Here is a 142,069-nt window from a genome sequence, read left to right on the forward strand (position 1 = left end):
ATTTCTCCATTGAGACAAGACTTAATAGCTTGTCATTGGCAGAATCTCCGGGCTTTTCTGGTTTTGTGTGGGTTTTTTTGTTTGTTTGTTTGTTTTTTTCCTTCTTCAGACTTCTGTCTCACTCTATTACTGTTCCTAGTTTGCCATGATCAAGTCTTTTCTGTTGTTACTAGACAAAGATTTTTAAAAATTGGATCTCAAAGGAAGGTTCCCTAGCCCATGTTTAAGCATATGAAGAAGTGGGCTGATTTCAGGAAGCCTCAGTAAGTGCTGTGCCTTTGCTTTGTGGTCTGCTCTGAGGTCAGGAGCTTAGGTAACTGTCTCAGAGCTGGCAGTAGTGACAGGTACCCTGTGCTCCTTTCGCACCTTGGTGATCCTGCAGTGTTTTGTGCATTTGTTAATCAGTGGTATTCAGCTGGTACACTGCTCTTCTGTGGTCTGGTTAATATTATATGAATTCTGCTCTCAGAGAGGAGTATTTTATCTATAGGTACTAGGATGAATGGATACTGTGATATTTATTGTCTGTTCTGTTGTAAACTTGACCTGTATCATGTGATGGAGGCAATAAAATGGGGATCAGTCTCTTTAGGTAAGCACCTCATCACACCTTTATCATGATTTGTAGTCCTTCTTCCCGGAGACATCTACAGCTCAGGGCCAATTGCTCAATGTGGCTAAGCTACCAAGAGGCTGCAGGGTGATATTAGGTAGCACAGGCTGTGGGATTTATAGAGTTGTGGCCACACTGGTGACAAAACACTTGCCCTGGTCGGCGTGGCAGAGCGCTGCGGCAAGGCAGCATGACACCTCCCCGCGCGTGACAGGGTGAGGGCTGGGTAGCTGCGCTTGCCACCCCTCTCCCCAGGGAAAAATGCCATTTCACTGGAAATGGAGCATGTTATGGAAGTTCATCTGTCGATTAAGCTTTTGCTGTAGACTAGGATGAAGTTTCTGGTGAGAACAGGAGTGATTTTCCTTGTCTGATGAATATCCAACATTTAAACAAGGTGGAGCAGTGCTGGATGGAGAGAGTGAGATCTGCTTGGGATGTGGCAATCCCAGGTCACAGCCCTGCTTTGGGAAAGGCAGAGCAGGGACCAGAGCATGGGCTCCTGCGCCACAGGTGAGCCCTGTTGTCACTCAGCTACAGCGAGAGATCTGCCCCAGAGCAGTCAAGGACAGGTGCAGTGTAAGGAAATCAACCAAATTCCCAGCTCCCCCATTTCTTCCATCCCTCTGACTCCCTCATCTCTATCTAGTTTTCCTGGCTTTTCCTTTCTGCCACTTTTATTTCTCATTTTCCTTTGGTACCTCACAGAGCTTTTGCCCTGTATTATTTTCCCCGCTTCTGTCAAGCCTGCCTCCTCTCTGACCTCTCCCTAACCCATCAGGCAATTAAAGCCTCAGCCTCAGACTTCAAGTTGTGCTTTTTTGTTTGGAAAGGAGGAGAATGGAAAAACAAAAGCAGTGCCCCGACTAATGTAAACTAGCCACAGGCACATCTGTGTGGCTGTGATGACTGCTCCTGGTGGGAGCTGCCCATCCCAGCCGGGCTCTTCTCTGCTGCAGCTGGCGACAGGGAGGGGAACAACCTGACACCTGGTGCGGGTTGGTAGGGGATTGAGTGGTGAGGGCGCTCAGCCCCATGCCAGCAGTGTTGCAGGGTGCTCCACCTGTCCTGCAAGTCTTAGTGCATCAAACCCTGGCTAGCCCAGTAACCCAAACTGGGTGAATGGGCGTTGCTCAGGTGCATACTCTACTTTATTCCAGTCTTCTTGACCTGAGGCTACACTGATTTTCTTGCCTTTCTTTTTTTAAAGGGCTTGTTTATTTCTCACTAATTCTTCTTTTCTAAGGCCAAGAGGGGCAGGAACAAAAGGGAGGTTTAATGTTACCCTTACACCTTCCTGGCTTGAGGTTAGCGGTGGGGGGTGGCAGAGAGAATTGCCTCTGGTGTTACCTACGCAGTCCTGAAGTTGTCTTGACATCTCGACTGTCCTGTCTAGTGCTACCCAGAGTCTCTGTAAACCTACAGAATGCAGGCCTGTCTCTTACACTGCCTCTGAGTGAATTTGGGGAATGCAAAAACAGGGCCATGAGCAGGCAAGAACGGCTTACTTTGCTCCATCTGTCCAAACAGAAAAAGATGTAGATAGGTAAATTTTGTTACCCCTTGTATCAGATGTCTTCAACTGAGGGTGATCTTCCTAGCCTGTTGTGTAAACTGTCTAGGGCGCGGGCTGGTTTTTGCTCTGTGTTTTGTACAGCATCTGTCACCATACAGCTCTGACCGCATTGACAATGAATGATCCCTGGGTTTATTTGCAATGGGAATGATAAAGTGGGTAGTGTTTTCATATGACAAGGGACGGGATGCTTGAGCTGATAGGCAAGTAATGCAATGCAGTAAATCACCTGCATCTAAGATTGAAGGTGTGTTTTACACATCACATTTGTGTTGATGGGTGACCCCTTTCATGCTTCCTCCTCTGCAGCATTTCTCATCACAAAGATGCAATGTTGTCTCGTTGCAAAGCCCCAGGTAAGTCAGACCTTCTTGCTGTACCATGAGCATGAGGCAAACTGAAAACTTTTCAGAGTAGATAACTAATTACAAGCATGTGGCTACATCATGGTTTTACGAGGTGATGCTGACCTGTTCTCCCAAAACCAGCTTTGGCGTGCAGGGTAGGTTGAACTACAAAGCTGCGTACACTTGCTTGGGATCTCAAAGGGTCTCAAAACTAGGAATTCAGCAAGGTTTGCTGATTCCCTAACACTTGCTTCTGTAAATGCTGGAGATGTTCACTCTTTGGGGGAGTTTCCAGTTTTTTAAATTAGGATGTTCGCTAAAAGGCTGAAGAGTCTTCAAATGGGTCAAGGAGGAAAAGGACAGGGAATGCAGAGGAAAAGTTAATCTATGGCAGCTCTCCCAGGTTGGGATTGAAGTTGGCTTGAATCTTGGATAAGGGTCTTGACCACTGAAGCGTCCTGCCCTGGCCCCAGGGGGCAGATCCAGTGACTGCTATGGGACTGCCTTCCCTCCTCGTGCGGTTTGGTGAAGGAGCCGGGGAGAAGCCAGGAGCTCCGGGCTTGTTGCAGCAACAACATCTGTTTCCGAGGTGCACTTTGTTTCTGAAGAGGCTGCGCAGCACGCTCCATCTGCGCCCTTTTTGTCCCTTGTGCCGCGTTTAGCAGACGAGGGCAGAGGCGCTCGGGGGAGGCGAGCGCGTCCCTGGAAGGAGCCCGCAGCGGCCACAGTGCCAGCGCTGGCTGGCGCTCTGCACCCCACGCAGCATTGTGAGCATCTTGACAGCTGGCCTGCTGCATGCTTATTAGTGGCTGCTTTCCTCTTGCCCTCCACCTCTCCTTCGCCTCCCTAACCACCTCGCCTTTTCCCTGCCCCCTTCCCGCTCCTACTCCCGTGTCCCTTCCCGGAGCCCCCAGCCTCTCCAGATTAGAGCTCTCCAGGGACTTCGTCCTTTTGAAAGGAAGAAAGGAAAAAAAGGGGGGGGGGAAGAAGGGAGAAAAAAAAAAGAGAGAAAAGAAAGAGGGGGAACAGAAAATGAAAACAGACCCAAGGGGCAATAGTCCCTCGAGCCATTTCACTGCATTACAATGAATATGGACTCTATTAAGCTCCGTTCTGCCTGTTAGTGTTTCCCAGGGCAACACAGCTCCCATATGGCAAGCATGCAGCAGATTAGGGTAGGCCTCCGGGCCGCATTGAGGGCCTGGGACTTGACTGGCAGTTGCACCCCATCCCCCCTTCTCCTCACACTTGACACTGCCTGTGTTTATCTAAAGCAGAAAGGGCCGGGGGTGGGAGACTGGGGCATTTGGGGGGTTATTGTCCAGGGCAATGGGAGAGGGCAGGGAGGAGGACGGAGGCGGGGGGGGGGGGGGGGGAGGAGAAAGGGACGCGGAGGGAGCGGAGGACGGAGGGAGGGAGATGGGACACGGGGAGGTGGAGGGGGGGTGCAGCCCTCATCCATATTCAGGAGGGGTCTTGAATGGGCAGAGGAGAAATAAAGCAGATGGAATTCATGTTAAAGAACAGCCACAATCGCCCTCCAAAAACAAGAAAAGAAAAGCCAGCGGCCCTAAAGGAGCGCAGGGAGCAGCGTTTATCCAATTAGCAGGGTTGTCAAATTGAATTTACTCAGAATGGCGGGGGGAATGGGGGGAAGGAGGGAAATTAAGTGTCTAGGGCATGGGGGAAGCACTATATTGAAGAAAGGACGTGGGTTTTCTTTCTTTCCCCCTACACTTTAGCCAAGGAGTTTTGTCTTTTCAAGGGCCGGCGCTGTTTTCAGGGTGCACTGAGGGGCAGCGAAACCCAACAAGTTCGGCTCTAGCGCGCAGCCCCTCTCCTGGTCGCCCTGGAAGAAGGGAGGGGTGTCCCCAGAGGCGCGGAGCCGGGGCGGCGGCGGGGCAATGCCACCCCCACAAGTGCAGCGGGGATATTTCGGGGCGGCGGGCCGGGCAGCCCCAGGGCAAGCCGCACTCCCTCCCTCCCCGCAGGTGGAAAATGCGGGCGGTGGGTCTGCAGGGATACGAGCGAAAGGCAGGCAGGCGAGGGGAATGCTTTGCAGCCTGTTGCTGAATCGGAGCTTGCACAGCCAGTCCCTCCCCACGATACCACGGGCTGCTGTAATGCCCAGGGCGGTAGCTTCACCTTAAGGGAAGACAGAAGAAAGTGTGTGGGGGGTGGTTGTTTGTTTTTTTGTGTGTGTGTGTGTGTGTGTGTGTGTGTGTGTTTTGTTGTAGTCATTGCTGCTCTGGTTTGCATGGGTAGTTCTGTCAAGCAATGAGAAGTGTTTTGCTTGCAAGCTTACTTTGTTTTTGGAGAGGTGTTTATTACCACACAAATGCCCAGGATCCACTTTGAGATAATCTCTGGTTCTTTTTTAGGGTTACCCAGTGCCCAAGTGTGATTTGTAGTTTACAGGGCAAACCTGCTCTTTGGTACAGTGGTGATGCCCTGCCAAGTTTTGCTCCAGGCATTTTATTCCTCCCAACCTTAAGCATGGATTTATCCTGAGATTTCTCTGTTGTGGCTTCTCTGTGGGGTCGCTGAGCTCACAAGTGGCCAAGAATCATCATGCCCTTCTGCCTGGACCTTTTTGGCTTATTCTTAAAAAAGCTTTATTTGGCCTAATCACTTAAAAAAAACAAAAAAAAAAAGTTGGAAGGAAACTCCTCACACCACGTTAATCAAGGGCCATGTTCACTGAGCTAAAGCGCTCCCTAGTCACGAGCTGTCAGTGTTAAGGAGGAAAACAGGCAAGCTTTTATCCCTGTTTGCATGTACAATGTGATACGTCCTTGACTTTAAATAGGGCAGTGCAATGTTGGATGCTGCCTCTCTCTGCCCCCTCCTGACACCGACCTGTTTCTGCTCAGGCTCCTGGCTCTCCCTAGGCAGCAAGGACGTCCTCATCCCCCTGCTTTCATGGGGGAGAGGGAGCGTCTGTCCTGCTCCAAACCCCTCATTTGCCAGACCCTGCCAGAAAGAGTGAATGTAACTAATGGTGTGAAATTCTGAAATTAAAATTTGGGGTGGTGGTGGGTTGAGGTTAACTTTAGCCTCTCATATGTTACTGTTTGATGGGTTTTTGGAGTAGCAGTTTGCTTCTGCAGTTTCTAGATGCTGTCCGTGCCAAGGAGTCGTGCAGAGATGTTGCAGCTGACCTACTAGGCTGCATCACCTTGACAGTGTTTTTCAGCTTGAGGATGTGATTGTGTTGTGTTTTTTTTTTTTTTTTAAGGTCAGCTCAGCCCTGCAGCCTGTGATCCACCTCGAATGCAACTAAAGTACTCTTTCGTGAGTCAGTCTGAGTACCCAAAAGCCAAGAAATGCTGGGGTATAAAATGGAAAAGGTGCCTCTCACCTGCAGGCTCTGCTGGACCACGGTTGTCCTGGCACCTGGCCCCACTGCGGCGTGGGGCGAGTGTGCAGGTGTCCCTCCGCTCATCCTAGTGCATGGCAATGCTTGGTGCTGCCCTTGCACTTTCCCTTCAAACTTCAGGGGATCTTGGTGCTTTCCCCTCCTGGCCTACCTTTGCTTTTCCCTGCTCCTGCTCTTGCCCTGCACCCTGCCTCCCTCCCTGCAGCACTGGGCTGTGCCACTGCCCCAGAGCAGGGACAGAGGCTGGTTTCTATTTGGGAGCCCTGTAAATCACAAGTGGCGTGGCAGTAACAAGGGCTGTATGGCTGGCCCTTGTTAAGCAGGAGGGGGCTTGGGGCTGTGGGCAGCATTTCCTTGGTTAAACCTTCAGTTTCTAATCAGCAAACACCTCTCGTGATGCCTGTGTTTAATTCAGATTGCTTCTTGCTTTCCAGCTTTATCTCCCCCCTCTTAGACACACACACTCCTTTCTACCCTTTTCATACTTTCACCCCCTTTTTAAAAAAAAATTTTCTTGCTCCTCTCCCTTTGCAGCCCTCTCCATATCTTTAACACTGCATCCGGGCGCATACGTGGGCTTCGGTGTGTGGCGGGAAACTGAGCTGACAGATTTTACACCCACCATATCTGATGAAGCTCTCATTAATTTTGTTCTCCTAATGGCCTCTACTTTGATTTACTGGCCTGTCTGAAAGGGACTTAGAGCCTTCACTCCACTGACAGGAAATTGTTATTTTAACCTGACAGGAAAGAATTGAAAAAAAAACAAATAATTTTTTTCTTCCCCTGCTGAAGCTCTTCGGATGATCTTAACTCTTTCTTTTCCAGAATAGCACTTAAGTGTGAGCTGTTGAGACTCATAGTCTCAGTGGCAGGAGGAAAAAGGACTGTCAGCAACCAGGGATATTTTTTTGAGGACCTGCCTTGAGGAGAAAAGGCAGCAGAGCAGGCTCCTGGTGCAGGGCAGCTGGCAGGCTCCCGGCACAGCACTTGCTCTGGGAGCATGGTTGGAGCGCCTGGGGCGCCCTCCGCTCTGCACCTCTGCCGCCTTTCCCACTGCCGTCAGCTCTGAGGCTGCTTACAGGGACGCTGGGCAGATCAAAATCTGCTTGATTAATAAAGTTCCTTGCTTTGCACTACTTGCAGACTGCTTAAGGGCAACATTTTCAAAAGAGGTCAGTTCCCATTTAGGCATCGAAATAAGTTGGTTGCCTATCAGAAGAGCTCAGCATGTCAAGAACTGAATGCTTTTGAAAATCTGGCTTCAATTGTGGAAGCTGAGAATTTCAAAATCTGGCCCTGGATCCTAACAGTTCTTTTGGAATTGATGTTTTCATGCTAGCCATTTACTTTTTGTACTTCACTCAGCTGTGAAAGAAATGGCCACATGTCCCTATTTAGAGCTCATATTCTGCCTGGAGGTTTGGGGAGGTACCATGCACTTGTTGCAACACACCTTTTCTCCTCAGTCTGTGTTCATTACTGTTTAATCTGCCTAGTGCATTGGACAAATTTTTTGATCTCTTTTTTTTTTCCCACCTGGTGCCCTTCATCTTTTTACGGAGCTGGGGACAGCCAGTTTAGTCACTGCATCGATGTGCCTGGGTGGTCCTAGCTCATGAAGGGTCCGTTACACATTTTTGCTCCTTTGCCCTCCTGGCCAGAGGTTCTGTGCTATGGAGGACTGCAGGGAGGTCTGGTTGGGAACTTTTTTGCCTATCCCCTCTCCCAGTATGGGTTCCAAGAAACGACTCTTTTCTCTGTCCAGCATTTTTCCATCCCTCTGCCAAACCCATCCAGATAGGGCAAATGAGTCAGCTTTACTCTGTAGCCTTCCAGCACTGGGAAGCAAGACTTAAATCCTATCCCCAAAAGATTCTTGTTCTAGTTTGGTGGAAGACTTTTTATCCCCCGGATACCTTTTGGTGTAAGGTGCAAACAAGGCTCAGATTTTAGGCCTAAACTAACCCAAAGTCTTTTCTAGATTAATGTAATTAGTGGTGCATTAGCGGTATTGATAGTGCATGTTCTGGCATGGATAGAGATCAAGCACTTTGCTGCTGTGGCTCTTTGCCAGAGATGGCTACGGTGTAAGGTGGGCTGCTTTGGTAGTTGTCTTACATAGGGAAATGAACGTTAGTAACACAGATGCTCTCCAAGCTAATAGCTAAAGGATCTAGTCCTACTGTCTGTGTTCGTTGGTGGGGAAAACTCTTCAAAGGCAAATTGTTGAGACTTTCTTCCCTCATCTGGGGAGGAGAGTGATACAGGGAACAACGAGGAGCATGAGAGGAAAATCACTTCTTATCACTTTGGTGCTGTGGTTACCAACAGAGGACTTCCACGTGTAACAGGGCTGTGGGCTGCAGTAGGCAGAATATAAGTTTGCATAATCTTTCTGGGTGTCTTCCTCGTATGCATCAGCTTGATGCCTGAAGGAAGGGAGCTCTGTCCGTGCTCCTGGCTACATCAAGCATGATTTAATTTACCCTGCCTCTCAGCAAGACTTATTAGCTTGGGCTCACAGCCACACTAACCATGGCTACATAACTTCTGGGAAAGAGCTGGCTTGCATCTAACCCACTGGAAGGGCAAGCAGAGTGAGCTCACATAAGCCTTCAAAATACCATGTAAAGATGCTCTTTGTGGCATTTGCAAAGCTCCAGCTGCAGGTCAGTTTGTTTGGCATCTCTTCCTTTTGAAATTCCAACTCAAAGGTGGCTTTTCTTTTTCCCAGCTCCTCTCAACTTGAAATGAATGTCTTCTACATGACTTGTCTCCCAAGCAATGCTCTGGTCACAGAGGGGCAAGGGGCCAGCTTGTGACGCTGTCAAAAGGACTGCACAGTTTGCAGAGATGTACCCAAACTAGCTTTCTCAATTCCTGCTGTAGCCATGTAGAGCTCAGCACAGCCAGCCACAGACATTGCCCCGAGCGCTATGCTCTTGGACCTTTGCTGTCGCCAGTGCTCAGGTGGAGTCGTTTGAGAATAGCCAGTTAGATCTCCACAAGTGCTGTCATTCCTTGCTAATAGTAGGTCAGCCTTACCTTGAATGACTTGCCAAGCATCTCATGGGGAGTCTGTCGCAGTCCTTACTTCAGGAGTCCCTCTTTTAGAGGTTATGTCTGAAGAGATTTGTCTCCCCTTTCTGACTGAGATGGATATGGAAAGGACGTGCTCAAACCAGTGATGACTAGAGCAGTGACCATAGTGAAAGTAGGTAATACTGTTCTGCAGGATCCAGATGCTTTTGAGGATGGTGATTGCGATTAATGAGCTGACTCTGTATCTGCAAGGGGAGCAGGAAAAACAACTGCTGTTTGAGTTGGCTACTGTGGTGTTTGGTCTTTGGGCTCTTCCAGTGCCAATGCGGACATGCCATAGGAGCAATTCTGAAACACCTTTAGACTTGCAGGTCATCTTATTAGGACTGCTCCTAGAGGGAGCTGAGAATGCTGTTAGCTGTATTACGATTTCCATAGAGGGATACCTCTTCTTGCTCTCAGCCCTTCACCCTTGGTTGAAGGTGAATCCCATCTGACATCAAAGGCATATTGGATGGTAACTTCTGGCTGTAGCCACTTAGATTTTTAATCCCCCCTACCTGGCTTGTCTGGGTTAGGGTTCATTCATGACAGTCTCTCCAAAACAGCTGCTGTGCTGTGAAGAGCTTCACAGCAATCTGGGTTGTGACAGGTGGCCTTGGGCTTCAAGATTTTTGAAGATTATTGATGCTTTCGAATGTGAATCTAGTGGTTTGTCCAGACAGGGAAGTTCAATTCAAAACAGGCTGTGCATTTCAGGCAGAACAGTTAATTTGAATTCTTTCATACATTGGATCTCTTTATCTAGAATAAAGGTAAAGTATATTAAGCCAAATTAGCTTAATCCACCTTTAGCCTAGGGCGTTGAATTTAAACAAATTTGGAATTGGTCATTCCTCTTCTCCTGAAAAGGTGTCCTCTACTTCGGAATAATTCCTTGTAGAGAAACTTTTAGATAACATAAGGAGTCTTGTCTGAACTGGAACATGGGTATGCTCAATAGTGACATGGTCAAAGTCTCAGGAACAGACTGTGAAAGTGTGGGATCAGCTCTGTTTCCTAGGCTAGGACTGTATTTGCATCTACTCTTTTTTTTTTTTTTTTTTTTTTTGCATTTAAGCTAGAGTATATTCTGCAGACACAACCAAGAAGTAGCAACAACACTGAGCAAATATCTCCAGGAGCATTTTGTTGGAAATGTTCGTGTTTTGCTCCTGAAAATTGCATGATATAGATTGCTGGCACAGTACAGGCACTCACTTTGCTGAATCTGAAATGGTGAAAGGGAGTATATGTGTGTGCGTGTGTGTGTGTATGCACGAACATGTAAATTTGTACTGAGAGCTGAGGATATGATGTTTTGGGAGACTAACAACCATGCTCAGGGAGAGGCCGGGGAGGGGAATTGCATGTATCAGCATCTGAAGCCTGCTCAGGCCAGACTTGGTGAATCCCTGGGAGTTTGAGGGATATTGTTGAAGAAGCCAGGGGAAAGCAGAGGGAGTCTGAGGGTGTCATACCATCATCTCTCTTGTCATCCACAGGAAGCTGCTGCCACACCTCCACTGCATCCTCTGAGGCAGCTTATGGGACCCTTCCCTGGGTGCCTCTGCTCCAGGACATGCTGCATGGGATGGCAATGACCCGCGGAAGGAAGAGACCAATGTCCCCCATCCCTTGCCTGATCCTCGCAGCTGCTAGCTGCTTTGCCAAACTGAGTGAGTTTCCTTTCTTGCTCATCTATTCCATCTTGTTTTATGTTTTGCCTTGAGGCAAATAAAGGCTATTAAACTCGAGACAGCAGATCCCCCTTCTCTCTCAAAAGTTTTGGCTTCTCTCACTTCCCTAAGGAACATCTTGCAGTGTCCAGTCCCATTCTGGAGGTGGTGCAGTAAATCCTGCTGCCTCACTTCCTCTAGGGGCAGGGGGAAATCCCCACTAGCAAAATCCCTGCTTGGGCAGAGCCTCCCTGGCTCCGCTCACCCAGCGTCCTTACCCCGCTGCTCCCTTTGGGCTGGTTAGCATAGCCGTGCCTCAAGCACAGGTTGATTTCTCTCTCCATTCCTTCCTTCCTCAGTAGCCTTGACCGAAGGTCTGAGTTCAAACACTCCCTGAGAGGAGAAGGGGTTACAGTTTGAGTTGGACATCTCAGCATGGTAGTGCCAAGGAGAAATGGAGCTGATGTGCATTTCCAAGCACTAGGGTGGGTGTGGGGGGCAAAGAGGACTGTGCAGCACAAGTATAGGCAATGGGGAATGCAAAACATACCAGCACTAGAGTTTTTACCGTCTTGTTTTGCTGAGACTCAGGGAGCTTTCTTATTTCCTTTTCTTTCCCTCTGTGCAGGTGAGTCTCTGCAGGTCACTGTCCAGCCTGCCTCTATTGTCCAAAAGCTGGGGGGCTCAGTCAGCCTAGGGTGTGTGGTGGACCCCCCCAGGGTGAACCTTACCTGGAGACTGAACGGGAAAGAGCTGATTGGATCGGACAACATGCTGGGTATCCACATTGAGCGAGGGAAACTCATCATCACATCTCTCAACAACCACACCGTGGGGCGATACCAGTGCATTGCTCGTGTGCCTGAAGGAGTCATTGCCAGTGTTCCTGCAGTGGTAACGTTAGCTAGTGAGTAGTTTCAGTCTTTTGCCATCTCCCGTGTTGCTCGGGCTTCCACTCAGGCATCTTGAGAGGATCATCCAAGCTCACTCGTTCCTGCTGGTGCCAAGGGAGTGCTCCCTTGGCCTGGGCCATTTTATAGCATTTTCAACTGTAGACTGACTGTTGTGTTATGGTCTGGTCATGACCTAAGAAGTTCTTCTGCATGGCAGGCTACAGACCTGTCCTGCAGTGAATTTATACAAGCCCACAAAGAGCAGGAACAATGTCAGCTATGAATTTTGTGTGCATGCATTTGGTTCCCTGACTTCGTTGCCTCATCTAGTTGCTGAGTTCTTAACTGAGATTACCAAAAAAGGCAAGAGCAGAAGTTGGCAGGACACAGACACAGAGCAGCACAGTATCTAGAAGCACTTGTAATGTGATTTTTTTCTTTAAGGGGCAGGATGCTGTATTTGCTACAACCACTGGGAATCCCAGTGATGCAAGCTCTCCTTTCCTGGAGGTTTGTCCTCTTCACATTAGGCTGCAATGGCGTGGTAGCAAGGAGCCACCTTGCTTCTGAGCCACAGCTCTGAGCATGGGACTTTGCTGCTATCTGTGAGTTTGTCCTCTTCACTGCTTCTCTCTCGTGTTGGCGACAGACCAAGGAGATGTGTGGGCATAGTGGGGAGTGTCTTAGCATGAAGAACTTCTCTTACAGGGGCCTGGTTTTGGCCAGATGTTATGCTCAAATTGGAGAAAGTGCTGTATTTGGATGCATCTGAGAAAGGGCAACCCACGCCTGCTGGGAGAAGGGGAGGCACTGTATGAATGACCCTTCTTTGGCGGCAGAGAGTCTGATCATCTCCGAGACCTGTGCAGTTTCTGATGGAGCAAGTTCATGCGAAGGAGACTGCTACCCCCCCGGCATTGACAGCACTGTCTCCTGGCCCCCTCCTCTGGCTTGGGGAGGCCTCCATCTTCCTGGAAAGGGGGAGTTTGGGGCTAAGATTTAAGAAAGTGAAGGAGTGAAGATATTTGTGCAAAGCAGGGGCTGGCTTTGCTTTAAAGCCAAGAGCTATTGGCTTGTCACTGATACATTAATCAGAAGTGAAATGTTTAGGCCGGGCTGAGTAGGAGGAGGAGAGGGAAAGCGAGGGAGAGTCCCTGAGCTCCAATGCAGGGCAGGAGGGGGTTGTCACCCGGCTGAATCCATTGGGGAATTTGGCCTGAGCTCTGCACTGAGATTAAGTTTCGGAGAACACATTCCAGAGCAGAAAGGGGGCTGTGTGTGCTGGTGGCCTGATAGAGGGAAGGAGAGGAGGGAAGAGGTGGATGGGATTACCAAGGGCATGGTTTGCATTTAGGAGAGCAGGGTGTGCTCCTCAGCCTGATCATTTCATTCTTAGACTGAAATTCCCCCCCCCCCCCCCATACACATACTCTTCCCTGTCCCCCAGTTTTGTCTCCTAGGACCAAGCATTACTTTTTGGCCTATCTGTCTTCTCTGGTCTAGAGTCAGTGGCAGAGGGGAGCAGGAGGTCCTACCATGTCCCTCAGGACAGATCAAAGCTATAACCAAGTCCAGCACTGCCCTGGAGCAAGGCACTTTGTTGATTTAAGCCTGTCCTTTCTTCCAGTCCACACGGTCCCGGGTAACATGAGATGAACAGTGGTGCTGAACAGGTCCGATTAGAACTGGCCTGCCCTGAGATTATTTGCACTTTTACGGACCTCAGCCCTCTCCAGGAGCCAAGTGTCTTCAGCCACTGAATTGCAACTGGGGCTGGGGGTGTAAATGAGGGGGACTTGGCCCTTGCTGCAGCGTCTGCCATGGCAAAGGCACTACTGATAAGGGGAAGCCACAAGCACCCTTCAGTGGAGCTCACAAAACTGAGGCTGGAGGTTGGCTGAATGAGCAACTAATCCATCATGGAGCCTCCCCTGCTGCCCTGTGTGGATCCTCTGACTCTGTAGGGGAGCTGGGGATGGCGGCAGCTGTGTCCCACACAGATTTTGGCAGTCTTGGGCAATAGAGAGCCCCGGGTGGGGAAGGCTTGGCAGCTGATGAGTGGAGTAAGAAAGGGAAGCTCTGGAAAGACAGGGGACTGAAGGTGTAGGAGGAAAATGTCTCTTTGTGTGGCCAGAGGAAGGGGATCAAAGAACAGGTTTATGTTAGTGAGCTGGAAGCTGCTTTCTAAAATGGCTTTGCATAAGTCTAAAATAACAGAGTAGGCACTGATTTGTAGTGGGACTGAGTTTGAAAGCAGTGATAGCAGATGCGCCATGGGCTGTCACTCCAGCTCCAGACCCTGTCTGCAAGGGCCTTGCTTGGAGCTGGTTTGGTGAGACTGTCCTCTCAGGAGAAAGAGGGAAGCCCCTGGCAGGTAGGCATAGCAGTTGATCTTCCAGATCACCTTGGGGGCTGAAAAGGATGAAGAAAAACCCTCTGAAAGTTTTAGCCCTATCCAAAAATGTCTTAGGTGGAGGGAGGGAAGTGACACTGGAGCATGAATGAGACAAGCAGGAGAAACAAAGTGTTTCCAAGGTGTTTTTTAGAAGAGGGCCAGGGTCACTAGAAAAGTTGTCTTGCTAGGTTTGGAGGGAGTAGTTAACATCCTGTGGCCAAATTTTAGGCTATTATTTCCACTCTTTTTTTTCTCCTCCTCCTTTGGGGGAAACACCCTAGAGCACCCCAGACTGTGCACCATTCCTCGGTGGCCTCATGCTTTGCTGACAATCAGCAAGCAGATAATCATCTTTATCACGCTGACAGCTGTGGCCTTGGGACAGATACCTACTTCTCACATCTGTGGTACAGTGATGCCTATTGGCATTCCTGAGTCCATCTCTGCTCTCCTTGGCTTGGAGGGCTAGTCGAAACTAGCAGTTCATTCCTCGAGCAGAGATGAAATAGTTATTGTATAGCCGAGTGGTCAAGGGAGCAGGGATTTGCAGAAAGGGGAAGATTTCTTAAAGGAACAGCACTTCAATCATAACTTGAGCAATTCTGAGTCCGGTTAGGGCTAGCCGGGTGCCCTGTGATGCCAAAACCCAACACTGGCAGCCTGTGGCACATCAGCGTGGCTGTCACTGCTGGTCGCTGCTGGCTGTGCTGTGTCGGGTAGGTGCTGCATTGCTCAGAGGCAGTCCTTTGGCCCTGCAGTGATGGGCTGGAGGCTGGGCCAGCTTGACTATACCGAGCAGGGGTAGCTGGTAGTCCTGATTTTTCTAAGCCTTCGTATGGCTGGGAGGCACAAGGAAGAGAGGATTTTTCTCTGCCCGCTTCCGGGTGGCAAATTTGCTATCACATGAGAAGCTCTGCTCCAGCCCCTTTCCTGAGTGGAAGTGCTGTATGAAGAAAGTAGAGCTCCCATGAACCTTGGGGGAGCACATAAATTCATGAGGGATATGAATACGTTGATGTGGGCTGGTCCTGCACCGGTAAAAGACTTTGAATATCCAGAGTCCTGGTGGGACTAATGGGGCAGCTCAGCAGCTCTCAGCAAAAAAACCTCTGAAGTGCTTTGCTGCAGTGAAGTGGGCAGCCAGGAGTGGTTAAAGCCATGCAACTAGCAGCGCTGGGCTTGTGTGTTAAACATCAGTGCATTTCACACAACAGCAAGCCTGACCTGGATAGACATGACGTTAATTCAGACAGGGAGGGAAGTAAAGGGCATCCAGCTGCTTTAGCACATGCCTGGGCTATCCCCTGCCGTCCTGGGGCCAAACAGCACGGACACGAGCTAGAGCTGTTCCCAGTGACTTTGGGTCAGACCTACACAGGCCAAGGCAACACTTGATGCCAACCGAAGGATCAGCTGCAATGCCCAGCGAGGAGTTTCCATGCTGGGTTTCCTGGTAGCCCCTGGGGCAAAGCCGGGCTTTCCCACTTGGGGCCAGCAAGCAGTGATCCCGTGCTGGGCTGTGCTCGGGATCACGCAGGAATTTGCAGCTGCTTTCGGCAGACAGCCCCCTTCGTTTTCTTCCTGCCGGGGCCTCTCTCCTGATGACTCCCCTGATGCATGTACCGGCAGCAGGGCAGGAGGGAGGATTTCAGCTGCACATTGGAAAAGCATTTGCTCTCCTGGCAAGCTTCCCGAGGGGCAGAGGTGAAGCAAGGAGAGGAGCGAGGAAAAACACAGGTGGTGTTTCCTGAGCCGGCCCGAGGAGGAGAGAGCCTGCGGAGATGTGGCGGCAGGGCTGCGAGGCGGCCTGGGGCCGGGGAAGTGAAATGGGAGTGAGGGGGAGATCCTGCCGTGGGGACCTGGTGAGACAGCGGGTCCGCCGGCTGTTTCCCAGACGGAGTGAGCAAAGCAGCAGTCGCGGTGCAGCTTAGCACAGGCAAGAGCTGTAACCCCAGGCTGCTCTGACAGCCAAACGGGGGATTAGCAGGGAAAGCCATCCCCCCTTGCTGTTTGGGCCGGAGGACCCTCTGTCCTGGCCATTTCCTGCTCTCCAGCACTCTACCTTCCCTCCCTGACCTTTCCCTGCCCTTGAAGTGAAGGCAACAGGGAAGATTTTCACCTTGAGGGCCTGCTTTTATTTGCTCTTACGTTTTTTGTAAAAGTTATTTATGGTCTCCCATTCATTTAATCTGATCTGTCTAGTCTGTCTCATTCCTTGGCCCTGGGCCCTGGCGTTCAGCTGGTTTTGCTCCCTGATGACAGTGGCTCGGCTAGCCGCAGGCCTGACCCTCCTCACGCTCCTGCTCACGGGATCACGCCTGCGAGCATGGCGCAGATGGACACAGGCAACGGCCTTTGGTTGCACTCTCTTAAAAAAAAAAAGAAAAGAAAAAAATCCCTATTATCCCAGTGCGACTGGGATTTGCAACACTCTGTCTGTCCATGGCACTTCGTGGCTGGTGGATGAGGACTTGCAGCCTCCCTGTGATCAAGTATGTCTTTTAAGGACAAGGACATGTGCATGTGTGCCTGTTAACCTCCAATATGGGCTGGCGTGCTAAAGCAAGGCTATCGTATGGGAAAGGAAACCCAGCCAGTGGATCAAGGAAGTGGTTTCTCCCAGCAGAGGCAGAAGTTAGGCCAGTGGTGTAAATTGTGTGGTAGAAACCGGGTAATGCTGCTCCAGGCTGGGCAGCCGGAGGGGGTGAATGGTGGACCCACGCACTGGAGGTGCGCTTCCTTTGCCCGCGTCCGCGCCATACTGCACTTGCACGTGCCAGCAAGGAGAGGGGCAGTGGGCAGCGCTCCTGGGCCAACCCCCCTGGCAAGCACAGCGGCGTTGTTCGCTGTGGGAGCAGCAAGAATTTGGTGGAAAAATTTGGAAGGAAGTTTTTTATGCTTGCTCACTGAGAATAGCTTATCCCTGTGCCCACCTGATTTTTCCCCTCTCCCTTGCACCTGGGTTCGCCTCTCCACTGCCATCCTCGCTCTGCCGCTCTTGCTCTTGTGCTCCCACAGCTGCTCCTGGCTCTCTCTGTTTCCTCCATCCCTTCCTCCTCCAAGCGCAGCCTTGCTGTTCGTTCTCCCGGAGGTCAGGCTGGCTGGCAGGGCGGTGAAGGCAGGAGGAGCAAGGGGGTGCCCGTCCTCCCTGGTGGGGCCGGAGGACCTGCAGCTGTGAAATTGGTGGGCTGACGGTTTTGCATGTGAGGGACCCCCCATGTCTGCCCCCCCAGGAGTTGTCCCCATCCCCGGGGTCCCCACAGCATGGGGACGCGGCGCTGCTCTCTGAGAGGCGAGTTCGGGGGGAGCCAACTTGCGGCAGCCCTCTCATGGAGGGCACAGGCCCGGCCCCCCGTCTGCAAGTTTAATATTAGAGGCAGCCTTCCCTGCTCTGCACTGAGTGCAGGCTGAAGCTCCTGTCTCTTACACAAGTGAGTCTTTTTGACTGTTGAAATCTTGCAGTTATTTTCCATCCCGGGAAGGCTGGTGTTGCCTGGTGGGCGCCGCTGCAGCGTAGCCCTCGGTCTGTTCTTTCTCCTGCCTCTCTGGCTCCTGGGCCCCTTTTCCCTCTTCTGGGGCTGTGTGTGTGTATGTGCAGATCCCTGCCAGCATTGCTGGAGCCTGTGCCTTGGCTCCGAAATCTTAATTTGGATGTGATGAATTCAGACCACCAAGGCGCACATTAATTTTCCTGATGCTCGTTTATATTTTGTTGATCGGAGAAATATGTGTGATGTGGGCAGGCAGACACTGGGTTCTCGCCTTTTCTCCACCTCTTTCCATTTCTGTGGCTCTTACTATTTTATTCCTTGATCAAACAGAAAAAGCAAAGAAGAGAAAATAACCAGCACCCTCCCCCTCCCTAGCAGTAACTTTTGTTTTTGGAGGAGCAAAACGTGCTGCCAGCTTCTCACAAGTTAAGAGTTAACCTTCATCTGGCTTTAATACCCAATGGAAACGTGGCTCCCCTCCTCAGCTTGTCTTAAAGGATTAATCACATTTCTGAAGTTCACCCTTATTCCTTCTTTTTATTATTATTTTTTAATTGAATGATGCCAAGAAATTCCAGAAGTATTAAGCATGTTCTCTGCAAATCATTTTTATGACATTGCAAAACCTCCCCTTCTCTTTTCAACCTCCTGCCTGTTCTTCAAATCTGGGCACTGGAACACTTGCTCTCCCGACGGCCCGGCAGCCTCTCCAGTCGGCATTTGGGGGAGGTTTTTGCGCTGCCTTGCCAAGAGAGCTGGTTTTTATTTAAACTTTATAAAGGATCTTGCTTTAATCAGAAAGTCTGTTTGAGAAATTTCATGTCACTTTTCCATGACTGTGGGTGGGAGAAGCTTGGAGCCGGAGTTGTCTTTTGCTCTTGGAGAGCTGCTATATTTCCCAGAGAACAAAAACACATTTTTCTGCTCGCTGGGGCTGCCAAGGGAGGGCTGTGTGTAGTCCGCTCTCCACGAGCCCTTCTGTTTTCCCCCCACTCTCCAAACTGCCTGAGGTCACAGGCACCACATATTTGGATTGGTTTTGAGGGGCGACAGAGCTGTTGACAGCGCCTGGCCTTGCCGTATCATGGCGATGGATGTAACGGCTTGCCTTAGCCTGGGGTTTTGAAAAGGAAATGTGGTCTCATCCTGATTTAGTGGCCTGCTACTCAGAAGATGTGTGCTAATGCTGCGTCCTGTGGCAGATCGGCTTTGTTGAGCCTTGACGCAATAACATAACTTATTGCTGCAAGGAGCAGAGTTGTCACTGGTGGTCGAGTGGGCTGGTGCACGGTGCTATAAAAATGCATAAGTGGGACTTTTTTCCAAGTAGGATGAAAAAATTCCAGGCAAGGATGCACAGTTTTTCCATTTCAGCTGCCAGTTGTCACTCCCCAAAACTCAGTGCCCTTTCCCTCGTTGATGGCAGGGCCCTGGCACCAATCCCCCTCCCTCCCCACACAAACTGACCCAGACAAACTTTGGGCTTGTGGGCCCTAGGAAAGATATGCCAGTGTATCCAAGAGGATTTGGCTGGACTTCTGCCAAAAAGCGATTTGGGGGCTAAACACACATTTTAGGCCACTGAGGACACCTCTGCTCGGCTTGCAAACTGAGCACCCCCAGGCTGAAATGCTCCCTGGCCTGGCAAATCCATGGGGTTTCTGCTCCTTCTTTAAAAAAAAAAAAAGGGAAAAGAAAACAAAAATCGTGCAGACCTTCCCCCAGCCCACACTGCCATTCCTGCTTCCTAAATTGACCCCACGGAGAAAACAGCCCCCTTAAAGCTGGTGCAACCAGGTACAACCATGTGCAGAGGCAAGGGCAGGGACAGCAGGTTTGTGAGGCCACTTACAGCTAGTTTTGGGAGGAGGCGGCTGTGCGGTGCAGGGCAGATGCGGACACGAAGTCAGTCTGCCCCTAGGGCTGCAGATGGGAGCCCTCAAAGCGTTTCAGTGACGGCCTCCTGCTCTTCTGGCCCAGCTGGCTGAAGCGCGCAGCTGGGAGAAAAGGGAGAGTGAAGGGGAAGGGGCTGAGCTTGGAGGAGCTTGAGCCTGGGAAAACATCCCCCCTTTTTGATGGACTTCCCAAATGGACCAGCCAGCAGACAGGCGCAGGTGCCTGGTTAGATGCCTCCCCTGCTGAAACCCCATCTGTTCCTCCTGGTCTGCTATTCTCATTTATCTCTTTTTTTCTTTTTTTAAAAAGCCCCCTTGACTGGCAGTCTCACCCCCAGAATGCGGTGCGAAAGCAGGGGACCCGCTAGCCATCAAACAAACTGCGCCAAAGTAGCTCCCGTCTGCTCAGGGAAGGTCTCTGGCCCCTTGCCTCCCATTACCTTGAAAAACCATTTTAGTTTTTGTGAGCAAACCTGCTGAAGGAGACTGCTCACCACCCCCTGGTTTTACTTGCAGTCCTCTCGCTCTTTGAACTGGGGTGCAGGCACTGTTCAGACATACTAAAACTCTAGTGGTTAACCAGTCTTTGCCTGTAAAATATTTGGCTGCAGCAAGAATTCCTTGCGTGGAGATATCAATTGTTCAGGCAGTGGGAGAGTTGGAAGCCGAACTTTAGGTCTGCAAAACACATGCTGAGAACGACGCTTTTCCTGCTCACGTTCCTTCTCCTGCACTTGCCTTTCAGAACAGGTATTTCCCATTTGCTAGTCAAAATAAGTCATTTGGGGGTCTTTTGCTTCTAAACTTTATTGCCTGATCCTCCCAAATTTTGTTTGTCTTCACTGTTGTCTGCCTTTTGATGCTAGTTTTATAATTTGGTTTCTCTGGAAGGTTTCTGAGGAGGTTTTCTGGCTCTCTGGAGCCAAAGCCGGGGTGCTGAGTCAGCCTGTGAGATGCTGTCCTTTGCTCTCTTTACAGATCTCAAAGATTTCAAGTTTGATGGCCAGCATGTGATCGAAGTGGATGAGGGGAACACGGCTGTGATTGCCTGTGATCTGCCTGAAAGCCACCCCAAGGCTCAGGTCCGCTACAGCGTGAAGCACGAGTGGCTGGAGGCATCCCGAGGTGAGCCGCCAGCGGGGATGAGCACCAGGAGGGCTTCTCCCTCTCATCCTTCTCCCTCAGCCCTCAGCTTTACCCTTTCCTAGCAGCAATAACTTTCTCTGTCTGCTGCCTCCTTTCTTCTGTTCCCTTTGCACTGACCTGAGCACAAGTTATTTTAGAGCCTCTGCCAGGTCTCGCTGGTGTCCCCCACTACCTATGCCTGGGGAGCCACATTTAACACCAGCTCATGAAAGGGGAGAGGAGGCAGAATTGGCTAATACACCATGTTGCTCTTCATTGGGCTTCTTCGTTTGTTCATGAAGTATTCCTCTAGTCCAGTCCCTCAATAAAGATTACTCTGACTCTGAATTTGGGGGAATTTTTTAAATTTGGATCTGAATTTTGCAGCATCACTCCATTTGTTGCATGTACATATGACAAGTTTTTCTTCATGTGAGGCTCCGTTCCTTCCCCTGTTGCTTCATTGCTCCCCCCTCCCAGTGCTGGAACCAGAAGGGGTCATTTCACTGCTGTCAGTATTATCCTGTTCTTTTCTCCCTTCCCATTTGCCTACGTTTTCCTTCAGGGCACTGCGTTGTTTCTGGTCTGTGATCTTATGCCCACACACCATCTCCTCTTCTCTCCCTATAGACAACTACCTTATCATGCCATCCGGGAACCTTCAAATCGTCAATGCCAGCCAAGAGGATGAGGGAACTTATAAATGTGCTGCCTACAACCCTGTGACTCAGGAGGTGAAAACCTCGGTCTCCAGTGAGAGGCTCCGTGTAAGACGTAAGCCGTCTCCTTTTGCTGCACGTCCTCCTTAGTGCTTCGAGCCCTGGGAACACATACCAGTGCTATTCCAGCTGGTTTTCTGTGTGAATTGACATTATCAGCTGCTGGGAAAACTCTGTTCCAGCAGCAGAAGGCTATGAGGTCTGCTCCCCAGGGTTTGTGTGTGCAACCCCTGGGATTACTGTACCTCCTCAGGGGTTGCACACACATACCAGTGCAGGGGAATAGCATTAACCCTACCATTTCCCCTACCTGGACTCTGTAAAGGGCACTTTCCCATTGACCACCTTCCTTCCCACCCACCTCCCTTCCTCCTCTCCTCACCAGGCTCCACAGCGGAGGCAGCTCGAATAATCTACCCGCCTGAAGCTCAGACCATCATTGTCACCAAAGGCCAAAGCCTCATCTTGGAGTGCGTGGCCAGTGGGAACCCACCTCCACAGGTCACCTGGGCCAAAGACGGTTCCAGCGTCTCCGCATACAATAAGACGCGGTTCCTGCTCAGCAACCTCCTGATTGACACCACGAGTGAGGAGGACTCCGGGACCTACAGCTGCATGGCTGACAATGGGGTTGGTGAGGCTGGAGCCGCATTCATCTTCTACAACGTGCAGGTGTTTGGTGAGTGCTGCGGTAGCCCTCGCTCGCCTTGTTCCAGGAAGGGCTTGGACTTTCTCCGCTATGTTCAGGGGAAAATACTAGTGCTGCTCTACTATTTCTCTCCCTGAACAAACCATAATGCAAGGAAAACCCCTACCTGAGGTTCCAGTTTCTAGGATATAAGACAAATCCTTCCTTGAGGATGCTGGTTCCTCCATCCTGGCAACCCACCATGAATGGGAGATGATGGATCCCCTCTTTCCTCTGGGCAATCCCTTCTCTTATCATTTGTGTCATTGGGTTTTCACTAACACTCACTGGTGCAGGACTTAGCTGCTGCTTAGACATATTTGACATTGCCATAGGGGACATGTCAGGGAGTGTCTTGCTCTCTGCTCTGCTCTGCTCTGTAGGGAAGCTCTCTGTGGGGTGGGAAATGTAAGGGACAGTATACCTTAGATATTTCCACCACACATTTTTCCCCCTCTGACAAGCATTAGGGAAGATATGCCTATGTTTTGTTGGAGTGCATGTCGTCCAGGTGCTTCTCTGTTGTTGGCACAAGCACAACTTTTGCAGGATGGTGTTTCAGCTAAGAAAAATGGGATTTTTATGTGCCTTCTGTCACCATGAGACTGAGAGAAGCAGCTGGCCTTGGACCTCTCCTTGTGGCTCACATGGATGCTGAAGGGGAGGAGTAACAAAGCAGACCCCTGTGGGCCTTTGTAAAGGGAGCAGGACTGGGAGGGCTGAAGATCCGTGCCTTCGCCCTCGTCCCTGCCAGAGAGGATAGTCCAAAGTCATAAGCGTGCTGTGCTGCTTGCAAAGTGGTGCTCAGCAGCTATATTTTTCCCCACACAGAGCCCCCAGAGGTCACTATGGAGCTGTCCCAGGAAATCATTCCCTGGGGCCAGAGTGCGAAGTTCACCTGCGAGGTGCAAGGGAACCCCCAGCCCTCCGTCATGTGGCTGCGCAACGCCATACCCCTCTCCTCCAGCCACCGGCTCCGGCTGTCCCGCAGGGCACTGCGGCTGTTCAGCGTAGGGCCTGAGGATGATGGCATATATCAGTGCATGGCAGAAAACGAGGTCGGCAGTGCACAAGCCATGGTGCAACTGAGGACAGCCCGGCCGGGTAAGTCTGTACCCAGTCCCTTTCTCCAAGCTCGTGACTGTTCAATCACAGAGCCTAATGCACAGGGAAGGACCAGAGAGGAGCAGGAGAAGAAAGTCTGTGTGTAACCCTTGTGCTTGTGTTGGAGCTGCCATGTTCTTCCTTCCCTTTCACCGTACAGTCCTAGGGTTTCTCTGACTGGAATCTCTGTATCTCCTTGTAGGAACAGATGATAGCAATGCCATGTGTGCATACCTGAGCTAGCTCTACATGATAGGCAAAGGACATCTGGGTGTAGTGCCTTACCTCTTGACTTATTCAGCTCTCTGTACCTGAGTTTGCACTGAGCAAGAGCTTAAACACTGATGTGAGTGGACACACCTGGGGTAAAAGAGGTGCCATCTGTTTACTTGGTCTGTGCTGAGCCTATTCTAAGAATGGCTTCAGAGGGGTAGGAAGCTCCATGTAGCCAAGGGCTGTTTTGAAAGATGCCTCAAAGAGGCATGTTACATTTGTACTGGGAGAAGGAGAGCCTGTTTCCAACACCTTTTCAAGTGGCACAGCAGCCAGCACTGCCTGGGACCCAATACCTCTAAGGTACCTGTGGTGGTGGGCACCTTCAGGCCTCTGAGAGGATTAATTTAAGGGGCTTCTCATTGCTCTGCCTTCACTGCAGACTGGAACTGGCATTTGCCCTGCCTACCCCACTCATTCACTTTGGGCGTCTTTTTCAGGAACTACCCTGAACCCTGGGCGAGATGCCTGGTTGAGCTCAGCTCAGCCTCCGACACCACCTTCCAGGGACAATGCTCTAAAGCTGCCCCTGGATAAAGCTGGACTGCCAAAGCCTGAGACGACCCCTCTGGCAGCATCTCCACAGTGCGCAGCCAACAGAGAGTCCGTGTCTCCAGCTGAGGCCCCCATCATTCTCAGTTCTCCCCGGACATCCAAGACAGACAGCTATGATCTGGTGTGGAGACCTCGTCCTGACAGCAGAGCCCCCATCCTCTATTACGTGGTGAAGCATCGCAAGGTATCGCTGTTTTGCCTGCTCCCATCTTTCCTCAGCACCCATTCCACAGGAAGTCTGGTGGCCTTGTTGCCTGTTTGCACACCCCATGGGCAAACATGGGGCATGGGCACCCATTGGTCACTGGTGGCGCTGGTTGGTGCGACATCCTCAGCTGCAGCCTCAGTCCACTGAGGTATGAGGAGGGCAGGCTGCGAGAAGTTTGTTGAGCTCTCCAAGAGCAGTGCCAAGAGCAGCATATGTGTCTGCATGAGCGTGCAGAGGGTATATGCACATCCATGTGTATTTCCAGCTTAAAAGGCTTCCACTTCCAATTCCCAGCTGTGGACTTGCACAGCCAGGAAGTCCTGAGGGCAGGCTGTGCAGTGACTTACTCTGTAACACTCTTGTCTTGGCTGACTTTCACAGTGGCATGAGCCACCAGGAGTGGGGGGACATGTCTCCCTTGAAAGGCTCAGGCTGCAGGATGCAGAGCAGCAGCCTCTCCCAGCTGCACATACCTGCCTTGCTAAATGAAGGACGCTGCTCAGCAGCGCTGAAGCCCCCATGCTCAGTGATGATGAGGAGCAGGCAGAGAGCTGTTATAGCAATGCTAAATCTTCAGGGGGGGTCCTAAGCCACCTGTTTCTCAGGGTTTTATTCTAGAAGATGAAAGACTGTGCTGTCAAGCATGTCTCTCAGCTGATGGCGCAGAGCAAGCCCCTGGTGCACCAACAAGCAGCCCTGCCAGGCCTTGGGGTTCCTGCCCTTCGCCTGCGCTTCTCAGCATGGTGGGCAGACTTCACACAGGGCTGCAGCCCAGTGGTTGTTCTAAAATATCAAAGCACCATTGAGGTAAAAATTCTGCTTTCAAGGTGTAGAGCATCTCTTCTCATTTTGCTGGGGATTTGGGGGGGAAAAAAGAGCTTGGATTTATTTGTATTTCTTTTGGGTATGCAGGAGTTGCAATTGAGTGTTAAGTTTTGTTTTGGGGTTCAAGTACATTCCAGATCTGGTATGTTTTGGATTCCCAGCCACTGCAAGGCACCATTTTCAATTATATATGTATCTATTTTCCTGGAATTTTTTGAGTTCATGAACATATTTGTTATAATAGGAGGCTTTTATAACCCCCACACACATCCTTGATTTCTTTCTAAACAAAACTTAAACTGAGGGTTTCAGCTAACCATCTCTTTAAAGAGCCCTTTGAAACAAAGACATGAGATGCCGACACAGGCAACTTTAAATAAAAAAACAAAAAATGCCAAAAGCCGCATCAGACTATTGGGTCTATTTGTCTGCCAGAAAGAGATGTGTCCCCCAATAGCATATCATGTAACAACTAATTCTGCATATGATCTTAACTTGCATACTAGAGTTTGACCATATTTTGTTTGTTTTTCAGTGCTTCACCTGGAAGGGGCTGTAGGGCAGTGGAAGGTCACCATGGGTCACTGCAGTTTGCAGTAATATGTTTTCAGTGTAGTCCAAATTCTCAGCTGGAGACTCTTTCTTGGGAGACTTAAAGATTGTATGGGAAGGGTTTAGTCCCAATAACCCTTAAACTTGTTTAGAAAGAGTGTCTTTCCATCAGAGATGCTTAGAATCAAGTTATATAGTGATCTGGGTTTAACATCTCTGACTGGAACTGCGTGTGTGTAGAGAGGGAAGGAATCAATTCAGCCACAAAAGAAAAGGCTCTTTGTGTGAAAGATGGCTAAGGAAAGCAAAACCTACTGACAGAAGACTTAAATTTGTACTGTGCATGGGTCTCTCTCTCCTCTGGAAAATATCTCAGGATGTTTCTTTTCCCTACTCCTACACTGCCCCTAAAATCTCAACAGCCTGCGAGCAGTCAGATGCTACACAGCCATTATCTTTGTTTCTTAAGAATTTCTCTTTTTCCTGGATATTAGCAGTCTTTAGAGCTCCCCTCCTTGGCCTCACAACTCTACAGGCTCAGGAATAAAAATAAAACTGGGCAGGCATTAATCAGTCAGTGTCAAATGCTTGGAGAAGATAGATAAATGATACAGCAGAGTCTTGGCATTTCCGTTTTGTTGCGTTGCCTGCCATTGCTAATGCTCCTTTCGGCACTGGGTCACTTCGGTGTCCTGCATGTTTGCCTGCAAAAATATTATCCTTGCAGCTGGGGAGAAAGAGGAGGGTCCCACCTTCCTTCCCCCTCTGTTTGGGGCATCAGGACATCATTGAAAAATGAACTGTTTCCAAGCCTTTCTGGCAGCCACAGACATACATGGTCTATTCCCTGCTTAAACATTAGGGTTCCTCAGTTAAGCCAGGAAATGCCGGAGGGAAGGCCTCATAGACTTAACTCTGCGTACCTCGAAGTGTCCTGGGCTAGGATGCAGCTTCCCAAAATCCCACAGTAAAATCTGAAATGGCACAGCCTAAGAAGGGGTTGAACCCTCCCTCCCGCCCCCCAAGGCAAAGAAATGAGAGCACCAGGGAGACGGTCAGCCTCCCCCTCCAATAAAGCTAGCCAATTAACAGAGTAGGCACTATATAACTGGATAAAAAGCCATTATTCAAGTGATTTAGGTCCAGATCACCAAAGTGGTTTCCAGGCACCTCATTCCATAGAAGTGGGCAGCTCAGGGTTTAGGCAGTAGGAGAGATTTGGCTCCTAAACCAACTAGATCCTTTGGCTAACTCTGCCTTTTGTGAACATAACTGCTCCAGAGCTATATGCACTGCTGCATGTATTGAGGAACAGTGATAGCAGAGGGGAGCAGCAGATAAAGCAGGGGTGAATGAACCTCTGAGACAGCTAGGGGTCAAGAAAATACCCCTATGCTTGGTGACTTGTCCTGTTTATACCTGAATCCCTCAGCTTTGTAAAAACAGGCTGGAAAAATCTCCCTCCTTTGCAGAAGGGGAACGGACATCAAGGCAGGGAATTTAGCCCAGTTGCTACAACCTGTAATGCAAGTTTCAGAGCTTGGTACAGGCAAGAAGCCAAGCTCACCCCCAGCTTTGCAATATGTGCATTGGTCCTTCAGCAGGTCACCAACACCTCAGACAGCTGGGCAGTGAGGGACGTTCCAGCTTCACAGCACCGCCTGACCCTGACCAGGCTGGACCCCGGGAGCCTCTATGAGGTGGAGATGGCCGCTCACAACTGTGCTGGCGAGGGACAGACAGCCATGGTGACCTTCAGGACTGGTAAAGGTCAAACCTTTCCCTGGGCATTTTGCTTTGAGTCGCTGGGAAGGACCTTGGAGATATCATGCTCCAGCCTTGAAGCGCAGGCAGCTGCCCAGCGCTGGCCCCACTCTTACAGCCTGCCACGGTCTTTGAGACAAAGGGGTTGTTTCTCCTCTGGAAATGTATCTGCTCTTGAGCTTAGAGCAACTTTGTCAAAAGGGAGAGTGGAGGGGAAGGACAGCATGACTGAAACAGGGGAAGGGAAAATAAAGTCTTCACTTCTCCTTGGGATGGAGTAAGTCACTTCCTGTCTGGGTGACTCAGTTGGACACCTGCAGAACCACAGGAAGTAGGTCTGGAGTGGATGTCAAGAGGTCACTTAATCTGTCTTCTGCCTAAAGACAGGATCAGCTGTGCAGGGGTTATTCCTGACAGGTGTTTATCTAATCTGTTCTGAAGCACCTGTCCTCCACTAAAGGAAACTCCAAGCTTTCCTACAGTCTCCTTAGTATCAAGCTACCTTTACCATTAAAAAGATGTTCCAAAAGTCTAAGCTAAGGCCCCCTGTCCCCTTGCTGCCTTTCCTATCTTCAGCGAGCATGAGGAATGGCATTCCCTTTGTAGCAACCTTCCACACAGGGGTGGACTTGCCCCCACCTCCCCTCAGGCGTCTCTCTTGTGCTAGTTACCACCTTCTCAGGCAGAAATCTAGCAACAACTTTTTCAGAAAACCAATTAAGTTTTAGAAAATAAAATGTTAACAGGAGGAAAAAGCTATTAATAGTTTAACAAACCTGCACTTTAGTGCATCTTTTAGTTCCTGTCTGCAAGTAGAGTGCTTCGAACCTCTAGGGCTGTTTTGGTCCAAAGAGTACTTATCCCAGCAACCTTTCATGGGAATATTTTTTTTGCCCATCAGAGCAAAGATTAACTTTTTCATGCGTCTCCTTCTCACTGATGCCATCTCTTCCTTTTGCATAGGACGGCGCCCAAAGCCAGAGATTGTCGCCAGCAAAGAGCAGCAAACCCAGAAGGATGACCCAGGCACAAGCACTCAGAGCAGTAACCAGTCCGACAACAGCCGTCTATCCCGTAAGGCTCTGCCTCAGCTGGGCAAGGGGGGGGGGGGAGAGGAGTACTAGGTCTTGTTCTGGGTAATAGTGGTCAGGCTGTGCTGGGGTTAAAGTCTCCATTGGTTAGAACAAGACTGTGCAAAGCTGAATGGGTGATGTCTAGCTCCTGACAAGGACCGGTGCTTCTTGGACATCCCTGCCATTGCTCTGGCAGGCAGTCGCAGGAGAGCAGGTTGATGCCCCGTGGGCAAGGAACCTCTCAGAAGTTCTCTCTCTTGCTGAGTTTCACGTGAAGTGTTCAGAAAGCCCCACCACAAAGTCTGCGAATGTGCAGCACCCAGGAGGAACAAGCTCCTGTGCACCATCACGTGCTGGAGGGCAGAAGAGAATCCAGTTCCAGCAAGTCCTGGAGTCCTTGTCTCTTAGTCAAGCCCTACAAAGGGCCCACTCTAGGGATGGAGATTCCTCCACTCAGCCATTTTGTTGCACTGGAGAAATGTCAGTTTCTGCCTGGTTAATCCAATTAATTGTATTCCACCTTGTGTCTGCCATTAGTATTATTCACTGCTGCCATGATGCTTTATGTGAATTTCTCTGTAGTCCTCCTTCCGTCTCCCTTTCATTCATGTGTTCTTTTTTTTTCTTCTCCTCCAGAGCTCAGTCAATCTCTTTTCTTCCCACTTTTCAATTGTCTTCCTATCTAGTTATATTTCTACAATTCAGAACTTTTCCTTATTTCCTCCTCATCTGTTTCCTCTTAGTCTTTCCTCTGTTCTCCTCTCCTTCACGCATTTGTTCCCTTTCTTTCCCTACTGTCAGTCTCCCCCTACTCACTGCTTCCACATCAGTCACCAACCCTTCATCCACACCTCTCACTGCTACCTCTCCCATAACATGTATATACACACCACAAACCTTGCCTCTCCCTGCTCTATTTGGGAGAGGAAAAGGAGCGAGTTGCAAGTAGGAATAAAAGGAGGTTGGAGAGCACAAACTAAACGGAGTGAGGGTTTGGGGTGCCAGATCTAATGAAGAGACAAAAGAAGAGAGTATTCATGATTTAAAGAACACGTGTGGGTGCAATGCAAGTAGTCCTGAGCTACAGGATTCTCCAGACATGGAGAGATGAATGTGTCTCATGTCTTGATGTCCTTCTCTGCCCCTTGCAGCTCCAGAGGCACCGGACCGTCCGACCATCTCCATGGCATCAGAGACATCTGTGTATGTGACCTGGATACCCCGTGGGAATGGCGGGTTCCCCATCCAGTCTTTCCGTGTGGAATATAAGAAACTGAAGAAGCTGGGAGACTGGGTCCTGGCCACCAGTGACATTCCTCCCTCTCGCCTCTCTGTGGAAATCCCAGGCCTAGAGAAAGGTAGGCAGGTGTTCTCCTTCTCACTTTCCAGAAAAGCTGTGCAGTCCCCATAGGACGGTTAGCCATCTGTCACATCATGCTTAACCCTGAGATGTGTGAGCAGAACAAAGCCTTCCCAGCAACAGCCTTAAATGCAAAGGGAAACTCTCCAATTTCTCCAGCTGCATGGACCAGCATAGATTTGACCTCCCACAGGGAAGCTTGCACATGCTTTTCTGTTTTACAGGATATAGTTACTAATGGCATAGGAGTGTCTTGGTTTTGCCACTTACTAGACAGTACAGATCCTTTCTCTTCCTAGTCACAGGCAAAGCATATTGGCACAGAATTCCCATTCTACTTCACATGAGGAAAGAAGGCATCATTGAGCTGGCCAGCTTAAAAGGGGAAAATATCTAGTTAAATTTAAAGAACAGAAGATTGATGTTTGGGTAAGAGTAATTTAGACTCAGAGCTTTTAACTCAGATTTATGTACCTAATTTCCATGTAGTAAGGGAAGGAAGCCTTTCCAGACCTGCTTTGGCATCAGGACATTTTTTCGTGCATCTCTGAATCCACTCACACACCTTTCAGTACAGAATTTTGCTAGCTGACCTGTAGACCTTCCAGATAGGAACGGGGGGAGGGAAATAAAAACAGGTTCAGTCTAGCATATGGCTGAAATCAGTATTTGTACTTCCATCAAAGCCTCTCTGAAAGCTCTCTCTGCCTTCTGGAGGAGATGTAGCTCCTCTCCACAAGCCTGTGCTGACAGTGGAAGTCATTTAAGTCCTCAGTACTGTCTTGGTGCAACTCTTATTTCCAATTTCTCCCCTAGGCACTTCCTATAAGTTCCGTGTCCGGGCACTGAACATCCTGGGAGAGAGCGAGCCCAGTGCTGCATCTCGGCCATATGTAGTGTCTGGGTACAGCAACCGTGTCTATGAGCGCCCTGTGGCTGGGCCATACATTACCTTCACAGATGCCATCAATGAGACCACCATCATGCTAAAGTGGATGGTATGGCTTGGGGTTGAGGGTGGGTGGGAAGGGAAGACCTCTGAATGTGCAGATGTGTGGGTGCTACTTTCCCAATTCACAAATCTCCCAGGTTACCATACTGGAGCCTGTCACCAGCGCAAAGGGATCTGTGATCCAATAGCTCTCTCCAGCAAAGGAGGCCTGGGCTTGATCCAAGAAGGAGCAAGGAAAGTCTGAGAACCTAGGAAACCCTTTTTGTCTGAACCCAGCATTGTGTGCAGGAGGCATTTCACTGCATAACCTCAGGGTCTTGACCATTTTGTTCAACAGGCATTGATGCATGGGGTGGCTGCTTGCTCTCCTGGCCAAATTCTTGGAATTCATTAGCACCTCTGACTGTCCCAGGGGTTTCCAGCAGACATGTTCTTCGCTTTCACTTGCTGGATAGTGATTCTAGGTGCTGGTAATCATTTACAGCAGTCCACCCTAGAGGATTTTTAGTAGGGAGTAGGATCTCTTGGATCACAAGCCCAGATGCAAGCATTCCAGCAGCTAGGAGCTAATTCAGAGGGATGCATCACCCTCTTCTCTGCCACCTTCTTCTTGCCAGAAATTGCTACATGGCAGAATGGGCGCTGCTGTTCCTTTAAACACAAACAGTAGCTGATAAGGTTTGGTAAGGAGGAGTGGTCTCTTGCCAACCTCCCTGGTAAAATACTGGATGGAAGACAGCAGGAACAGCTAGGCCTGGGACAGCATGACCCCAGGTGGGACAGGAACAGAACTGTCTACAGAGACGTGAGTCTTCTGTGCTCACTGGTTCATTGTAAGATGTAGTTTGTCAGGAAGCCCTGAACCTAATGGAGTGAAGGTGAAAGGGCACTTATCCTTACCCAGCTGAGTCACTGTTGCTGAGGAATTTTTTTTTCTCTGAAGCATTGGCTGTGGGTCTTGAGAAGGAGCAGAATACTGGATGCTTGGGCTGACAGGACCAAATTCATGGGTCTTCTGTTACTGGAGAGAAGCAGGGTGTGAGGGCATGAAATAGCTCTCAGCCCTTGGAAGGAAGCCCTTACTGTGCAAGCCAGTGGCAACACTGGGACAATCTCCTTGCTCGATCTTCCTCCTGTCCCATCCCATTTCTACCCCTGCTCCCCAACCAGCACAATATCGATCTGACAGTGTGCCATCTCTGCTAATTTCTGCTCTCCCTCCCATTCTCTGCAGTATATTCCAGCCAGCAACAACAACACTCCCATCCACGGCTTTTACATCTATTACCGCCCCACTGACAGTGACAATGACAGCGACTACAAGAAGGATGTGGTGGAAGGTAGGAGATGTTGGGAGACTGGTCCCAGCTGCTGGTTCCTCCTGGGAGAATCACATGGCCAGAAGGAGCCCTGTGCACAAAAGGCAGGAGACTGTTGCAGCTGGATAGTCCTGCTTTACCTAGCACTGTTGCGGAGCTGGACCAGCTGCATGTTCCCAGAGGAAGCTAGTGACATGGTTTGTGTGTTCCCTCCTCAGGAGATCGGTACTGGCATTCCATCAGCCACCTGCAGCCAGAGACCTCGTATGACATTAAGATGCAATGCTTCAACGAGGGTGGTGAAAGCGAGTTCAGCAACGTGATGATCTGTGAAACCAAAGGTAATGAGCTCTGCAGGGCGCCTCTGGGAGCGCAGCCCTGCGCCTTCCCTGCCTGCAGATGTCCAGAGCGCAGGAGAGCAGGTACCATCCCTGCCTGATGTGCTTCATCTATGTTCAGGAAAGGAGATGGAGGCAGCTTTGGGGCTGGGAGAAGAAAGGTTGATGCTGTTGCTCATTATGTGTATGTACCCATACCAGTACTCACAGCATCTTTGTGCAGAGTCCAGCAAGTCCATTACCATTTCCCTCACAGTGGTAGTTACCTTTTGTCTCCCTGAGTGTTGGGTAGATGGTGATTGGAACCAGGAGGGCTAATTTTCCCTTCCTGTTCTGAACTGCTGTATTTGGCTTTAAGTAGTCTTCGAAGCAGCTGTACTGTCATAGTAGGAACAGCATTAAGTCCAAGTGGATGTTTTGGAGGAGCCTTTTCCTTTTTTCTTTTGCTTTAGCAGCCTAAGGGACTGGCAGATCTGTAAGCCATGCACAGAGGACCTGTCTATACTGCAATAAGCATTATCCTAGGAAATCCTCTGGCATCCAGGAGTGCTCCTTTGAAGCCACTGTAGAAGTCTGTCCATTCCACAGCAGTGTGGACATCCCTGGAGTGTCTTGCTCTTCCTCCTGCTGTCTGTCACCATAGGGTGACATGTGTGTGTCTAACTCGCTGCCCTTTCCATTCACAGCTCGGAAGTCTCTTGGTCTGCCAGGTCGTCTTCCACCCTCAACAGTGCCCCCCCAGCAGCATCCCCCACTTGGTGGTGGGCACAGTGGCCTGGGGACAGGGGCCATGGTGGCCCGTTCCAGCGACTTGCCATACTTGATTGTAGGGGTTGTGCTGGGCTCCATCGTACTCCTCATCGTGGCCTTCATCCCCTTTTGCCTTTGGAGAGCTTGGTCCAAGCAAAGTAAGTATCCTTTCCTAAGGGCCAGTATGCAAGTTTGCCCCTTATTCTGCTTACCTTGTTGACCTTGTTGAGAAGGAACCCTGAGACTACCTGAAGAGAAAAAGGGCACCCCCTCCTCTGTGTAGGGGCCCTTCCCATCATCTGTCTCCAAGGATGTTATGGGTGGCCGAAATGGCTGCCTGGTAGGCTTCACCTCTGCTCCTGGCCTCAGACTTCCTTTTTCTTCCCATTGCAGAGCAAACCATTGACATGGGCTTCCCAGGAGCTGGGCTGCTGGTATCATCCTGCCAATATACCATGGTGCCCCTGAGAGGCATCTCTGCTCCACGTGCCAATGGACATCTCTATGTTAACGGGCAGCGCTATGCCAGTGCGGCACAACTGAATGACATCTGCCCCTCTGCAGGAGTGGGCTATGCAAGCACCAAACCCCAAGATTACGGCCCAGATGACATGCAGCAGGTATGTCCACACCTGGGGTTAACAGCTGGTCTGACATGATCTGGAGGCTGTGGTTGCAGTGGGAGAGCTCTGCTGGCATGCCTGGCACCCTTTGCCATGTGTAGAAGTAGGAAGACTGGCTTCTTCTTAAGAGAGATTTCCCCTTTGCAGTGGAGTCTGAGACATAGGATGAGCAGAAAGGTCTCCACAATGCTGGTGAAGAGTTGATTTCTTGGGGCAGTGGCTCTAGGTACAGAGAAGGCAGTGAGCAAAGGGATCTCTTCATGCTAATAGTTCCTGTTTTTGCTGAGCAAATCTCACAGGGACTGACAGTGTTGAGGACTCTGTAAATAGTGACACAAGCCAAGGTAGTGGCACAGCTAAGACCATGAACTGGTTATCATCTTCCAGTGATTAAGCAGTAGGTGAGAAGTGAGATTTTTCAGTGCTCAGTCCCACTCTGTCCTCTGCAGCAGAAGAAATTGTTTCAACTTTTTCTGTCTTCTTTCATAAGAGCTTCCCCATTCTGCCCCACGGCTCTGGTTCTGTATCCCAGATCAGCACCCACCTCTTAATGCTGCTCTGTGGCATTGCTCTGCTAAGATCCTCCTCTCTCTTTCCAGCCGCATGAGGAGATCAACACCTTGCTGCAGGCGAGAGTGCTGCAAAATGGGAATGCCCAGCAAGACTACCAGCCCTCCAGGTTAGTCCTGGCTTACAGTGGGGGAGGATGGGATGATCCAGTGGGGCCCACAGGAATACATGTTCGTAAAAGCCAGCCCTCAATGTTCTCTATTTTCTGTCTCAATTCACTTGGGAAACAAATCCATGCTTGAGCACTAGGCCTTCTTAGTCTACGCTTTTTAAATAGAGCTCATTCCTCTTAAGGTTTGAGGGAAGGGTAATTTCATTTCAGAGATGATCAAGACCTACTTTTTTTTTTTTCTTCCTTTTTCTCCCTCTGCTTCTAAGTGGGAGACTGAAAAGGAGGATGAGAGAACTGATGTCTGTAGCTGGATGCTGATAAACAGCTGCCCCAAAATCTGGCGATAGTTCAGTTGCAGGTGCATGTGTCTCACTGTTCAGACTTGAGTCATTACTGCTGTGCTCCATGGGAAAAACTACTCCTCTCAGCTCCTGTGACATGCACCAGGTTTTGAATCATGGAGATCAGTTCCTATCACCTCACTCCCATCCTACAAGGTCATCCCAATTTCTCATTTTCCCCTCATTTAGGAATGTTCTATGTCATTGCATTAATGCAGTTGGCTGAGATATTACACAGGCTGTATCTTTCAAGGAAAAAGATTTGTGAATAGTGCTAAACAACCTTGTCTGTTTGTCTGCCTCCCCAGATTGTCCAATTCAAGACCAGAAGACAGCTCTTTCCTCTACAGTCTCCCAGATGACTCCACTCACCAGCTTCTCCAGTCACAAGATGATTGTCCTCACCTTCAAGAGCACTTTGTTGGCCTGCATCATCCAGTGATGGGCAGCAAAATGGGAGACCTCAGTCTGGATGCTCGACGGGATCCTATGTTCCACCAAGGTCAGTGGTCTGGAAAGCTCAGAGCTTGCTTCATCTCATTGTTCCGGACTGATCTTGAAGGGAAATCTTATTGCAGAGCCTTTTTGAAGGCTATGTTAATGCTCAGTAGTGTGGTGCAAGAGGAGTTCCTTAATACTGCACAGAATAGCAGCATGAAAAGACCTCACTAGCAGTTGGAGACTGTTAATTGCCAGGCCAGTTTTAGAGGATGGATTCTCATTTCTCCAAAAGCTTGAACTGTATGTTGCTAGAAGGCACATACCCACCTCCATTTGCAGGGACACTGTTCCTTAGCCCTTCTTAATCTTCCAAGACTGCCAGTCAAACACAAAGACCAATGAACAATTACTTGAATCCATTCCTCGAGGACTTGATCCAGCCTTCTTGTGGCATGGATTATGTAGTATTTTTTATGGATGTACATTTAAGATTGTAGCATCATGTGAAAGTATGAGAGCGAACTCCCATATAGGCAGGACTTTTAGAACGTGGTTCTTTGTATTTGATCAGAGTACCTATCTTCATAAAGTAGGCTGTTGACTAGAAAGCTGCCACAGCATCTCCCATTTCTATATGCATTGTAATTGTCTCTTGCACCTCTTTTTCAGGAAGCCCTTGCTGCCTTGGCCTGGTGCCAGTTGAAGAGGTAGAAAGGCTAGATTGCTGCCAGTCCAGAGGAGACATCCATCCCCAGAATTCACTGATCACATCTTTGGGTCAGGACCTACCAAGACATCTGAACAGCAGCCCGCCACCACTGAGGCCCTTAGAGACTCATTCTCCTACCAGTTAGGGACCAAACTGCCTTTTGCAAAAGACTTATTCTAAAGAGAGAAAGAGAATGGGTATTTATTTTTGTATAACACCTCTATTTATATATTTATGCACTTGTATATAGATGTATATGTGCCTTTTATAATGCTATGGAGACAGAAGGCATCCTTAGGAAAGCAACAGGAGGGGCCAAGAAACAGGGCAGCAGCCATCTATGGCACTAGGCTGTTCGTAAGAACAGAAGACTGAAATAGAGCAGCACAAGAAACATTGTGGGGCATGTGCCCAAGCAGAGCTGCCACCAACATCTAGCACCCTCTTTGCAGCAAGGGCTTCATGAAAGATGATGCTATGGAAAAGGGTTTTTTTCTTCTCCCCCATAGGAAGGCATCTCCCAGGAACACACTCGCATGAATGGACTGGAGTTATGCACTCTGCCTAATCAGCCTTTCACATACACGCCATCTGCAGCTGCATATCTGTAAAGACAAACCCATGCTTTAACATCTAAAATAAAGGCTTTAGTCTTTTCTGTGGCTAGCTGTACACTAAATCCTCCCATAGAATGAGCCCACTCTTTTTCCCTTGCAGAAACATAGCAAACAGGACACCTGGGGAAAGGTGACATTTTCCTGCAGTTATAGTCTACTAGGCCATCCAGTGCTGAGCTCAACAGAAGAGGGAAGTCCCCTGGACCAGTTAAGTGACATAAAACCTCTAGTGAGGGGTATTGGTGGAGAAATTTTCATTTGTCTCTCAGCATAGCTGCATGGGTTTGAGTGGGAAAACCCAAACCTCTACAAATTCCTGTCTTCTTACCCCCCCCACCCTATGTTTTTCTCACTTCGAAGGCTTTTAGCATCAAAGTCTGTTCCCCCCCCCCCCTTAAGGAAACAGAGGGTGCTCAGTGCCTTAAAAGGGACCCACTGAAGCAGTAGGCAGCAAAAGCACCGTTCATTTTATTGTGCTGGGGCCAGTGGGAACAGTTCTTGTGCCTGCCTGGGCTATGGTTGGATCCCAGCTGAGCATATACCAGGGAGAAGAGGAAAAAACAGCAGCAAAAGGCAGGGAGTGGAGAGGGGAAGCAAGAGCTGGTGCAGGTTTTGTGTGCAGGTTGCACATTTTGTTTAATTAAAAATAACAACAAAACCAAAACCTCTCTGTGCTGAGAAGCTTTGCACTGAAGGAACAGTGCAATAAAACTCCTCCACTTTGGGGTTGAAGGAGCTTTTCACAGAAAGACAGGGTAAGTGCTGCTGTAGATGATCATTCATTGTCAACATCCTAGATGCCAGAGGAAAGAAAGAATAAAACCTGAAAACTTATAGAGCCTGGCTCTGCTCTCACTCTGGTCAGTATAGGCAGATGCCAGTCAGTGGAATTATGGTCCAACTTCACATTTACTATAGCTTCCTAATGCTAGGTAAACACTGCGTTCTGCATTCCAACAGCAGACTTTCATTTTAGTGCCGTTTCCCACTTCTATAAAGCAGAAGCAAGTGGGAAACTCTTTGACTGGGCCCATACCCTTCTTAACACTGTAGGCCCTGAAGAGGAAGGGCCCTTTGCTTTTCCAAACAAATAACACTTCCCTTTTCTTTTCACAATGACTTTCACTAGCTCAGGGAGCAGAGAAATGCTATTAGGGATAAGAGAAGCGACTCTCAGCTGCCATTGCTGCTGGGATGGTCAATCAATAACAAAATACAGCTTTAAGGCAGACCCCTTTTACTGTTTTTGAGAACACAGATTTCGATGACACCAATGCCAAAACTAGCTTTGCTATGTGAAATTGTTTCTCATATCCAGCTTTCAAAAGCCATCCTCTTGACCCAGAGCTAAGAAAAACCACACACACACAGAGCATCTGTCCAGTGCAAATTTCTGCAATGGATTGATAACAATATTTACTGGTTATATTTGTTCTTTTTATTCCCCGTTTGTCACTACAATCATATTTTGCAAAGGAAAACAAATATAAACCTTTACAACTAAACCCCTGTATAGCCAAAGCAGTTCCTTTCACCCTTACAGATATTAATACCTCCACTGTTAACTATGTCCATGTTTAAAGGGCACTCTGACCATTAGATACCCTTTCTGGTGCAGGAATAGGGAATGTTTCAGTTGGTGTCTCAGAGTCCTGTGAAGGTGAAGGCTGGAGAAAGAGGTACCCATTTTTTCTGCTAAGGAGAGCAAGTTCTTCTCTTAGACATACATCTTTTCTGCTTAGGAGAGTGATTTCTTCTTTTAGGAGTGCTGTCTCACCAGCCATGTAGTTGAACACTGACTGCAGCCTGGCTTCCTCCATGGTGTCACTACTTTGGGATCCCTGAAATTCTGCTCCCTGTAAGGAGAGAAAAAATAGCTCCTATAAACCATGGGAGAAGGGTTGGTGGGAAATTATTTCAAGTGGGAAAGGGAGGCTTTCTCAGAGGCAGATCAGCTTCATGACTGCTCTGCTCCTCAGTCAGAACCACTCAGAAATCACTGAGTGAAGGACCGTTAATTTAGTCTTGGACAGGTGGCTGGCTCATTCCCTAGTACAGAGCAAAGAAAACATTCCAATTCATTTGGCTATCTCCATACAACAAGGGAATAGCTTTGACTTGCTGCAAGACTCTTTCTAATTATAAGTAGGTAGGAAGGAAGATGGTTTGTTTCAATATTAGAAAACAGCTAAGTAAGAAATTAATAGAGAAGCTAAGGTATGGCCTACTTCAGGATCAGACCATCCATCTGCCTTTCAGTAAGAACTGGAGCAGCCATTCAGGCTGTACCACTAGGCAGTCTTAGACTGAACTGCTGACTGCAAAGCAAGATCTTAGACCAGAGAACCAGTAGGGCCAGATAAATGCTTATCCATTTCTGAACAGTCCCAAAGCATCATGCGGTACAATGGCTAAAAAGCTTACCAGATCATTCTTTAGTGAATCCAACTTAGTTTCAAGTTGCTGCTTTTCAAGGCAGAACTTGTTCAGCTGCTGCAGCTTGCTGGTGTTTTCTTTTGTCAGCATCATTAGCTGCTGCTGCAGGTCTAAGATTCTTTCCTAGAAAGATATAAACAGGTAAGCCAGGATGAGAGATAATAAAAAGTGTGAAATAGGGAAGAAGTGCCAGGCAGGAATACAAGTGTCACAGAAGAGAGGTAGACACTTGGACAGACTCTGATCCTGAATGCACCACATGATCCGGTAATACCCTTAGTACAAAGGTTTTCCTTTTTTTATTATTATTTTTTACTATTGCAAATGATTCAACCATTAGGCAAAGGGTGGGAAAGAGAAAACAGTTAAATACATTGTACCTCAGTATGTGTGTTAGATATTAAGATGGTTCCTGTGTCTGTTGCAAGCCAACATAGCAGAGGAACAGAAAAGGCTGGAGCTATGAGTTTCTGTTCTGAAGTTTGATTCTCATGTCCAAATCCAGGGGAGGGACAGGAATTCTCTGCAGAGCTATAAACACAGATGACCAGAAGAGCAAGGAGTGGCAAATGTGCTTGAACACCCTACTTTCCCGAAAACAGACTGTTAGTGTCACGCTGCACAAACCTGCAAGGAGCAAGTGGTTCACTACAAACTTGCTTGTGTCCTCACCAAAGTCAATTATAAAAGTTTTGAGCCAGACCTAGATGTATCCTATGTTGAAGGACACTGGACTAAGGAACAGTGAATGTCCACAGTGAGGCTGAGCCCAGAATGCGTTGCCAACTAACGTGAACAGGAAAAAGTAGAAGTCAGGAAATGTATCAGATATATGTATAAAAGTGATGGTGTTTTACTGCACAGGGAAAAAAAAATAAGAATTTTATTCTTAATCAGCTTAAAACAAGAAGATATGATACTTGCTCACAGAGATATTTTCTGGATCTTTTGTGATCTGCCCCAGGCTGTTTTCTAATTTTCTCTCTCCATATGTATATAGTGACAGACAACAGTGGTGCTTTGTGAGGACAGTACAAGACTGCTGCTTGCTCACACTACTGTAGCAAAGCCTTAGGCCCTCCAGATAGTCATGCACTTTTCATACTGCCAGTTACTGGAGTGTTGCACAGTCTAACATCCCAGGCATGAGGAAGCACTGCTCTGCATCAGAGAGGTTATCACCAGATATAGTGGAAGGAGGCAGTAGGTGCCGAATGCCAGCTGAAAGCCAGAGAAAGCATTCTAGTAGAACTTGACATAGAGACTGAAGCAGAAGGATGTATTTGAGGAAAGTAAAAACAAACAAAAACAAACAAACAAAACCCCAAAACAGATCAACTACCTCCATGAAAAAATAGGCTGTGCTGCAGCAATTGGAGGAAAGATAGGAAGGATGACGGGAAATAAGAGTTGAACATTATGGTCTGTTGATGACAGGTGGAAAAACAAACAAACAAACATGAATATGTTAACCAAAGATTTTAGTGTGGCTATTCAGCCCCAGGTAAATGAAGCCTTAATAGAACAGCATCATCATGCATATCCCCTCCTCCTGTCCTTGTTCCTTACCTCCCATTCTTTGAGTTCCTGGCAGTGCACATATTCTTTCTCCATCATTTGCACCTTCAACTCTTCCAAGCGTGTGTTAACTGAATGTGCTTGGAGTGCTTCTAAATCAACCAGCCGGCCAAACTTTGTCATCATCAGCTGATTACACTTCTCTTCCAGTCCTAACAGAAAGGGCATGGCACACATTGCAGAACTCACTTTTGCTTGTTAGTAAGGATTTGTGACTTATTCACAGCTCCTTTTGTCTGAGCTCTTTGGTACTTGCTCTCTAATAAATAGTTCATACAAAGCCATACAAAGCTCACAACTGAATATTGCTATTTGTCCCTGTCCCTGACCAAGCCTATGTTGTCACCAGGCCACACACCTGGCCAGTCCTGGTCAGTCACTCCCAGGCTGAAGGCTATATAAAGCCTTGGCAGTTCCACAGAGGTGGGTTTGGCAGTACCAGATACCTGAACATCTTTGGTCATTCAGGAATTGTTTTGAATAGGGCTTGTCTTGTTCTTCAAAGGAAGAAAGAGGAAGAAATTGCTAAAAAAGCTTATGTGGCTTTAGAGAAAGTACTTTTTCCTAGCAGTTCTGACTTGGAGCCAGAAATAGCAATTGTGTGTCCTGATTTCCAGTGTCTCATCTCAGTCAGCTCTCCTTTTACTAAGTTCCCAAATTATTTAACACAGTCAAATGACTCTGCAATGCTGGAGCACTACCAGTACTTCATCAAAACAGGCCACTTGATCTGTTCTTTCTGTTTTATTTTCTGCAATAACCAGCTGGGACATCTGTGGGAGCATAAAGATGGCAGACAGCTGGTGAGTTACCCACACCCAGGCAGGGACACAGAAAGAGCACTAGCAAACTGTGTTGTTTAGAGTCGCTGTTACTCACGTTGAATCTTTGTCTCCATCTCCTTTTTGTCCTGGACAAGCTGCTTATGTTGCTGCCGGGCCTTCTTAAAGATCTCTCTCTGCATTATCTTTTCATTTTGTAGGTCCACAATTCTCTTCTGCAGATACTCCAAGGACTGGTTGGTAAATACCAAAGCTTGGGAGAAGTCACTGGGTATCTCCCCACTAACCAAGTACTCCACCTGCCAGAAATGGCCATAAGCAAGGCTGACTTTTACTTTTTAAGGGTGCTGGTGATCTCTCTGGATAACAAATGTGTGACTGTTAGAGAACTATCAAGTGAGGCAACACTAAATATACACACAACTCACATTTTGGCCCAAATAATCACTACCACTCAGCAAAGCTCAAAGGCTGCTTACAGCTATGTGTTGATTCTCTCCACAAAGTTTTCTGCTCTTCCTCATACAGCATCTGGAACTGAGGGGGAGATAGGAACTCCCTACCAAATGTTTGTGCTTTTGGATGATCTGGGAGTTGCAGAATTGCACAGTCAGGCATGAGACTCTTCTGTCTTTCTTACCAATGTTTTAATGAAAGGAGATAAAGTGAATGGAGAGAGCTGAGCTTGCCTCAGAAGTATTTGAGCCAGAACAGGCAGAGGCAGATGAGGCCTGTCTTCTTTCTCTGAGGACAATACTCAACCCTTAGGAAATAAGAGCATTGTCTTCAGTTTTCCTCTTCATTTTCTACACATAATCCAAGGAATAACAGTTGCATGGATGAATGCACTGCATCCAATTCAGCATTCTTGAACTGGGCAAAACTCCCATTAGTTTCAATAGGGATTTTTTTTCCAGGAGGCTATCAATAGGCATAGACCTGAAGAAAAATCCCACGCCAAACCCGTAAAATGCTTGAAGGCTACACACATTTCAGCAATGGGCCAACCTGCCCGTATTTACCCCTTTTCTGTCAGTATAGGGGTAGAGAAGGAAAAAATCTAGAGTAATAGCACTATGAAGTTCAATTCATAGCACTGTCACTCCAAGGAGAATGTAGCGAATCCAGAACTAAGGGCCCCCAAAACCAGTAACACTGCTGTCTGAAGGTACACAGGCTATTCTGCATCTGCCAAAAGTAGAAGCGATAAATGCAGAATATGTGAATTACCTGATGAAGTTTCAAAGGCACAACTACATGCAACTCATTCAGTCTCTGCTGCTTTTCCCGTTGAAAGGCCTCCAGTTCCCCCTCTGCTGTGTCCAGGCTGGCTTCCACTGCTTTTGCCTGCAGAAAGACAAATTGTGGGCAAGCACAATTCTCAAGTAAGTGAGGCAGCAGGATTCTGTGTTAGAGTCCTTGATCTGAAGGGAAAGAACCATGGAAAAACAATGCTTTTTCTTTTTTTTCCTTTTTTTTTTTTTAAAACATGCTACGATAGATGAGTTTTGCTAATATGAGATTCAGCTACCTATTCAAGCAAGACTCTGTGCTAAATACTTCTGTGCAGATGAACACACATAAATGTCTCTTTACTGGAAAAGCCTTGTATGTGTCAAGAAACAGCTGCTTTGTTTAGTATCTAAAACACTTCTAGATCTACAGAGACTGCAAGATATTTTTTATTGTGTTATGCCTGGAAATGCTTATTGATTCTGCATGAGAAAGAAACAATTCAGACTCAAATGTCAGACCCCAGGGTGAATATGTGGCAGCTGGCACTTAGGAAAGCCTTTAAAAACTAAACAAACAAACAAAAAAACGTTTTAAGTAAAGCATATTTGATGGGACTTTTTAGAGACACAATAAAAGGGAGCCTTGCATAAGGTTATTCTGGCAGAACTCTCTCTCAATCCCGGATAACCTTTTAAATTAAGATATTTTTTAATTAATACAAATCAAATGCCTTGATGAATGTAGGAGCTGAGAAAAAGCTAAAAGAAAAACTTACAAGTGAGTTTATGATTTTTATGATTACTGTGACAAAGAGCAGAAGAAAATAACTAGAAGCAAAAGAAATAGATGGAAGAGCTGCATTTTTTATTCTCCACTTATTTGAGCATGCATTTGTGTTAGGAAAAGGATGCTCTATACGTTCCATCCCCATAAACACGCACACACGATGGGCCAAGCTACACCAAGTGTTGCGTCTGAACCAGGCAGTCCAAATCCTGCTGCTGCATGAGGATTAGACAGTTGGAAAGGAGCTGGACCTAAAACCTGGATCCAGCCCCAAAGCAGCTGGGGTTGGACCACCTTGATTTACCCATTTCAGGGTGACCCATTGTTGAGCCTTCTGCTGGGGCTGTGAGGCTGCATCCTGCCTCCGTGCTAGCATGGCTATCTCTCCCCAAATTGAGGCCCCTTGAAAGGTTAGTATTTTGGTCTTAAATCTCAACCAAATTCAGTATCATGGTGTTCTCACTCTGCTGGAGGCAGCTGATGCTTGCTGAGAAGAGGACACACAGTACCTTTTTGACCAAGGCATCATATTCCTTTCTGAGGTTATCAGCAACTTTCTTCTGCTCTGTTAAAGCATCCTCAATGTCTAATCGCTTCTCACGGAGCTGGATGGTGTTTTGGAAGAGTGCCTCATCACAGTCTAAGAAGGAAGGGGTCATAGGATAGCTTAGTTTCATTATGACTGTACTGTAATTACAGGCTTGAGCTAGTTGCTTCTCCTACTATGCAGGTTGCCCATAATAACACCATGATCTTGGTTCCTTAGAGCTTTGTCAAACTTCAACCATTTGGGCTGAGTGTCTCCATGATGGTGACTGAACATATTGGATGGATCTTTTTTATTTACATTCAGTCAAAACGGTTTGTTTCCAGAACTAAACATGCACCAGAGGCAATATTAAATCCAAATGCTCAAAAGTTAGGTTGTGTAACTAATTCAGTCCCAGAAATTAGTATGTGTTATGGTACAATCTTTAGGTATGTGAACATGCAGCTATTTATCCATAGCACCTTTCAGTATAAATGATGGACTTGCTATGGGGATCATTTATAGCTCTATTTGTAAAGGCAGCTGGGGTTCATAGGACCTGTTTCATTTGTTTCATACTAAGGAAGATCTGTGAATTTGTCTGACGCAGTGACTTCAGTAATACTTTTTAATACAGCATAATCAACCCAAATCAGCTGGCATAATAAAAAGAAGTCCATTAAAGGACAAGACAAACTACACTTAAAGACACAAATATTAATGTGCAAATGTAGCTTGCTATTTCATCACTAAATTAGTAATTTGGGCTGTTTCAATAAAAAGTAAAAACTTCTCTATTTCTTCCTAACATTTCATTAAAAAAAGAGGTAGACAAGGAGTTAACCAAAAATCCAATTTGTGAAAATGAGGGTTTTTTTTAACCCAATTTCAAAACAATATGATAAGGCAATTTGATGGGAAATTCTAACTGAAAATAAAGCAATCCTGTTAAGTGGTCATTGATATATCACTCAAAGATTAAAAAAGAACCCTAAAGTAGGGTTTAGGGGGTTAGTTTAAAATAGCTTAAACACTATTTAAGTCATACCAAAAAAAAGTTGCTTGCCTTTGTTGAATAAATGAATGAATAGGATTTTGCAAAATAAAGCTCCTAACCATTTGGATACCCACCAAAGACAAGCCTAGCAACAGGCAATTGCCACATAAATCCACGAGGTGGTAACAAAGAGCTTAATTTAACACCACTGGAGAGTTTCCCCAGAACTCCCCTGCACAGCCATCCAGCACAGGGAGGCGGCAGGTTTCTGGAGAGCTTCTGCAGCCTTGCTCCAGCTCTGCTCCCACAAGGAGCGTCTTCTCTACAGAAAACAGCCATGAAATGTGAATGGTCCTTTACACATAGTAATTAATTCTTAGCATTCAGCCAAGTTTTACTTCTTCCAAACATTTTAATTAAGGTATTCTATATCACCAGTGGTTTCATCATCTTCACTGAGATTTTCTAAGGAGAAAGGTCCCACTCAGGAGGAGTGAACACATTCTGACCCTTACTAATGGTGTTAATGTGAAACAAATAATGAGAAAAACTGTGTTTTCATTTAAATACACAATATTGCACATAAAGCTAAACAGATAATCAATCCAGGGAAATGATGGTTTAGGTACCCTTTGGGCAAACGGAGTCATCAAAGACTTCATCTTCAGATCCTGAATCTTCTTCAGCACTCTCCAAGCTGGACTCTTCATCAATCTCCTTTTCATTCTCATCTTCTTCATCTGGAAGAAAAGGACAGTACTGCTGGCTTGCAGAAGACTCACAGATCCACTAGCTGTGCACTGTGCTGATGTGCTGGTGAACATATCCCCAGTAATCCAAGAAAGATCTCCCTAGTAATATGTGGACCCAGGCACCTTTTGCCTATCCCGTTGATTTGATGATTTTACAGAAAAAAGTGAAGGAGAGAGAACATCCCATAGCACCATAGGCACAAGTAAACACAGGCACATTTGGGGGGACTTTCTTCAAGGATTTTTCTTCTCTTTATATGTGCTAGCTATTTGAAATTTAAACCTTGCAGGTTTACCACTCTACTGCAGAGATTAACCAGACAAATAAAATGCAGAGAGGCACAAAAACTGTCAGAAAAGCATCACTGTTGTCAGTCCTTTTTGCACATCACGTCATCCTTGAAATCAAAAAATCAAGTCAGAGACAGCAAACATATATTTTAGCTTGATAACACTGCCTAGTCTTAATAGTTTAAAACCTAGTCACTAAGATAAATGAAATCGTTTCATATGTTTAGTCCAGTGACTAATGGATGATTGTAGATTGGGTTTATGATCTCTCATTAGTCAATGGACAGATTAAAGGAAAATGTCATGAACATGGCAGATAAATCACTTATCCATAGCTCCCATTGGTAGCGCATAGGAAGTAGCTATTAAAAGCTTTGCCTTTTCTTCCTACCAATTATCAACGTAACCTCAATACTGACATACAGGAAGTAAATTTTAAGAGCTGTCATCAGACCAAATGTAATCATGCCAGAGACTGAATTACACCATTTTTATAATTCAAAATGGTTGCCACAGACTGTGGGTTTGCATATAAGTAAAAGCTGGGTAGGTCTAATCTATTTGGTTTTTTGAACCAAGCTGAACTTTGCATGTATCTAGGACTCCAGGTAGGTTGAGAGACATTTACTTGATAGCAAGGAAGTATGTATAACAAATCCATAACCCAGAATAAATAAATAAATAAATAAATAAATAAATAAATAAATAAATAGTGTCTCCAACCTGCTTCTCTTTCTACTTCTTTCTTTTTAATGCGCTTGATTTTTTTCTTCAGAACTTTGGTCAGAAAATGGGCAAATTTGTTATTTTCTCCAAGGGATGCTTGGAAGGTGGCATAAAGAGCTTTCTCACAGTCCTGAAGCTTTGCAGTCTCATACTTTCTATCCTCCATCTGTGCAAGGTAGCTATTTAATTTCTGCTATATACATAAAAAAAAAAGTTCTTAATTTAAAGTATATGATTTGTCACTAATTCCACATCACTAAGTATCCATTAAAATACAATTATTAAGATTTAGAAAAGTTTAACTATTTGAAGTTAAAAGTGACCATTATTGAGAGCTTCTTATTTCTCAAAATTAGCACTTGACACTGGATCAGTGCTAACGGGAAGCAAAGAGATGCCATCATTTGTTTTATGGCTTGCTTTTGTTTCAAGACACTCATTAGCAGTATTTTTGAATCCAGACACATGTGGATTACTTACTTGCATGGCCTTCTGCTCACTGAGGAGAGTGTTAACACGCCCCTGTAGAAGGTCCTCATGTTTTTCAAAGTTATTCAGGAGAAGCAGCTCTTCAAACCACGTGATGTGGCACAGGTCAGCACATTTCATCTGCACGTCCAGCTTCAGTTTCATGTGCCGCAGGAAGCGGAGTTCAGCATCAAAGTTGATCACCAGTGCATTGATCTGGAGCATATGAGAAAGGCAAACCAGGGATAGGGAAAGTATTAGAAGGGGAGATAAACATGTAAAGCTAGAGAAAGGAGTAGCAGGCAAAAATCCTCTCTTTGCCAAGTCAAAAACTTGCCCATGTTATCTAATATGAACTACTGAAGTGTTTAGAAACACAAAGTTAAACCCAAATGTGTCTTTGTTCTCAGCACAATAACACAAAAATCACTGAAACTTCACAGAAATGTTTCAGTGCCTCCCACAGTGCTCAAGGAAATATTTTACTCGTCACACACACAGTGTTCTACAACAGCCTGAAGCAGTTCATTGTAACAATCCTAGATAAAACAATAAACACATTACTGTCTTCTGCCTTGACACACTTCTCAGAATATCTACCAGATCCTTTCATAGGCATTTACAGCTAAATTTGAACTAGCAGCTGCTAACAGGAGCAGCTGTTACGTATGTGATGGTCAGAGCAGCATTTGGATGTTCTCTCAAAGCCTTCATAAATAGAAACACAAAGGTGTCTGTGATGGGTTAGACCATAGACTCAATGGCCAACAGAAGATGCTTGAGGAAAGAAGACAAGAAACAGAGCAAACAACTGAACAGTGATACACCTTCAGCATGCTCCCTCTATGCCCTCTACACCCTCCTAAACTGACTTTAGAGACATCCTGAGTCTAAAGTGGTATGCTTGCCTTCAACAGCTTTGAAAGGATTTTTTTCCCCTGAGTTTATCAAACTGTAGCCTTCCCCCATCCTAAAGTTAAAAGTGTCAAAGTTCAATTATTGTTGGATAGGAAAACTACTCCCATTTGCATGTTTTAAGCCTTCTACCTGACCATTTAATTTGAGATCCCTCCTCTTTTAAGAGGCAATTTCCACTCTCCTTTTCTAGTAGTTCATAATTTTGTCATCTGTCACATCCCCTCCAGTTGCCTCATTTCCTGGCCAAAGATGCCCAGGGCATGCCTTTTAAAGAAGCTTTTCCACGACTTCAAGCATTCTTGTTACTCTCTTCTGTACCTTTTCTAATTCTACAAAATTAGTTTTGAGATCAAAGGGCCAGGACTACTCATGTTATCAGAGAGCTGAGAACATCATGTGTCTATGAAGATATAGTGACACTTCATTTTTTTCCCTCCATCACTTTCCAAATAATTTCTAATATTCTATTTGTCTTTTTTGACTACTGAGCTCATGTTTTCACAGAGCAATCAATAACAACTCTAAGATCTGTTTTTCAACTGAGAGTAGTCAGTACAGTAATCACAGTTAGGTACTTATACTGATTTACACTGTAAATTTACTCTAGATAACTTTCTCCTGAAATTCCCAAAGGCAAGAGTAGCTGCAGCACTGAGACAGAAGGAAGAGTTTTTGATTTTTACTTCTGACAGAGTGGGGTTGTTCAATCTGAAAAAATTAACTTTTGGTTTCCTACCCTTTTAATCAAGGTCTCCTGTAGATACATGTTTCTTATCTTCTCCCTCTTTAAAATTTCCAGTTCTATTTCTGTTGGCTCTGCCTTCTCAATCTCAAAAACCTTTGGCTGCTCTGTGACCACAGATGATGGTATTTTCATTGAGCGCACACTTGCGGTCCGTGTCATAGGCTCAGTCTCTCTGATGGAAGGACCATGAAGAAACCTTTCCCTGAAAACACCAAATGATGGAGACCCTTCCAACTGTTCCTGGAGTTTTGCCTCGGCCTCCTGCTCATGTTTAAACTTCAGGAGGATGTCACTGTCAAACTGGAATTTTTTTTCTGGAACTTCATCCGGGTGTAACTGAGGGATCAGAGGAACTGGGAGCTGTTCAGACAAATCCAAGGCTGCTTGCACAGATTTCAGCTCTTGCACTAAACACTTGATTTCATCAAGAATAGAAACCTTGAGATCCCGCAAAGACATGATCTGCTTGTTCATATTTGCTTTTTTCTCATGGATCTGCAAAGAAAAAACAATTTTAGGAGGATTCCCCAGGGACACTTGCATAGTATGTGATCTCCCTCAACACAAGTAATGGATAAGTGGCTTGTCATACTGACTTTCCTTCTTTCCATATTAGCTTTTTTTCTGTACCTTCTCTGCATATTAGCATTTCTCAGACAGCTGTCCCTCAATCTGTAGTTTTAGATTCTTTGGGGCCACCTCCCTTCTTCTCCTGCACAGAGGATGGCAAAAGTGCAAGAGGGAAAATGAGGCTCCCCTCATCCCTTGGTTCTTGACTTGATTGCAAGTTTATTGACATGAGATGCTGAAGCAGTGCAGAAAGCAGGCAGAGACTGAAAATTAGCTGTGGTGTTTTAGAAGATCAGTCATTTGGGCTGTCTCTCATTAAACACAAAAAGTATCTCTGGCTTTGATATGTGGCCCTCTATTCAGGCAGAGTGTAATAGTCTAATAAAGAGAAAATTAGATATCTACAGTGTTTTGTAAAGCAACCTTTATCATAAACACTACCAAATGCACAGCTGTACATCAATTCAAACTTCTTCGACACAGTCTTTGAAACAAAGCAGTTATCTCATATAACCTCGAAGATACGAGCAGTCCTCCATAAATGTAGGTCTGGAAGATGAGCTGAGATTGTCTTTTATCTGTGAAGCTGAAAACACAACTACCATAGGCCATTAGAAGTGGAACAAGTGTCTGAATTTTCAAAGTATAGTAGATAGCAATATTAAATGCAAGAAAGCTGCATTCTGCAAGCTTTTGCAATTGGATAAAAAACATTGGATGTCCAAAACAAATTCTCTCTAGGTCTTCCAACAATCCAGGGTCCCAAAGTCAACTCACAAAACTTTGGGGTCAGCTGAATATTTTTATCCAACTTGAAGATAAATATCCACTAATCTGAAACGTAAGAGGCATGAATTAAACAGCTGAGTGCAACAAAACCTATTAGCAACATCTTGTTTGCATCTTGACTGACCTGTAGACAGATCTCAGTAATAAAGGGGCACTGTATTCATTTACTCTCTTCACATGAATTAACAATAGAATGTGATCTAATATATTAATGTATTTAGCAGAAACTTCTCTTATCTTGATAAAAGAAAACAACCCTATACACCAGCCACCTGAAGTAATTGGAATTCTGCATCTGTATAAACCTGGGATTTACAACCAGAACTATTCCCTTTGTTTGCATTGGCTTATCCTACTGAATTAGGTTAACCACTGGGTACCCTGTAACATCAGCACACAGCAAAGTACTGAAACCTGGGCACTAAACTGATACAACAAATCCCCTGAGATTATAGCATTGCCTCTGTAATGCTGGGACCTCACTATCAAAGTAACTCAGCCTACAGGGAGCCTGAGATTAAGCAACTGGTTCGCAAGGATAGGACTGGGGAAGATTCAAGGCTTTTTTTTTTTTTTTTTTTTGAGGAATAGAGACACTTAGAGTACAATTTTCACATTGTGATACTTAGACAAACTATGCTGAGAAGAGGCTCCTCTGTCAGTAAGCAAGAAATAAGTCTCCATACCAAAAAGCAACTAGACAACACCAAGTCCAATGGACATTTTTCTTCATTGTTCTTTTAGCTAAAGAAATTTGTCCTCATTCTTCTGCACTCTAGCTAAATAAAATGAAAAACCTATGAGTTCCTATGAGAGGAAGGAAAATAAAAAAGAAGTCACAAGGAAACCAACAAAAGTACTGCACAACATTTGAGCTTGTTATGTCTTAGTGGTTAAAAAGTATGTAGTAGCTGTGGGGGTCCTGTCACAGGGAGGTAGCTCCAAAACATCTGGTTTCCCAGGAAGATTCCACTGCTCAGCAACGAGAAGCAGTGATCCCCCAAGTGCAAATATGAAGAGGCGACTCTAAAAGGACCCGTCTTTGGTCACATCCCTCTTTTTATATAGGTATTTCATGACAGGTATTATTTAGCTCAGTGTTTTACAGAAAGCATATCAATGACTAGATGATAGGATTTGTCTGAAAATTTTGAAAGACAGATGTTCCTACTGAAGTGCTGGAAAAGGTAAATTCTCCTTCTTCTTTAAGAAGGGCCAGCTGAGAGTTACCCTGGATTGATTCGAGCTTGAGTTTCATGAAGCACTAACAGTTCACAAGAGAAAAGCTGATTTGTAACTAAAGCTGACTTGACTCAGCCTATCCTTCAAGGCTTCCCACATCCAATTTGATCTTTCAAAAAATGTCATCAGGGACTAATATGCTATCCTCTCCTCTTCCAAAAAGGGGGACATTTTCATAGCAGTGAATCAGTTTACATACCAACACTTCCAAGGATGCAAGCTGCATCATCTTTTTCTCAGCGTTCATACGCTTGTGTTCAGGGACTCTGTAGTCAGCAGCAGTCTTCAGCTTATGATCTCCCATATTTTCCTGTGCTTCTTTGATGTCCTGAGCATCTTTGGGATTCTCGTAGTCATCACTAGGTTTGTTCTTGTATCTGGTAGGTACAAAACAAAGCAGAGCTTTAAGACAGTAAGCATAGATGAAGAAACAGGGTCATTCAATACCTTCTGATTTGTGCAGCAAGGCTTGGGGGGTGACCTAGGGATCAAGAGGGAATCACATACCTCTTTCATAAACCAATGGCTACTTTGAGAAGAATAGCCTTGCACATTTGAAGGAATACCTTAGATAGATTATTTTTCTACCCAAGAACTCTTGTAACATAGACCTGCCATGGGACAGGTTAAACCCTGGCACTTGGACTGAGTTCTAGGTTTAGATAGTACATGTTGCTCCTATTCTCACGGACCCATGTTTCAACACTCTGCCAAGCTGCAGCACAAAATACCCAATACTACTCTCTTTATTGTTAAACTGTTAATAGCTTCAGAACAACTTGTGCACTGACAGTGCACTGGTTCCATTTCTTGTGATTCATCTCCTAATGAAGAGCTTCTGTACTTCCATGAACATTCAAAAATTTCTCGTCCCCCTTTCTTGTCTCACAAAATGGGAGCCAGCATGGAGAGCAAAGGCACGTCACAAACCCACTCTCAAGTAATGGTTATGATGTTAGTGCAACTGACTTATCCCAGCTTTTGCAGCGTCTGCTCTGTGTGGCGCTGGTAAGGTTAACTGAGGGTTGACTGTAATGGTCTATTTGGTCCATAAGCCATCATCAATTTAGCCCCTCTCTTATTTCCTATCTGAAGATACAGCTACCTAGTTGAACCAGTGATCACCTCAAATTGTTTAAAGTTTTAAGAAGAGGAACCATGGTTGCTAACTGAAAGATTTTAATCCTCACTTGAGACTCAAAGGCACATAAAAGCTCAATTTTAATTATATCCATTAGAAGAATAAAAAACTAGGCAGCAACATGATAGCCCCCGTATGACAGCTAAACAGAATTATTTGACCTCGCACAAGAAGCAGAACTAAAAGGGCACAGATTCTGATTCGAGACTCACAGTTCTTCCCACTCCTCCTTCCTCTTCATGATCTTAGCTTTGGCCTTGTCAGATTTCTCAACAATTCTTTTGATTTGCTCACGCTGGTTTGCTATAAGACATGTGGTCACCGTTTGTACCTCTGACTTTTTCAGCTTTTCCGCCTCTGATTCCCCCTCGACAACTCTAGCAGCTGGACCAAAAAATAACCACATGAACACATAAGTACTGAAAACCCCTGGGACAGCTCTTACAGAACTGATGTAGATCAGGATACTCTACCACAGTGAATGTTCTGAATGCATTCAGGTTGTTTTAGTTCACTCTTAGTCACATTCTACCCACAGAGTTGACAGACTATTGCTGACATCGACTCAAACATGGAAAACTGCATATGTATGTCACTATGTAACACACTATATTTTCTTTAGCTTGAATTCAGGAAAATAAACTAAGATGAAGGACAGAAATCATATTACTGATAAGCTTTAAATGATCACCAGTAGTCCTTTGCATATGCCTTGTCTCGCTCACAATCTCCCTTTGCTCTGTCTCTTTCCATTCTTGTTTAAGTACCGTCTTCTTCCATGTCTCACGTTGCTTATCTTGGTAGCATTTCTCAGAGATTGCTAGGAGTCTATAGGTAGAAATCTTATGATTGCTTTGAATAGCATGAACAATGACAGTGTCAAATTCCAGTGAGTCCCGAAACCTGAAGAACCAAACGAGACAAAACTGGTGTCAGCAGGAGCAACTACCATTTTTCCCTCTATGACCAAAAGGACATGAGTAATACAGTATACTAATTACACACACGATCGTTACAGGTAAATACACAAGTCAGTAACTAATAGCACAATGACATCTGATACTGTCTATTAACTTTCATCCAATCTAGGAATGGAGATGCTCAAGAATAAACACATGAACCGTGCTCTCTGCATCAAAACTTGCACTTGGTTCTTCAAGGGAGTATCTTTTATCCTCGATTAAGGAGCAATTAAAACAGGTTCATTCAAATCTTCTTGTCAGTGGAAGACCCAGTGTTACACGCTCTGTTTCACTAAGGTATTTTTGTTAGCGTCTATAGTTTTGATTTTTATTGTGAATTTATTTTTATAAATTCATCTTTTGGTATAATGCTTATATTTAAGAAAACAAACCAAAAAATGCATCTTGCACTTAAACTTGTGTTCTTGAGAAAGTTCATTTCACATCTTTAAATTGTATAGAGTACATCATATTTTTAATGACACTAAAATATCTGACAGACATGCACCATGCCTGAAGAACAAGGGTTCATTTCATAGATTATTCTTCAAAGTTCGAATAAGAGTTTTTGGATCTTACTGAACTTACTGGCAAAATACAGGCAAATTTATTCTCTGAAAAAAGTTTTATTTGTATAGAACTGAATCAGAATTAAGTTATTTTCTTGATCTGCATATCTGAATTCTGACCAAGAATTCAAAAGAAGCAAGCATGCCCAGATATCAACGTGCACTCTTGTTTATGTCCCAAATCAAATAAGAATAGAATCATAAGAGAAGAGGAGAAACATTGATTATATAAGAAAAAAATATTGCATTCTTTTTCCTTCTGGCAGATACAATTTAGTAGATGATAAGCTTCATGCAAGGTCAGAAAGAGAAGTAGAAAAGAAGCGGTACTTACCGATTTTGTAATTTCTGCAGTCCAATCAAGTGTTTCTCCTGCTCCCAAGCCATCTCCTTTTGCATTAACTGGATTCTCTGTGTTGTCTGCCCATCCAACTCCTCAAAGATCCTATGGTCCATCTCATACTGCTGCAGAAAGACATCTCAGTACCCTGGCTACAAGGTTTTGGTATGAAATGTTTTTGCCCAGATACCAGAGTTCCACACACATAACAGTCCTCTACTTCAGAGGCTATTCTATCTTCACAGAGAACCAAGTTTTTCCCATATGCTTCTTAAATGGCATAAATCAAGAGCTGTGATTTAGAACTCCTGGCGAATTATGTATCCATAGGACTAGCTTGATCCACAAAGTTGGACATCTTTGGCTCTAACACACTGGGTAGCAACATTTTGGAAAAAGGAGCCTCTAAAGGTAAATGAACCTTACAAAAACCATACGTACCTCTCTGTGCAGCTGCATATGCTTTGGCAGTTCCTGATTCTTTTGAAGCAAAGAAAGAAACTCATGTCTCAGTGCACTTAACTCTTCTCTTTTCTTGTTTTTTTTGTCTTCGGCTTCCTTCATTATCTGTTCGTACTCCTTTTTCTGCTTGGCTTTCTCAATGCTGAAAATTCATAAAAAAGCACATGACATTATCTCAGTGGAAGAGAAGAAAGATCACAGTTTGTGTAACCTTTTAGCTTTCCTTGATAACCTTAAACTCCCAATGAACTTAATTGCTCTGAAGGTAATTTAGAATGCAGCACTAGCCTCTAAGCTTTCCAGGGAGAGGCCAATAATCTTACTATATATTTGTACAGCCCTAGCATCCTGGGGCTCGAACCTTGGCCATGTGTTGTCTCTGTAGTCTGAAGTTAAATAAGTCTCAGAATATCATCCTTGAATTACTTCCGCAGAACAAGGAGATGAAATGGAGGGAAAAGCCAAAAAGACCTTGTGTGTAATGAGGGAATAACCCAAATTCAGGGTGATCCTTTCCCCACTCCTCTTGGGAGGCAAGAAGAGATATGTGGTTGGAAGACAGAGCTACCAGTGCTTGAAAATCTCTTTCTTCGTTATCCAAGCACTTCTTACCTGTAGGCATTGGGATCCTCAATGTCTTCAGCAGCCTTCTCCTTCTCAAGACCACTCTGGAATAAAAACATTGTCTTGCCTTTAAACAAGCAATAATAGTTTTAACAGATAATAAGACTGTTACAAACATTAAGAGAGAATTCCCATTGTCCCTCACAAGTCAGACAATGCTTGGAAAACCAAAAGAAACCTTCATGATCCATGTTGCTATATAGGTCTTAAAATCAGGTTTTAATGTTTCACGAAAAAAAATCAAGTTGTTCTACATATAAAAGAACTAATGAAGCCTAGCTCTTATGGGCAGAAAACACAAATCCTATACCCTCCCCATATACATTTACCCCAACATGACTGCACACCCCAACTTCATTCTGTCCCCTAAGATCTTTGGTTCTTCAGTCCCCCAGATCCAACACTCTAGTCTTCCATCACTGCCAGGTTGACAAGAGACAACACATTCTCAACTAATTCCAAGTTACATGTGTAATTCATCTGATTTGCTTCTACTGAATCCAGAATGGGTTCCCAGTTATTAGCTGTGAAGAATGACAGATGGATGGACACTGCAACTGCACAAGGCTCATTTCCTTAGGAAATCATGCTCTAAAAAAGAGGTGTGGGGCTATCACCCTACAGTGAATACAGTGGTACTAAATTAATCTGTAATATAACTTAATTAGTTTCAGAAGATTTGTATTTGATTCTCTAAGAATCTCATTAAGTTTAACAATGATGTAATTTTAAAAATCTTTCACATGACTTCCAACTAGAATAGATACTTAATGAAGATTTACTTTGATAAGGAAAAACTCTATTCGGATGGTCATTAAACAATGTTGCTAGCCTGAACAATAGAAATTGCACCATAAAGATCTTAATATAGAGCTACTTACATATTCAAAATAATAAAATTACATATATATATATAAAAAAATAAAAATATATATATATGCTTTATAATTGTATATTAATCACTACTTGTGATACTGGAGCTAGCAAGGAGCTGATACTGTTGTTTCCAATCGTTCATTTAGTTAAGAAAATCATTTTTGAGTCTATTCTCAGTGTTATATATTCTTGTGATATTGGTAAAAATTCCAGCTAGTCATGAGCAGTTCTAAGTGACTAAAATCACAGTCGTCCTTACACACACAATTTCCTCTCTGCCTCCCTTGCTACGTATCTTTCCAAAAGTAGTTTCCAACTAATACTGAAAATATTTAAAACTTGAATTTGATTATCTTGACACTTTAAAGGAGTTTTAAACTACACTGAATGTAGATCATCTCCAAAATTCATTGTGCATTATAGCACTTCCTTACTCAACAGCTCTCACCGTTTCTTTTCAGTTAGATTTACTTAATTCAGTGATTCAAAGAATTTTTAAAATGTGTGTAATTTTGGGATGATTCAGTAAAGTTAGAACATTTTAGAGTGGATAAAACATAAGAAGAGCAAGACTTTATCTTATCAGAAGGACTGTTATCAAGCTCCAGTGTCATCTGTTCAAACCTGCTAAAGGTAATGAGCTGCACAGTGATTACAGAACACATGTAGAATCATTACTCCTGATGCTGTACAAGACTGGAAGAGCAATAGGATCAGCATCATGCTGTGCTATTTTGTAAATTTTAAAAATCTAGCTTGTCAATTGTATATTTATTGTACCAAAAACATTGAGAAACTATACATTTGGCATTCTCCAACACTGTTTCTAGATCCCCCACCCAGAGCTGAATTGTACTTTACTGGAATTAAATCCAAGACAGATATTAAATATGTGAAATCTTTGTGGTACTTTCATCCTAGGAACATGCATGATTATACCTTTGAGTGGGAAAAGGACAGCAGAATATTATACACAAACAAGACAGACTTTGCATATTTGGAGTGAAGCATAAAACATACAGAAGGAGCAATTCAGACATAGGGCTTATATATTAGGAAATGTTTTGCATGAGCTCTTTTTTCAGATTGGTTTGGAAACCTCAGCTTTTGCTATTGAAGATCTGCAATCCAAAATAGTTGAACTGGGTTTTGCCCATCTGCAGCAGTTTCATAGTAAATAGGCCTTATTAAGTGAAAAAAGGTAGCTAGGAATGTATACATTCAGAGCTGTTTTGAAATCAGAGCTGCAGGTCTTCATATGATCAAAACATTCTACCAAAGAGTTTGCCGAATCTTCATTTAGTGACTTACCCTTGGAGAAGGGATTTTGGCTTTTAGCTCTTTGTGAACATCCTCTGGAGACAAGATGTTGAAGGCAAAAATGTTTCCATCTCCACCGCAGGTAATCAGAAACCTATCATCATAACTAGAACAGATCCTCTGAATCTGGCCATAATCATTGTCATGTACATTGAAGGACCAGTATTCCTTCAGGGTATTTGCTGCGAGGTCTTTTTCTCGGAGAGGATAAACACGCAGTGCACCATTCTGCATCCCACAGAACATCAACAGTCTGCTGGTACTGTAAAACAATTAACCAGAAAGAGTAATAGAAGGTGACCTGTGACAAGCAAGGTCACAGCTCAAAACATGATGCTTCTAAAGAAGAGCTAATCTAACTGAATAAATGAAACTTTCCAAAGTTTGTAAAGTGGAAGCAAAGTATTTGGACCATTTAAAGTAGACATGATGCTACTGCAAACTTCTGGCAAGCTAACTGGCTGCTCAGGAATACTCTAACACCTGCTGGGCATCATGGAACTGGTCTCAGCCCTGAACTGTGCAGGGTACAGAGACCAAGTTCAGAGATGGAAAAAAAAAAAAAACAAAAACAATTTCCTCTCCCAGCTCTCCATCTAGTAGGACTGGTGGAGAATGCAGTTGTGGATTAAAGTTCTTCTGATCTCAACCTGCCTCCTTAAATGCAGACCACACCTGGCCTTATAGGGAATATAATACTGAGAGTGTGCAAAAAGTTATCCTTTTCATTTGTACAGTTCACAGTATATCCTGACAGGCCTGTACTGTCTCCACAAGAGAGATGAACTGCTCCCTCAATGTTCTCCTGGAGGGCTAACTGTGTCTTCTCTTTGCTGAATAGTGAAGAGAACTGGTGCTCTGGGGATCATAATTTGCAATCCAATAAGAAGGGTAGCAAGACTTCTAATGGTTCTTCTTGAGATTGACAATCTAAGATGTTTGTAGCCAATTAGTACTTAATTATCAAAAAAATCAGACATTTTCATCTTGGAGGGTTTTTGAATGTATTCTGTTAGCTATAGTGTGTAACTGTGTCCATTAGGAATTCTAAGTAAAACTCAATCCCAGGAAATTACGGAGAGCTCCTGCATACTGGGAGTATTGGTCCACAGTTTAAAAAAAAAAAAAAAAAAAAAAAAAAAAGACAAAGCAGTGTACCATCCTCTGTCCCAAGTTCAGTTTCACCAGGATTTATCACAAAGTGATCTGTTAAACTACTTTTTCATATTTATTTTTTTATTTTTTATTTTTTTTTACCAGAAAGAGATCTGGTGGATGGGATTGTCATCACTGTCCTCCATACAAATCACTTCAAAGGGTTCATCTTGCTTGTTTTCAAGGTTGTCTTGGTGCTCATTTGAGGAAAACGCACAATGATAGAGGAACCCAGAGTCATACCCGCCCTGAAGAAGAGAAGGACCACAAAGAAGTGGTGAGAACACTGAAGCAGCTGACGAGGTAAATGCAATTTTATGAATAATTTTTCCTTTCCTAAATGTCATTTTAAAAAAATGAATCTACTACAGGTGAAACTTCCAGACACCTAGAGATTCTGTTTAGCCACAGAGGAAATCAATCATTGGCATTATAAGCCATCCTAACACTAAGTTAAGATTCTACCTTCTGCTAGCGAGGGAACAGGTTAGTCTTTGTGCCCATTTAGGCCTCACTGAGAAGACTGCCAATTGGAAACTTATGGACAATCTGAATGGAGTGACACTACTGATTTACTTCAGACAGACCACTGAAACCATCAAATGAGAAGGGAAACCTATGCCCTAGAGATGGCAGGTTTCAAATATCTGTTTTCTAAGATATACAGATGTGAAGGGAAGGTTGCCACAACAATGCAATCCCATAAACATGAAAGAATAACTGATTTACCAAGGAGAGCCAAAATTTCCCTGGTGTTGAATAAAATCCACAGAGGATGGGACTGGGCTCCTCTGGTATGTAGAGAGGTGGCAATGGCTCCTCTTCTTCAGGTTCCTCTTCAAGCTCTTCTTCTATCTGCTTTCCCATCTCCTGTTGCTGCTTTATCCATTCAAGCTTTGCTTTCTCCTTCTCCTGCTTTTTTTTCTCTCTCCGTGCAATCTCCTCTTCCAGCTATTACAGCAAGCAGTGAAAGATGAAATCAATGCTTTCCACACATTACTGACTGAAGGGGTCTCATAAATGAAATCCTAGTATTAATCAGTATTAATTCCCAGTATTAACCGCTATTAACATACTACCTCTGCAGAGCTCCCGAACTCTGTCCTCTGCTGGCTGAAGAGAAAGACTTTAAACTGGAAAGCTGAACTCAGATTCTCAAGTTCTAATGTATCATTGATGCAGAGTAAAAAAGAGAAGCTGTAAAGGATTTTCCTTTTGAACACTAAATAGAAGATTACTGACATTGGCAAATTTATGCAACCTTTAAAACCTTCCTTCCATTCAAGCCTACCTTAGCATAAACAAATATCAAACATTCTCTAAAACAGACTCTTCCTAAGATGATATTAGATAGAAAATCATAGAAAAAGGTCTAAAAAGGCTCTCAAGGGGTCATTCTTTGGCCTCAAGCAGAATCACCTACACCTTAAATATTCCTGGCAGATGTTTGTCTGACCTACACTTTAAAAAAAATCTTCTGCGATGGAGATTCTACAGCTTAAGTAACCTATTTCAGTGCTTTACCACCCTTACTGTTAGAAAGTTTCCTTATACCTTATCTAAAACATCCATGTTGCAGCTTATTAATTATTGATCTATTCCTAGAGGAAAAAGAAAACAATTAATATTCTTTCTCTTTGCAGAAACCTTTTCTGTTTTTAAAGACTTGTGGTGTCTTGCAACAGTATTCTTCTCTTTTGATTAAAAAATATAAATATATAATCAAGAAAACACCCATATTCTTTCAATCTTTCCTTACACATCATGTGTACTAGCCTTGTGATCATTCTTGTGGTTCTTCCTGTGAGGAAACCACCAAGAACTTTCTCCTGAATACTGACTTCCTCCTAGTTATAATGAGAAATGAGGCTTTGCCTGACATTCAGTAAGGTGCCACTCAGAACACAGGAGCAGTTGATACAGAAAGCAGTGAAATCACAGGTTAAGAACAGAACCAGAGAGGCTGCTGTGATCTGATGGATTGAACATGGTGAATGAGAGCCTGCTCACTGGAGCTCTGCTCCTGAGCCTAACACCAGGTTGCTCTATAACTTCACAAAATTAACCATTGCTGAGAGCTGGCATAACTCCTTCTTTGGCCCTGTATTTCTTCTAAAAAGCTAGTTCTCATTCAGAAATGCATAAATTTCAATACTGAAGGTTATTCTTTCACATAAAAATTACCTTTAATTTATTAAAGCATGCAAAAAAAATCAGGAATATTTAACTGCTGAAAAAGAAAGATTTTTCATGTTTGCCTCAAAGTAACCAAATGGGTGTTTTATGACTCTGTTCAAAGGAATTTCCTACAGGGCCAAGGTCAACCACAAGGAACATACTATTCTCTGAAAATTACCAAAATGAAAATATTTTAAGAACTAATGTCCTATGCTATTCTTCACTATCACTAATGTTATCCTCTAATATTGATTAAAATGCCCATCATGCTTTCAGTGTGATGTGCTTGCTATTTCAATGAAAAAACAACAACTTGCAATCTGAAATGCTGAAACACAGCCACAAATGGACTGTACTTGGCCTTTCCCTCTGAGAAGCTTACCAAAAATATGCTGCAATACAGAGACTAGAAGCCCTATAGCACATGGAGAACATGAAGTTCTTCCACAGGAGAATTCTTTACCTTGATTCGGGATTTAATGCTGTAAAAATGGAAGTACTGCATGGGCAGGTTTTTGATTTGATAGGTGGACACGATGCCCTCTTCGTCAGGGTGAGGGGCAGGAACCTGGAGAGCAAAGCCATTCTCACAGAGGACAAGCAGAGTACTCTTCACCTGTAGAAAAGCACATAAAAAAAACAAGCATGGGGAAGAACATATAAATAGAATTGAGAGAAAGGATAAAGAGTTAGTCAGAAGACGCACATGCACAAAATCATACTCCAGCTAGGAGGCATTAACTCTAATTGTATTCTTATTTAAATGGACACATCTAAATGGACACCAGAAACCAGGGAACTTCTGTTATACTGTGTGTCCTAGGCAAAGTTAATGAAGACAAGACATCCTCGCCATATACAAAACAGCTATCATTTTGACACTGTTTAGCTTGAAAACAGCATGATGATATTTTAGGAGTTTGGTTACTTTAAAGGATGGACCTGACCCAGAAGTTAGGGGCTGAGGTTTTGTTTTGACAAGTGCATGAAAGTTCAAATGTTTCTAAACTATCTAAATCCTTTATGTCTTCAAAACTGGGCTGGGAATCTTGCCAAAAGCTATTTTACCTTTGGTTTTCTGTTTTTTCGTTTTTTTAATTGCAGTACCTGCCAGGTCCTTAAAATGCAAAGTTAGGTAAAACAATTGAGGTAAAAGAAATAATTGGTGTTTTGAGATTTTAAAAGGCAAGCCTGTATTTAGTTTCAATTTTCAGAAGCTATCTAGAGAAGAGAGAGAAGCTTATTTTATCTGACCCCTGATTAACAAAGTGCAAAGGTGGCATACTATGGGAAACTTAACTAGGAATAATATTATTCTTGTGTCTCTAAAACCTCAGACTTAAAACTTAATTAATTTAATGCGTAGTCTTTAATCATCAAGGTGCTTATTTTAAAGAGAAAAAAAAAAGTGGTATAAAACACTCAGATGCTTCAAATATGTTTAGTAAGTGCTTACATCTAGCACTGGAGACCTGACACTGGTAGACAGAATTGCTCTGTCATATCTGACATATTAAAGACATAGTGGGTGCTTTTCTACTAAATAGGAATATCTTGCCTTCAAGGAAAGAACCCAAAATGCAGCTGTGAGACCAAGATTTGTCATTTCTGGAGAAAGATAGCATTCATACTAGCAAGAGTTCTTATGTCAGCGCAGTTTATACCAGTTCCCATGAACAAGCTACAATAGCAAAACTTCCCCACCATGCACCAATATAATTGCATCTTGCTGGGCACTTTGTCAGTATCAAAATGCCATGACAAATAGCCCCTCTAAACAACATTACTGGACTAACAAAGTTTCAGATGTCACTCTAACCTTCTCAAACTTTTAAAATAAGTCTTCATTAGCGAGAATCTATTTGAGTAAGTGACTGACTACCTTCAGACTCAGAGTGTGAGCTCAGAGAAGGACCCAAAAGTTTTCTTTATATGCTCTGAGTGCTTTGCCTACAATTGCAAGCGCATGTTTCAACATGGGCAAGAGGCACATGCAATAATGCTCAAATAACTCTTTTACCAACAAAATTTAGACATTAAAAAAGCTACAGCACAAGCTTGTTCCTTCTTTGAAGAATCTCAGGAGGGTGACCAGAATTTTGTGGCTTACATATAATTCTGGTCTTGATTATCCAAAGTCCAAAACATGTCCAGAGTGACTAAACTGGAGATACAGCTAAACAAAATCTGCCATTCTGAAGCAGCCTGAAGAACACAGTAGCAAAGAGTCTTCTACACTGTCTATAGAGAACATGGCTAGGGTGATGGATCTTCATCTATTTTGATCAGAAGTTCTTTTCAAAATGGCGTTCTAATACCCTGGGGGAGGAAAAAAAACAAACAAACATTCACTACTCACATGAGAAGGTGGAGACCACTGTAATGCCTGCACAGGCCCAGGGACACAGATGAATCCAATTGGCTCATATTTGTCTTCAACAGCAAAAAAGAAAACTGTTTTGTCTTTACTCTGAGAAGAAAAACAAAGATGACTGAATCAAAGCTCATCAAAAAAATTTGACAGACTGTAGGTACTCCATGAAATGCACATACCTCAAACTGTTGGTGGCTAAACAGAGGAGTCCTCCACATGCCTTGGACACTTAGAACTGAGCTTCCATGATGATGAGCAAAAATCCTACTCACCTTGCTCCAGGGCCCTGAGTGCACCCATAGGCCTTAATTGCCCTGATAGGCCTCACTTGGGAACTCCATCCATGCATGTTCTGCCCATTGCCCCAGAAGCTCCCTTTAAGCTTCGGCCCAGGCTCAGGCCTGACCTGAGTTGTGTCATAGGTGCACCTGATCCCAGCCCTGTGTCAGCTGTTCCTGAATTGTAGTTTGGATTTCCTGGATCAACCTCAGATGTGACTTGTTACCTTGCCTTTGCCTAATGATCACTGGACTGCTGGTGGAACTGGTGGCTGTCCACTCTGCTTGGCCAGCTCAGGCCCTGTGGGACTGTGCCTTGTCCATGGGGACACTGCCCTTACCTGTGTTGGGGTCAATGTCACGGAGCAGCCCTACTATTGCTGCTCCCTGGCGGTCCTCATACTAAGGTTGGATCTCTGAAGTACAAATGGACTTGCTTCTACTAATTCCAAGCTACTACTAAACTAATTCCAAAATGAAACAAATCCATCTTCAAGGGGGTTACAGAATTCACGCTAAACACTCCAGTAGTTCACAAAATGAACTGTATCAATTGCATGGTTGCTTTCCTTCAGAAAACAAAGGTGAATGTAAACAGATCCTTTTCTTCTCCCAGCACTACAGAGAACTATAACAAGCAATCAGAAGAAATACTGGAAGTATGATGTGCTGTCAGTCAATAAACTTTACCTTATCTATATAAAAATAATCTCTACAATTGTGGCTTGATAAAAATAACTGAAGGAAGTGACACATACCCCTGTAGCAAGCACATCTCCATTTCGTTCATACGCCAAGGCTGTAACTGCAGTAGTGTGAGGTTTGAAAGCTTGTTTCAGATTCATCTCTGCCTTCCCTATATTGGTCCGTCCCGCCACAATAGCCAGTCCTTTGGGATCATAAACTTCAATTATACGCACAACACCATCTTCAAACCCCACAGCAATTAGACCTCCTTTAGGATTTACCTTTGAGTGGAAGAAGGAAGAAAAAGAAATTGCATTGTATGTCAGAGGGCTTAGACTAAAAATCCACGTGCTCTGGTGTTAACCTGTAATCCATTTTATATCCCATGCTACATGGAAGTGGTGATAATGCATAAAGAATGTTTCATACATGGGGAATGTTGTTTTAAATCCATTCTATAAAAGGGAGGGGGAGGATTGGGGATTATTTTTTGTGTTTTTTTTTTCTGAGGGAAGGAGGGGCATTAGACATGCCATGCCATAGGGACTGGAAATGTTAGTGAGGATGTGGCTACAACTTATGGGGAAGAAGTGGTTCATACCAATATATATCAGCAGCTTCTTACAGAGAAGAGCTGGAACTCCAAAAGGAATTATTATACTACCCTCAACGCAATGCTGGGCATCCGATGTGGGTATGATTTTTGAAGAGGTCAGGGCACAGACTTGGGTCTATATGTAAAGTACAGGTGTCAACAGGGACAGCAACTTGAGCTAGAAATAGGAGGCTATGGAGTCACTGGCATTTATCGTGGCAATCAGCTTTCCTCATGAACGTATACCTCATCACCTATAGCATCACTGCAAGTCTGCATGGCCAGAATTATAATTCTAAGAGCACTGTCCCAGTGTTACCCTCCACCTTGGAAATTCAAGCAAAGCACTTTCCTCCATAAATTTTTGTATAATGAACCCACCAGGCTTGCTATGTTTCCTCAAGAACATAACTAGGCACTATTTTAATTAAAATTGGCAAATATGTCTAAAAGAGATAGACTCAACACTCCACAAATGATCAGTTCTGACCACAAGTTCTTATGATTTATCTCCAAATGTTTGTGGATTGTCTGGGCTGTCATTTTAAAATATGTTAAGTAACTCATGTTAATTGACAGTAACTCTGCTTGGCTTAAATAGGAGCTGTTCGTTTATAAAATAAGATTTCCTGCGACTGTCCACCAAGGCCTGATTTTAAAATCTCAGCAAAACACGAAGTAGGAAACCTAACAATCCATGGTAAAGTCAAACTGTACACATACGTTATATATACGTATTACTATACAAACTGTACATATGCATATTACAGTAAATTCCAGTATGGCCTAAACAGTGACTTCTTTAAGATTTTGTATTGTGAGCATCTTTCTCAATTTTCTCATAGACCCTTTATGAATTCTTATTAACACACTAGCAAAAACTTACTACACGAGGTGCCCATGTCAGTGCTGTTCCTCCTTCTTTAAACTTAATTTCACTCAGTTGAGTTTTGCTGATGAAATCATAGATACGCACTGATCCTGTGTGGAAAGAAGATAGTAGGAACTTATTTTTTGCTGTGTTACTTACTATTTAAGATTTATGGAGAAATTGCTATGTATTTTAATGAAAAGCTGGACAGAAAGTTATTAATTTTTCCCTTTAAATATCAAGCGCCCATCTGGAAAGACATGACTGATGGTTACACAGCACCACAGTTAGCGTGGAGCCCATGAACAAAACATAAGCTTTCTTCACTCTTTAACTTAAACACTCCCAGAGTTATAAGGGCTGAAGGTTGTCCTAAGAAGTCCCATACTGACCATCATGTGAAATTCTCAAGTAATCACAGAACAGTGGCATATTCTAAGGGAAATCTGTGCTGACAACATAGGAAAAAGACTATATGCTGCTGATTGGAATTGCCTAGGGAGGAAAATATTTAAATGAATGAAAATGGGAGAGTGTCCAAAGAAAAGCCATCCTCGCCAGAGATGAAATTAACAGACTAGTAGACACACATATTGGTCTGCATAAAACTCCATTCCAGCTGGCATATATCCTAAATGTCATTTGCTCAACTGGTAGGAGTTTATCTTCAGGCTAAAAGTGCATGCACATTGTATAACACAGACAAATGAAAAGACATTGCTGATGAGCAATTTTGTTAAAGACCTTGTAGCATTTTCGCAGCAGCATAAATGATGTTGTTAATGTTCTGGCCTGTGGCTCTTTCAAATCACAATAAAGCTAAATGTCAGAAGCTTAAATAGCAGTATTTATATATGTTAAACAAATATCTGTAATTGCATGTTAGCTTTTGAGAGCCTTATAGCTATTGCATTTGCTCAGAAAGCCACAAATATTAATATTCACAATGACTTACACAATGCTAGATATATATGTCATTTCTAACAAAACAAAAACCACAACACTTATCAATCCAGAGCCTTGAATACAAATGTTGTTATTCAAACCAAATGTCTAATCTTTCCAGTCATTTCTTCAGACTGAACAGAATTTACAAAGCTTCCCATAAAAATTTCTCTCATCAAAACCTGAGGCTTTCAAGATGAAGCAATCCTAACACATTATTTCACAACATTAACGGTTTGTCTTAACTATTAAAGAATGGGTCTGAGGAATAACAATTGTCTGGAAAGCAACTTTACAAGAGCAAATATGCAACTTCAGTTCAAAACAGAGTAGTCCCAAAACAAGAGTACACATTACTTTTCAAAAACCATAATTAAAGGGCCAAGAGAAGAAGGAAATAGTGTACTTACGGTCAAGAGCAGTGGTGGCCATAAGATACGTGACAGGAGAGACACTCATGGCCTCAATCTTTCCAGAGTGAAAGGTATACAGGCACTCTGGATCACGTGTCTTCAGTGCAAAACAGAAGAACAAAAATTCTGCTATATTCTGGAACAGCCCTTAAAAGGTATTATCAGCCATACCTACAGTAAACCTGAAAAATCTAGACAGGGGCTGGTTGCATGAGCAAAATTTGGGGTGCATTACGTGTCTATATGCATTTTTTTTTTTCCATGTAAATATCCATAACAAGATCATGAGTGAGTTAGTGTAGGAACATTAAGCTGATTTTAAAGGCCAGCATTTTCTTTGAGAAAATAAAGGACAGTGCTTTTCACTAAGTGTTTTCAAGCTTGGAGTTAACATTTTTAAGAAAAAGCTGTTGCTTTTGCAATGAAAGCTGTTGTATTGGCAAAGAAAATACTCTCACATTTAGGGCTTATACTGCAAGGGAAATCTTTTCATCATCCAAGGAATTATAGATTTTTCCTATATATTTCTGCTGTTAGTTTTTATAGCATGCTTCACACGTCTCTCTTTGCCATAAAATTCCTAGAACATCATTTATCTGTTATCACAGAACATTATTCCAATCAAAGGGTGCACTCCCACTTACTTCAATACGTTCTAGAGCAAAAATGAAATGCACCCATTTTACCTTTGTCATCTGATTCTTTATCAAAAACATCTACAGCAGTATTACTAGTAGTCAGTTTGATAAAACATGAAAGGTGCATTTCATCTTCTTGTTTTCCGAGTTCTTTATGTTATTTAGAAATAACAGTGATGATTGTTTCAAATACAACCTCTCTAGATAGGTTATGTTAATGCTCTTTGAACTCATATCCTCCATTTAGGCACCCTGTATTTCCAATTTATGAGACTAAAACTCCTTTAAAGTATCTTGAATTTTGCAGCCAAAACTTCAGGAAACAAAAATCGATAATTACTTTTGATAGTGCTGTGCAATCATTATAATCAATAAGGCTATGAAAACAAATTTTTAAGAAAAAAAAATCTTTTTTAATGCTAAAAATTTTAACTGTCCAACTCTATAAAAAATAAACTACTTTGCAGAGGCATCCAGTATATTTAAATGAAGTTATTGCAAGGGAATTGAAGAAATCAGGAGAAAGAAGAAGAAAATAAACTTACAATATTTGAAAAAGTCAAATCCAGCTTCCATAGTGCTCCACTGGCATCCTAAAGAAGAAAAAACAAAACATGTCACTTGAACGTTTTCAAACTCAATTTGAAAATAAAACTGCCCTCTGTGATTCCTTAAAAATTCCTTAAAGATTATCCTTGTGAAATTCAAATGACTGAATGTGGTCATGTTGGTCCTATCAGTCCTACTCATTATTACAGGAGAAAAGAAGTTAGATAATACATTTTGACATTCTACAACTCCTATGTAGTTCTGACTCTGAAAGCCAGAGTCTCACGTTTTTATACTCTAAAAATAGATCCAAAGACGACTGGATTCTACAGAAAAAAAAAAAACCATATTGACTGGTAACAGACTCCCGCTGTTACTAACATCATCTTCCTCATTCTGTGTTTCTCCATAGGGCTGTATGTACTTGAGTGCATCTTACCTGAGCGTACCAAATGGGTTGTCCGCGATCATGAACTTTTGCCATAAAACTCAGACTGACATTCTTGCCAACCAGAAGTTCATTCATAGGCTCCATCTCCAGTAAACCTGTTTCATCCACAGTATTAGCAGCATCTACTGTCTCAATATCCCACACCTTCATGGAGTTGCAAGCAAAAGAGAAAATGAGTATTCATTAGGCCAACATGTCCAAATCATGTTTTCACATACAATTAATACGGAAATTCAAAATGATAAGAAACCAGGGAAGGGTAGATCTTGTAGGCAGAGCGTGAAACCTGTGACATCTGCTTCACTGGTTTGAATATAACCCAGAACATTGACAACCTGCTACTACCATCTGATACAATGGGGTGTAAAGCAAAATCCAATTCTGAGACAACCATGCCATAAATCCAGCCCTGGCACTGGTAAAGTTATACATGGCTGTCTCAGAAGTATAGAGAGTTAACGATACCTGTCTGCACTGCACATTGTGCATACTGAAGCATCATGGAAGAAAGAATAGAATATACTACACATCCATGTTCTGCTGTGTGGGATGAGGACAAGACATCAGCTGGCACCCTTACACCCTGGGTGAACTTTCCTAATGGGATTATATCAATTTATAAAACACAACCAAAAAAAGGCCAGGGTGTTTGAAACCCTCTTTTGTCTACAACAATAAGATTCAGCTTCCTGTTGGTTACCTGGGTCTTTCACACATCAGCAGAAGGCACAATTTGTCTTCCTTTAAAGAGCAGGTGAACAAGATTGCAAAATCCTTGATAATTAGCAGATGAGATCAGAGACGGGTGTGATTAAAGAAACCACTTTGACCTTATTTTATAGAATTATATGTTAACTTCAGGATGCCCAGTGCTTTTTCTTTTAATTGTTACTCTATTTCAGTGCATGTATCTCTGAGATATTCATTAATATCTATGCCATTTTAACATAAATAATCTAAGCATTCACATAATCTGAAAATTAATTTCAAATATTGTCATGTTTACCCTTTGAAATAAAAATAAACATTAATAGATCTGAAAATTATAAAGATTAACCAAAACTACATGTGCAAAGAGATTTATTAGAATGCAAGCAAGAATAAAACTTAGAGAATCATTGAAATTTATTCTGATTTATTAGAGTAAATGGTCATTAATTTACTACTATCAAACAAAAAATGTCATGTAAACACTATCTGATTCAAACCTACACTGTGGAGAAGTGCTCTTACTAAGTTCGTTCTAAAAATTCATTCTCAGAAAGCAATCACAGTGCAAATTTGCCTCCACAAATAAGCTCTGAGAAAGAAAATATGCAACATTTACCTGCTGATCACAAACTTGCACACCTAAATGCAGAGCAATGAAGAAAAACTCACCCGAATGAAGCCATCTTTTCCAACAGTCACAAGCTCTCCTTCATCCAGAATTAACTGGCTGACCGGGCCATTGTGACAAGGCTTGCGTCCAGCTCGACAGAGCTCTACTTTGATGAGGCCTCCTTCCCAAAGCAGCAAGTTGCCCCACTCGGCCCCTGAGATAACCTTCAATGCAAACAAAAAGAATCATGTAAGCACCTCCACTTAACCACGCAGAAATACTGGCAAGAATCTGGTAAATACTTGTGGCTTCTTTCTATGAAAGCATTAAATTCATAGCAATGTACAGATATTTGGAAGAGAAGGAAGGCATAAATGGTGAGGAGATTCAACTTTTTAGGAATGTAGCTTATCATTTACATGCATTGAAATGGTGAAGGATGAGGGATAATATTCTTTGATTTCTTTACTCTTCTTACACTCTACTGTACACTCTAGTAGTGTTTTCACTACTCCATTATAGGAGCCTCAGGTCTAAGCTAACACTGATCTTTCATCTGGGAATTACAATACTAACCGTACTTTTAAATTATTACAAAGCAAACCAGTTTTTTGGAAAATTAATGTCAATATTAGCTTATCACAGCAGTGCAATAAAGGTCTAATTCACCTCATTTTGAAGCAAATAGTAACTCTCCAACTTATTCAGTAGACTTTATATCAAACCCTGAGAGGGAACAGTAAATCAGTTAAACTTTTTCTGACTTACCTTCCCGTCAGGCAGCTCCACATACCCTATAATGTCAGTCACTGCCGTTTTTCCAAACCTGCCCAAGGCTCCTTGTAACTTGAGACCAGTGAATGTGAGAGCCATCTTCCAGAACCTGAGTATAGAAAACATGCCCCTCTCCAACACAAGATTTCCTGAACACACTCTTCATTCTTTCTCAGACATTGAAATAATCTTACCAGGGATACCTCTGAGGTGAAAGCTGTTAATTTATTATTCTTTTTCACAGGAGAACTTGGGTTTATCTTTCTAAAGTGAGATAAAGCTTTGTAACTACACAGTTTTTCTCTATGCTAACCCTATGAAAAGAAAACTAGAAAAAGGATCTGGCAGGGGCAGAATGAAGACTAAACTACTATTTAAAATAAGTAAGTATAAAATACATAGCTATATTCTTCCTGCTGTAACCATTACATGTACTTGGGGAAGCCTATTTTACCCTTGCTATCTCACTGAATTTCATCCAAATACCTCCAGGGACTTAGACAAGACTGTACAAATCTCAGTGAGTGAAAAGTCTTATCCCAGATCGTCACAGCTATTTCTAATTGATCATTATATTTATAGCAGTATAAAACATAACTTTAAGTTACTGTATTGCAAAAAAATTAACATCTACTGCAATTAGGGATCCTCTGTGTGCAGGAGGCATATCACATTTAAGACAGGTGTTGGAAATCGGAATCTGAGACTAAATTTGGGTTAAGGCTCATGTATTTCAGTGTTATAAAAGTTATGTCAGACGGTATTCATAGTACTGTAGCTCAAAAGAAAGACTATAAAAGAGCTTATTTTGTGTGATTTCCATAACTAATATTTTCCAAGCCACGTTTGTTCTGTGTCTAAATAAGCCATTTCCTATGTCAGACCCACCCTGAAACCAAACTATAGAGGTCTGGAGATTTTGATCTGATTCCTGTGTAAAATCCAAAAGTCTTTAGATGTGTTATCATTTTAAAGGTATAATTTCTATTATAATAGCATCTAAGTCATATTTCAACTCCCTGGTGTGTTAAGTTTGAACACTGGACACAAAGCCAATCCCTGTCCCAAAGAGCTTAGAGCTGTGATTCATTTCTTGTTACAAAAGGTTCCATGAACTTGCAAGAGGAGAGAGCATATGGAAGCATATTTTTTGTAAGGGTTTCTTGCAGGTTTCTGATGGTATTATAGGTGTCCTGAGCCATGTCTCAGCAATCAGTTCTAGTGGCTGCCCAAGCAGCAGCTGAGCTCAAGAGATCAAAGGTAGAAAGCCCCAGAGGCAGAGGAGGCATGTATGCTATGTTAGCAGCTAGAAGAGATGTATATATAAATATTTTTGATTAATTCTCCATAGTGCTTGTTGGAATTACAAGAATGGAGCCAGTGGTACAGGCATTCAACACCAAGCATCATCCCTTTTGGACAGCAAAGGTGTTACAAGAATCAGCTGACTGGCTGAAGAAATTAAAGAGCCTTCTCATCTTTGTAATTGTTATGGCCAGGTAAAATAGCATTCCTCATTGGTCCATGTTTGCTAATGGTACTTTTCTGTTAGTCATCTTCTAGATATTGTGACTTTACAGCTCATGCACATTAATCAGAATCAGTAAACCTACTTGATGTGTCCTGTTCCGGACGTAGTTAGCTGCTCTTCATTATCAGGAGAAAATGTGACCTTGTAAACATCCTGGGAAAAAGCTTTTGACCTCAACACAATCTTTTCCTGTTTCCAGGCCCAGATCGTCAACATGTAGTCAGGATTGCTACCAACGCTGGCCAGCAAAGTGCCAGAATGGTTGAAATCAGCAGAAACATAGGCCTCCTCCGTTCCACCTGAAGAGACATAAAAGCCCCAACCCACATGCGCGTGCACGCGCACACACACGCACACAGAAAAGAGGAAGAAACAAGAGGAAAAACTGCTTAAAAAGGAGCTCAACTTTCACTGCAATTTTTTTCACCAGCTAATAGCTCTCAGCTGATAATTTCTACTAAATAAAAGCTTTTTATCATGGAAGAATTTAAAAGCTTTTAGTCAGTGCCTTCTATTCTGCTGTTAAGTACCAAAAGGTTGTATGTTCTTCTAAACTTAAAATGAACTATTACTCCACCTGCTGGGATCTATAAACACTGGTCCATTTGTGTAAAATAAATAATTTTACACTACCTCGCAGTATTCTGTAGGGCCTCAGTGAAGGATACTCGTAGATGATGAGGTTTGGCTTCTTTCCTTTTTCTCCTACTGCAAAGTACTGCTTAGTAGGGTGTGCCTTGAAAAAGCAAAAATTCTTTCGCATGCTGTAACAACACCTTTGTTGTACTCAGCTAATTATTGAGTTATTGCATTTACTCGTTCATTAGTCAGAAGATATTGTGGTTGACAGATCGCATTATTCTATGTTTGTTCTCATCAACTGCCAATCTGTTGCTCACTACTGGAGTTAGACCATTATGCATACAAAAATGGTATACTGCACATATACTGCACAACCATGACAAACTGTGGAACCATATAATAATTTATTTCATCATACATTATTTTACTATCTCTGCCTGACTCAACCCACTAGCTGATCTTTTCCGGAACAGCACTTGGGTCAACAGCCATCTACTTTTTCAGAGGGTAATGTAAAAAGAACAGGCCTCTCAAATGCCATTGCTGTGAAAACACAAGGATGTCATACCATTTCATTTTCCACAAAAGGCTGCTTACAGTGGAGTAGAACAGTATGAGGCTGGGATTCTGAAAGCCTTGCTCATGTGAAATATTACTGAGAGCTGGTAGGGCCGTTCACAGGATAAGGTGCTATAAAAGCAGAGAAAGCATTTCAGAAGCGAGGCTCTTGGTAGGAGATTACTAGAATTAAACAAGATACTTTTGTCTTCATTTATCTAGGTACTTGGTTTTCTAAATTTTAACTACAGACAAAACCCTAAACTAATATCAGTTATGACTAGGAGAGATGAAGTGTTGAACAAAAGAGTGCCAGTGCAACTGTAGAAATCTCCCATCAAGCAACCAAGTGACCATTTCACTTGTAGAAAGGGACTGACATCCTAAAGCAAAAACCGTAATCCATACCGTGATAACCCCAATTCCACCACCACTGCTGCTCCGGAGGTAACTCTGAGATTTTGTTTTCAGGTCCAGGAGCACCACGTGGTTGCCTGCGATATAGAGCAGTGTTTGGCTATCCATCATCAGCAGGTTTACAGTTCTCATGCAGTCATATCCAAAAGAATGTCTGAGAAAATTTAATAAGGAAAAGATTTGATACTGGGTTTCTAGAAAATTTTACTAGGTGGAAGGAAACAATCAGTACTTAAACCAAAACTGAGATGGGAATATCGAATCCTTATAAATTTTGTTTTTCATCCTTCCACCTCCATTACAGGGCACACTTCTTGCCTCTGCTGGACCCTCTGGGGCTGCAAGGATTTATATTCCATCAATTCAGTGTTCTCTTTTCAAACAAAATGTAAGAGATCTGCCTCAGATTATTAGGAACTGTGCTACAAACAAGTGATCAAACCAAAGCAATGCTCAGATTCACTTCTTTAATGTTTATATACAGATATAGATAAGGGAAAATCCAGTCTTCAATAGCAACTTGACCATGTCTGCAGAGAAAACCACAAGCACTCTGAAAGCCATACCTCCTATCCTAGTTGACCATACCTAGCAAAGGTCATCACTTACTGGTCATCAGTTTTTTCACTGTACCAGTTTATGTCTTCTGAGCACAAAAGCTAAGAATCTACCTAATTTCTTCCCCACTTCTCCCTAAGCAGTTCTGTAAAAAAATATGAGGTACACAGCTGCTCTTCAGCCCATGCCCTCCCATGAGCTCCTTCAGGAATGCCAATATAGTTACATAGAAAAGGAGAGTTACTTGCAGGGAATATTCTTACCCTAGTCCTCTGACTGGTCACACTAATTTGGTCATGATGTGGTTCTGTGGGAATATTTATGACAGTAAGCATTATGTCCAATAGGAAATACTTACGAGGTCAAGATAATGTTTAAGATAAATTCACCCAGGACCATGACTGGCCAGGATTCTTATCTGTGTCTCACCCAGAGGTATCCCACTAATGCCACAAAGGGTACTCCAAATTAGGCAAGTACAATTTTAAGAACTATACCTTAAGAAAACCCTAGCTCTAAATTTGCACAGCCTCAACAGAAAGGATACTCGAGAGTAAGAAGGTTAATTGGTATCACAGAGTCTTCAGTGACAAACGGCCGTGAGTATAAATCTTCATACTTATAGTAGAAAGTTTCTGAGATTTTCTTTTCTACCTTCTCAGGCCTTTTTTCTGGCTCTGAACATACTTCAGTACCATGCTGTTCTTCCACATCTTCTTCTGCATTACATTAAAGGAATGTAATGCAGTGAATATAATGCAGGGAACATTAAGGAAAGTTATAATTGCTGTAAATCTTAGGGCTCTTGCTGATACTTGAACCTAACTGCAAAAATGAAGCATTCACAGATTCCTTGCTTCCTTAACACACTAATAAGCATTCCATAGCAGAAAATAGGTCTTTGTTACTACATCTTTGTAACAATTTGTTCTGGAGCAGTCTGTAACAAGCCCTCCCTCAGGTTTAAAAAAAACCTTACTGTGAGTACTCAACACTGAAGAAATTAAAGCAAAAACTTTTGAGTGTTTTAAATACATTGATCTGAAAACTCAAGATCTTAAGAAACTGAAAGTAGTTTCAGTTCAGCTTTGCTTGGTGCTTAGGTCTTAGCTTTGGAAACCAAATAAAGTTTAAAGTGTCTCTTTTGAGTAGCTATTGAATGCACATCATTACACTAAACAATTAGTACAAGCACATACTCTTTGCTCTTTCCCTTACAGCAGACTACGATAAGACGCCATCGTCCCCGATAAAGCATACTGCTAACATGTGACTCAGCAAAGTTCTTCACTGGACTGCAATGCAAAATACTGTCAACTTGAATTCCAATAAGTTATAAGCACTTGTTAAAAGCACTTTCAAGCTTGATTCCTCAGGCTGAATCTCCATTACCTATTTTGTAAGCTTATCACCTTATGTTAAATTTTTTTGTCTCCTAGAAGTTGTATGAAAAATACAACAAAGATACTGTTGTATCAATAACAAAAAATACAATACAGCCCCCCAACACGGGGGTCAGAGACCAGCCCTGGGAAAGAATGAAACAAAATACACAAGGTAAGCCAGCTGAAAGGAAGAAGAGAAACTCAGTAGCTGTAACTTGGTAGCACTGGTCTGAGATAATGTTCATAACAGTAACAGGCAAAAAAAAGGAAACTGGAGAGCAGGGGGATTTTCAAGTACATGCCAACATCTCCCCAGTGGAAAGCAGTACTCACGAATTTGATCAGCGTCTGATTCCACTTGCTCCAATTCTTCCTCCTGTTCCTCTGCAGTTGGAGATTCCTTTGGAAAGCTAGTTTTGCTTTCTTCTGCAAAGGATAATTGGGATCACTTTAAGTAGGAATACATTTGACCACTTTGCTCATACATGCTAAATTTAAATAAATATATAGTTCCAGAGTAGTAAAAAAAAAAAAAAAATCCCTTTTATCCATCAATGAATTTCCTGTTGTCTACAGAAAAGTCTGCCTTCAAATAACCACACTTTAGAACTTAGTGGAAGGAAAGAAACATATCCTACTATAACAGAAAAAAGGTATTATAGGAAGATCAAACAAATGACAAAAATAATGTGTCAGCATAAGCCTTGCAAAGTTCCACAGAAGAGTCACTAGTGGATTCTGTTATCTATGCTATTTAAATCCAATATTAGATGACATGCTGAATCTCTGAAAGAGACACTGGACTCAAAGGATCTGGACAGGCATTTCAAGATGAAAGCAGTGTTAAAGAAGACATATAGGACCTTGTGATTGAAAGAGACTGACTGAGTTTACATTCAGTAACCCAGAGCACCAAGAAAGATGAATTACTACTGAATTAATTGCAGTACTGGCTACAAGGACATTTCCAAGAAGCAAGAATTGCCAGGGAACAGACTTCATGGGCTGAAGGACAGCTGGAACTGCAGATATAGTGGTCAGTCCAGAAATTTTCTGGAGGGGAGTAATCTTTGAGCAGGGTCAAAATTAAATTTGACAGCATCAACAGTAGCAACTGAAGATTCACACTTACTAGTAAGGAATGGGTAAGCTGTGGGAGAAGCCAGAAACTATGGTAGACTCAGTATTGAAATCACTATGTAACAGCAGGAAATACTCACGGACACCACTGTGATTTGCCTGGGCACCTTCTGCTGGCTTCTCATCTGCTCCCTCCTGTTCCGCTGGAGATGATGGAACGTCCTCTTTACCTGGTGGTGATGGAGACACACTCTTGGTATTCTTGATTTCTTCTATTTAAACTATTTTCATTTCCTCTCATACGCTCTGAAATTCCCGAACATAATATTTGTGTCTTGTCTGCAGACTACAAGTACAGATAACCCAGGGATATGTCCAACTCATGGGGTGAATTCATTGGCTCAGTTTTTGGGAACCCAGGGCTCTGCGTACTTTTTCAGTCTATTAGAAAGACTTTCATCTAAATATTGTGTGACAGGGGAAGCTGAAGAGAGATTTGCTTCTCTGATATATTCAGGAGAGATTTATTTTTGAGTAAAAAAAGCTATTCCTCCATCTTTCTGGTGGACTTCAAAAAATCTCAGGAAACAGTCTGAGGTCATCTGACATCTTCAATGGAGAAGCAAGAGAGATTAATCTTTAAGAAGAAAGAACTTTCTTCAAAGCATTCAGTATTCCTTGCAAGTAAATTAATAAAATGAACAATATTAAAGAACTTTAAACAGCTTAATTGCCCCTCCCCCAGCAATTTTTCAGCTTTCAGACTATCATTTTCAGAGTGCTATAATTTTACTAGTTACCACTGTGCCCTGGAGTGGAAAAGATTTGAATTTTTCAAATAAAAAATGAGCACATTGATCTTTTATATAAACTTTTCTGCTCTTTCATAAAAGAAGCAAAAAGAGGCAAATATTGGTCTTATTCTAAATTTGCTCTGCCTTTTGATTTCAAACATGGTCACCATTTCCAAAGAAAATACTTTAAAATGAACATTGGAGCAATTTTCTACAAATACCGCAGCTGTAAAAAAAATCTGAATTAAAAAAATTTAGAAGTTGAATGTAAAGAAACCTAAATATTCAGAAGAACAAGTATTGCCAGAATTAAAATGAATTTCCTTCGATGTGTAAGCTGGACTTTGATACCAAGAAAGAGAAAGTCCCTAAAAATACATTTTCTGTTCTTCACATTGGGTCAGAATCCACTTGAGAAAAGATCTTTTGATGCTTTTCAGGAAAGGGAAAATGTCCAAACGTATCTATGTATTAATGCTGTCTATCAGAAAAACAGTGAGGGCAAATGGACATTGTACATTGGCCATTATATAGTCAACCTGTCCTACTTTTCTTCTTCTGATGGTTCTGAGGCTTTTGACAGAGTCCGACTTTCCCACATAATTTCATTTAAGAATTAAAATGACTTTTTACCCCTCAGGAGTGCTGGGAAAAATTTGAAAGTAGACATTCAGAAATTTTTAAATTCAGAAAACAAATCAACAGAAAACAATTCCAACATATCTCTGTAGAGTTAAATAAAATTCATGAGTTTTTAGTGGGGCAACAGATCTGATATCACTGAAGTTGAAGAGACAGTTATAGACTAGCTGCATAAACATATGGTGGAGAGTTCAGAGACCTGAATTCTCATTCTAGACCGAGTAATGACATGTACAATTTGTATAAGCCATTTCACCTCTGGCTGTCTCAGTTATCTCTTGCGAAAAATGTGATAATAATACTTACCCGTCTTAGCAAAGTGTTTTGATATCCATAGAGAAAAGTGCTATAAAATTTCAAAGTATTGTAACTAATTAGCAATCATTTATCTTCTAAAAATTAAGACCATTAAGACTAGTTTTCATTTTAAATTAATTCAGCTCTGGAAAATGCTTTAGTCTGAAAGATGGTATGAAAATTTCAGCCTGCATCAATATGTGGGTTCTAGTGATAGAAGGTTATCGCAATGTTCATTGTTCATATTACACCGATGGTGTAATGTGCCAAAAATTTTGAATTTATAGACTCTGAGGAGGTTCAAGGGGGGATGTCTACTCTGGTTGCAGATACTGGGTTTCACAGGTCCAAAAAACTTTAGTACAGGTTCACTGTGGCAGAGGCATGCATCTGTGTAAACACCGATTTTCTCTCTCTGTATATATTTCAGGAGACAGTTTTCCTGAAAAGGTTAGAATTAAAGCTTTTGATACTGAAAATTGAGTGGAAAGTAAAACTAGTGTGACAATTCTCATGTGAAAAAAGCAAGTTGGTTATCAGAAAATTTTGTCAGTCCCAAATTATACGGAGTGCTTGATGAGGGCATTAATATACTTTTTTTTTCCCCCTAGTCCTAGTAGTTCACAATATTGACTTTAAACACTGTACCAAATCCACATCAGTCCCTCTATTTAGCTTTCTAAGAACTCACTCAGGAGTGATTTTGTGTTTTCTTGTTTCAGTGACCAGGGCTATAAGCTGTGAACTTCAAAGAAACCATTTTCTCTCAGACTGCCTTTCCCTTAACTACGTCCTCAAAAGCCACAGCTTAACTCAAAAAGGATAAATATGTTCATTCAGGTGTGTTGTCTCAGTCCTTTCAAAAACAGGATGTTTGCTAGCAATTTTGCTGCCATGCAGAAATGTTATATATAGGGCTTCTCACAGATTCTCAGCAAATTTGGACATTAAGAGATCTCTCATGTGAACAAAGTGACTCATTTATTTAAAATACATGAAAGTTCAAGCAAATGGCTGTCTACTTGATAATGCATAAACAATTCACTAAGAAGACCCTCTTTCTTCATATTATGCTCCTACGCTTTTCCTCTTTCCAAGAAAGGGTGCTTAAATGTGTAAAATTACACAAACACAGTGTCTGATTCCATAAATCCCATGATTGACACTTCAACTGCACAGAAAGTAGCAAATTAAATAATGATCATAATATAGCCTACAGTTATACTTCAGAAACTGAAAAAAATCTAGTAGTTACTATGAAAACTGTTTCTGCCTCACCACTGTATGACTGTGCTTAAAAGGCATGGCCTTTCTCACCTCAGCTTTTACATCTATGGAAGGAGGATAACATCAGCTTTGTCCAGCACTTCAGGATGTGTAGAAATAGGAAACTATTACTGCAAAACATAACTACATAACTACAGCACTTTTAGTACTAGTAATAAGTAAGAGGTTAAAAACTTCATCTCTACACTGTGCTACTTCTGTAGGATTTAATTTTTTGGTTCACACAAAACTGTTAACACAATGGTGTTATGGTTCACACAACTGTTTAATTTTTTGGTTCACACAAAAAGTCTGCAAATTTTTGTAGAAAAGCTTTGGGCACCAGTAGGTTGAACAAAACTCAAATTGTACTTTCAGCCACATGCTCTTTCCTCAGGAGAGACTGTCTTGTATGCAGTTCCTTTACTTGACTTTAGTCCATGCAAGGTTATTCAGTTTAACCCAGGTCTTCCTTTTGCTTTATTGATTCCAGCCTGGCCTGTTTCTAGCACAGTAGCTATAAGCCTTACATGCTATTCAGTGATATCTTTTTGGCCTCGAGGTAATACTGGCCTTAAATAGTGACTGAAACAGCTATCATGAGGAGAGTCTACCATGAGGAACTATGTGCTGATCATCTGTTCCAGGTGGAAGCACCTTCTTCAAATCTAGCTCTGTTTTGAAAGTGTCAGATTTTTCCCCTATCTGCCAAGTCCTGACGGTTTAACTTTTCTTCAGGTACAGTCCCCTCATCAGTTTTTTCTCTGAGTCTTTCTTTTCTTTAAGAATGAGGCACACCACTGAACAACTTTTTAAGCATTCCTTTTATCCTGCAGACCACATCACAGTATTTTGGGCTGCTGGTGGACACAGCATGTGTGAGCAATGAAGTTTTGAAAAACTTACTTTCCTTCAAAAAATTTAATAGCTTTTAGTGCTCATATCTAAGAAAAATATCTAAGTGTGAATCAAGTGTAGCTGTGTGTATCATTGCCAGTCTGGGCCATCTGTGTATCATTATCAGTCAGCATCACAATAAAATTAGTATTAAAGGTCAGTTTTAGGCATATAACCCAAGAAAATATTTTTTGCAATAGGGAACATATCTTTTTCTCTTACAATAGCTAGAAGACTCAAGAAAGAAGAGAAGAACAGAAAATACCAGTTCTTGCAGCAATTAAGGATAAATATTTAAAACATCTACTAGTCAGAGTCTGAGACAGCAAGGATCAAGCTACAAAGCAGGATTCAGACACATCATCTTTATCACAACCCCGTTATCTCTTTTTGCCCCACCAGAGAGAGAAAAAAGGTGGGCAGAAGTGCCCAGTAGAGTGCTTAGAACCTGACTACTGCTTGATACATCGCACACATTCAAAATATTTTCTTGTAAAATTAGGAGAAATAAAACCTGACTCTGATTTCCAGCCTCACATCTAAAATGTATGATCCAGATATCCTAGTCCTGTCTCACACAAGCAAAAGCTTTAAGCCCGCTAAAGTCTGCAATGTGAATAAAGGTGAGTTACCAGGTTTTCGATTAAGCAGAAACACCAAACTGGTCACATCACCATAGTTACTTATTAACTTACAGTATAAAGGAAAACCATAAAAATGAACTTCAGAGAGCAGTGACGTATGCCACAGACGCAGCAGGCAATAAAATTAGCCGCCTCACAGGTGGTGACACCAAACAAGTAAGTCCCTGCCCACAGCCAAGAGGCAGGAAGAAGACAGCCCTCCCGGGGAAGGGAGAGCGGTGTGGAGGGGGCTCGGCGGCGGCGCCACAGAGGGGCCCCGCGGACCGGCCGCTGTATGTGTGTGGGGGGGGGGCGGTTAGGCGACCCGGTAACGGCCAGGAGGAGGGTGGCAGCCAGGGGCAGATCCGCGGGGCACGGGGAAACCCGGGGGCGTGCGAGCTCCCCCCGGAGCGACGGGGCAGGTGTCCCCCCCCCCCCCGCCCCAGGGTCCGTGTGGGGCAGGAGCGGCCCGTCCCAGGGGCGCCCGCCAGCCCCTTACCTGGGGCCGCCTCCATCGCGGCTTTGCCCCGTTTCCAGGCAACTGCTCTCGCGGCGCGCAGAGGCGCTTGGGAACTGTAGTGCGGCGGCGGCCCGCGCGCATGCGCCGTGGAGGCGCGACGCCGGCGCGCGGGATTGGGGGGGGTCTGTCAGGCAACGGCAGATGGGAGTCGCGCGCCGGTGACTGTTACCCAGTGTGTCGGGGGACGGTAGTGCCGCTTTTACGATAGATTAAGGAGGCTGGTGGGGTTTTTTGAAAAATAAAATCTCTTTTGACCACTCTTGTGATCTTTTTCAAAAATAAACAGGAAAGTGAAATTAATCTCCTAAACTTTCTGTGTTTTTCTTGCCTGGTATTTTCAAGCATTTCTGAAATACTTGGAAGAACTTGGCGGGCCCCATCCTCACTACTTTGAGCCGTTGTTGTTAAAATAAGGTGAGCTTTATGGTCTAAGGGACTTAACCTGTTTCAGCTTCTCCGGGCCCACACAATAGGAAATAATTGCTCCCACGCCACCCCACCGATAGATTACATCATAGCTCCAAGGAAAACTGAGCTCACACAAAAAATGCATATTTACATCTGTGTTATATCTTCATATCTCCCAAAAAGCATTTGAGCTCAGGTCCATCCCTAGAGTCAAGAGGGAAGACACTCCACATTGTGAAGGGTAGAGTCTGCACAGAGCATTTTGTATGCATGTAATACAAAGGCACCTGGTGTGGCACGGTGCTGGGATATATGAGGACATTTAATGAATAACTGATCTGGTCCTTAGCAGCTCTGTCAGAGGCAACAGTCAGTAAAGGCCCTGCAATCATTACAATGGTTCAGTCAGAAATTATAACGGCCAAGATCATGAAAATTGTCTCTTGTATCTTGCTGTTTCCATAAAGGGCTGAAAACTCTTCAAAACTTAGGTGTGGAATTTTCCACGCTTTTTTTCCCCCTGCACAGAAAAATTTAGCAAAATCTCACCAGTCAGTCACCCTTTGCGTTCAGAGTGCCTGAAAATAACACACCTGTGTAAGCACTTTCCCCCCTGCCGACGCTCGGGCAGGACTGTGTCCTGGGAAGGTGCCCCAACCGGGTGTTTGCGAGGGAAGGGAGGGGAGGGGAGGGGAGAGGAGGGGCGGTGATGGCGCGGGGCGAGGGAGAGGAGGGGGCTTCCCCACGGGCGAGGGTTAGCCGTGTATCCGTGGGGCCGGAAGGTGACGAGGACAGGTGTGGGGGCGGCCGCGGCAGGCGCCCGGCGCTGGGACAGGTGCCACCACGGGAAGGGGAGGACCTGTGGGCGCGGCGGGGTGGCCCGGCGCGACGTGCCCCGGCGGAGGAGGCCGCGCCATGGCCCCGCGCGGGCCCTGGCGGCGGGCGATGCTGCTGGCCTGGCTGCCGGCGGGTGAGTGGGGCCCCGGGACCCCCCCGGCGCTGCCCGCCGCGGGACACCTGCGCGGCGCCCGGGGCCTGGGCCCGGGAGGCGCCCTGGGACTCTGCCCGGGGCTAACGCGGTGCGGCGGGGGGAGCGGCGGCCCTGAGGCCCGCGGAAGGGGTGGCCGGGCCCCGGCGAGCCTCTGCGGCGCCCCGTGTTGTTCCCCCCGGCCCGGGGCAGGTTTGGGGCGGGGGGCGTCCCCCCTCCGTAGCCCCGAACCGCCTCCTGGCCCAGGGCGGAAGAGCTGGGCTCTCCTGAGCGTGGCACCAAAGCCGTGCCTGGAGGGCCACTTGCAGGCAGAGGAGTACAGTCACCTGCAAAGGTGCTGCTCGCCCCTTTCCTAGGCAGAAGGGAAGAGGTTTCCTGCTTCCCCGCAGTCTCCCATATTGCTCGTGTGCACCCAGGCTGGTTTGGACCTGAGTACCAGGAAGAAGCATGGGGACTCCCTGATGGCTCCTCACAAGTGCTCACCCCAGCTTTTTCTACTGGCTCCACACCCCCAGCTGCTTTTGAGATCTGGCGTAGTTGCAGTGCTTTTGTACTTGGTAGATACATGCCTGTATGGAAATAGGAGCTCCTGTTGATGTCTGCAGACGGCCTTCAGAAAGCAGAGTTGTTTCCTTTCCTCCAGCTTCTCATCTCCTCTACGGAATGATCATTTTGGTCTTGGATATCTGGGTCCTTGCTGATGATTTAGCTTTAGATGCCAAAGTTCAGTTTCTTGCAGAGAACCAATAAAGAAAGGAAACTAACAGGGAGGTATGCTTCTTGGTTATCTTGCTTGGCAGCCACATTCCTACATGGTGTTCTCACAAGCTAAAAATTGGCCTCACCTGGTCTGGAAGTCAGTGTCTTTTCAATAGAAAGTCACAGATCTGAGATAGCGGTAACTTACTAGATTGGTAGCGCCCGAATTCATCCTTTCCAAGCAGAAAAGAAGGGCAGCAGAATGCAGTCGAGGAATGTAGTTCAAGTTTAGGAACCTTCCTTATTTTCACAGCTTTTCAGTTGTCTTGTGTGATCTTGGTTGAGGAGGTTAGTATGAAACATCAGAAATGCTAAGACATCTGATTGCCATCCAGTGGGAAGAGTAGGTTTTTAACTTCTTTAAAAAACAGGGAACTTGTCTTTCAGCTCTCACTCTTTTGTATAACAGAGGTAATGACAATGAATACCTTTTCATAAGGAGCTTTGGTTTCTGTAAGTGAAGAGCACATGGTGATTTCTGAGTATTTTATTCTTGTCTGAGAGATGCTGCTGTAAGAAACCCATGGAAAATCTGTTTTCATGAGTCTAGGCAGTTCAGAATTCATATGGGAAAGACCTGTTTGCTTGCCAATGAGATCAAAGTTTTGTCAGTCTTTTGAGGGCTTGGATTTTGGGTTCATTTCTTGTGTTTTCCTGCAGTAAGATACTGTGGGTTAACTATTTCACAATGAAAGCCTCAGGTGAAACAAGATGTGTTGAAGTACAATGTAGTTAAATAAGAACCACTGTAACTACCTGTCACCAGTCTTGACCTTGCCTTGCTACAGTACTGTAAAAACTAGGGAGCCTTGATTTTGCTAGAGTTTTGTATGCCCATTGATGTTTCTATGTTTATGTGTGCGTGTATGTGTTATTTTTTTTAGAAAAGCCTTAGATTTGGAGTTTACCCTGGTCCTCTCTTTGTTTGTCTGTGTGGCATTTTTCAGGCAAATGAGTTTGCTCTGTCTGTGCTTCAAGTTGGTGTGCCAAGAGAGTTTCAAACCAGAAACTGAACAGTACTGCATGGATATATCCTACTATAGAAATATTTGTTGAGGCAGTGTTGCACCTCTGCAGCTATATAGTTTCCACCTGGCACAGACTGTGGACAGGTAGAGCTCATATTTGCCTGGAGAATACTGTGGAGACACAACCTAAAAGGACATTGAAAGAATGGTGCTCGCATATGTGGTCCAGATATTACTACAGCATCCCCAGTTCCCTTGCTGTCATCCTGAAAACATGGAATGAAGGGAAGATTTTAAAGATGCAATAGAAATGAGTGCTGGTTCATGATGACCCTTTCGACTGGCACTTTCCAAACCTACCTCCTTCCTTTCCTCCTTTCCCACTATCATGCACCCCAGGTAAGGGCCGTTCTACCATGGCACTGCAAACCCTGTCCTGTTCTCTGGGGTGTACTCCAGACAGTGTATCCTACACTCACTTTGCACTGTTTGCATTGCCTTATCGAAGGGGAACCAGTGATAACTTTGCTATTGTTAATGACAAGCACAACTTATTGTGTTATCAAAGTTTAAACAAGATAGAGGTGTCACTGGAGTGTGGCTAAACTAATGTATAGCTTATGAGAAACTTTGTAAAACCTTGCTCAGTGGATGTGGCTGCTTGGATAGAAAATGCTACGGAGGCTGTTATAGATGAGGTCAGAAAGTAAAAAACAAGAGCTTTATGGAAAGAAAAACAAAAGGGAAATTGATGTGTGTTGTTCTAAAGTGGTAAACGGATTAAGTAGAACTATAATGCTAAAGCCCAAAAGTAGTATTGTCTTCATCCTAGTCACCACTAGGAAACATTTTGAGGGCTATCTTAGCAAGATCTTGACAAAATTCATTAGATGTTTGTATGAACAGATGGCACTGCAGAACTGATCTGGTTAGGATGACAAAGCAAGGCGATCCCATCCTGTGCACTTCTGGGCCCAAAGAATTCTCTCCCACAGCCTGGAGGAACAATTCTACCATGCAGAAGTAGAGTATGAGTGATATGCTACATAATGGCTAGTAACAGTTGCTTCAGAGGAAAGAATTCAGTCTATAAGACAGGTGGATGGCTCAAGCTGTGCTCTGTCAGGGAGAGACAGGACTCGCATCCTAACCAGGATTCATATCTCTGCACAGCTTCACCAGAGGGGTTGTGAGACACCTCTTCACAGACTGTTTGTGAAGTGCTGTGAGGTCTTTGGGTACAAGTTCTATATGAGGCAAAGGGAGATGTACTTCAGTTGTTGGTCTGGTCTGGGGTGAAAGTTGTGATGCGATGTCTGTTCCTGCCAGTCAACTGTCTTCTGTGTTCTTGTTTTCAGGTTGCCTCTCCCTGCTGGTAACAGTTCAGGATGTTGAGCGTTATACCACCTTGTTTGCCAGTGTGGTCCTCAGGTGTGACTACAGCACTTCAGCGCAGCTGCAGGATGTGGTGGTGACCTGGCGCTTCAAATCCTTCTGCAAGGATCCCATCTTTGACTACTACTCAGTCTGTGAGTGTCAGGCTTGTTCTCCAAGGAATTCCTCTTTAAATGGGAGCATAGAGAAGGTAGACTTACTGGGGAGTATAGGCTTTTGACCTCTTTCTGCCCACAAACCAGGTCAGGTGGTAGTACTTCCCTGGGATCCAAGAAAAAGAGGGCATGGCTGTAATTTCCTTTGCAGTGTCAAGGCTTTATGACACCATATCGGAGAAATTCCAGCCAAAACAGCCCATCTGTCCTCTTTGTCATCAACTCGTAAGGCAGGGAGCTCTGCCGTAGTTGGCACATGTCAAACTTGTCAGCCCTACATTCTGCCAATGCAGAAAGCAAGGATCCCGCAACAAACGGATTTTATGATTTCATGGCAGGGCCCATGGTTGGAGCTAGTGGCCGGTGACTAGGTGTTACTGATTTTAGGAAGTAGAAGAAACACCTGCATTTTGGAGGGCAGAAAGACCTGTAAGTGATAGCACTCTGTGTGTAGACATTCTAGCGTGTGCGGCCTTGTTTCAGGAGTGTTTAAAATGGTTGTTCAGGTATATTTAGGCTGCCCTACCTTAGCTTAACTGTACACTTAAGATTGAGCTCAAAGTGGGGAGCCTGGGCTTGTTTGTGCCATAGTATCCAAACTCTCCATCATGCAGTCTAGCGGGCTTGGGCAGGCATGTTACCAAGTCTATGAGCAGGTGGATCCCTGACTCTGCTGTTTCCAGCACAGGCTGAGTGCTTTGAGCTTAGTCTACACTTGAGCTAATAGCCCCCAACAGGGATAGAAGGCAGAGTCTGAGCCTAGCTGGGTCTGCTCTTCATGATGCATTGTAGATATAGCTGCATGGAGGCCTTTAACAAGCTTCGTCCTCTCCTCTCTTCACTGCAAGCCTTTTAAAAACAATGCTGAATGTTTGTATGAATTGTCTCCCCAAATTTCAGCTCCCAAATGCCAAATCCCAAATGGTGATTCAATGTTAGATTTTACTGCAAGTCTCTCATAGGAGTAATGGACAATAATTGCCTCTAATCCTCCATTAATCTGTTGAGTCTCTACACATAATCATGAGCTGGAATCAGACGATGGATTCTTTTCTGTCTTTATGAATGACACAACATGTAATGGGGTACAGGTGGGAAAGGTATACAGTTCCTACACCAGTTCATATGTGTCTAGAGATTTGGTTTTGAAATAAACACACTTTTGGTATTGGTCCAGTAGTCCTAATGAGTTGTGTGACTTTTTTCTTTGCTGTTTGTCTTCATACTGGGAGCTGCCCTTCTGCCTACCATCATCAGCTTTTTTCCACTGTCATTCTTTCAGTTGTGAGTGCAGGAGCCGTCTCCTCTGCAGCTTCTGCATTCTCAAAATCTCTGTCATTTCTGCAGCTCTTCCTCTGTTCGCTTTTAAGTACTCCAGAGTTGCTCTTGCTGTTTTGAAGCCATGGTTTTTATTACTAAACTAAAACAGATGCACATGTGGGTTTAAGAGTTTCTCTGCTGTTTACAAGGGGATAGAAACTGGGCCTTCGAAATAACTTTTGGCCTCAGATTTGATGATGTGTGTTTGTAGCATACCAGGCTGGTTTAGCTCTTGGCCAGGATCCATCTGATGACTGCAATGACAGCCAGCGAAAGGTGCGCGTTGTCATCCAGAGATATGGGCAGAACGAGCCTGTACTGGGCATCGATTACCGGCAACGAAAGATCACCATTCAGAACCGTAAGTGACATAACTTCTCAGGCAGGCAGTGAACCCAGTAAGTATCTAATATCTGGGCCTTCTAAGTGAAGAGAAACATGAACATGGCTTATATCATCTGTAGCTTACATATTCTGGGAGGTGGCAGTGGAGCAAGAGTTGTGAGGGGCCAAATCCCCTTTCCCTGGCCTGAGGGTGTTGAAGGCTCTGCAAGCTAAGGCAGAGTTGAGGATGCCTGAGCATTTCACTGAAGAGTGCAGAGGTGAGCTGAAGAGCCCAGAGGCTAGAAAGCAATTGTTTCCTCTAAGAAATACTGAATATTTGCCCAGGTGTAATACGTGCTCTCTGCTGTCTCTGGAGAAATAGCTATTGGTACTGCCAGAAAAGAGTTATTAGACTGGCTGGCCTAATGTGGTACAGTGACCCATATTCAGTGCACCATGGCCTAACCTGAAACAGCTTTAAGGTGTGAGGTCGTGTTACATCCTAAGTGTGGTAAACATCCTAGGCAAGTTTCTTCTATTGTATAATTGTTCTATTCTATTTCTGTTTTATTTGATATGGCTCCCTGAAACCCTTCCACTCCAGCTCCTTCCCATGCTAAAACAACAAGATGATTTCTTGATAAGAGGAGAGGAAGGAGGGAAAGATTATGAAATGTGAGCTTAGAAAGAGGTGCATACATTGTAGTGGTTTCCTGGTCTTTCATGGAGTTAGAGGCACCTTGCTTGCCAGTGGGGTTGACAGTGCTCTGAAACCAATGTTGGTAGTTGGTAGCAGCAGGTTTCAGTTAAAATCCATCACCCTGCAGTGCTCTGGTATTTCATTCCACACAGAATTAGCCCCACTTGTAAGTAACGTTGCCTTCCAGCAACACAAAGAGAAAAAGGATTGGCAGTTAATGCCACTTACAGGAGTTCTCCATAGACTAAAATGGTAGTGTGTTGTTTTCATTTGAAGGTGATGGCTGCCCATTGGAAGAGGGGAGGTGCAGTACAATATGTCACCTGCAAGCACAGGGCCATCTTAGAGTGAGGCCTGAAAGCAGCGCTAGTCTTGAAGAGCCCACTGACCTCTGTGTCGCTCTCCCACAGGGGCAGACCTTGCCATCAGCGAGGTCATGTGGTGGGACCATGGCATGTATTATTGCACTGTGGAAGCACCAGGAGATACATCAGGTGACCCGGACAAGGAAGTTAAGCTAATTGTTCTCCGTAAGTGCCTGTGGTCTGTCCCCTGGGTGACACCTGTCCTCCTCCTCCCCACCCCAACATGTCTTCTGGAGTAGAGAAGTGCTCAGTAACTTGCTGGTTACTGGTACATCAGGATCCTCTCTCTTTCTCTGTTTCTCCCATAGATTGGCTCACGGTACTCCTTATTATCCTTGGTGGGCTCATCCTCCTCCTGCTGATTGGAGTGTGCTGGTGCCAGTGCTGCCCCCAGTATTGCTGCTGCCACATCCCATGTGTCTGCTGCCCAACACGGTGCTGCTGTAATGAGGAAGGTAAGATGTGAGCAAATATATGTCCAACCGTGGCTTCTGTCAAGACAAAAGCCTGACACACAGCTTGCTGTGCTCCAATTTCTCCCTGTGCTTCAGTGTCAAGATTGAGACATTTCTCTGGCCAATGTAACCTTCATGTAATCTAATAGAGAAGGGGAGCTAAGATATGTGGATCCCACCCTGCTCCTATGGAGCTCTGTGTCCTACTTTCAGAAGTTCCTCCCCACTCACAGCTTACTGCCAGCTTCTCTCACATTATCCAGGGCATGGTCACTTCCCTCGTGTGAATAGCTCTGGACTGTTTTCTTCCCAGCCCTACTGTGTGGTTCTTCTGCCTGTGCATCTGAGGGAGGCAAGGGAATGCCTTGTCCTCAGTATCATGATGCTGCTCTCCAAACTGGCCTAGCCTTGAAATTTGCTGCTCTGAGAAGTACCTGTATAAAATTTGGGACTTTTTGTCTTGTGGGTATTTCAGATCTGCTCTTTCTACAAGCAAAGGGTTTTTGTTTGTTCACTTTTTGTTTGGTGAGGGGGGTGAGGAGAAAGAAAGGAGGAGGATGGTCTCTCTTGATGGTCAACCCTGCAAATGCTTTCTGAGTTTTTGAGGGTCAAGAGAGACTTTGTTGTGCATAGTTTTCAGCAATAATAAAGATTCTGAAGTCAGTGCCTGTTCTGTTAATAGGGCCAGCCAGGCATAGCGTTTGAATTCTGTCTACTGGGGTTGTTGAGCCTCTGTGTTCTCGTACCTGAAACCTTGCGGTTCTGCAGTGATGCAAGCTGGAATAGCCCTTTGTATCTTACATACTCTGACAGGAACAAAATGCAACAAACACATTTACTTGTCACTGAAATCACCCAGTTCTTCCTAGATGCTGCAAGGAGAGGATTTGTGAACAAGGAGCTGTGGTTATAGTGTCCTTTGCCTACAAAGAGTTTTGTGGTATACCTTGGTGTTAGCAAGCTCTCTAAGAGCTGAAAGAACCTGCTGTGAGAGTTTTAGATTTAAGCTTAATTTGCTTAGCAAAGGGTGAACAGAGTATCCGTCTGATTTGCTAAAACCAAAGCCAAACAAAACACTTTTGGGGGACTTTATGCTCTCTCAAGTGAAATGCTTGGTGGTGAGGAGGCTCTGGATACTTGGCAGAAAAATCGGTTTCCTGGAGGGAGAAAGAGGTGATGGAGATATAAGACTCATACATCCAGGCTTCCTGGTTCTCAGCAAAGGAGCATTCAGAATACGCATGAGCTCTTTTTTGTTTTTCTATGCTGTAGGAGATAACGGCACAGTCCAGACTGTTGTCTTTCCTGCCTCCTACTGAGGATAGGTAGGAAGGATTCTTGTGGGGTTCCCAAAACCTCTCCCTGCTCATGAGAGAAGTTACAGACCAGTCCAGCCTTCTTGACTGGCTGCTAGATTCTCTGGCTGTAATTTTCATCCCAGCTACTGCCCTCTCTATCCACTTTGCAAGGATCTGTGTGACTGTTCCCTTGCTCTAGTGCACCTTCTCTTCACTTTTCCCTGCCTCTAACTTATTTTTTGGCCTCCAAGAAAGGAACAGGAGACCTTAAAAAGCAGAAAAAGATTGAGACAGGAGGTATCTTAAAAACCAGTGAACAGAAAGTGGAAATTTTCAACTATATGTTAGAATTAGAGTGCGAGCTGAATGTGGCTGATTTCTTCCCAGTTATTGTCCACTAGAGGGTAGCCTAGATCTGCTGAACGGGCAAAGATGCCACTGGAGCAAAGTAACACTGGGTGTTTTAAAAGTCAGGTCATTAACTAACATGGTTTTGAACCTAGTAATAAAAGGAGTGAATTGTTTGCATAATTTAGAGTTGATGTTACAGAAATATTAAATATGCCCTGGGGCAAGCCAATTACATGCCCCATGGAAAGCTCTGAGAGAAGTCCACTGGTACAAATACCAGGGTAAATATATTTATGACCTCATTCTGTTGCTATTAGCTAGTTCCCTCCTGTGGACTTCTCCCATGAATGAATTGGTGCAAAATAGTATATACTTGCACCTGAGTCTGACTGGGTTGGAAAATATTTTTTTTTATAATTGAATTTGGCCCAGCAACTGTAAAGTCTGACAAAGGTGAAGAACAAACTTTCTCATTGGGGAATGGGTGGGGGAACAATGAAGCATCCTCCAAACTTGTATAACAGTTGTAAATTTTGGAACTGGGGGGAATCTGACATTCTTCAAATCAGTATATTTTCAAGAATTTCCCCAAAAGATCTGTAACATTACCTTCATTTTGCAGATGAGGAACTAGAGTACTGAGTTCAGTGCTCTATCAGGTTCAAACTGGGAGGCAAGCTATCTGGGGAAGAAAGGGAGGATGAGGGAGTGTAGGAAGTCCAAGGATAATTATGCATTTGTTCAGCTGTAAGGAGAGACCAGAGAATCACATGGATGTGAAGATTTAGGTCCCAGTGAGTGCCTTCATACCCTGAGGAGGGAAACCTGTAGGTATGCCCACCATTACTGGGCCTTTAGCTCCTTGGGGAAGACTGCAGTCAAAACCTGGAGATGTGCATTCAGCAGGTAGAACCTGCAGGTAGGACGTTCTCAAGGTGATAATGGGAGGAGCAGGAGAGGAATCGATAAGGCCTTTCCCTTCTTATTATCTCTCATTTTCTTCATCCTCTCTTTCTTCCAAGTTTGAAACCTGAACTCAAGGAAAACCCCTTTTTAAAAAAAAAAAAAAAAAGCAAATTTGACATAAAATGCTTGAAAGCTGGTACCTTAGGCCACAGTGTTTTGAAGAAAAATCACAGTATTAGGATTAAAACCCTGAAGTTCGCAGCTTTGTTTTTCAGTCTGTTTGGAGCCAGGCTGGAGAGGGGAGGGGAGTTTGGAATGGAGAACAAATGGGAGCTGCCCGAACTGTGGGGAAAGCAAAAAATGTGGTCGGATGCAGGGGCAGTCCCTATTTTACTGCAAGTCTTGGTCTATGTAAATTCAGTGAAACAGCTAAAGGAGGACATGCATATAATCTGCTTAACAGCAGGAGTGCTACATGAAATGAAGGGGATGGCTCAGTCCCAAAGAGCATACAGTCTAAATACTGCCTGCTCCAGCTGAACCCAAGGGACAGAATTAATTGGAGCTTAGCTGTAGCCTGGTTTTTTAAAGAAGCAAGGTTTATGCAGTCAACCTGTCTGTCTGTCCCATCTCTTCCAATACAATAGCTTTTAATTCTATCAGCCAAATTCAGCCAGATTTATCAGAGGGGTGAAGGTCTCAGAGGCAATTACATTACTGTCTATCTCCTGAAATGTATAGCCATGAATGTTCTGTTAGTGCCTGACATGAGAAAACACAGCAGTAAAAGCCTGCCTCTTCTCAGACTCCAGAGAAGCCATGTAAGAGAAACTTTGCAAAGGCCTGAGTTGCAGAAAAGCTTCACACAGCAATGACAGACATGCACAGTCAGGTTTTGTAAGGTCAGGGGCTTTCAGAATTTACTTGTTCGTAAACTTGAGTTTTGATTGTCTGTGGTAGAAGGAGTAGGTTTCTGTCAGGTGATGCTTTTAGGTATTCCCAAAAAAGAAGCAGCAATGAGGGATAATTTTGCAGACAGAGATGGTGAGGTTGTCTTTGTAGAGGTGGTGAGATGGAAGAGCTGAAAAAAGGGAAGTGGCTTTGAGCCTGACCCCATCAGTAGAGGTCTGGAGTTAGCAGTGGAGGAAGCCAGTAAGAGAGAGGAATTTCCATTGGGTTTGCTCCCTTGGTACACAGGACATTGCTGTTGAGAACAGGAAATTTAGTTTGTTCACCTGTTTGGTCATGCTGTCCTAAAGGATTTAATTTTAGCACTCATGCTGAGATAAATTAGAAAGAGACAGCAAGAGTGGTTGAAAGACTGGCAAGGGAGAAGCTGGACAGTGCATTTCTGAGTGCTTTATTTGTGGAACAGAGAGGAAAAGATGGAGGCTTTTAACTACGATGTGGAAGACATGATCTGGACAGAGCCTACATGAAAGGCACAAAAAAAGGTCTTGTTTAGCTGTAAATCAAAGCCAAAGGCAGAAAGGACCAATGGCGAGTTGAAAGAGTTTTAAGGGGGAGAAAGCAATGCGGTATATCTTGCTGTACCAGACATTATCTCCCACCTTTCTGCAGCTGTACTCATAATGATGGAGCAGGTGGGTAGGTAGAAGTCTTCCATTTGGTTATACACTGTGTACTTAATCATAGTGCCAGTTGATCCCAACTGCTGGAACTGTACCCTGAATGTCTGGCGCTAACCCTTTTCTTCTGTTTTAGATATCTATTTGAAGCTGTGCAACTTTCTCTTGCTCTATTTTATGTTTGTCATAGGATGGAGAGCTTTTCATTCTGTTGTTTTCCAATAACTGAGCACATCCAAAAGATACAATGTATCAAGCAAAATGGTACTGTGTGTGTTCTGCTGGCTGTGCTCAAGGGATAGCTGCTGTAAGCTTTCTTCTTCTTCTCCAGCACTGGAACGGCATCGGTTCATGAAGCAGGTTCGTGCACTTGCACCTTGGATGTCACCCAACATGTTCTACAGAGGTGGCGATGGGAATTCCCAACTTTCTTCTTACCAGCTGAATCCTCTGTTGCAACAAGGTGAGACCATGGGCATCGTTTCAGAGGGAAATCAGGATGAGAAACTGGTAACTTCTCGCAGAGGTTCAGCAGTGAGGCTTTAGCCTCTCTACCACAAAAGCAAAGAGGTATTTCTCCAGAACACCAGACCAAAGAAATGTTGGCTCTATTGTATCTGCAGTATGCTTTAGTCTCACCTGGGTGGATAAATACTACATAGCCATCTTAAGTGTCTTCATAGTCTCAGTGCTGGGTAAAGTAGTTTAATGCTAAGGGGGGTGTATCTGTGCTACACCACAGTGACTGCAGGGTAAATATACCCAGCTTATCTCGCTTCCTGAGGTAAAGGAGGATACTGTCTCTTTGTTCTGCTGTGCTGGTCACGGTCAACTCCTTATAGCCAAAACTGATATGACAAGTGAAGTGCAATTTGTTTGACTTCTTATCAAATGTCTAGTCTTCATATGTTTGAGGGCAAATGGCCTTCTGTGCAATAGCTCTGTCCTGCATGCAGCAAAGAATGAAGGACTCATTACTGAACCAGGAAGGGTTTTCTAGACATTTTCCCTCCAAATCACTTATATTAGTAGTATTTATTTGTGACTTTAATGGAGAAGGGAAGATGGAGTGCCTAAAGTTCTAGAGAAAGAAGTATTATCAAATTAAAAAAAAAAAAAAGCTTATTGCCAGTAATATTTTTAATTGTCCAAAGAAAATAGGGGAATTCAGCATAATGACTTCCCAAATAATTTTTAACGAATCTTCATCTGAAATTAGCTTTTCATCATTATCCAGCAGTCACAGATTTATACTCTGTCTGGTTAGTCTTAGCTGTTGTTTGAAGAAATAGTTTGCAAACATCTTGAATGCTAGATTCAAGGTGTTTGAGCGTACACTTTTTTAGCCTGCTGGTTAATTCTACAGTTACCATTTTTTTTCTAGCCAGGACACCAGTTCTCTTTAGGAAGATCTGGTGACTGAGCCACCATGATTTAAGACACTGGGGTTTCTTAAAGACATGTGTGCACACTAGCAGAAAACAATGGGCAAAGTTCTTCAGGCAGTCTTTTTAGCTGGTGTTTCCATAGTCATCAAATCTTTTGTGCTTATATTTCCATTAAATTTAAGCTCAACTTTGAAATCGTAGAAATGCTGGGTAGAAGGGACCTCTAAGGTCATCTAGTCTAAGCTCTTGCTCAAAGCAGGACTATCACCAACCTAGATCATGCCAGCCGTTGCTTTGTCTAATGAGTGTTGGAAATCTCCAAGGATGGAGATTCCATGACCTCTTCCGGTACCTGTTCCAGTGCTACACCAGCTTCCTAGTGAAGAAATTTTCTCATTTGCTGCTTAATCTGTACATATGTGTGTGTATGCATTTATATATACAAAATTTTCTTCTTTTGTAGTATTGACTCATATTGCTTCCGTTTCAACAAGATATAACAGGAAAGCAGAATACTATGAAATTTCTGATTTTTTTTTTTATTGAAATTTGGTATCAGTCCTGTAGGAAAAAAAAAAAAAATCCTCTCTCTGAGCATATCAGCTAGATTTCCTGGTGTGCTGGGTGGCTGATTTCTTACTTCTGTGCTGCCCAAAACACAGATAATGCTGCAGCTTACCAGTTACTATGTTTTGCCCCTTACCTTGTGCAGTGCGGATGCGCTGCCTATGGTGCATGAGATTTGCACAGCTCTTGCAGAGGCCTATTTGCAGTGAGGAAGAGGAGGGGAAGAGAGACTTAAAAGGTTTTCAGCCAAGATTATCTATGCAGAGGAGCCCTCTCTTCATTGTTTTGCCTTGATTTGCTGCATTGTCCTGTGCTCTCATCCTTAGATGTGTCTCTGCAGAGCAGTATTCCACTGGTGCAGCCACAAGGTCAGCTTTCCTCTAACAAGGGTGTCTTGGACTACTTGGAGTCTGAAATCCAAAACCTTAACCTGTCCCAGCCCCTGCTGCCCTCCCACCAGCGGCAGGCTGTGCCACACCCCAGCATGCTCTCCTCCCTGGGCTCCGAGATTGTGGAACGCAGGGTAATACGTCTGCCTCCTCTCATCGACCCTGTCCCCTCCTTCCACGGGAGCAGCAACTCCTCATGCCCCCAGAGAGGTGCTCACACACCCCGACCCTGGGACTCCCCAGCAGAGAACAAGAGGGAGAACCGGCTGTGGCCCCGGCCTCCCAGTGGGGATTCTCACTCCACCTACAGTCGGGAGCCCTGGGACAGGCAGCAAGAGGAACGTCCTCCAAGGCAGAGAACAGGCAGCTACAATGGCAGGCGCTGGCACTCCAGACGGGATGTGTCACCCATGCACCATGCTGAGAGGGGCAAGAGCAGCAGCAGCAGCAGTAGTTTCTACCCAGAAGAGGCCAAGGAACGCTCCAGCCACCATCGTGACTCAAGACAGCAGCCCACAGGGAGGCAAGACTACCAGCACCACACCAGGAGGAGCAACAGCTCAGGTCACCGGCGGCACAGCTACTCTCCCCCTTCTCAGCGAGGGTCATGGAGCTCCTCCGAAGAGCATGTCCGTCTCCCAGTGGCAAACCGCAAGCGTCATCGCCAGTCTCGGGACTGGCCAGAAGATAAACCCCCCAGTTATCGCTCGCTAGAAATCATTCCAGATCGGGACAACAAGCACAGAGACAGTGTAGGGCCACGCTCAGTAAGTTAGCTGCTTTTGCTGCTTCCCCATCCAAGGGAAAAGGTGGGTTCTTGGGGGGTGAGGGTGGATGGTTGTTACTTTCTGCAACCTGTTGTCTTTCCAAAGGAGGGCAAGGAGTGCTGGAGTTCCCTCCCTTCAGACATATGTTGCATTGCTATGGTGTGTTCAGGGGCAAAGTGAACAGTTAAATAAAGTAGCTTCCTTATCACACCCCATGCCCTCCAGTCCCTACTTAGAGCCTCTATGCACTGGTGTCAGAAAAGCTGTTCTCCTAGCATTGCTTGGGGAGGAGCACATCCATAGTAGGCAGTGCTACTGAGAACTCCTCTACAGCCCTCTCTGGCTTTGGTTTACTTCTGATTTCTTTTGTTTAATATGTGCATAATTCTCCTATTATTAGTCTGCACCATTTAATGTTTATAGTGTCTTGGTGGTATTTCTAAGACGGTTTATATGGAAAAGCTTCCAGGTAAGATGCCTAAAGCTACATGAAATGGACTTTAAGATCATGGGTAGCTATAGTGGTGAAAAACATGTGATCCTCCAGGCCAGGGTGGAAGAGGATGACTTGCTTGTTGGTACTCCTGAGCACTGAACATGCATTATATGGCAAAGAGCAACCATTGTTCTCACTCATCTTATTTCAGTTTACACTGGGACTAGATATGAAGTAGCAACCTAAGTGTGAAAAGCTTCATATCAAATAGCTAGTTGTCAAGTTAACCAGTATATCCCCCTTGCCATTCTTTTGTTTTTTAAAAAAAGCTCAAATTTTTTAAGTGTCTCCATATCGTGTACATGCAGAATTTTACCAGGTGAGACTCTTTGAGAAGAGCAGTATTTTTCAGATTACCATTTTCCCCTCTGAGTTTTGGAAGGAAATGCAGTTCTAGTCCCAGCTGGGATGTGTGTATGAATGGTTTTGCTATGGTGCTCAGAGCAGGCAGGAAGACATATGGTTTCTATGCATCCTTCCATGTTCCTGAATCTCTTATTTTCTCTTGCAGGATAGAGGAAGTTCCCGCAGTGGAAGAAGCATAGTCATTTAATGCCAGTGCTGAAAGAACTGAGATTCCCACCAAACTCCTCTTAGCTGTCCCACCATGTAGACTGGGATGGCTTCTTTTGATTGGACAACAAACGAAAAAACAGATAAAGTTGCTTCCCGTGAGACTTGTGACTCTAAAGAATCTATGTCTAGTGCCCATGAAAGCAATACCTAATGCCTTCTTATTCCTGCTTTGATCTGGAAATTTAGGTTTGCAATGGGCTGTGGTCTGTTGAAAACATTCTGTTGGAAATGGTGTATTTTTTAGTGTCATTGAACAAACAGTATATTCCCAACCTCTAAAGAAAGATACCAGTTGTCCTTGTTAGGTGCTCTGGCACTGCAAGGAGCCCAGTCTGTAGAACACCAGTCCTTTGCACGCCACTCACTGGTGAATGGCTCAGGTAATCGGAGTTGTAGAATCACAGAACAGTAGAATAATTTAGGTTGGAAGAGACCTCTGGAGGTCATCTGGTCTGACCCCCTGGGAGTGAGGTGTAGTGAGGCACAGCTTTCTAGGGTCCTATGTTGTACTTCAGAATGTGTAAGATTTGCTTCTTCTGCCTTGCTGTTTGGCGTAGTTAAGGGACAGTCGCTTCTTTTCACCCCAGTAAGCCTGTCTCCCAAACAGAAGAATCACAACTTAATAAGGGCTCACTAGCACATGTGAAAATTGCCAGCTCATCTACCTGCCACTTACTGAACCACCCTGCGCTATTTTAACCACTTGTGGTTAAAGGTACTTGTGCTAGCCTTTAACCAGCCTTGCCTTTATTTGTAAATTTAAAGGGCTAAATTTAGCAAGGTTTGGCTGTCCTCACAGGGACTGAGCAAGGTATGACTACTGTTGCTGGTATTGTGAACCAGAATTTCCTTCAACTCTAGGAAGCATGACTTTGGTGGATATATCTTTCTTGAGACACGTACTCTTTTGCATGCATTTTATGTCCTCCCTTTGCTCTCTGTGCCATCTATTGTGTACATGGGGTAGGGTAAAGGGCTCTGAGAGAAGTCTTACAATCACCACTTTTACTACTATCCTAACAATAATACCAACTCCAAATGTGTTGTGCATCTGAGCTGTAGCTAGATTGCCAGGTTTTCCTATCTGTTACCTTGCAACTGGAACAGAATTTATCTGTGCTCTAAGAACAGTTGCTAAGGAGAACAATCTGCCATTTCCCCTTGATGTGATTCATCTACTGTTTTCATTAGAATATGCTGAAAAAGCAGAGATGTTCCCTGCATCCTTGTAGTTGGATGCTGTCTGCCTCTACAGGCAACTGGCTTTCCAAAGGTATTTCTTGGATTCGTGAGACTCAACTGTTTGCGAGGAACTTCTGGAGCATCTTGTGAGTTATTTTGTAACCCAGAGGCACTAGTGATTGGCCAAGGTCAATCATTATACTGCCTAGGTTATTTCCCAACCACTACCAGATGGGACACTTTCTACTATTTGTTCTTTAATGTCCCAGGTGGTGATGTGCTTATGCTTTCCCTTGGAAGACTGACTTGGAAATGCTTATTCTTTTCTTTGGAAAATAATGGGAAACTTCCTGCTTGGAGCGAATACTTCTAGCTGGATACCTGAAGCAGCTGCTGGTTGCCCAAAGGCTATTATGGGGAACACTCACTTTCTTACAGTTCTTTGGTTGATAGTGCTGATTCCTGTGTGCAGAGAGAGAGCAGGAGGACTTACTAGTCCCTCTGGTAGGCTTTGTTTCAGAAGTGGAGGCCTACTTGCTGGAGACAGAGGGGCTGTTGGACAGCAGTTGATGGCTAGCACAAAGAGGAATGAAATGGGTCCTTCAGAGCTGAAAGAGCAACTCCAAAGTTGGAATTCAAGAAGGGGAGGCTGTAATAAGCTCAGTCCTTGACTGCATTAGACCCAAACTGTGAACTATGCGAACTGACTCATGAGTTACACTTGATGTATGGGGAATTAAGTGTGTTTGCAGAACTTGCAGAGCCAGTATCACTCCTGAATTGGACTGCTAAGCTCACTGGCTGTGAATCATTTTTATTCTTATTTAATGACATGCTGGTGATGGGACTTAACGTTCTGAGGGGTTTATGCATCCCTTGTTTTATGGCTGGAATTTTTTTAATTTCAGAGGCGTTTATGGTGACTGCAATGATAGAAAATATGGGGCTCCTTCTTCCAAAACTGGCATCTTGTTTTGACTTTAGCATTGCCCTTTGCCAACTAATAGTGGATACCCAGGACCTGGAAGATTCTTCCCTTGGAAGCTGAATTAGTGGCTTGGAGTTTGACTCTCTCCTTTGCTTCCCATAGATCTATGCAGGAAAACCTCTTCTTCCTATCATCTCAGCCTAACCCAAAAGTCCAGGTTTCAGGGAAGGACTGCTCCCTCTCCATCAAGAGCAGAGTCTACTGACACCAGTTGAGATCCCAAGATGGTAGCATGGGAAAGAGTTCACTCTCTTTCACATACAAATGTGGATAACCCAGCATTTGTCCAGCAAGTTTTCCCAAGAGCAAGGACCCCCTCACACAGCAAGAAAACCCAGATGACTTTGTGTAACAGCAGCAGCTGTTGAAGCTTGCCACTGTAGTATGAGCATACTAACTGCAGATCCAAATTTTTTGATCCAAATCCTATGAAGGAGCTGTCCATCTTTATTCTTTCCTCTGGTCCCCATAATTGAGCTAGGGTAGCTAATTGTAGATTGTTTAAATTTGCACAATATATGCTGTGTGAAGTCTGAAGAGCTTTATCGTTACCATGCTTGAACTACTCTTCAGTCACTTTGTTCATATTTATGGAAACATCAAACAAAACTCTTCATGGAAAATTGATTGTATCTCAGACTTAATTTTGTGACTTCTTAAATTGCAGACAGAAGTAGATTAGGTTATCTAGCAGGGAAGCAGAAATGGTACAAGGTTTACTAAAATCTGGTCCACAGACCACTGTGGTTCATAAAATACCACTTGGTGGGCTGTGAAATAGTTAAAAAGGAAGTTTATATATGCATGCTTCACAACTGCAAGCAGACAGAAAAGTGGGAAGAAAATAGGCTAAACTTTGAATGCTTATTTCTATTTTAATTGGCTGCAAATGAAAGTCATTGTGACAGCACTGCACAATACTATATGGACTCTTTTCCTCCAGTAAGATTACAGGGTCTTTTGACTTTCAAAAAAGAGAGAGAGAGTGAATCAGGCAGCTCAAATACTACACACTGAAAAGAAATAACAGTAGGAAGTAGCATAGCCTAGTTCTTTCTACACTATAATATATTCATGTTTAATTTTCAGCCACTGCAAAAAGCTGATGTTCACATGTCAGCCCTTGTGTGGTGAAAGAAGTTGAATGTGTCGCATTTGGCAGTTATTGCCATTCTAGACTTTTGTTGTTCCTGTCATGCAATTGAAGGAACATAACACACCTTACCCTCAAGAATGAATTTTTCTGCACCATTGAAGATAAAGTGCCTTGATAGCAATTGGGACTACCCTAATTAAAATAATAGTTTAATGAGTAAGGGACCATGCCATGTGGGGCAGATAAGGATGCCCATGCTGCTCTTGGCAGCTGCTTTCCACCAGAGATTTGTAAGAGAGATAAAAATCATGTAATTTTTCTTTGAGTAAGAACAGACTTTCATTATCTGGCTTTCTTGCTTATTTGCAGAGCACCCTGCCATTCCAGAATGCCATTCCGGGAATGGAGGGCAAGGGCTGCTTCTTGTGTAATCATTGATCTGGTCTTGGCAATTGCCTGGTTGGCAGTAGAAAGTGCTGAAAAGCCCAGTTGCTATCTCTGGGATTGTATTCATGACACACTAACTTTAGCCCTAGCTAAAGTTAGGCTAACTTGTGTGGGGGGGGAAGTTACCTTGTGGTGATAGCAACCACAATGCAAAGCTCTTCAGCAGCATGTATTACTGCATAGGGTAGCTAAGTCCCCTCTGTGTTACTACCTCCAGCAGCACATCAGTTTAAAACACCACTTAATATGGTTAGAGACTTTAGTTTGTGGACCTGACATAGGAGAGAGATGACACTTGAGATTATATTAAATGAACACCCACAAGTAATGACTGTTCTTTGCTACTTCTGTTAAATTTAATGCCTGTAATGTGACTTGTACTGGTCTTCCAAATGTTATTCCAGCTGTAAAAGCAGATGGCAAATGTGTAGATTTTCTTCAATGATTGTCAAATGTGTAATTAAAATATATGAGAACTTTCAACCAATTGTTCTTGTGTGTTCTTCCTAGACCATAAAATGCTTTTTAGTGTTTGCACCAGAAGTGGAATTGAAAATTCTGTGCTTACTTTTGGAATTAACCTTGTTAGAGATTAGTAGGACTTTTTGGTTGTTATTTTTTGGAAAAAAATGCAAAATGGTTTGTTTGTATGGGTTTTGCGGGGGGGGATATTTTTCATATTTTGGAGGGCTTTTTCTTTGTTTTTTAAGAAAACAGATAATTAGTTCACTGAGACAGTGGGAAAATGGCTGGGAAACCACTGGCAGCCCTCCTTAATGACATGACCTCAGTTGTGTCACTGAAGCAATCATCGACTTGGCTTCCATGTCTGTAAAATAAGAATGGTTACTGTTTAGTTCTATACTACTTTGAGCTCCATGAGAGGAAAAGTCTCTAGAAAATTTTGTTTGGTTGATAAATGAAGATACTGATTGAGCTCTTCACGAGGCAGTTGCCTAATAAATGAGTCACTGTCATGACTATAAGAACAGAGGTCTGTTGGGTCTCATGTAATAGGTTTAATTTATGCCTCAGGTCTTCTCCTTTTCCCCTTAACTAATGCTATTCATAGCACAGTGTTGCAGCCTTTCTGTCTCTCCCTCTCCTGCTTAATGGTTGTATGTGCCAAATACAGATGGTTGGCCTGCCCAGCGGGCACCTGAAGCTCAAGCTATCGGAAGCACGTGCCCTTCAGTGGCACTGCAGCCACTTTCTGGTTAGGTCCAGCTTGCTGGGAAGTCTGGTGAGAAGTTATGTTTCCCCTGTGCAAATTTTTACCGCTAGCTCAGGTGTATGCCCATCTCGTGAGCCTGTATAGAAAGGGCTGGACATGGGAAAAGAAGAAGTCTGAGAGGGGTTTGTGTGTGTGCACTTACCCACATGCACCATTTTGTTAAAGTGTTTGTTGGAACCTGAGAGCAAAATATAAATGAGCATAACAGCCACAAGTAAGTCCAACCATCAGAGCTGTGAGGTTACAGAACAGGCCTTTCCACAGGAATAGCAGGAGCAAAACTCAGCCCAGCTACTGCTCATGTGGAATTTGATCGGCTTATGAAAGGGGCCTCTTTGACATGGTTGCCAGCAAAAGCAGGGGACTCAGTGACCCAGAAGCTGCCTTCCATGTCTCTTAGGCTCAGGTCAGGCTGACCCTCCATTACCAAATCTCAATAACAGGTTCAGAGTCCTACATAACTTCTTGCCCATCCTACTGAGCTGGATCTACTTGCCAAAGAGCAAATGGGGAAACAAAATAAGACCTTTGACCCCTTGCTATCTCTATATTAGCTTTGCATAAATGACGGTGTCTCAGATGAGCATCTAGATCAGCTTCTGCCTGTGAGACAGAGAGAAAGCAGGACAGGTAAGAGCTCTCTGTTCTTGGTGGTGAGGACTTTGTGACTGGTGTATCTAGACCATATGGAAGTGAGTGGAGGTGGTCTCCTATTTTGCCCCACTTTTTCTTGCCAGCCAAAGTGTGAGCCCTTCTCAGGCTCCCTAGCCAGGAATATTGCTGAAACAGAGGAGGGTGGGAGCACTTGAGTAACCTGGACTGAAGTCAAGTGACGGATGCTCTATAGTACGCTTATAGGAGGGTCAAGCCCATGATAGATTTTTCAGAGTTTCAGTGGTAGAAGATAAATAACTTTTTCCAAGCTGCTCCATTTTGGGGACTGCAGGCTTTAAGGCAGGTAAGATCCCCTCTTTATGCTCTTTGGGAGCAAATTTATACCTTGCATCTACGGAGGGAGAAACTGGCTCTGGGATTAAAAAGCAAGGAGGGATGGTAACTGAGCAACTGCTGCTGGTCAGCAAATGTCTAGTGAATATGGAGTGGTAGCTTTTGGAGGTAATCTGTGTATAGTAGGAAATTAATATGGATGGAAACTGCTTTACTGTGGAATAATAAAGAGCATTGACTAGCAGCTACCTGGCACAGAATTTAGCAAAGCAGTCATGTGTAACAGGCTTGCAGCCTTTCTTTCCATGCAATTCCTATCACTGTGATGTTTTGTTCATGTTGCTGTAAGTGATGCAGCCCTTTACTCAGGGCATAAATCAAGTTTAACTTCTAAACACCTTTTTAAATGCACAGTGTTTGAAAAGCTTATTTATATATAATGTCATGCTTTTCAGTTACCAAGTACTGACTTTTGAAGAGTTCTCTAATTTTGGCTTTTTTAATAGACAAAATAAAGGTTAGGTGAGGGTAAAGTTTGCATTTATTCCCTTTTGAGAATTTTTTCTGCATTGGTTACTAACTGCTAATCACAATGCAAAAAAGATGAGAGAACCTCATTGGCTGAATCTTTTCTCAACTATAGGAAGAAAAAATACTCAGATCACTGGGTCATTAAGATGAGCATCTTATGTGCTACACTGATCAGAACAAGATTCTTCAAACCAATTAACAAAAAATCAAACAAAAAAAATCCCATAATGTGACTTCTTCAGTTGTACCTCTGTATGGCAGAAACCTCTTCTAACCTATGCAAGTTTTAGTGCTTTGCTCATATGCTGAAAAGGGGGCTTTAGATCTTGTATAAAAGAAGTAACTTTAACTGTAACATATTTTGTGGAGCTCTGAAAGCTATCATTCATTGTGGATATTTACGATTATACAAATCAAAGGACACTTTCATTTTTGAACTATCTTTTTGTCACTTCTGAAGAGGAAATGCACCATGATCTTTCCTGTTTTCTCTTTCTTGTATTGGTTTGATTTGTTGCACAAATCTGGTGTTTAACAGACATGCTTTATTTCTCTGATAATAAACAAACCATTATATGGTGATTCCAGCTGATCTCTTGGTGTACAGGGCTGAACTGGTACTGCAAGCCATGCTGCAATCCAGGGCTTTGGTGATAGCTCTCATTCTACTCCTTAGCACCACCTTCCCAGGTAAGTCTGAAAAGCCTTTCTGTCTGCCTGAGACAAGGCTCTGCTTTATAGATTCTCACTTATCTCAGGAAAGTCTGTCCCAACCATAAACCAGGACTGAAGCCAAATAACACAGTCTGAGACCATGAATTTACAGTGCTAGTGAGTGTGAATCCAATTGGTAGGGGCCTCAGATGAAAATCTTCCATAGCTAGTGCAAATACTCTGCCATTTAAACACTAGGACCTAGATGCCTGAATATTAGAGATGAGGTGCTGCTGGATGCAGGGGAAATATGGGGGGGAGGGAAGGACTTTGAATCTGTGAAGAATTTCTAGTCTCTTCCCACTGTGCCTCTGGGCAGACTTCACAGAGATGAGTGATTAGGGAAACTTAATGGTTTTTGCTTCCTTCTCAGAAGTGCACTCAAAATCCATCTTTGAGAAAGACAACCGCCGTGACTGGTTGGCCACCCCCAATAAAATTGTCGCTTATTGCTTTGAAACTGTGAACAACATGTCCCCTAAAGTCGGTCAGTTCTTGATGGATGTTGCCCAGACTCCAGTATTTGTTGGTGCCAGGTATGGAAAGGTTTTCTGTGCTAGTGTTGTGATAGCCACAGATGGGGAAGGTGAGGGAGGAGTGGGAGGAAGTACAGATTAATCCAGTTTCTACATGAGGAGATGCAGGGAGCAACGAAAAAGCGAATGAAGCCTGATGTGAATGCAATGGGAAGGGGCTGTTGTAGGGGCGAGATGATTTCACGTGAAAGTGCAACACCTTCCAGGGGTGCAGATTGAACAAGGCAATCCTAGGGTGATAGCAGATATCTCTTTATATATGAGTAGTGAGGGAGGCAGACACTGGCTGGTGGGGGATCAGCTACCCTCAAAGTGGCTGTGCAGATGCTGCGGCACTGTTTGTGAGGGGCTGAGTACTGAAGGCGCCAGGAAACACTGGTGTCACTGAGCCCAAATGACAGAACTGGCTCTGGCTGTAAATTTATATTCTTAAAGAAGGATTCCTCCCAAAAGGAAAAGCATGATGACCCAAGATATGCAGTTTCATATAACTCATGGCAAATACAGATTGCCTATTCCTGCTTTCTGAGGAAAGCCCCTCTAGGATTGCTGAAAAGCTTTGTACTGACAGGCAGTGTGAAAGAAGGGTAGCTTGATAACTACTGCAAACAGAGATTAATCTTTCTCTTATTTGTGTATCATCTCACATATTTGTGTATCTTACCACACACATTGTTGTCCCCTGCAGGAACTTCTTCACAAGAGTGATAGCTAAATTCGGTGCAATGGCTGAACAGGTGATGGAAGAAATAACCCAGTTGAAGACAAATGTCCTAGGCTACTAGTCAGATGAAGACAAGTCAGTGTTTCCTTACGTGAGTTGGTAGCATCCTGCAGTGTCCTCTTTCTCCCTGCCCCTGCTACGGACCAAGATCAGTCAATAACACAGAATCGATACTCCTGTTAATGCCACTAGAGGGAATCCAGCTTCAGAGACCAAAGGATGGAAGACATCTACTGAAGTCTCCCCAAAATGAAACACTGCTGGGTATGGGGAAGGCAATGAGATTGCAGAGCTCTTCTGTAGCCAAATCCTGAAAATTAATTCCTCCTGAATGGCTTGGTCATTGCCCCTCTAATAAAAAAATGTTGGTTGTTACACTTCCTTAAGTTTCCTACTTGTTATTGAGTGTTATAAAATCCCATCCACTTTGGCCTCCCGTCCTGCTGAGAATGAAGCTGTGATTCACAAGAAGTTGTTATAGGCTATGATAATATATCCTGACTGTTGAGGCACATTTAACGAAGCTCAAGTTCTGCTCTGTGTGGAATTACTTGAGCATCTTTTGGAGCGGCCACAACATGGCAAACACAGCAGCGATTGTCTCAGATCAGGAAAGACCATGAGAATTTGTAATGTTGAATCCTACTGATTGTGCTCCCTGGTTGGGTCAGAAGCAAGCAGGAGCACCTGTACAAGTGTCTGAAGACTTCAGACTATTTAGGAAAATAAGTGCCAGTAAACCAAACCGTGTATTAATTTGAGCAGGACCTTGAACGTATACTTCTAATGACCAGTGAGGTCACCGAACAGCCTTTTCAGAGCAGAAATGAGGGGAATATTTCTCACTAGTTTCAAGATGGAGGTTGACCTATGCCCAGGACTATCTATGAAGGCCTGGAAGGCCCTTGCCAGTCCTGTGTAACTGTGCCTCATCTCAGATGCTTACATTGGATACAGAAATCCATCTACTTCATCATTAAGTAAGCAGAAACAAGCAGAAAATTTGTCTGAAATCATATCGGGACACTGCAGCAGAGGCTAAAATGAAATACTGCTAGCCTGAGATCTGGGAGTCACCATCTCTTCACACACACAGGGGCAGGGCTACTGCTTAGGAAAGAGAGCATTACTACAACTGACAAAAGGAGATTTGCCTTTTAACTGCAAAGAAACACTATTGTCTCTTACAGCACATCTCTACTTACTTTCCCTTCATTGGGATCTTAAACCTAAAACTTTGTTTTGCTTCAACTTTAGCATTAACTATCTGTCAGGGCTGGAGGGCATCAGTTGGCCTTAATGGCTCTGACCAGCCTCACCAGGGACCCCCACCCACACACCCTGCCCATGGGCCCAGGAGTCCCATTTAAACTCAGGCAGGCACCGGCATTCAGACCAGTGCCTGGCCCTGCTGTCCTGGATTACTGGTTTTCCTGGGTGGATGCTGGACCTATGTTGTAGGTAGCCTTGTCTCCAGTCCCACCTCTGGCCCTGCGTTCAAGATGAACCTTGGACCTATGCTGTAGCCTTGCCTCTAGCTCTGTCTCCTGCTGTCCTGGTTGGGCTCCCTGGATGACCCCTGAGGTGAGCTTGTTACCTCACCTTCTCTGGGGCTGTTGAAGGACCCTGTCACTGTTACTACCTTGCCTCTGTTTGGGTACTGTGGAGCTGCCTCCTTGTTGGGGGAGGGAGGAGTCACTACCTGTGCTGGGGTCACCCTGGACTCCTGGCTCGTCCTCCCTCCAAGAGCAGCCCTGCTCTTGCTGCTCCCTGACACTACTTCTAGATTCTTAAGTATTTGGCAACTGAGTAGGGGAGTAGCAGGAGAAAGGGGGAAGCCCAAGGAGGAAACAGGAGCCATTAGTGCTTGGCCTTTCCCTTGGATGCATGTGTGGAAAAAGAGGAAGAGGAGAGACGGCAGGTGATAAGGAGGAGGGAGAAGCAGTAGAGTCTGAAGGAAGAAGAATAATCATCAACGATGGCTCTAAAAGCTGAATGTGTTTCCTCGAGGGTCTCCCCCCAGGTTGAGTTTGACTACACAAGTTAACCCCAATAGCTGGCAAAAGGCTAATTAACAGGTGACGGCTGTATTCCAACCTGCATGTCTGTGCCAATCTCCCGTCAGCATCGGTGGGAGAACCGCCCTGACTGCATATGCAGTGCCAGACTCCTATTTTAACTGTGCTCTACACTTACTAATGGTGTTCTGCCATCTCAAGAGACTGGGCTGTGTCATCCTGGAGCTTCAGCTCTCCTATTGCTTGGGCAGCAGATGAGGAGTGGAAAAGAATATCCTAATGTAATAGGAAGGATCTCTTTCTCCAACCCAAAGCACTGACTACTGAAAATGTTTTGTGGCCATTTTCCTTCTGAATGGTCAGAAAGACTTACTGAAGGCAGTACCTGATTCTCCAAAGCTTCCTTCTTGCCTCAGTCTGAATTATGTCTCCCAAGGTCTCTCTTCCTGACAAGTCTGCTTCATCACAAAACTGAACATGTTCTAGCTGCTGTCCTCTTGGAGCAATCTGGTAGGCTATGAATAATGCAGGATAGTGTTCTTCTGAAGAAATGAGACTCCTAGGTCTTATTCTTTTGATAATTCCAACAAATAATTATCAGCTATCAATATAAGCTTTCATGTAACCATTTGTCTGGAAAAATAAAGCTCATTCCACATTTTCTATATCTCAGCACATACTTGGTACCATGAACAACTGAAATGAAGTCAGCACCCCTATGCAGGGCAGTAAGTGTTCTTCTGTCTCTGGTTATTTCACCACCTCTGCAGACCTCTCTTGCAGTGTTTTATTATTATTATTATTATTTTTTTTTATTACTGCCTGTTTTGATTAGACTATCTACAATGCTTTCTTGGTCACACATGCATATGCACACACATAAAGTATGCAAATACACTGGTACTTAGAAGAAGGTTTAGAAAAGTGCAGTTTGGGCTGATAAGAGTGTTTACCACATGAAAAGGCCAGAAACTTCAGCTCTTTCTGCTACAGAAATGATTTCCTACCTGCTTGTTTTGCATGTGTCTGCTCAGTCTTTCTTCCTGTATGTAACCCTTGTAGGAAAAGCCCTGCAATCTAAATTCATTCTTGCCCTACCAAAGCAGCTAACGTTCTGAGAGTTTTCTCAGGATAGCGCTAATCCTCATTTGTCCAACATTTCAGAAGTATCTCTTGCTTAAAGAGTGATAAATTCATGAGCTGTACAAAGGAGTCTGAACCTGCCCTTAGAGTTTGATGTCCTTGGAATCACTGCTTCAAACTTCTGAATCTTTCCATAGACATTGCCAAAAGGGTAGGAAAAAGCATGGAAAGTATAGGGGATTCCTGCTGCACTTCAAGTTTGTTGTGTGACTTCATTTATGCAGCATGGTGGTATTTCTCTATTGTACCACATGCTTGTTTGCTTCAGTTATGCAGTGATATGAATTCCATGCTAAAACTTATGAAGTTTTGGTATTTTTTTTAATGCATTTAGTTATAGCCCTTTAATTCCTCTATAATGTAACCTCCAGTGAATCCTAGCCAGCCATATGCTAACTAGCTATGTTTGATATTTGACTGATTTCAGTATATGGGCAAATCTGATTCAGCTGGTAGACCTCTGTATTTGGTCCTACTGTATCCTGAGATCATGTAGTTATTTGTGTCTTCGTATGCTTCAAAAGAAGTAATCTGGAAACTTCCCAGATTCACAAATGTGCTGATTAATCTGTTGCACAATGTGCAGCATAAAGCAATCTATAAAAAGCACTATAGGAAACCTCCCACAGCCACTCTTGACCCTGATGTTACTGGCATCATCCTTTGCTAATTTCTTTAAAGGCAGAAACTATCAGGTGAGTAACTGAGACAGCATTCAGGCAGAGGCAAAGTAGGAAAAAAAAGATCATTTTATTCCCCAAAGGATCCTGGGGCAAATTCATAAGACTCAGGATTGGGGCATGGGGGGGGGGGGGAGTCTTATGTTTTACACTTGGAGTTAGAATATGTCACTTACATTTAATCCCACTTTTCAGTAGGAATAAACAGCTTAATCCTTACATGTTTCTTTCTTTCTTTTTTTTTTTTTTTTGTCTGTAAAATAGAGATGGAAATTGCATCTGAAGTCATGTCTGTGAAAGTTCACTAAGTGCTTCAAGATTCTTGGAGAGACTTAGTGAAATGTTCACTTCGGTGATATTCATTTTACAGAAGCTTTCTTTGTGAGCAATCATCTCTCATTTACCAGCTTTGAGAAAGCTTGCGGTGTAACTGGTTCAGCTGAGTCCATTGACATGAAATTTCAAGAAGCATCAGTTTTCTGTTGTTTCTGAGATGGATGAATAACATCTGATGCGTTCCTAATTTCTGCAAAAACACCCTTTCTTGAAAACTACCTATTACGCCTAATACGCTGCAAAATCCTCGGTGGTTTATACCGTTGATGGCACAGAACGGTTTGGATGTTACTCCCCAGCTCCCCTCACCCGTGCAGGGTGACTGCAACACTTGGGAAAACGACGACTGGCTGCCTGCCCGCGCCTGCCGGGGAGTGGGGCGCGCGGGCGGCGGTTGGCGGCGCGCGGCGAGGCGGCCGTTGGGCCGGGGGAGGGGGCCGCGAGGCGCTCCTGCAATGCCAGCCGGGGCGAGGGGAGGTGCGGGCGGCCCCCTCTGCCCCCCGCGCTGTCTTGTACGCCGTCGCTTTTATGTGGGGGTTGTTTCTCTAATCCGATCCTCTGGCTTGGCGCGGTGCTGCATCTGCCTTCCCCCCCGCCCGCCATCCCCGTCTCCCCGGGGGCAGGAGGCAGCGCTCGCCCCCGGCGTCCCGGGAGGCTCCTGCCGGCGTGACAGGAAAGCCTTGCGTGCCAGGCCTCCCTCCCGGTGGGCGAGAGAGATCAGTCAGCGTCTGTCTCTCTTTTGCTCAAAGCCCACAGCTTTCGCCGCGGCGGCGAGCACTGACTCAAAGCGGGCCCGCCGGGCTGTCCCGCTTCGCACGCGATGCTGCCGTCGCCGCCGCCCCCCGGTCCGGCCCGGCGCCTCCCGCACTCCTGCCCCGCCGCGGGGCCCGGGCGGCGGCACTGCCGGCGGCGGCGGCCTGGGCGCGCAGGTAGGCTCGGGAAGCGAGAACGCCGCGGGGAGTGGGGAAAGGCGGGCTTACCCCGAAAGTGCCTCCTCCGCTTCAGATATGCTTATTTATATATATGTTTATATTTTTATATGTATGTGTATACACACATATGTATAATGCATGTTTTTTAAGTTATTTTATTTTTGGGAGGGAGGGGGGGTCTTCATGTTTTGAGGTGCTTGAAAGGCTTTGGTATCACAGTCCTTCCCCAGGCTGCAGTGCGCCTGCTCCTGCCGCCTGCAGAGCAAGGCCTGCACCTGGGGGTCTCCAGCTTTTGCACCCACTGGGCCTGCTGCCTCCTTCTGCCCCTTGTCAGCCTGAGCAAGGCCTAAGCAGCACGTGGGGGCTTTCCTGCCTAACCCCAAGGCAGCCGAGCATCACCCCAGCTCGGAAAGGTCAGGTGAGGTTTGCAACCCCAGCCTGGAAAAGCTATTGGGGGCCCCCAACCTCGGTGACCTGGAGGCTGTGCAGGCTTTGAAGGGACTGCTCTGGATTTAAGGAGATAGAGGGGCAGAGATGCCTCAGGCTAATGCTCGGGGGAGAACTTGGACTGGCAGAGGGGTGGCTTTATATCGATAAAGCCACATTTTAGGAAAGGCTGCCCCTGTGTGATGCTTGTAGGGCATGCTGCAACTAGGATGGGTAAATCACTCCCTACTAGGGCTAGCAAGGGTCTGCCCTTGGAGAGGTGCCTGCGTGTGAAGACGAAGGGGAAGAGTGTTTTGGCATGGGCTGAGTTAGAAAGGTTTGAGAAGCTGTAGCTAGGACAGTGTTGGGTGGGGAGGGTTGTTAGAATGTTATTTCCGTAATATGTAGAAAGACTGTTTTTCAAATATGTTTGCTCACTTACCTGCATACTTATTAGCGAGATGGGCGTTCCTTTAATTTCGATGTAAAATAAGTATGTTGTGCTTTACAAACCCTAAATTTTGGGGGTAGGAAGGAAATGCCAAACCTTATCATACTATATTACAAAATTCCTCTTTCTGCTTACTTTTTGCTGGGGGAAATGGGCTAGATAACTTCCCTCCTCAAAAAAATGATTTAAAAAACATTTCTATCATCAGTTTTCAAAACCTATAAAATTGCAGCATCTGTGATTGCAAGTGTTAGCTAACCATTTTGGTAGTAACTGTGATAAAAGTGGCTTTATAATTGTGTCCCTGCATCATAAACACTACAGTTTCTAGTGTGCACCACAGCATCAGGTACCATCCAGATCTCATAGAACGCACTAAACTTCTCATTACCAGGCCAGGAGAGTCTCTGAAAATGGTTTATAAGAGAAGTTCCTGTCAACCTGGAGTTGTACTGATTACTAAAGATTTTAACAGCAGAATACATATTTACAAATATAGCTGTGAAATATGTCAGTGAAGTGTGCAGATCTTTTTTCAAAGCTGCTTATCTCCAGAGTTGCAATAACATCCCTCTTAAACTGGGTCAGATATTGTTTTTGAGGCTGCTTTATTCACAGAATACACTTAAGAGACTAGAACTGCAAGTTTAAGGGAAAACGTATAATAACTCAGTGTTTGAAAACAAGCTGATTAGATTTGCAGATGAATCACTTCAAGGTTGTTTGTTTAACAGTAACACTTTCTCTTCTCTCAAAAGGCTAACTGGTCCCTTGCCATTCTGTAGGGTAATAATGTTAAAGTCTTACTAGTGGTGGATTTCTCCTCCTGGAGCGGGGTATAGACCCCGCCAAGTAACCCTCACCACAGAGACACGTTCAAAATGGCATATTTAGGTTTGCTTTGCTGCTTGAAGAGCACAATACTGTAAAGCAGCCAGTCCGGTTGTGTGATCCACAGGACTGTTTTTAATTCTGCAGTCAGTAAAATGCAAAGGAGTTCTTCTTTCAAAAAAAAAGAAAAATCTGGTTAATAGTACCAAGTCAAACTGCCATATTTTTTGCTTAACACTGTCTTTTGTCAGTTAAACTGTCACTGTGTTTATTAGCTATTTCAGCATTTTAGGTTTCCCATGATTCTAGCCTCTGAGCATCTTTACTTAGCACAAAAGTGGGAAGTCTCTTATTCTTCTCCTTTTTGGATATCAAAAAATGTAAGCTGTATACATACACAGTTATGTTAGCAATTTATACTCATTAAATCTTTTTTGGCAGGTGAAAGCTGGCAGTGATTTTAGATTTAAAAGGAGTTTTCAGTGTTCTAATAACAAGTTCAACTCAATGGAAGTCATATTTTGTAAAAATAACTCTGGTAGATATTTCTAAAGGGAGAGAATGCTAATTTTATTTTGTTTTGAGTTACCTAGTTTCTCAAATACTTACTTGATACCTCAAAAAAGTAAAAATCTACTATATAAAATGAATACATGCAAACATAGTATTTAATACATCAATACTTAGAAGCAGTGCTTCATCCAAAATAGTCATGCATCTGATTACAGTAATTTCGCTAAATGACAGCATCACGTGGAGAATATATTCTTGTTTTGTTCCTAGTGTTTGAGCCGGTCTTTATCTCTTAAGGTGTACTGGGTTGCTGATGGAGTGGGGAAAGAAATATTTCTCTATTGAGTTTACTCAATGTAGGTCAGTAATTTTTGCCAGCTCATGTGCAATGTTAGAAATATGCTGCAGGTGATTGCCGTCTGTCAACCTGGAGAAAAATGCCTGTGGCAAAAAGCAAAGTACAAGAATGCCAGCCACTGTTACAAGTCTTTCGGGCAATTCATTGGCTGTCAGCCACTATAGAGGGTTGACGGGTAGTACAGGCATTGCTAACTTATGTTATTTCATAACACATGAAGTCAAAATACTGAGCATGAATGCACAAAGTACTTCAGTGCTCAAGAAATACTTGTTCCCGCAGAGTACCAGTGTTTATGATTTACTCCTGTAACTGTGTAAATCACAGCCATTCATATCCTGAAAAACTGTTTCTGAAGTGTCTGAAGTGGTATGTAGGAGTGTGTCCCTTGTCTGAGTGAACTGACAATCCGCTGATGCTAATAGCTGGTTATGTCCTCAAAGCCCTGTCAGCTTTCTTTTTAAATGAAAGTTCATTTTCCCTCCTGTTTGCAAAGAAAGGGGGTGTTGTTAAAGGGTTAACCTGCAAGTTCAAAAGCAAGTAAAAACGATCCTTGAAGTAGACTTGTATAGGCTCTCACAATTTTATGTGAATTTTATGAATTTGAGGAGAAATGATGGTCTAGCCTCATGTATTTTGGCAGATGTATGTCAAGAATAGTTTAGGTAAATTTGCTCTTTGTGCCTGAGGTCTTCTCCAGCTCTGCTGCCCTGGTAGTTACCACTTGTGTTAAAGTGTGAGTCAGAAAACAAGGCTTCCTTTCTTGAAATAAAAAGTAAGAAGGTTACATGTCACTATTTGGCTTTTCTGTCAATATGAGATACTCTCCAGGTCAATAACAAGTAGTACTCTACAGCTTTTAGCAGACACCTCAGCCTCTATGTTTTTACACTGCAGTTTATCACCTTCACTCTGTGTGTTTCACACTAAGCAAATCATTCCCATCTTGGGACAAAAGTCTTTGGCTTATTTTTCTAGCCCATAACCATGTGGACACTTCCTTGCAAAGGCTGAATTCAGCAAAAAGATGAATTGATGGCTGTTTTCTTTGTTGTTATTTTAATTCAGTTATAAGACTTAGTGAACAAGGACTAAGGTATACATTTTATGTGCAGTGTTTTGGAAATCCTGTTTTCATTGTGATCTTCCTTTTTCACTTCCTCTGGACCTTTTCACAAGACTTGATTTAGAGCAGATGCTTTCCTCTCTGATCTTACACCAAATGTAGATATTGGGGGGACGGGGCGGGGTGGAAATTGGCCTTGCTTTCCACCTCTGGCTTTCAGTGTGGGTGAAGTTGGCATTGTCTAGAGCCATGGACTAGGGGAGTGTTCCAGGACGGGAACAGCACACTAGCTGTAGCCCTGCTGCCCACTTTGCCCAGCAGATGTCTGGAGAGCTGGACTGGCTGCTGTGGGAGGGCTGGGTGTGCAAAGGAGCTGCTACCAGGAGAGGACAGCCTTCAGGCCAGCGGAGCAGGATGCTCACTTCCTCGGGGCTCGCTCCCTGCTTCACCCTCTTCACTTGGCCCCTATCTGTGGCAGAAACTCAGTGACCTGTCCTGAACCCTACGCTGGAGGGTGACGGACTCAGTTCTGCTTGACCTTTCAGAGGATGCCCATTGTGGGCATTCCCCGCTGATGCTTTCTGGCTGGTTGCTCTGTCCTAGGGGAAGACACTGGCCTTGTCTCTTGCAGAACAGAGGAGGGGCTCAGCCATCAAACACATGAACCACTGGTGGTGGTTTGTGGTGTAATACGCTGGCTTACAGTGCAGGCAGAGCTATGATAGCCACATGGACTAGGATACATGAGCTGCTTTCATTTGACTAGTTCAGATGACTGATGTAGATGAAAAAGTGCCACACGCACTTCAGTGTCAACTAGCAACCCAGAAATAGTCCTGGTCCCCAAGGCTTGTTCACCCAGTGCTGCCATTCTCATCACTGTATCTTTGCTGCCCATCTCTGTCACAGCTGCATTCAGCTGAGTGGGGTTACAGCTTCTGGGCTGCAGTTGCCAGTGTAAGATATGGTGCAAATGAAGTGTAAACCAGGCACAAGACTGCAGAGGGTACCTATGCTGTCTGCCCTGCAGAAGTCTCATGCCTGGCATTGCTTTCTGGCAGTACTAGCTCACCTTCTTATGAGCAAATGAGAAGGGCATGCACACCTCAGTGGAAAATGCAGGTGCCTAAGTAGGCATAGGCTTGGCCTCCACTTCATCCAAGTTGCTGAAAGGCAATTTGAGGGAGGTGCAGCTAATGGTATCAGGGAACACAGTCCAATAGCGGAGCTGGGAGCATCCATTCAGCTGGCCTGTCTCTATATGGATCAATGGGGACATATAGGAATTTCATGGGTCTTCAGACCTTTTGGAGATTAATTATCAGCATGAACTCCGAAAGGAGGCACACAGATCCCACTGTGTTCACTACTGGGTATGCAGCCTGTGGTTAGGCTTCCAGTCCTTTCTTCTCATTCAGCCAAACCCCAACTCTCTTGAAATGAACTGTATAAAACTCCAAGTGATTTAAGTGAAACATAAGTTTCCCCACCAACTTTAATTGGTATTTCTTTGGGTGGCAGTGGAGGTAAAGACCTATCAGTATCATTAATCTGGTTGTTCAAGCTTTTTTTAAAAAATAGTATAGCGGGAGGGTTACATGTCTCTAATGGCTCAGCAAGGATCTCAGGGGGGTTTTTTAGTGTCAGGATGGTTGCAGCTTCTAAAGCAGGTAGGCATATTTAAATGTGCCATGGCACCATCAATTCATGCTGCCAAACCTCAAGCCTTAGAAGCTATTGGACTGTGAGGGTTGCTCAAGTTTTATTATTCTCTGCTTTTCTCAGGCTAGATCTATTCCCTTTTTTGTGCAGGGTCTCTGCACTAAGATGTTCTCTCTCTTCAAGTGCCAACTTAATTTCTCATGGGTGCCTTGCTTGACCATATTTCACATCTGCCTTGTACTCTTTGTTCTACACTTGCACAAAAAGTGGGTCCTCTCCAAGTGTCTCAATGCCTTTATTCTCTTGATTTTTTCACTGAGCCTTTCTTCCCTTCTCCTAGTGGGATGTCCAGAGGGGTTTTTCAATTACTACACTGTTCTAAGTAGTCTGAAATACGATGTTCTTGGACTAGAGATCAGAATATCTGGGGTCCATTCACCTTGTCTACAACTGAGCTGCTATCAGATCTTGGGCATGCCATTGCAATTTTTAGGGCTTTTTTCTGCCCTTTCTTTGCTTCTTAGTATCCCTCCATCCATAATGTCCTGATTGGTTATGAGGGGAGAGCAAGTTTATATACATATATTTAGTGTTTCTTGAGAGCTGTCAGCTTACACTTTTAACTGCAACATTTCCGTAGGTGATTGTACCCATTGTGAGTAACTCCCACAAGTTCAGAGCTGTACCAAACTGAATATGCATCTCTCTCTTTTTTTTCTTCTTCTTCTTCTTTCTGTAATGGTTTGAATGTTTTGCTCTGTGTGAGGTGTGGATAGATGTTTCTGTGGTTCCCTGAGGAGGGAGGGTGAGGAGTGGGTGACAGGGGAAATGGGTGTTGAGGGCTGCGTGTGTGGTCATGCAGGTGTTTAGGCAGTGCACAGAGGGAAGTCACACGAGTGGTCAAGCCAGGTGCACGTTACTATATGGGGCAAACGTTTGCCGCATATGTATTTACACAGGGTGTTCCTCAGTGGAAAAACTGCTCTTTGCATTTGAAGTCTGACTTTCTGGTCATTTTGTGTGCCAGTTTTAATGCTAGACTGACAACTTGAATCTAGTTTAAAACCACTGACCAAGTTTCATTCTCTAGCTGAACAGAGTGCCACACAGTTTCACAGTCTGTTTTTCTTTGCCTCAAGTTGAGGGTAAAAGAAAGGGCATCCTTTGAGTAACAGCTGTTCTTTTATGGTTCATATTAACTAGCATTTTCAGTGTAGAAAAAAAGAGCATCAGGCTCTGAGAACTCAGTTGCACGGTAAAAGACTGAGTTTTTTTCCAAATTGACTGGTGACTTTTGGAAGCATCCAGTTATTTCCTGACATTATCCAATTCAGCTCTTTTTGAAGGGCCTGCTGTTTAGAGAGTGAGCACTCAGCCCTGTCTGGAAATCAGTGCTTTGTAAAGCATCTGAAGATAGGCATTTGCACAGGAAAACCTCTTAAGTCAAGCAGTCACTTCGTGGCAGGCATTTTCTTTGAACAGATATTCTTGCCCTGCCTCCCCTGTGCCCTACCCCAGTCCCCCAAAACAGCAAAATGCAGTTCAAATTTCAGGAGAAACATCAGGTCTCTTCTTTTTCTGAGATCTCTGGTTGGAATGCCTCTTGTATAACCCCACGTGCACTAGAAAATGTGAAAAGTAAACAGTAGAGGAAGTGTATTTACTAACTAGACCCAGTGGGAGCTTCTGACTAAGAATATGCTGTCTTATTAATAAGGAAACCATTTTGAAGTTTAAGAAGGTGTATTTTGTTACAGTGCATTATTTAGATAATTAGTACTGAAAATATTGCCTGCTCTCAAACCATAACATGCAGGCTGTATTTCCAAACCTGATGTAATCTGTTACAAAAACATACGAGGGGTGAGTGGGAAAAATAAAACCTACAGTTCATATTTTTAAAAAAAAAGCATTTGGCCTTTGCTAGGGCTTTTCTACTGTTGCTATGTTGACCTTGTGAAAGGATGCCTTCCTCCTTGAAGGTTGCTGGCTTCCCACTCGCTTTGCTTTCTCATGTCCCGTAGTTCTTGTTGTTTTACTTTATAATAAACTCCCATCCTATGTGCCTAAAAGTGTTTGGGGCCAAAATCTCTCTGGCTTTTACTGAGAGTAGAGTACTAAATTCCTTTAGTGTGCTTTCCAAAATCTCCTGTCTCTTGCAGTAAGACACCAGCAGGCTGCTGAAGACCTGCATCTGGAAACTGCGCAGGTGCTTGGGTTGTTACTGAAAGCACTTTGTGGTATACTCTTATAATGTTACATGAGAGGATATGGTCTATTTCTGGTTTTCTAGGGCTACCCCCACCACCTCTGTGTGTGACACTAGGTAGCACAGTAATCACCGTTGAGTCCATTTAATGCACTGTCAGTTCATGGTTCCATTGGTTATGAATTTAGTTTGCTCTTTCTTTTTTGCTATTATGAACCAATATCAGTTTCTTTGATTTCTTTGATGATTGCATGTGGAATTCTAACATAATAAATTTCCTGTTGCAGGGTTGTCTCTAAGCCATTTGCACTAACTTCTTGCTATTCTTTGTTTGCCATGTTGTTACCTAAAATATGCTCCTTGCCTAGGTGAAGTCTTTTAAACAGAAGCAGAACTGAAAGAGATTTTTAGTTAGAAATTTTGGGACATGCAATGATTTGTGCTCACAGCTTGCAAATCTACACAGTTCATAAATATAAATGATCATAAAAGAATAATTAGTATTGCAATAGTACATAATTGTGCTAAAAGTGTACCTAAGTGTCCCCAGTCATGAGTTAGCATCTCTTTGTACTATATGCTTTAGAAAGCACAAAGAGCTTACTGTCCCTGTGCAACAGTCAACAAATTTTTACTGTATTTATCCTTGCACATCTTTATGAAGTCAGGAAACGTTCTTATTGTAATTCAGCCAAATAGAAACAAGAGGTACAAACACATTGTGAGGGACTTTTCATCTGTGAGTCTGTGATAAGAGCTGGGACAAGAAGCTGCAGATGAAATCTTAATGTTCATAAGTCAGTGGGAGTTTTCTCCTTAGTGTCCAAGAGCGAATCTTTACTGCAGGACTTGTGGAGGGTCAGTAGAGCGCAGTTACCACACCACTTTTCTTACTTGTTTGAGTGCAGTAAGTTAGCTCCTCTGCTTTTAGATCTGAAGATATTCCCCATTCACTGTTTGCATTATTTAACTTTCTCCCCAGTCCCTTGGAACTGAATTACTCTGCTGCTGTGTAGCTGTTGGTGTTACAGCATCTGGCACTGAGATGAATTCTTTGCTTACCCAAAGCATTTGATTTGGGTAAAATTTTTCTTTGTGTTGAGATAAACAGTTTTTCTTGGAAAAATACTTATTCATTGAAGCCAAAAGGGAGATAGGGGTGCATCTGAAAAGGTTGAGATTTATATCCAGAAGCAGAGGCACTTGAACTTTGATTGCACACATCTCAGGGAAGTGCACTAACCTCTAGAATATTTTTTTGTTTTTGTTGTTTTCATGAAAAAACTCAAAAGGTCTTGATTTCATTCCAAGGCAGACCAAAAGCATCTCTGAAATCATGAAAAGCTTTGTGGGAAGGGCAGATAAATGTTCCCACCCAGATCTGCTGACAGTTTTGCTAGTATTGCTTTGTTACATCTTCATGACAATGAAAGGAGAAATTAGATTTGAAAAAATCTTATTTCTTAGCTGGAATCATAAATGGTTTATTTTAAAATCATTAAAAAAAACAGTACAAATTACTTACCAAGATTTGTGGCAGGTGTCATATCAGAATTGTACGATCTCTGTTTCGCATAGCAAAACAGTCTACAGTCATTAAGTTCTTTTAACACAGATAAAATAGTCATCCTGTTACTTTACTCAGTCTACCAGGTTAAATATTTGAAATCATGATAATTTTGGTATTGTTCGAGGCTGGATTGAATAATAAATATTGACAAGGAATAGTCAAAATTTCAGAAATAAGTTTGTGCAAGTACAGCTTGCCTTTTATTTGGAAAGAATAATTGAAAACAATGTTTACATTAAGTCATGAAAATGTCAAATAGATTTGCAGTTTACAAGAGTAAAATAAGCATCTTCACAAGGTATAGTCTTCTGGATGCAAGCTTAAATGAATCTAAAGAGTTTAGTTTCATTGAATTAGTTGCTGCTTTTGTATTTTTTTTCCCCCTCAAGTGAAACGTTTGTTGTGACACTTCTGTGTGATCCTCTTCAAGCCTTGCGACATTTAGCAAGTTCATTTGTTTTTTTCAGAGGCCATATTGAAGCTTCAGGTAATGGGTGGAGATCTTGGTAGATTTTCTAGGTTATTGAGTAGGTTCCAATTTAATCTGATATTTTGGAGTATTTAAAACAAACAAACAAATAACCACCCTAACTTAAAATAATTGAAGTTATTTTAGACTGATTTTATTCCAAAGAGATTGTGTGGGGACTGAGGTGGAGGGAAATAATGGCTGAGTTTGTCTTGCTAACAAAACCCTCTTTAAAGCAAGATGTATACTTCTTTCTACAATATAAATCGTAGGCTATTTGGTATGCATTTTAATTAAAAAAAGAGTTACTTGTTAGGTACTGGTAAAAGTAGAGGGATAGTAAGAGATTATTAAGAAGAGATTATTGAGACACTATGTTCCTGGAGTTTTTGATGGTAACTATCAAATGGTAAGGGTAAATATCAAAATTTGAACTGACTCCCTTATGATTTTCAAACATGAAAGGTCTGAAAATACAGTTGGAAATGTTCTTTATGCATCTGTGAACCTGAAAAAGGAATTTGGTGGTTAAGTGTGGGGAGAAGAATCTCTTGTGTAGAGGGGAAAAAAAGAAAATTGTTTAGAAGAGGTAGTAGGGAAGAAAATATGCATGCAAAAAATAGTTAACTCATATCTCTTTGCCACTCCCTTTGTGACCCATGCATGTATACCAGTATCTCACTGCATACCAGAGAGCCTTTAGTGTCACCTACAATTGCTGAAAGACACTTTTGCCTCTGCTAACACCTATAGTGCCAGCTTTCCACCTGGCTAATAGAAGCTCAAATGAGGACCCACTCTGTTAGACTTTGGGTACAGCAGAGCACGGGCTGGGGTGTTGGGTAAGAGGTTCCTTGCCTTGGTGTATAGGTGTGCAGTGCCCGTTGATGAAGTATGTCTTGATTTCTCTACTTAAACACCACTACAGCAAGGTTCCAGAAAAAAATGCAAATACCAGCATTTATTCATAACATCCAAAATAGTCAACACTATTACAGATGTCTATAAAATACAGAAGTGCAAAAAGAAAAGAAAAGCTATAGTGAACATACTTATGCTGCAGTTACATCAGAGACAGATCTCTTCCAGCGTTTGGTTTACCTTTTTTTGTTTGTTTGTTTGTTTGTTTGTTTGCTTGTTTTCCCACTTCTGACCAGGGCTCAGGCTTTCCCCATGCCTCTCTATGTTTTTGGTGAAGTATGCTAGCTGTTATAGCTGTCTTCTCTTTGAAACCTTAGAGCAGGTCTAGATGTGTGACTGTTCACCCTGTAACTCATTGTGTCATCTCCTCAGGAAGGAGATAGTCAATCTTTTTAGTTAGACCACTCTAATTAAAGTTACTTACTTTTCATCAATATGTAAAGTGTCTTATTGCTTCTAGGAATAACCTCAATGTATTTAATTGCCTAGAAAGCAACCCTTAGCTTTAGTGAAATGTAAAAGTATCTCCCCTCTCTGGTGGCTGCTTGGCACTCTTCAGAGGGAAATGTCTTTCACTGAACCTAATGTTCCATATTGATCTGTACATTAAAGCATGCTTGATACAAACATCTAAACAGGCTACAATGGTATGTACAGCCCATGTCTGGCTGTTGGATGAAACCAGACAGAGTGGTATCCAACCAGGTAGGGATGATGGCAGGAATTTAGAGTATCAGATTCCCAATTTCTTCTTAGACATCCTTTTAGACATAATAGTAGATCACTGAGCCTTTTGAAGTGGTCTAGGAACTATTGCTGCAGATCTTTTGCTTGTGAAAGTCTTTTGTCTGAATTTTTCTGGACAGCTACAGTATTGATTTGTGTGCCAACTTACTTCCTCCATAGCAAAGTTGGGAGAAGGGAACACAGAACCGAACTCTTAAATTTTAACTTTAAACACTGCTGCCCAGTAAAATGACAAGGGATTTGCTATGTAAAAGATTGCATGGAAGTTGTTACCAGCTTTTTGTTTTTTTAAGAAACCTTAAAAAAAGTTTCTTTTTTTAAGAAACTAAGATGTATATTTGCTGACTCTTGTTTTCATTGACAGAATTGACTTTGCTTTATCTTACAGGGTTATAAGTATCATGAAAGATCTTTTACTTATATGGAAACAAATCTTGAATTGCAATATGTTGTTCAGTCACTTAGTGATAACGTGACTCCTGCTGCTAAAGTCAACACCATTGTGGGTTTCATGATAGCTAGTTCAAAATCTACAAAGGCTAAATGCAAGAAAGAAGAGAGATAGAAATCTTAAAGAAAAAAATCAGGAAATAGGAAAGTTTCCAACTGTCTTCTAACTCATTCACATTACACATCCCGGATGTTTTAATATTGATTTATTATATTTATGACAAACAGTAATGTATTAAGCTAAGCATTTAACAGGAGAGACAACAGAATATGGGACATGTTGCAATACAACAAAGGTGTCGGTGCTGTTGGAAGTTTAATTCTTACTTTAACTGTGTACTTTAAAACACTGTACCTTGGTTTCTTTGTTCTAAGCAAACGTTTCTATCACTGGGATTTAGAAGGATATGAAAGATTAAAAAAAGAACGTATGTAGTCAGCTTTATATAAGTCCAGTAACAGTTTTCAGCTGAGCTTCTTAACTCCTTGTTCCATATGTGTTCAGCTTGTGAACCTACGATGTCCTACAGCTGTTTAAAATGTGGAGCTTTCTCTGTTTCTTCATTCTGTTTGCTGTCAGACATGACACCAGTTAGGCAAGCAGTATCTTCCCCACAGCAGATGAAAAGCAAGACCTGCGTTTTCCAAAGACTGCTGGATAGGAATAAGCCACCATGGAAAATTAGAGAGGGTGCTTTGTAAATTCCACAAGTTCTTGTTCAAGACTTGTTCAACTCCATAAATGATCTAATATTTTTTGAATTTTTAATTCTTTTTCTGTGAGCACTCCTGCACCCAAGATTTCTCAGTGTCCATATTCAGAGAATCATTCAAATGTTTGTGAAACTCATGCTAATTTTGCTTTTCAGGAACATTTGCACATAATTTCTGACTCCAGCTGGAGAAAGTAGCCCTGCTATATGCATCTTTACATAAGCCCATTGCAGCTAAATAAAGCAGACCTGGACTTTGAACAGCACACAATGCCACACCATAAACCCAAGCAGTCAGAAATTGTCAGATCCCCCCAAAAGCTGTCCTTAAAAGCATGAATGTTTTTTTTTTGCATTTTGTTTTGTTTTTTAGAAAAGGGTTAAATGCAGGGTTTCTTTTGCTTGTTTTCTGGTTTCTCTGCCTTCAGGTTATCTTTCTTCTGAAATCACAAGGGCTAGAAACTTATTTTACTTGTTATAATTAAAACTGAGATTTAATCCTATAATCAAGAAGCTGAGGCTTCAAGAAAAATGCACAAGACAAATTATGAGAACTGGTAACCCTCAAATTCATTAAAATGTTGAATTTTTAAATTCAGAAAATCTGGTTGTTTTGAGGGCATTGTGTTATTTTTGTGGGTAACTAAAGAGAAGAAACACTTCTTGTGTTGTGTTTTTCTTGCTCTGGGCTGCATAAAAACCTGTGCATTTCGGGTCAAAGCTTGCCTTAGAGAGGCTTTGACTGTGAATTGGATGAGTTTTTCTTTAGTTTGTAGTCAATTTTACTGGGGTTCCAGTGTAAGCATTTGTGGATATTTCTCGGTATGAGGGTTTCAGATTTACACTGCGCAGTGACACAGTGATCTTTGTGAACCATAGTTCTGTGGTTAATGCTTACAATTCTGTAGGAGATACCTGTATTTAAAGTGAAGCAGTGTTCCTTTGACGTGGTGACTGTATTACACTTGCCCCTCTGTTGCTCATTTCTTTTTTCCCTTTTCTTGCTTTATTCTTTTCCTGCCATCTCTTGAGTGGGAAATTCCTTCCTCCACAGCCCCAGCTCCCAGTCAGAGGGACACAGAACGCTTCCTCTTCCTAGTGGCATACTCCCCCACAACAAAATTGGATAAGGAATGGCTCAGGCGAGTGTCCAAAGTATCGGAATTGTTGCTGCTACTGCTAAGTTTCACCCATGGACACAAGCACCTGATCATGGCTCTGCGGATGTAGTTGTCAAAGCAGTAGTAAATGAAAGGGTTGGCACAGCTGTTGGCAAAGGCAAAAGGGCTGCTCACCTTCATGCCCAGCTGGGCAACTAGGTCAGGAAAACAGTCAGGCGGCTTCAGGAGGCCCCAAAGGATGGCCATAAGCTTGAAAAGATTGAAGGGGACCCAGGAGATAACAAAAGCAGCCACTACAATGAAGACTATCTTGATGGACTTCCTCAGTTTCTTATCATGTTTCCCAGACTTTTGATAATGCACACACAGTTTCCTGGTGATGGAGCAGTAAAAGGTTAAGATACTCAACAGTGGGAAGAAGAAGGCCAGGATTAAAATCATCAGTGATGCAATCTGCTTCGCCTCTGTCATGGCTTTGTCTGTGCAGTACGTCTTTCCATAGTGCTCCTTTAATTCTCTGGACAATAGGGTTGGCATCCCCAAGCAGCACGATAATAACCAGACGGAGATGCAGAGCCCACTGGCATAGGATCTTGTTCTGACCCTTCTAGCTGTAGAGGGATACATGATAGCAAGGTACCGGTCTGCACTCATACAAGTGAGGAGGAGGATGCTGCAGTACATGTTGACTGAGATGATATAGGAACTAGCTTTACAGAGGAAAGAGCCTACCCTCCAGCTCCCGTCTGACGCCTCCTTGTCCACCCAGAATGGCAGTGTGATGAGGAAGATGAAGTCAGAGGCAGCGAGGTTGATGATAAAGATGTCAATCAGCCTCTGGATTCGTCGCTTGCAGACCAAGGCTACTATTAAGATGGAGTTGCCGATGATGCCCACCAGGAACACAACAGTATACAGAACAGGGAGGAAAGTAGACATATGTTGCAGATGGTGATACTGGCAGTTGTCCTCGTAGTAGTCATAGTTGAAAGTGACTGCAGTCACAGGCGAAAGCTGAGTGAGTTCCATTTCTGGCCAAGCTGTCCTCATCCCTGCTCTGATGAAGGCTCTCAGCTCCCCCCACCCTTCCCCTCAAGGTCGTCTTTAAAAACATGTTAGCAAGCGAGCAGGGGAAGGAGGAGAAAAGTGGTTTTGGGGGATAACGTATATACTCGTAGCCAATCGCATAGGAAACAGACGAGTGACGAGAGTCTCTGATTAGTCGAAACCCTGTCTTCAGATTAAGCAGGTTTTTTTTAAATCAGATTTAGTTTTATTGATTTTTGTCTTCATTTTGCATTTGACCATATAAGCAAGCCAGGTTTAGGTTTGGGGTTTATTTTGAGGGGAGGGAAGGTAGTTTTCAAGATTCTGATCTTTTATAGGACAGGATATAACTGGTGCAGAGGTTTGAGATTGTATGAGCTCAGAAGTCAGAGAACAGTGAATTCAGGTGTCATGTTCTTTATCTTTGCTCAAAATTTTTGTGTAAGTTGCTATAAGGGGCAAGTTCAATTTTTCTGAGGTTTGGAGGTTTATATTAATGCTTTCTTTGTTCATTTATGACTGCTGTTTTCTGTTGAGAATAATTCTCTCATACAAACACATTTAGGGAAAAACATTTAAAACTATCTTCTCCATTCTGCCCTTAACTTAATTCTTCTCTATCAATCCCAGGCTCCTCACAGCTCTGCGAGTGCCCCCCTCCTGCTCTCCGCCCAGGGTTCCTCACACCCAGCTTTACTAAAGTATTTGAAACTTAGAGGACAGCTTACCAGTGTGTCATGTTTTCTTCTGCAGTTTGAAACCTAACTTCCTAACCTAACCATCTTCCTTATCTGCCACACTCCTGGTCTCCAGAATGGTGGTTTGTTCCTTCTCCTTTTGACCCCACAGCCCACGTGGCTCTAAGTTGGTGTTATGTACCGCTCTCACTTATCTTAAGAGCTTTGATTTCCTTTGTCTCTTATTAGCAGTATCTCCCACTGTTCTAGCTGTGACTTAGCCTACAGATAGCCCTTTTAGCATTGCATGAATCAAATGAAAAATCTCTGTTTTTTAAACTGCTGAATTTATTGCAGCTTTGTCAGTGCATGCTAATTTGAAACGACTTCTACTATCGGTCTTCATCATCCTTCCTCTCTTCTGCAGATAAATTCATCTTTTCCTACCCCTCCCTCCTATCTGCATGTTTACAGATCAGATGTGTCTTCAGGATTCTCAAAGCTTTGAGCAAATTGGTTATTGGTGTGTTCCCTAGCCCCAAACAGATAGATCACCTCCATGTATGTCTCCACAGGCAAAGAGCAACTCCAGATTGCATGGACAGCAAATTAATCCCATCCATTGCACTGTGGAGTCACTCTGCTTGTGCCTAGGTTATCTGCTCCTGTGTGGTAGGTGCTTGGTAGACTTCTGGGCACCTGCAAGAACAGCCAGCTACTAGGAAACTAGTGGCTGCTGGATGAAGGAACTTTTAGAAGGGTGCTCTCATTGGTGTAGATTTGCTGATGTCTAATAGGGAACAAGTTTTTTATTACGGCCTTCCTTATGCAGCCAGTGGGTGCTGAGTAGTTTTGAACCTGACTGTGACCCTAAAGCTTTTGTAACCACACACTCCTAATAGGTATTGTGCTGTGCGTTCAGCCAGTTCTGCTTTACAAGTGCATGTTTCTCAGATGGTCCTGCTTTCAGAAGTGCACTTTTGAAATATGCTACTTCAATATTTGTACCATTCCTTAAGGCTTCCTAATAGGAAATACTGAGTTGTTGTACCCAAGGCAACTGTTAGGTATCACAGAAATAAATTAAAATAATCATACTTTCCACAAGCCTCAGCTGCTTTTCAGATAGCAGCAAGGGAAAACATTTCATATCATTGCTCCCAGTTCTGTAAAGCTTGTGTGTGATACATCTATGATGGTAGCCTTATGATTTTATGACAAAATCAGTAAAAGAGATCTGCTCAGGAAGTATGCAGGGTTGTTGGTCTAATTTGTTAAGTCCTCCCTTCCCCCCCCTCTCCCCTGCACACACAAATTTCTGCAGTTGAACAATTCTGGTAGCAAGTTAGCTTTTTTGTTTAAATTTTTTGATATTCTCCTTTTTACTGTTGGGTTAAATGTGGTCTTATTCCAATGTGTACATGTGCTTTTATGTAAGTTCAGGCAATTATATAAAATGAAGTATGTATCAGTGAGTTATTGATGATGATAAATGCTGAGAAGGAACAGAGGTTCATTTGGGCTGTAAAAGAAAGTGTAGTAGTTTCTAAATGATTGTGCTTCAAAAACTTTCTGTAAAGAATAGAGATTTGCAGACCTAATAAAGAGAAATCAAATTGACTGAAACTCTGCCCCACTGTGTTGCAGCTTTGGTGAAAGCAAGCTCGGAGGCAACCAGATGAATGTTAACCAACAGAAGTTTCATCCTGGAGTAAAGAGGGAAGAATGTAACCAATTCAAGTAAGATTTGGGGCACTGAGATAGTACACGGTGATAGGTTGGAGTAGTTTCATACCTGGAGGATGAGTGGGTGTCATTAAAGTGAATCTGTGCTAGTCATCATGCTAGTTGTCACAGATTTGGAAAAAGGACTTCCAGAAAGCCTTCTCTCCATAACAATTATAACTAATGGGTAGGATGTCCTTTGTCTGCTGTGTTCGGTGCCACAGGTATAAAAATACAGAAGGCAGAAATAAAACCAGGCAGACTGTATAAAAGGTTTGAAGAGAATCCGTTGGGTTTTCTGCTGCATTCTGACTATGAAACGCTCATAGATTGTGCCTAAAACCCCAAAACTAAAACTGCCCTTTTTTTATTATTACAGAGAGAATGTTTGTGGGGAGAGCTAGTATTTTTTAGTAAATTAGCTGATATCATTGGAAGAAATGGGCAGACTTTTGAGTACCTTTTGAGATAAGAAGCAGTAATTCAAGAAGTGAATGTGATACTTGAAGAAGGCTTCTTCATTTCTACCCCTCTATCAACTTAGTTTGATAATGCCTCATCCTACAACCTTTGTTTTACTTACTTCCTTAGAGTGTCTGAGCTAAAACAACATAAATTTTATATGAAGATTTTCTTTTAAAAATATTTTGTTTGTTTGCAAAACTGTTGCTAAACTCTTTATCAGTGCCTGAGAACTTCTATTAGCAATATTAGCTAATCTTACAGATGATCCAGGTCTGCTATCTAATAAACTTCGGTTCTGCAAAAAGCAGGAATAATTTTAAGCTATAGTCATCAGCATTATTCACTTATGCTTTCATGTACAAACTACCACAGTTTCTAAAACAAACTTTTACTTTGAAAACCTGAAATAATCCTGTTGTGTAACTAAACTGATCAGCCAGATGTTCTCTTGAAGCAAATTGAGAGAAGGTGAGAACAGAAGAGAAAATGAAAAAAGAATTACTCTGTTCACACGTTTGTTTATAACATTTCAATTGGGTTACCTTTATTATATGGAGGGATTTCTTCCAGAAAGAGAAAAATTCTAGGTGAAATCTGCTGAGGGTATTTTAAAATTAAATAAATAAAATGAAAATGCATCTGTCCTCCCCTGTGGCTATTTTTGAGCATCTATACACATCATATTGATCAGGGCAGACGATGAATAAGAAGAAGCCACTATAGTCTCATTCAATAATCTAAGTAGCAATGGCTGTAAAATTTTCCAAAATTGATTCTCACTTCCATTAGATGAGAACTTTTAGAGAAAAGCCTTACAGACTTGCCAGTGGTAGATAATTTCCTACTATTTATAATTGGTGGTTCCATGGTGGTGACCATTGTCCTCATGGTTTAAAATATAGTTTTGTCTTTTTTCCTTTTAGTGTTTTCTAACTTCAACACCGGATAGTTTTGCCAGGTATACTGAAGAAACCATTACTGAGGTTTTGCTCCCTCTTGTCATTACTTATGTGATGTAGTCCTGTAACTCCTTAGCTCTCCCTTCAGTAAACTAAATAGATTGACCTTCTGTGATATTTCATTGAAAATCATTTTCTAATTGTTCAGTGATTTTTCATGTCCCTTATCAGACTTCTCTCCACTTTATCAACATGTCAGAACTAGACACTGTAGTTCAGCAGCAAGTGGCAATTCAAGAAGTGATTTAACTTCTTTCTTCCTTGATTTCTCTGTTTATACAGCTGAGGTTCCAGGAGCACTTTTTGGTCACAGCACCATATTGGCAGCTGGTTATCCACCATGATTCATTTGTCCTTTGCATTTTGTGCTTCCCAGGATAAAGTCCTCCATTGTGTACGTATAGCCTCCACGCATTGCTCCTAAATGAATGACCTCGTAAATGACTGTATTGAAATGCATGTTTATTTGCCCCCACCTTCCAAATGATCAGGTCACCCTGCACCAGTGCCCTGTCCATTTAATTATTTACCCTTCCCTCAGGCCTTGTGTCATCTGTGGAGTTTTATCAGTGATGATGCTATGCTTTCTTCCAGGCCATCGATAAAAACGTTTAATATTTTAATGTTTAATATTTTAAGAGTCCAACATAAATCCCAGTCAGAATATTTCCTTGCTTACACTTACAAGTTGAGATTTTAGTTAGCCAACTTTCATAAGGTGTGGCATAGTGGGAGGGTTTTTTAATTAAAAATAGCCTGTTAACACTAAGTCAGAGACATTGCAGAAGTCTGTTTTTATCACCACTGTCACCTTTACTATCCCAACTTGTTATTTCACTGAAAAAAGGCTTTCTGGCTGCTCTGGAAGAGGAATTGGATGAGATCACTCCCCAGAAGTCCTCAGAGACATGAAAAACTAGGATGTGATTCTATTTTCAGAATATTTGTTTGTTAGTTTGGAGGTTGGTAAAATCAAAACTGGGTGTGGTGGTCTCTGAGCAGGAGAGTTATTAACTGCTTTTAAAAGTCCTCCTTTAATCTGTATGGGTATGTGTACCAGGGAAGGGGAAAATGTCCAGTTTTGGGCACGGGGTTCATTGTTACCAATTTTTGCAATTTTATAGAAAATCTTTTTTTATTTGGTGTTTATTTGGTCACTCAGTGAGGATATCACATCACCATTTTTACAAGCAATCGAACAAAAATGAAAGAAATTGTGAGTCTTCATGGCTGCAGAGGGAAACCGAATAGCTGAAATTGCAGAAACAAGAAGGCAACTGTTTAGAATTCAGAGTTGTGTACATTTGTTTAAAATCTTGTGGCTTTTAAATTGGTTACAGGATGTTGGGATCAGGAGTCCTGATTTCCAAGTGCCACAGTCTGCCAATACCTAAATCTCGCAGTTCTACAGCTTTGGTATTACTCAGTGTGAAGTTGCGAGGTTTTCAGGTGCGTGTGGAGCGCGGCCTCGGCAGCTCAAGGCACAGCTGCAGGCCGCGTGCAGCAGCGCTGGTGCACACGGGCCGGGTGATGGTAGGCGGTGGGTGGCGGGCCCGGAGCTGTGGGCGGGAAAGAGGCACCCTGTCCAACAGGGGTATTGCTCTGAGTGTGTCTTTGGCTGAGGGGATGCAGCGAGGTCGGGGACATGGTGGGGCGTGCGCAGTGGGCGCTGGGGTTCCCAATGAGCGTCTCAATGGAGGGATTGGCCCGTACCCGCGGGAGGCGCCGAGAGACTACAACTCCCAGCAAGCGTCGCGGCGGCGGTGCGTTGAGCGTGGAGAACTACAACTACCAGGGCGCCGCGCGGCTGACCGTGCGAGCGTTGTACCGGAAGGAGGGGAAGAACTACAGCCCCCAGGGTGCCGCGGGGAGGGGAGGGGCGGGCTGCCGCCGCCGCCGCCGCGGCCCCGGGGTGTGGGGCGGAAGCGAGGCCGGACCGTACCGGGGGGCTGCAGGCGGCGATGGGCGGTGGGTGCCGCGCGGCGCCGGCTGTGGGCGGGAGCGCCGGTAACCGTTGGGGGCGCGTGGCGGAGGGAGGGAGGGAGGGGCGGGGGCAGGCAGCGCGGGGGGTCATTTAGCGGGGCCGCCCCGCGAGGGGAGGGCCGCCGGTCTGGGCCCTTGTGGCGATACTGTCCTCGGGTTTGGTGGCTGTCGGCGAAACCCAGGCCGCCCCCCGGGGCCCGGGCGCGTCTCGTCACGCGTGTTCCGCCGGGGCGGCGGCTTTGCGCGGCACCCCGGCAGCCGCGTCCCGCACGGCGCCCCGGGGGGCCTTAAAGCGACGGACGGTTACTGCCCCTCACCGGCCTCTGCCTTGTGTCCCCGGTTGCCTGCGGAACCGCTGCGGGGTCGGGCCCCGAGCAAGGTGGTCCGGCTCGCATCTGCTTGTGCTTCGTAGAGTTGGGTCCCATTGGCCCGGCCGATGTCTTGCTCTGGTAGCGGGGAGGGGGTTATACTGTTGCCTCTAGCATGTCAGCACGGCTTAGGCAGCTGTGGCTCATGTGCATGCTGCTGGTCCAGGACAAATGGCAAAACTAAACACGAGCAGCTAACCTGTTGTGGAACTCTGCGTTTGCACCGGATGAGATCCATTCATACAGTTCCTTGCCCAGTCTACTGGCAACAGTAGCTTCTTCACGTGTTTTGAATTAATGGTAGTGGTGCCAGCACTGCAGGATTGATGTTGGCATTGTCCTGAGGACTCTTGTAGTCATTTTTTTTTGATTATTTTTTCTTTTATTTTTTAATAAATAACGTTGGGAGATTTCTTTAAAATAATTTCAAAGTAAAATGGTGATTTCTATTTGATTCGTTTTCTGTTTCTAGATCACTTTTTATGAACTGATGGCATTGAAGAGGAAAATGAATGAATGGAACAGTTAGGGCAGATAGGAAGCTTGCACTTCATGCTTTTGGCTTACTACAGAACACAAATATATCTCTGAAGTGACCTGGAGTCTTTGGAACCATATGTGCTGAGGAACAGCTTCTTCCTCTTTGAAGGTAAGAAGTGTGTGATGGCATTCTTCACTAATCCTCCATTCTCTGAGAGCATTAAAAGTAGGATCTTGTTTGGTAGTGTTCTCTCCATATGTTTACAACTTCTTGCACTCTCTGCTTTCCCGGAGAGTAGTCAGATTTGCAAGCATGTTTCTGAGAACATGCCAACACTCATTAGACTGGGTTTGCAGTCCTACTCTTTTGTGATGTGATGTAAAATGAGTTTCTTAAATGCGATGGTCTGCTGTTGGCCAAATGGAGTTGTCATTGTAGCAGAATAAAGAGTATGCATGTTTTTACATGTTTTACCTTTCTGTCACAGTACAGTAACTTCTTAAAATGCTTTCTAAATGTCTGATTTTTACCCGTTTTCCAGTTATTATTGTGCATTTGCTAGAATGCTTGCTTTTGTGCTGCTCTAATTGTCTGTTATTTTTCCACTCTGCTGCCTTACCCTCTTTTCCCCTTCTGTGAAATACATGCATCTCTTCCTTTCTTTGAATATTGCTGCTAGTTTGGCCTTTGCCTCCTCTTTTATGAACTGACACTTCGCAATTTTTTGTTCTGAGCAGCAGCTCCTTCATCCTCTCCAGAGCTTTCTTTTGTTTTGAAGTTTATAATTAATGAACATCAACATGTCTCGCTGCTTTCAAAAACAAGTATAGTTACAATATTCTGTGAAGCGCTTCTGCTTGAATGCCTGTGTACTATTGCCTTGCGTTGTTTTATGTTCACTGTAAACCTTAGTTTCAGCCATAACTTGTCTGAAACAACTTCTATTGTTAGAACCAAGTGTGCTGGTACTGTTGTATGAAAGTGCCTCTTGTAAAACGATTAAGGTCCTTATTGACAGGCTGTAAAAGCAGAAGGTATTTCTGTTTAGTATCGATCTTTGTGTTTATAATTACTTTCATCTTCCATAGTAGCTATGTTATTTTTGTAAATAATCTTACTTTAAAGCATGTCCTACTTATTTTTGTGCATAACTAATACTATGAAACCTTCTGCAAAGTGTGGCATAATCTTCTAAACTTGCAGTGTCTTCCTTCATGGTCTCTCTCTGGTAACTATTTTTCACTGACTCTGCTTACTAGTCCCAACGAGTTTTTGCCTGAAGCTGGAAGCATGATTATCTTTTTAATATAGCAAAGGTTACCTGGTTTAAGTGTGCGTGTGCATCTGCTGTAAATGAAGATACATTGGGGATATACTGTAAGTGGGCAGGGTAGTCAAGTCTATTGCAGTGTCTGTGGCAGGAAAAACTTCTAGTTCAAAATTTGCCTAAAATGTTTATGGAGTTCTTCATCTCTTTTGTAAGTAGCTGAGATGTTAGGCAGAACCACCAAGCGGATCTGCGTTACAAGAGATTGGGTTTGCTCTTGCCCGAACACACTCTTATCCGTGCTGAAAATCGCAGTGTGTTCTTCCACAGACAAATGCAGTACAAGCCACATGCTAGGGTTTGGGGACTGTATCCACCTCAGCTGCTCTCTGCTTATCTCCGGAGCTGTGCATTACAAGGATTGAATATCATTGTTCAGTACCTACAGGGCAAAAAAGACATGGTCATTCACTGATCACTGCTTTAATTTCATGTTTGATGTTTTAACCCTTCATTTTTTCTGTGAATTGCTCTAAGTTACCAGCTGACATTGACTCTGCCAAGCCCATGGTGTTTTCCCATGCATAGTAAGCTGGCCAGAAGTGCATGGTTGCGTTTTAATGACAGTCTGGAAAGAATATTCCCAGCACCAGTGTTTTGGACCTGGCAGCAGGATATTGTACCTGAAAGTACAATTTTTTGAGCCAGTTGTTTTCTTTCAGTATGTTAAGTGCCAAGTTGATATGACTTTGTCATTGTAAGCACATGTATCAAAAGGCAACGGCTGCAAACAAAGGGCCCATTGATGTCCCAGTTGCATTCTACTGGCCCAAGCTACTACTCTGAGGATGGAGCTTGTAGCTATTGTGATTCCTCCTTCCAGAGAGAGCCCTTTCTGAAAAGAGGAGTCTATTGCGGAGGGTTCTTCTTGCAGTGAATATGACTGCAATGTAGTGGCAAATCCAGACTAGCCTGTTCACCAGCCTGTTCTGCTGCATATCCTGAGAGAGAATTTCCAGGAGACCTGTTCAGCTGGGCAGGAGCAGGGCAACACAGCTTTGGCCCTGTAGATGCTGCTTGCCCTGTTTGTGTTGTGAAAAGTTTGTAAAGGGGAAGGGGTCCCTTGATGAACTCAATTAGGAAAAACTGAGGTTTTGGCTTTTATTCAGCAACTTGCTCTTTCCCTATTCTGCTCATCCATTGCCCTGTGTACCTTGGGCTGGATGTTAGGGTGTCAAGGGAGAATATAAATACATATCCAAGGATTAAACGCTGCCTGTTATTTGCTTTTTACCAAGTCTGGACTTACTTTGTTCTATGTCTTCTAGATATAGTTAAGTATGCCCGGATATGCTGTTTTCTCCCTCTTAATTTGTTGTCTCAGCTTATAAAAGTTCACAGTTTGTGGATTATTTTTTGGCTAGAGTTGTGTTGTTCAAACTTCACAGTACTTTCAGGAGGTGGTTTGTCAATCCACTACAAATTAGTTCTATCCTTGCATGTTTTGAAGGAAGGTGTTACAGAGAGTATTGCCTCATTCAACATCCTGACTTGAATATGAAAATGAGGCATAGGGGATGATATGACTGGACATTATCTTTTATCCAACTGTTAGACAGTTTAAGCCAAATAGAGGAGCAGATGGGAAGGAAAAGAAATGTGAAGGTCATTGTTAGCAGCAAAATAGCAGCCTTTGAAACTCCCTGCTTTAATTTGCACCTTGTTTTGTAATGCAAATTTTCTTTTTGGTTAGGTCTGACTTGAGCGCTCATGTATTTTTCCTTGCAAATGTTGTGGTTTTAGGCATTTGCTGTTTCCAGTTGCAGTCCATTCAGTGGCAAAGAAGTTAGACCAAAATATTTTGATCAAAATAAGCGAGAGAAGACAGGTAAAACAACCAGTTGACAAGAGCCGATTAGATACAGCCTCCTGTCACCAGACTAGCTCTAGCTGGGTTAACTTAAATTGATACTTCGTTTGGCAAATACATCAAGCCTGATTCAACACAATCCATAAATTTAATCAAGCACAGAAAATGCTTGAGCGCAATAGGCACTTGAAAGTCCTCTGACGTAATTACACTGAGTTCTATTATTTCACTGTCTGCAAAACATTGCGTGTATTATCAGTCAGTTACTCATTAGAGTGACAGTATTGTCATAAGTGTCAGCATGCTTGGCATCTCTATTTTCACATGCCTCCTTTGACGCTGTAAGTGCACTGTGTATGAGTACAGCCCTGCAAAGGCAAGCATTAGTCACCCATGTTCTAGGGAGCCAGAGCAAGGTCCTCGTGCCAGTCCATGAACACCTTTCAGTTTTAGAAACTCTTGTCGTCTCATGCCCGTGGGACGTGGCGCTCCCACTGCATTGTTCTAGTTCTCTAGAATCACTGCTGTATGCATTGTGGTATTGCTGCAGCATTTGTCACAATCTCCAAATCTGTGTTTGGTGCTTCATGTTCTTTGTCTCTAGTGCCTAGATACATTTCTCTGCTTTCCAAAAGGCATTCCAGCATCTCAGCATGGCCGCCCTTTGCGAATGATCAGGAAAAGCTTTTTTGACTCTCTTGTGGTTCTTATCTTTGCTATAAACACAAGCTGTGAAAGCCGTAAGGGATGGCGGGCTAAAAATAACTTCTACCCTCAGTAATCTCTTACGGAAAGATAAGTCTTTTGACTGGGCACTCTAGAGGGATTCTCTGTGGTTCCCTACCATCAGGATCACAAATGCCTATGAGCTGTGCCATCTGCTTTGGGGTCAGAATCACTGTTGCTTTGTCAGTTGCTGTCTCTTAGAGAAAGAGCAGCTAGCTCTGGTGACAGTGTGGGTGGGAGAAGGGCAACTTCCTTGCCTTGAACTTGCAGGTTCGGTCAATGCTAACTAGTACTGTAGACTTGCTCAATGTTCCTTTACTTCCAGCTTGTTGGAAAAGGAAGATGCATATCTGGAGAGGGAATAGGGTTAGAGGAATGGTGTCAAGAGTTTCATACTGCTGGGATAACTTTGTCCTTTGCGTCAGAGGAGTTATTCACTTCATCCTTTTTCTCGTTCTCTCTTTCTTTACAGCAGCCAGGACACAATGATGGATAACCGTTTTGCTACAGCATTAGTAATTGCCTGTGTTCTCAGCCTAATCTCCACCATCTATATGGCAGCTTCAATCGGCACTGACTTTTGGTACGAATACCACACCCTGTCCCCAGCTGAGAACATTAGTGAAACTGGCAGAAGCATCTGGGAAGAATTTGTCAGCGAAGAGGCAGATGAGAAGACCTATACAGATGCACTCTTCCGGTGCAATGGCACAGTTGGACTGTGGCGGAGGTGTATCACTGTACCCAAAAACTCTCACTGGTACAGCCCACCAGGTATCCCCAGAGCAATTAGCACTTTTCCTGCTTGTCTAGGAGGGCACATGCTAAATATCTCACAAGCACATCCATGCTACTTTGTTCTTTGGTTTTTGAATAAAGAGAATCTAAACTTTTAAAGAAGCAAAGGGCAAAATGTTCTGTGGCTGTCAGTGCCACAAAATCTGGATTTGACACATTATACTTGATTTAAATTTAGTCTGATGTGACTTGTTTTTATCTCCCATCTGCTTTCCCACTGGGAATACAGCTATTCTTGCTCTGCCAGTCACTGTCTTTTTAAGAGAGGTCGAGGCATCCAGTAATGGAAGAAATATACTATTTTGTCAAAGGGATGTTCACACCTTTTAGGTAGTCATTTATTTTGCTTGCATGTCATCACTGTCCCATTGTGGCATCACCACAGTTTGTAGTCCTTGTACCGTAGTGCTGGATTTTTTGCAAGTTTGCAGATGTAAAATGAAATGCTTTGTATTCTTTTTTCACGCTGACTGGGGATGAGGGCTAAAAGGAAGTGTGATGAACACTTGTTTTAATCACTTCAAAATAAGTTTTGAATACATCAGTACTACATATATGTGTGTGAAGCCCTTCATTTTGACCCCTCTTTTGGAAAAAAAAATTACTTTCAAACACTTTTTCTGAAGAAAAAGCTTTATGTGAAATACTTTTTTTTTTTTTTTTTTTTAAATGAAAACACCTTTTGGGGGAAGAAACTTAAATCAGCTCTGCTCAGTAACATTCTTGGTAAATGGGGGAGAGTTGAGTGTAAAACAGCAAATATTTCTCTTTTTGTAAATGATCCTATCCTATCTCATTTTAAAAAATGTTTTTAGTAAGGTGTTACATTCTATACATGGAGATAAGCACAGCTCCATTATGGAACTCTGAGTGCAAGGATATGTAACAACATAGACGAGTATCATATGCTGTATTTTTTTTTTTCTCCAATCTGTCAAGTATGGCACAGATCTCTGGATTATCCATGTGAACTTGAAAAGTCTGCATGTTTGAATGCTGTGCCTCATTGTAGTAGATGTACAATATATTTACTGTCTGATAAGGCATCCTACAAATTTGTTTTGAGAGCTTTTTTCTTCTCCAAAACTTAAGCCAAAGGAGCTTCTTAACTGAAAAGGTTGAGAGAAGAGGAATTGAATGGAGAGAGAGGGAAACAATCTGAAAGTAATTGTTGGGTTTTTTTTGTTCCAGACACTGATATGACCACAAATTGCATCAGTTTTTCCCTCTCTGATCAGTTCATGGAAAAATACATAGAGCCTGGAAACCACAATAGTGGCACAGATCTGAATCGGACTTGTAAGTGTCTTTCACTTCCGGCAGGGATTTAAAAAAAAAAAAAAAAAAAACTTCCAAATGCGGTGACTGATGAGGGAAGCATCTGTATCTTTCTCTGCACTTTTTTACAGTAGCACTGGCAGTAGGTTAAAGTATAAAAGGAAGAGTAGGTGCTGTGGAGAAAGTTTTGCCTGTGAGTGTAGTGGGAATTTGGGAGTTAACAGATGAAGTTCTGCTTTAGCGGAGCCTTCGGTCCTTTCTGGTTAAGCCAATGGAGGTGTGTGTGGGAGGGAATATAAGAAAATGGGAGAAGGTCATTTTCTAGCACATTTTGAACAAATCTGTGACTCTGTTTCTTTCATGTGCAGATCTCTGGAGGTTGCAGTTTCTCCTGCCCTTTGTCAGCCTTGGCCTCATGTGCTTTGGGGCTCTGATTGGGCTCTGTGCTTGTGCCTGTCGCAGCCTTTACCCTGCCATTGCCACTGGAATCCTCCATTTCCTTGCAGGTAGGTCCCCTTCCACCCACCACTTGCCCTCCCTCCTCAAGAAGCCCATAGTGTCAGCCATGAGTGAACTCATTGCACTTTATTGCTTTCTTCCCCAGGGCTCTGTACATTGGGCCTGGTTGGCTGCTATGTAGCTGGGATTGAGCTGCTCCACAAGAAGCTGCCCCTGCCTGACGATGTGAGGGGTGAATTCGGTTGGTCCTTCTGCCTAGCCTGTGTCTCGGCACCTTTGCAATTTATGGCAGCTGCTCTTTTCATCTGGGCAGCTCGCACCAACAGGAAAGAATTCACTCTCTTGAAAGCGTACCGTGTAGCATAAGTGCTACTACTGAAGCATTAGGTTTCCATGTTATAGCCTCTTCCTTCCCCAGCCCTTACCACTTTTGTTCTTCTTTTAGTCAGAATTTTGCCTTGTTACTGCATGCTTCTTGTCAGTTGAGACAGTATAGCCTGAAGGCCCTGAAGACAAAGACTTCTGGGCTAAATGAGCAAACTGTGCCAGAAGTCTGCAGAATTGAATAGTTTTTTTACATTTTGAAGACAATCTCTTTCTTTCTCTCTCTTTTTGTTTTCTTTGTTTTCTTTTGAACTTGATTTGGTTATTGAATAGCCCCTTTTTTCAGGTGTTCATGCCCCTTTGTAATTTTATTATCCTGTCAGCCTGGAGGAAATAGAAGAGGCATTGTGGAGTGGAAGAGGGATAGGAGAAGAAAAGATGTAGGTAGGCAAGAATAGGCACTGCAGTGCACAAATGATAAGTAATCAGGCATTGTCTTCTATGTGACCCCACAGGCAGTACCTGCAAAGAGCACCCGAGAGACATGGGTGAACATAGAAACCTCTGTGATGGAAATACTGTAGCTACATCAGTACTGTAGCTTATCTTTGAGTCTCTTATTCTCACTCGTTTGCCACTTTTTGTGGCTTCTGCCAAGACTGAAATAAGCGGAACAGCTGGCTGTGGGAATGTCTGCACAGCACACATCCTGAACACAGATTGTGTGCTTGCTTTTGCCAAGGAGCAGGATAAGTTGGCCTATGTGGAGCTTTGTGCTGCTATAGCTACACTGGTTCCAGGATCCAGGCTAGTTTGGTATCTACAATGCAAGTGAGCGTGCACTATGATCTTAACTTGTGGTGCTTTTGCTTGCTGTGAAATAAGGCTTTCCTCTCCCTTGTTCTGTTGGAAACAGCCCCTCATAACTTTTCATTTTTAATTTGGTTTAGTGTGTGTATATGTGTATAAATTAACTTTTTTAAAGCTCACGTGTTTATCCTATGTAGCATACAACAGGGTTGTGGGGTTTTTTCTTTTTTAAAAAGGTGCTGCTCTCTTCCCACCTTGCCCCCAGACCTATTGTTTAAATGAAATAAAAGCAGAGTAAAAGCTCAAAAATTTTATCAGTGTTGCATGAATTTGGGAGGGTTAGGGAATGATCTGAAATTAATTTTAGTTGGGGAAAGAAAAGCCAGTGTCTGTACAAAATGACTTTTTCTATCTTCAGGGAAATGTCATCAGAAACAAGAGGTTTGGTCAGATTTCTTATTAAGCTGTTCAGCTCGTGGTAGCTTTACATTTTCCCCTTATCATTGTTGGGTGTGGGGGGGACAACACCCCATAATTCCTAATTAGCTCACAACCTCTGCATGTGTCTCCTCTGTATCACTGCATATCTGCCCAGACTGGGTGGCATGTCTAAGAAAACAGTGTTACAAAACTAAACTGTAATTCTGAGACTTTAAACTCCCCCATTTCCTTGCTGCCTGTTTAATATAAGAAATACATTTTAGAAGAAATGAATCCTGTCAAAGTGAATGACTGTGGTGGCAGGAATTCTGTGAGATGCTATCAATGAGAGTGACACAGAAATAAGCATTTTATCTCACTATTATTTTTTTTCTTTGAATAAGTGTTTTTATCCAGGCTGCATTTGCTGGGTCAGCAAACAACCCTATTCACTATTTCACTGAAGATGAGGAATCTCTGTTAGTATTGTTTCTTCAGGTTTATCTTTATCTTTAAAAGGAATCAGCCTACCTCTCCTTTTATTATCACTGTTGGGATCTTTACAGAATGAAACAAGCTAGGCACATCCATGATGCTAAGAAGCCAAGCTCACCAAAAAAGTTGCGGTATGCACTGTTCATTCAGGATAACTCTTTGCCCTGCTGTTTAGGAAAAAATGTGAAAAATCTACTAAAAAGGCTTGCTTCCCTCTCTAAAATATCCAAGCCAGTTCTAAGCCTAAGAGAGAGGAGGTATGCTTCTTTTGTGCAGTATCTGAGAATAATCAGAAATCCTTGCTGCTGATGTGTCCTGAAGTAGTGCTTTTTCAGACTCATTAGTTATCTTATCTTTGACTTACGTAGATAAGGCCCAGCTGCTCAGCTTGTCTCTCATTTGTTAGAAATGCTAGGACATGCAAGCCTCAGCTTGGGTCAAAAGGGATGGGAGGTACTCTTCTGCACTTTGAGAGAGAAGAAGAAATGCTGTTGGTTATTTTATCTAGTACAGTGTTCTTTTGTCTTTTTTTTTTTTTTTAAAGCAGCTGGCAGAATAATCATGTCCTGTTACTGTAATTTGAGCAATGGGAATCCTGCTTGCTTGCACTTGACTGCTCTCTCCCCCTCTATCTTGTATCAGAAATCTATTTTTCTGAAGTGTAAATCTGAATTCTTGAATGTTAACATTCTTGCTTACAAAAGAAGGATTGTCGTGGATAGAAAGGGAAATGTTAGAGGTGTTGTCAGTCCTGGTGTTGTCAGTCCTTTCTTGATCATTTTAAGTATTAGCAAAATCAGGATTCCCAACTTTTCTCTGTCTCTCAGGTAATGCTTGTGGGTTTTCTGA

General features: G+C 43.5%; 5 protein-coding genes and 1 long non-coding RNA gene across 12 annotated transcripts in view; 4 read left to right on the top strand and 2 right to left on the bottom strand.

The window, feature by feature from the left end:
• Positions 1-8,522: 8,522 nt before the first annotated feature.
• On the top strand, positions 8,523-36,409 carry BOC (BOC cell adhesion associated, oncogene regulated). 5 transcript variants are annotated; one of them, XM_067301807.1, is made up of 19 exons: positions 8,523-8,587; positions 10,505-10,678; positions 11,307-11,585; positions 20,331-20,477; positions 21,108-21,251; positions 21,582-21,875; positions 22,716-22,988; positions 23,702-24,000; positions 27,003-27,171; positions 28,129-28,239; positions 29,390-29,596; positions 30,415-30,596; positions 31,785-31,890; positions 32,088-32,210; positions 32,894-33,115; positions 33,351-33,577; positions 34,180-34,259; positions 34,912-35,105; positions 35,714-36,409. In XM_067301807.1, exons 2-19 carry the CDS (start codon positions 10,582-10,584, stop codon positions 35,896-35,898), a joined length of 3,339 nt encoding a protein of 1,112 aa, XP_067157908.1. In that variant the 5' UTR covers positions 8,523-8,587; positions 10,505-10,581; the 3' UTR covers positions 35,899-36,409. The 5 variants fall into 5 exon arrangements, with proteins under 5 accessions (XP_067157908.1, XP_013805637.2, XP_067157924.1 ...); XM_013950183.2 differs by having other exon boundaries at positions 27,006-27,171; XM_067301823.1 differs by having other exon boundaries at positions 8,524-8,587; positions 27,003-27,165.
• Positions 36,410-36,479: 70 nt separating this feature from the next.
• Positions 36,480-81,883, bottom strand: CFAP44 (cilia and flagella associated protein 44). The gene is made up of 34 exons (XM_067301796.1): positions 81,868-81,883; positions 76,106-76,195; positions 74,932-75,112; positions 73,818-73,980; positions 72,903-73,005; positions 72,352-72,568; positions 70,733-70,847; positions 70,024-70,188; positions 68,632-68,787; positions 68,189-68,236; positions 67,003-67,102; positions 65,663-65,757; positions 64,253-64,462; positions 63,202-63,312; positions 61,306-61,458; positions 59,394-59,615; positions 58,767-58,912; positions 57,501-57,771; positions 55,302-55,357; positions 54,669-54,831; positions 54,222-54,352; positions 53,048-53,259; positions 52,569-52,731; positions 51,415-51,592; positions 48,606-49,109; positions 46,964-47,167; positions 46,481-46,676; positions 45,344-45,454; positions 43,698-43,828; positions 42,397-42,513; positions 41,264-41,465; positions 40,376-40,536; positions 38,795-38,929; positions 36,480-38,226 (listed from the first exon to the last, which is right to left on the bottom strand). The coding sequence occupies exons 1-34, from the start codon at positions 81,881-81,883 to the stop codon at positions 37,948-37,950; spliced, it is 5,505 nt and encodes a 1,834-aa protein (XP_067157897.1). The 3' UTR covers positions 36,480-37,947.
• LOC136992622 (uncharacterized) lies at positions 53,465-71,094 on the top strand. The gene is made up of 3 exons (XR_010885029.1): positions 53,465-53,615; positions 58,850-58,967; positions 71,063-71,094. It is a non-coding gene; the product is annotated as an uncharacterized lncRNA (long non-coding RNA).
• A 1,328-nt stretch (positions 81,884-83,211) lies between the features above and the next one.
• ILDR1 (immunoglobulin like domain containing receptor 1) lies at positions 83,212-98,480 on the top strand. Its single transcript, XM_067289814.1, has 8 exons — positions 83,212-83,266; positions 86,370-86,540; positions 88,093-88,242; positions 89,316-89,435; positions 89,579-89,725; positions 94,201-94,332; positions 96,151-96,980; positions 97,988-98,480. The coding sequence occupies exons 1-8, from the start codon at positions 83,212-83,214 to the stop codon at positions 98,027-98,029; spliced, it is 1,647 nt and encodes a 548-aa protein (XP_067145915.1). The 3' UTR covers positions 98,030-98,480.
• Positions 98,481-125,014: 26,534 nt separating this feature from the next.
• GPR15 (G protein-coupled receptor 15) lies at positions 125,015-126,118 on the bottom strand. Its single transcript, XM_013950163.1, has one exon. It carries the CDS (start codon positions 126,116-126,118, stop codon positions 125,015-125,017), a length of 1,104 nt encoding a protein of 367 aa, XP_013805617.1.
• Positions 126,119-131,824: 5,706 nt separating this feature from the next.
• CLDND1 (claudin domain containing 1) overlaps positions 131,825-142,069 on the top strand; it is a 15,568-nt gene continuing 5,323 nt past the window's right edge. Inside the window, exons 1-6 of one of the 3 annotated variants that reach the window (XM_067301845.1) lie at positions 131,825-131,909; positions 132,765-132,941; positions 137,109-137,410; positions 138,626-138,733; positions 139,081-139,218; positions 139,317-142,069. The exon at positions 139,317-142,069 is cut by the window's right edge and continues 5,323 nt beyond it. In XM_067301845.1, the coding sequence (XP_067157946.1) occupies positions 137,122-137,410; positions 138,626-138,733; positions 139,081-139,218; positions 139,317-139,537 (756 nt within the window). In that variant the 5' untranslated portion in view covers positions 131,825-131,909; positions 132,765-132,941; positions 137,109-137,121 and the 3' untranslated portion in view covers positions 139,538-142,069. Of the gene's footprint in view, positions 131,949-132,764; positions 132,942-137,108; positions 137,411-138,625; positions 138,734-139,080; positions 139,219-139,316 lie in introns of all 3 variants that reach the window. The other 2 variants (XM_067301864.1, XM_067301855.1) reach the window with 2 other exon arrangements.

This window comes from Apteryx mantelli, chromosome 1, assembly GCF_036417845.1.
Source record: "Apteryx mantelli isolate bAptMan1 chromosome 1, bAptMan1.hap1, whole genome shotgun sequence".
NCBI classification, from domain to species: domain Eukaryota; kingdom Metazoa; phylum Chordata; class Aves; order Apterygiformes; family Apterygidae; genus Apteryx; species Apteryx mantelli.

Bases quoted from the DNA above. Each gene is read 5' to 3' on its own strand.
- BOC (XM_067301807.1), top strand. From the start codon at position 10,582: ATGCTGCATGGGATGGCAATGACCCGCGGAAGGAAGAGACCAATGTCC. The intron at 30,597-31,784 runs GTATGGCTTGGG...CATTCTCTGCAG, and splicing joins CCATCATGCTAAAGTGGATG to TATATTCCAGCCAGCAACAA. The intron at 33,116-33,350 runs GTAAGTATCCTT...TTCCCATTGCAG, and splicing joins GAGAGCTTGGTCCAAGCAAA to AGCAAACCATTGACATGGGC.
- CFAP44 (XM_067301796.1), bottom strand. The intron at 73,981-74,931 runs GTATCCTTTCTG...AAATTTTCTCAG, and splicing joins ATTAACCTTCTTACTCTCGA to ACATTCTTTTGGATATGACT. The intron at 54,832-55,301 runs GTAAGAAGTGCT...ATGAATTTTCAG, and splicing joins GAGGATCCCAATGCCTACAG to CATTGAGAAAGCCAAGCAGA.
- ILDR1 (XM_067289814.1), top strand. From the start codon at position 83,212: ATGGCCCCGCGCGGGCCCTGGCGGCGGGCGATGCTGCTGGCCTGGCTG. The intron at 86,541-88,092 runs GTGAGTGTCAGG...GTGTGTTTGTAG, and splicing joins CTTTGACTACTACTCAGTCT to CATACCAGGCTGGTTTAGCT. The intron at 96,981-97,987 runs GTAAGTTAGCTG...TTTCTCTTGCAG, and splicing joins ACAGTGTAGGGCCACGCTCA to GATAGAGGAAGTTCCCGCAG.
- GPR15 (XM_013950163.1), bottom strand. From the start codon at position 126,118: ATGAGGACAGCTTGGCCAGAAATGGAACTCACTCAGCTTTCGCCTGTG.